Below are 141,878 nucleotides of genomic sequence, written 5' to 3' on the forward strand. Positions count from 1 at the left end.
ATTAACTGCCAAACATCCATTTTGAAGTATTAGCAAGCCTCCTAGATGCAGCTTGGAGTGAGAATCTCTTTTGTGCTTTATATGTTGAAATGTTGCCCATCAGTTGAAGCAAAAACATGCATTTGTTATTGCATAAATGTGCTGCAACAACCATGTGTTAGAGTTGTTCACTTTAGGCGTGAAAATGATTATGAGCTTTCAAATAGTTAAGTATTTTTCTTTTTTTGTTAAAGATTATTTATTTATCTATTTGACAGAGAGAAACACAGCGAGAGAGGGAGCCCAAGCAGGGGGAGTGGGAGAGGGAGAAGCAGGCTTCCCGCAGAGCAGGGAGCCCGATGTGGGGCTAGATCCCAGGACCCTGGGACCAGACCTGAGCCAAAGGCAGAAGCTTAACGACTGAGCCACCCAGGCGCCCCTGACTGAAAATTCTTTTAAAAATATTTTTTTAGGGGCCCCTGGGTGGCTCAGTGGTTAAGCGTCTGCCTTCAGCTCAGGTCATGATCCCGGGGTCCTGGGATCGAACCCCACATCAGGCTCCCTGCTACGTGGGGAGCCTGTTTCTCCCTCTCCCACTCCCCCTGCTTGTGTTCCCTCTCTCGCTGTCTCTCTCTCTCTCTGTCAAATAAATAAAACTTTTAAAAAATATATATTTTTTAGAGCAGTTTTAGGTTCACAGCAAAACTGAGCAGGTGGTATAGAAATTTCCCATATACCTCCTGAACCAATGGTATCTTTTGAAAAGCAAAAGGTTTTAATGTAGTGAGGTCCAATTGGTCAATTTTTTCTTTGATGGTTAGTACTTTTTGTATCCTGTCTGAGAAATCTTTCTTACCCCCAAGGTCACAGAGATTTTCTTCTATATATTTTTTGAGAGTTTTACAGTGTTAGCTCCTACATTTAGGTCTATGATTTATTTGAGCTAATGTTTGCTTCTTGCTCTTCTCAGTGAACAGGGCTAGGATATCTGTAATATGCAGACAATGCCTCACGAGTTCATACTGATATTTCTAAGCCAAATCAAAACCACAGAATGTTTTGTTTTGTTTGCTTGAGTTAACTTCTTTTCTATCACATCTTTTCTTCCTTCCACACTGAGCATCCCACTTATCAAGGACACACAGATGTTAGCATTCAAATATCCCATAATTAATCATTTACATGATCTCATATGCGCATCAGCCATGATAATATTCACACAACCACCACAATTCTGATTACTGACCATAGTTAAAAATGTCTTTCCATATGCTTCCCTCTCCTCTCCCCAGTGTTCTGTTGTTGTCCTGTAGCTCCATCATCAGAACATGGGGCCAGTACATCTATACTTACGTGTATGTTTGATGTTCACCACATCCAACTGTGGATGCCTCTCTACTCTTTTGATAGTAGCTCATTCTCTAGTAGATTTCTTCAGAAGTAATGACAGGGACAATATTTTCTGATTCCTGCACATGGATGACAGTTTGTGTCATCTTTATACCCTCCGTGTTTGAAAATCGGTTTTCCTGCATGTAAAATCTTTGGCTCACATTTTCTCCTCTTTTATATCTTGACTAAGTTATCATTTTCTGGTATAAATTGTTGATGTTAAAAGCTTTTTACAGCAATTCAGTTTTCTTTACCCATATCAGTCACATGCTCTTGGTCCCTAAGCACCCAAAGAACTTCTTCTTTCTCCTCAAAGTCTGTGGTTTTAGGAGACTTGTTCAGTTGATGTTCTTAGGTACACAGTGTGCTCTTTTGATATGAAGCTCGATATTTTTCTTTCAGGAAAGTGGTCTTGAATTATGGTTTTTAGTGTTTTTTCTATTTCCTTGCTTTGGTTTTCTTTTTAAGGGTGTCCCATTATCCATATGTTGGATCTTCTTTTTTTATTTTTAGCATTTGTCACTGCCTTTCAAATCTTTTTTTGTCTCTTTCTTTTTTGTCTCTTTCTCTCTTGTGTCTTTTTTGTCTCTTTTTATTTTTAAAAATGTATCTGTTTTTTATCTTTTATTTCTCTCCAGGCATTTTCTGTGCTGCTGTTTGCAATTGTTTCTTCTAGTTCTGTCCTCATTTCTAAAATGATTTTTCTCTTCTATTTCCAATTCTTGAGTTCTGTCTCATCATATTTTTGGTTTTGGGGATACTCTTTATATGTTTTCGTGTGCCTTGTATCATATTATTAGTGCCTTTTGGCTTTTTAAAAAATAGTATGTTTCCATTTGATCTATTTTTATGAGCGTGTCTTTCTGGTATGCCTGGTTGTCAGTGGGTTTATGATTCTCCTCCTTAGTCTCTTCTTTCTTATTTTTTAAAAGTTATTTCTTTTTTTAAGATTTTACTTATTTATTTGGCAGAGAGACACAGAGAGATGCACAAGCAGGGGGAGTGGCAGAGGGGGGAAAGGGAGAAGCAGATTCCCCACCAAGCAGGGAGCCCAATGTGGGGCTTGATCCTAGGATCCTGGGATCATGACCTGAGCCAAAGGCAGATGCTTAACTGAGTCATCCAGGTGCCCCTCTCTTTTTTCTTATAATAACTCAGTATAGGGTAGTCCCTGATAATGTTTGAACGTTCAGGTAGTTTTCTTGAATTTTTTCCAGGAGTTTTGGTTCAGATAACTCTGACTTCACAGAGCTCCTTCTTCTGCTGTTTTCATGCAATACTTAACGTGTTCGACAGTCCAAGTGTCCTGACTGTTCCTCCTTTGTTCCAGTATTACTCAGATTTAATTCCCCTTCTAATAGTCCTGTGCTCTTTCTAATACACAGCTAGAAATGTATAGACCCCTGACTTTGAAATTCTTCCTAGGAAATTCATAGACATTTCTGCAGGTGAGATGCCTGCAGATGTAATCGACAAGGAATACATTGAAGGCGCCCGTGTCACTGCGTGACATTCCTTACATGAGAAATGAGAAGGCAACTAGCCCTCCAACCAGGGAGGCAGCTTCCGCCTAGCTATGGGGCTAGTGGAACTTAGCTTGGCTCTCACAGGAGATTGGGGGGGGGTGGTCTAAGCACCGTCTTTTAGGCAAATGTCCATTCTGAAGCCCACATGTACAGGACTTGAGCTGTTCCAGGCTTTCTATTGACATGGGATGCAAAGTGCATCGTGACTCTAAAATGTTTGCCAAACTGATTAGGATGGTTGTGATCATGGCTTCATTCATACTGGGTGAGCATCTGTTATGGACAGGCCTTGTGCCAGGGGCTGGGATCTAGCAACAGACAAGACAAACAGTGTGTGTGTGTGCTCAGGGGAATTCCAGTTCTCTTCTCCTGCTCATAACATCAATAAAAATATCTCCAAGCCTCTGAAGTCACAGTATCTGTCACTGAGAACAATGACACAGGGAGTTTAACCTTGTTGAGAGTAAAATCCGAACAGGAAGATATTTGGGTCTCTCTCTTTTAAAATGCACATACCAAACAAACAAACAAAATGAAGCAAAATATGGCATTTGCGTCTCAGTTTCTGGTTTTAATTTTCCCCTCTGGTGCCCAAATCAGATTTGAGTTTCTAAGGAAGTGTATCCATGGTGGGAGTCGAGTTGGGATTTTATATTGCACGGAACCTTCCAGCTTGCAGCCTTCATCTGGAGTGGGCATTATCTTCTGCTTTTGCACAGATGTTTCTGTGACCTCCGGACTGGCCCACCATTGAGGTCTGACTCTGTCATAAAATGTGATAATTGAGGCCAAAGGGTCACTTTTATTGTTCAAGAGAATCTGAAAATTCCACGAGCAAAACATTTATTATCTGAGAACTCGTTGGCAGAATTTACAGCCTTTGGGGAAGACGGGAGTGTCATCAAAGTTCAATATCTTGGTTTCCCTAAAATTAGGGAAGCAGGAGACTCCAAAATAGTATGAGTTTTTAAAATTGTGTTCTCTGGGAGGTTTGTCTCCCCGAGTTGATTGCAATTCACCAAGTGCTGTTCAGCTCCATCTCTGTGTGCCAGGCACCAGGCTGTGCCAAGGCAGTCCCAGCTTTTATTTTTTTTTTTTTAAAGATTTTTTATTCATTCATTTGAGAGAGAGAGAGCACGGGCAGGGGAAGAAGGCGGCGGGGGGGAGGGGCAGAGGCAGAGGAAGAAGCAGACTCCCCGCTGAGCAGGGAACCTGACACAAGGCTGGATCCCAGGACCCCGGGATCATGACCTGAGCTGAAGGCAGACGCTTAACCGACTGAGCCACCCCGGCACCCCCGGTCCCGGCTTTTAAAGGCAGACCGAACGGGGGAGGAAACTAACATTTACTGGTCACTTTCCCTGGACCTGGTGGAGCTCCTGCCAGTCCTCATGGCAACCCCAGGGAGGTACAGGTGAGCGAATGAGGGCTCCCAAGGGTTGTCCGAGGTCAAACACGGTGAAGACAGTGCTTGGGCTGGGGCATTTGAGTCCGTGGCCCCCACCTAGGAAAAGCGTGGGCATGGGGACCACCAGCCTCATCTCTAGTCTCAGCTGTGCACAAAAGTGCTGGGGGACAAGTGAAAATCTTACTTGTCTCTGGCTTGAAGGAATCTGAACAATCCAATAGTTCTCATATGATTAAAATAAGTATGATTAAAATGAATATGATTAAAATAAATCAAAGGTTGGGGCGGCACAGGGAAAGAGGCATTATCTGGCACTAAGCATGGATGGCTCTGTAGCAAAAGGCAGAGAGAGAGACCTGCTGTTTTAAATTGTCCAGGAGTAGGCTTCCGTTTGCACCCTGAAAACCCACTTCTCTCTCCACCTGCCTCTGTCCTTAGCTCTGGGCTTGTGGGGGCAGAGCTCCCTTTCCCCACCCTGCACCTCTCACATTTTCTTGGCTTCCCCTGAGTGCGCTGCCTCCCGCCAGGGGAGCCCAGCTGTGCCCTGGGCCCGTGTGCATGCTGGGAGGGAGGCTGCTATAGAAACAGTGTTTGCGGGTGCCCCAGTCTCCCCTTAAGCTGCGAGTCTACCTCTTATGCATTCAGAGTCGAAGCTTGCCCTCAATCCTCTCTGGCCTGGACCCCTAACAGCTCCCTTCTGCTTCTCCTCTTGGCCCTGCAACCTTCCCCAACAACAGAGGGAGGCGCCTTGTCAGAGCATAAAACCCATCAGGTGCACCCTGCTCAAACCCCTCTCATGGCTCAGGCCCAGAGTGTGGGACACCTCAACCCTTCCGGCAGCCCACAGGGCCCCACGCCACCCCCCGCCAGCCTCCCTGGGAACAAAGCCTGGGGCCCGGCACATGCCAGGCACTGGACAAGGCGCTGGGCACTCAGTGGACAGACCGAAGTCCCCATCCTCCCGGGGCTTACAATCTGGCGGGAAGATAGGCGAACCTGCAGGTCAAAGGCGCCATAAGCCTAAAGAGAAACCCCACGGACCGAGTAAAGCCTGGGGCTCTGCCGTGGGATGAGGGTAGGGGAGTGCTATGTGAGAAGGGTGGTCAGGAAGGCCTCTGGGACAAGGGCACAGTCGGACAGAGACTCGGGTGAGGGGAGGCTGTGCGCCTGGCGGAGCTGGGGACCCAGGTCCACCGAGGGACCACCCTGGGGTCTCGGCGCAGCTGCCTGGCCCTCCCCAGGCCCCAACCCCAAGGTTCAGGACACACACACCTTTGTGTTATTCAGGTCTCGACTGGACCCAGAGCCAGAGGGGCCTTCCCTATTCACCTCTCCTGCCCCGCCGTGCAGATAAAACCACTGAGACTCCGAACAGTGAAGAAACCAGCCCAAGGTCAGCTGGCTGCAAGGCATTTGGGCCACAACGTGGCTGTCTTCTTCACCCCTCCCCAGGCTGCTGAGGGCTGTTGCAGGGTGGTCGATGCCCCTGAACCCCTGTGGTCTCCATAGCACCTGGGCCCCGCCCTCTCAGTGACTGTCTGGAGAAACAGAACCAGGAGAACATAGATACGTAGCGAGAATGAGATTTGTTACAAAGAACGTGCTCACGCAGTTATGGACGGGGTTGAGCAGTCCCGAGGTCTGCAGCGGGTGAGCAGGAGACCCAGGAGAGCTGGTGCTGTCATTCCTGTCCGAGTCCGAAGGCCAGGGACCCAGGAGGGCCTGGTGTCAGTTCCAGCGGGAGGGCAGAAGACCGATGTCCCAACTCAAGCAGGCGGGCAGGTGGAATCCCTCCTTACTCAGTCGTTTTGCTCTTTTCAGCTCAACTAACTAGAGGAGGCCCACCACATTCCGGAAGCTGATCTGCTTGGCTCATTCTACTGATTCAAATGTTAACCTCATCCAGAAACACCCTCACAGACACACCCAGAATATTAGGGCACCCCGTGTCTCAGTCACGTTGACACAGACAGAAGCTCCTGGTCTCTGCACACCTACAGCCCATGTGCACTAGTGGTCCTTGTTTCTCCCTCACATCTGTCTTAGCAGAAAAGGCATGACTCCTCTAGTGTGGGGCCAATCCCTCCCGCTGTGCTCTGGGTCTGTCTCCAGAAAGCAAATCAACCAGCATTTTCTACTCCACATTACCCAAGATGGCAGTGTGGGCAAAAGCCCAGCATGGGAGGGGAAGGTGATAGTTCTGGGAAGGGTGTCCAGAGTGGGGATTTGAGGCTTCAAATGGATAGCTAGACAGGCATTCCTGAAAAGCCCTCCAACCGAACAGCCCTCCAGGCAAGGCCCTCTGTGGGGCACGCAATCACTCTTCGTTGGGACCTCTCCAGAGCCCTGGCCTGCTCTCGAGAGAGGTTTCCCTGTTTGATCTTTATGTCCACCAGCCCTCCTGTGTTGAGCAGGACTTTCTCACTGTGGATGTCAGAATCTCCTATCAAACCGGTTAAAGTAAAAATGAGGATTTATTGACCGATGTAACCAGGAAGTTCATGAATGAGGCTGGCCCAAGGACTAAAATAGTATCACTAGGCCTCAGTTTCCCTTTGTCTGTCACACACACACACACACACATCAATGTGCTCTTCTGCTGTCCTCTGTGTGTAGAGCTAGTTTTTCCTGCTGTAGGTGATTTTCTCCATGCAGTAAGGGGACAAAATGTCACAGCCGGAGAGATTCCAGGCATCTGTCATCCCAGTTCAGCCACCTTGAAGATAGACCTTCTCTTTCCCACCCTCCATATTGAGAGTCCCAGAAGGGGATTGGTCCTGTTCAGTCACCCGCATTGCCTGGATGATTACCTTACTATGGCCATGAGATGGGGAGGCCATATTGGCCATATTGACCAGGCCTGGGTCACGGGACCACCCCCTTGGCCACGGTACCGGATTGGCAGGTGCACTAGAGGCACAGGGATGGAGGGCAGAGCAGTTCAAAGAAGGAAGGACCTATTTTAAGAAGCAATGGGAAGGCATGCAGGGCAAATAACAACAGCGGATGACCTCCTCGCCGCCTGGTCTGGGGGTGTGGGACGGTGGGACTCCGGGCCTTCTCTGACATATTTGTTCAGCTGCGCCAGTTTTAAATTCTATTGGTACTTGCTTCGGCAGGTTCTTTTTCTAACTTACTGTCCGGTGAGTGTTCTAGAACCTTGCCCACCTCCATGAAAGCTGCTGGAGTATAAACATGCCCGGACACACGAGCAGACGTTGCCGACTGGATTTTTCACGCATGTGGCCCCCCCTTGGGCTGGCCTGGGAATAGGCATATCTCCCCACCTCTGTTTGCTTTTTTTCTGAAGGTGGTTGAGGGTCAGATTCTGCAAATATGAATCCAGCCCTTACCAGGTGCCCAGAGCTTTCCCAACTCTTACCCGCCCTGAGCCCCAGGTTAGGGTGGAGGAACCAAGGCTGAGAGAGGGGAGTGCTGGATGTTTGAGTTTCCCAGGGCTGCTACCACCCACACCACAAACTAGATTGCTTAAAGAAATGGAAATACATTCCTGTAGACTTCAGAAGGCCAGCAATCCAAAATCAAGGATTCGGCAGGTCTAGTTTCTCCGGAGGGCTGTGAGGGAGAATCCACTCAGAGCTTCTCTCCAAGCTTCTGGCTGTTGCTGGAAGAGATCATTGGCATTCCTTATCTTGTAAGATTTTATTTATTTATGTGAGAAAGAGGGTGAGTGAGCGAGAGAGAGAGAGAGAGAGAGAGAGAGAGAACAAGTGGGGGGAGGGGCAGAGGGAGAGGGAGAAGCAGACTCCCCGCTGAGCAGGGAGCCCGATGCGGAGCTTGATCCCAAGACCCCGGGATCATGACCTGAGCTGAAGGCAGACGCATAGCCCACTGAGCCAGGCAGGCGCCCCCTTACCTTGTAGATGCTTGGTCGAGCCTCTGCCTCTGTGGTCACGTGGCTGTTTGGCTGTGTGTCTTCACAACAGCTTGTAAGGACTATAGGCATATTGGATTGGGGCCCAACCTACTCCAATGTGACCTCACCTTAACTAATGACATCTGCTGCGACGCTCTCTCCAAATAAGGTCGCCTTCTAAGACACCTAATCCTCAGATGGGGACTTCAAATATATCTTTGGGGGGGGGGCACCATTCAAAACCTAACACCTATTGGGCAGTGAAGCCAGCCTCAAATCCAGAGCTCACACTCTCTTGCCTGAAGGTGCTGGTCATGACGACGGGCATTTTCAGGAGGCTATTTTGTGCAGGCCAGGCCTTACATTTTGCCATTTCAAAATCCCAACAGCCCTAGAAGGTAGGCCCCTCGGGTCCATTTTACAGGTGAGGACTTTAAGGTGGGGTGAGGTGAAATGCTCAAAGGCACACAACTCCTTAGGAACAGAGTTGGGTTCTGAGCTGGTTTGCCTGACTTCATGTCTACCTCGCTCATGGCTCCAGGGGCTAAGTTAAGGGGCACCATAGAAGCGTTGACAAAGTGCCATGAGAAGCCCAGGCAGACAGAGACCACTGCTGCCTGCAGATGGTTGGGGTAGGGCTGGCGGATGGGAAAAATATCTGGAAATCCTTCCCGGAGGAAGTGACATTTTAGCTGCGCCAGAAGGATTGGTCAGATTTAGTTGTGCAGAGGCGACAGGGAAGGATGGTTTGGACGAGGCATAGAGCAGAAGCAAGACCTAAAGGCAGGAAAGTATTTGGGGGAGGAAAGGGATAATTCGGTCTGTCTAGCCCAGAGCCCACATCTTCCCGTGGGTACCAAAGGAGAGAGGATCTCGTTAATTGGGGAGGTAAAAGGGGCATTCATATTTACCCTCATTCATTTTTCCAAAGCTGCCTTCCCCCCAAGAGCAGGGGACATCCCAAGGAGGCAGTGGAAGCCGGGGGGGGGGGGCATTGCCCTTCTCCTTCGCACACACCCATAGCCCCCCCACCCCATCCGAGCCCAGAAACCACAGAGCTACAAAGACGCCTGTTCATTCTGGTTTCCAGAAGGCCCAACTGAGATCTGTTCTAATCCACCCGCGTGGAAAGGTTTCCAGTGTGTGTATCCGGTTGCCATGGGTTTGCTTTCTGCGTCAGGCACTCTGTCTGTCAGACATGACAATTGAATAATATTTTTATTTTTAGGTACGGGTCACCAAGTCTTTTCATTCCACTTCCAGGCTCGCCTCCGCACTGGAGCCCCAGGGAACGGGGCCTCCGGGCTCCTGGGACTTGAATGGCTGCAGCAGAAAGCAGGGTGGGCGGTTGTGGGCCTGAGCTGGACACTGTCCTGGGGGGCAAGAAGACCCTGTCTCGGTGGGGGGTCTGTTTTTGTGTCTTGGCAGAACGACGGTAGTTGGTCTTGGCCAAGACCTGGGTGTCGTCAGGCCCAAGGGGTAAGGTTGGCACGGTGGGCAGGCAGGTGGGCGGGGCGGACCCGCCGTGGTGGTGGGACGAGGGCCACGTGGTTGGTGGCCTGTGGTAATGGTGGCAGGAAGCAGGTGGCCCCTCAGGCACGTAATCAGGATCAACAGAGAACCACGGATGCCCAAAGGTGGGATGTAGGCTTCTGTGGGGGCGGGAATGAGTTCTCAAGGGCCTAATCAAAGTGAGGGGCATTCAGAAGCAAGGCCCTCGTATGAGGGGCCGGATGCAAGTCAGGCAGGACCTGCGGACAGAGCAGAGTTCCCTGCTCTTGGCACTGTTGGCATTCAGGGCTGATTGCTCTTTGTGGGCTCCGTCCTGCGCGTTGTGGGGAGCTCAGCGGCATCCCTGGCCTCCACCCACTAGATGCTAGTGCACATCCCCTTCCCAGCTGTGACACCTGAAAATGTCTGCAGACATCACCAGATGTCTCTGGGGCAGTGGGGCTGAGTTGTCTCTGGCTGAGGCTTAGTGGGGGCTGGAGGCCGAAGGGCTTGGGATTGGGGGCAGACGCAAAGATCCAGTTACTGGAACAATTGGCCCTCCTCAGTGGGCCCCACGCCTGCGAGGGTCTTTGGGGGCAAACAACCCCAGTCAATCCTGGCTAACATTCCCAAGAGGCACTGCGGAAGAAGTATATGACAGAGGTAGGGGGCACCCCTCGAAAATACCAAAAGGCTGGAAGATCTGGCTTTTAGAAATGGGTGGGGACCCAGGTGGCCTCAGTTTCCTCATCTGTGTAATGGGAGAAGTAATTGTCCTCGCCTCACGGGAGTGGGTGCGGCGGTTACACGTAGGGGCTAGCGCACACCCGACATATGGTGAGCGCCATGTGAGAACCAGCCCGTGTGACCACCCCTCGTGTCACTCATGTCATTTCCCTGTTCATGACCCAGCCATTGGCTTCCCCTCCCCCCACCTCCAGGTCTTGTCCGCCTCTGCCCTGCCCCCACACTCCCGCTGTCCCCAGGAACCTGCAGGCCTTTCAGATGCTGGGCCATTTCAGCTGAAGGGACGTCCCCAGGATTTGTTCCGAGGTTCTGCCGATGTCATCTTTAAAGGGTTCGGATGGAGACTGAGTCTGGCGCCCTGAAGCGGAGGGCCCCCTTAAACAGATCTCAGAGGAGGTGACGACATGCTACCTGCTGGGGAGCTTTCCCGAGACGTGATCTATGGCCACTGACCATTTCATGGGCAGGAGGACCCCCCAGAGAAGGGGGACGGCTAGGGCCCCAGCCGGAAAAGTCTCGGAGGGTGGCGGGGTGTGGCCTTCATGCCCCACCAGAGGGGGGGTGACACGGGACAGCTGCGTTGTTCCTGCTTTGAATGTAAAAGAGGGAAAAATCTAGGCGAAGGGGTGTGAGTCATGCAGAGACAGCTCCACATGTCCCCTGAAACTCGCTGTTTGGGGAGACACGAGAAGCCACCCACGGTGCCACTGTCACCACGCACCCCAGGCCGTGGGGCCATCCTTGAAGGGTGCCTCACAGCAAAGAGGTGAGATTCTTCACGACGGAGCTGTTCGTGGTGTCCGAGGCCGTGGACGGGGAGCGGCCACGCACGTCACCGGGGAGCACCGCGTGCGGCCACTTCAGCTGGGAGGCGTGGGACGTTAAGCCTGTGTTTACTTTAAGGCTGCTTCCTATTGAATCTGGACTCGAAGTTGTTATGCAAAGGGGAGTCTCGGTGGGTAATTCAATATTTATGCTCTTATTTAACAACAATTTCCATTTTAGTAAAGAACGCTGACTTCATGTTTCCCTGACACTTCTCACCTCTGCCTGGAACAGGCCCAGCTTCAGGTGGGCCCAGAACATCATGGACCAGCGGCGGCTGGGGGGTGGCAGTGGTGGCCCCCAGAATATCAGGCAGAAGGTGAAGCTTCGTGGGCCCAGCCCTGACCACAGCGGGCAGCATCTGGGGACTGACTGAGAGCTCGGCTTTGACCATCATGATGCTTGGGGTCACGCTGTGGCTCCCCCTCGCAACAACGAGCAAACTTATTTCCCTGAGCCTCACTTTCCTCATCTGTAAAATGGGCATGAGGATCTCTGCCTCGCCGGGAAGCAGCAAAGCTGAAATGAGAGAATGAGGGTTACTGGTTCCCAGATGTGATGGTGCCCAAGAGTCAAGGGAAGAGACGGTTACAATGCAGGTTCTCGGGCCCCTCCTGTTTTCCTGATGAAGTGAAACTATGCTGGGACGCTGGGACATTCTGACAAGCTTCTAGGTGATTCTCACCTGAGTGTGTTCGTAAGAAACACTGGTGTCTCCAAAGGACTTAGTACCGAGCCCAGCACATCACGAGCCTCCAGTCCAGGGATTGCTATATTTATTCTACGCCAGTTACCTGTCGCAGCAATAATGCTACATGACGGACTGTCCCCAAATCCAGCCACTTGAAGGAACCATCATGTGTTTAGCCCGTGAAGATGCGTGTCAGCTATTTGGGCTCAGTGGGGCGGCTCTTTGGTTCGGCTCGGTCACAGGTCCGACACCAGCTGGCGGTCCACGGGGGCCGTGGCAGGTCCTGGGTCGCATGACTCCCCTCCTCCAGCCGGCTAGCCTTGGCATGTGCTCTCGGAGAGGCAGAGGTACAAATACTCCCAGGCCTCTGCTTTACCGTTACCCTTGCTGCCAAGCCAACGGTCAAAATCAGTCACCTGGCTGAGCCCAGAACCGAGGCATGGGGGACAACCCACCCAGACAGGCAGGGTCCTGATTAGTGACCTGCCCAAAGGGGGGGTGGACAGAGAGAGGAGTGAAGATTCGGGGCAATTAATGTAATCAACCCATCTCTCACCGGGATCCTTTTAGAAAGTAGCAGCGTTGTACCTTCTTTGTCTACCAAATTTGTTTCAGTGGGCATGCATTACATTTTAAATCAAAACACCTTAGTTATTTCCCTGTCCCCACAGAGCATCGGAACAGTGGTGGTGATAGAAGCAAGAGCAATGACAAGTTCTGAGCACCTCCTATGTGCCAGGCACTGGGCTAAGTGCTTTTAAATATTGGCTCTTCTAATGCCCACAGTGACCCTTAGGGGTTGGTGTGTTAGTTTCCTGTCGCTTCTGTAACAAACTGCCACACACTCAGTGGCTCGAAATAACACAGATTTATTATCTTAATAAGATTAATAAGAAGTCCGGGGCGCCTGGGTGGCTCAGTCGGTTAAGTTTCTGCTTTTGGCTCAGGTCACGATCTCAGGGTCCTGGGATCAAGCCCACATCGGGCTCCCCGCTCAGCAGGGAGTCTGCTTCTCCCTCTGCCTCTGTCCCTCCCCACTTCTTGTGCTCTCTCTCTGTGTTTCAAGTAAATAAACAAAATTCTTAAAAAAAAAAAGATTAATAAGAAGTCCGAAATGGGGCAAAATCGAGGTGTCAGCAGGGTTGTGTTCTTTCTGGAGGCTCTAGGAGAGGATTCAGCCCTTGCTTTTTCCAGCTTCTAGAGGGCACGTTCACGCCTTGGCTTGTCCCTGCCTTCCAGCAATGGGGATAAAAGAATGGATGGACAGATGGATGGACAGATGGAGGAATGGATGACAGAGAGATGGATGGATGGATGGATGGATGGATGGATGGATGGACTCATGGATGGATGGATGTATGGGCAGATGGACAGATGGATGGACAGAGGATGGATGGATGGATGGATGGGTAGATGGATAGACGGACGGATGGATGGATGGGTACCCACCAGAAAGTCTTGTCTCCCAGGCTCTCATCTCCATGGCTGAGACAACTAAAAAGCATCTTTCTTACCCACACCTCCAGAGCTGTCGTTTCTTCTCTCTGCATCAGCATCAGGACACTTCTCACTTGGCTTCGTGGGTGAGAGCCATTCTCTTCCCAAACCTTCCGCAGAACCAGTCTCCTCCAGTTGTGAGAAAATAAGTATGTTGCTAAATCACCAGCAATGTCGGTCAGGGAACCTTAAACAAAGAGATTAGTTCTGCTTTTATTTGTTGGTACAATGGAGAGCATGAAATATTTAACAGCATCGTAATGCAGAACAGATGGGAAAGATACTGCCTTCCAGGACCTCTCCTCTCCCACCTTCCACCAACAGCCAAAACCAGGCAGCCCTTGAGGACAATTTATGGGCTGGAAGGCAGCCAAGGGGTGTCAGGTATCGGCCCAGCCCAGATAACGCCTACTGGGTTATTCATTGAAGAGGATCTAGTTACAATCTTTTGCACACTGGGAATGCCACAGTGGACCTAGATGCTACATCGGGTTCAAGTCCTCCTTAGCTTTATGCAGTTATCAGTGTTCAGGGAGTCTTTTTCTCTGATTGTCATGGAATTTCTACCCACAAAACCGGAAAGCTTGAAAAATCACCAAGGAGTAAACTTTGATATGGTTGTGAGCTGTGCAATCTTGGGCAAGTCTGTGACCTCTCTAAGCCTGTATCTTCAGCTGCATGAAGAACGAGAAGAGCCACTGTGAGTGAAGCTTGAGTGAGACAATGTGTATTAAAGCCTGCCGATAGGCACATAGTAGGTGCTCAAACTGCTCTCGGGCCCAGTGGGTGAGTGACCAGGCTTTGAACTATGGGTCCCACTGAGAAACATACCACATGCGCACGGTCTCTGGATCTGCATCCCACACACAATTTTAGAATTGTGAACTGAAAGAAATCTTAGGGATTAGATTAAAGGGTGCAAAGCAAAGGCCCATGGGCCACATCCAGCCTAAAGACACACACACGAACATATACACACATCCACACACACAGTTTGCACAGGTACTTTTTAATTATTCAAACTACTTGCCACTAAAACGAAAAAAAATTTCTAATATTAAAATCTGAAATCTTGTGTGATCTCAGAACTGTCCGATGCAGTCACCCAACGCTCCCACACCCACATGGCAACAACCGGCAGCACGCCCCCCCCCAAACCTTTTTTCATGATATTTTTTACACGTGGTCTCCTCTCTCATTGGCGTTTCCTGGCTCGGTTCTGTAGGCATGTGAGTTTGTAAGCCCCGGTGGAGAGCAATCCTCGAGACAAATTAGGCTAAGAGAAGGAATCCAAATGTGCCCCTCCCCCCACCGCTGCCCTGGTCCTCACTGAGAGATCTCGGAGCTCTTTGCTTAGTTCAAGGCTCAGGGTCCTTCTTAACCCAGCTCTGGGGGCAGTGATTCAGATAAATCTATTAGGTACCTCTGACGGGGTGATTTTGTTCCACATTCTCCAACCCTGCTGTAGTCTTCACCTTGAGGCTTTGTTGCTTCTTCAGTACCCAATAAATAGTCTTGGGAGTTGGATGCAATAATGCCTCTGACATCTATTGTAAGAACCAAATGAAATAAGTGCCTAGCAAACTGTGACTATTACGTTATCATGTTATTAGGCCCAGTATGCATTACTCATAAAATAAATGGCTCTCTCCCTGACTTCCCCCCATTCCTGGATAAACTCGGGTTTTGATACATGTGAAAATGTAGCTTGGGGGAGGTGTGCTGGCAACCCAGACTACACATTTTGTGTTTGGCCCCCTGGGCCTTTGGTCGGGGTCGGACATGCCTTTCAGCACAAACATGATTGTAAGATGTTTCTTTAATTAAATGCAATCTCTTTCTTTATAGCCCCCGCATTACTGACCCCCGCCCTGACCCCCGAAAGGCAAGACTTGCTGCGTATTCAGATGCTGGCTTGGATTGCGCCGGGCCCTACCTTCTCCTGACCTCGCCCCTCAAAAGGCTCATTAACCCACACAACAGTCTTTTTCTTTTCAAGCTCAGTTAAAAAATAGAGAGAGAGAGAGTGAGAGAGCGAAATGTCCATTCTCTTTTCCTTGCCCACAGTAATCCTCAAATTATGCACAATATCCAGACCAGAAAAATGGCCCCAAATTTAATTTTCTGGTTTCTGAAGAGACTTAATCAGGCCCAGAGTCTAGGAGGGAACCCACAGGGATGTGCCCCAGAACTCTGGTGGGGCTCCCAGTCTAACGCCCCAGGAAACACAGTCATGAAGGCTGGACAGCGAGTCATGCGTGTGGTGGGGGGGGGGGCTGTGTGGGGGTGTGCCTCTGCGTGTGGTTTGCAGGGAAGGTAATTGTGTGTGGTGTGTGTGTCTGTATGTGTGGCTGTGTGTGTGTGTTGTGTGCATGCAGGTGTCCATATGTCTATGAGGTGCGTCTGTGCATAGTATGTGCGGGGAGTGGTGTGTTTGTTCCTGACGTGAGCATGCAGGCGTGCGGGTGTGGGTGGTGGGCATGCGCAGGCGTGCATCTGTGCTGTGTAGGGTGTGCGTCTGTGTGAGTGTGAACGTGCACCTGCCTGGCTCATCACGCGTGGCCTCGACACGAAGGATTAACTGCAGGCCCTCCCCTGAGCTTCCCCCGTGTGTTGTTCTCTCTGCGTGTTCCTGGTGGTTACGCGAAGGATAGTTTAAAGAGGACCGACGCCGCTGTGGGAGTTCTCCAGAGCAATTCACATGCAAAGCCCCACTTGACAGCGAGGGACGTAGAGAAGCAGAGCGGGCACTGAAGTTAGCCAGAGACACAGAGGGAGTTGGTGGCCATTGCTGGGGCTGGAGCAATTTCTCCTGACACCCAGTCCAATGGGCTTTCTCCTTGATCCCTTTCAGGGGGGTCAGGGCCAGGGAGCCAGTCTTCCAGAAGGATCTGGCTGGGATCCAGGGGTGAACAGCTTAGATACACACAGTGCCCCGGCGGGCAGCTTCGTAAGCAGCATCCTTGAGCAGGGGTTGACAAATGCTTCTCTATATGGCCAAGTAGGAAATATTTCAGGCCTTTATAGGCTAAGAGGCAAAACTGAAGGTGTTATGTAGGTACTTACATAACCACTCGATATGTGACCCTTTAAACACAGAACCATTTAGGGGCTCCTGGGTGGCTCAGTCGCTCAGCGTCTGCCTTCGGCTCAGGTCATGATCCCAGGGCCCTGGGATTGAGCCCTGCATCGGGCTCCCTGCTCAGCGGGAAGCCTGCTTCTCCTTCTCCCACTCCCCCTGCTTGTGTTCCCTCTCTCGCTGTGTTTCTCTCTGTCAAATAAATAAATAAAGTCTTAAAAAAAAAATGGAACCATTTAAACATTTAAAAATCATGGTTATCTTCTTGGGCTAAACAAAAATGGGTGGCAGCTAGATTTGGCCTGCTAGCCAGCCCGGTCCTGGAGGATGTAAACATCAAAACAGATCTGGATTTATGGAACCAGAAACCGGTCAAAGCCGGGGGATGAGAGAACAGAGCAGGAATCAAAGAGCAGCTGAAGGAGGAGAAGATGCAAACCAATGGCCATAAATTAGCCTGGGGAGGGGGCTGGGGAAGAGGGAGGGCATGTCAGCGTCCCAGGTGTAAGAAGCTCAGTCACAGCCTGTTGGCAGAGAAGCGTCTCCCAGCAGTACCCCGACGAGTGGATGGACAGAAGTCCGTGGTGTGGACAGTGCTCCAGTGGGGTCCGAAGCCACGCTGGCTGAGAGGACCTCCCCATCTGCTTGTCCAGTCTTCCCATGGGTGGGAACCTCACACCGCCCGGTCCCAGTGTCATGTCCAGTTGCTGGGTGAGTGCCCAGATGTGAAGACTTTGCCCGTTCTCTCATTCGGTCACGCCGAGAGCTCCATGCCTAGGAGATTCACATCCCAGGGCACCCACACCTGCCGCACAGCCTCTGCCCCCTCAGCCCATGCTCTGGTCTCACCTGGACGTCCCCAGGACCATACCCTCACGATTTTCCCAAGGCCATAAAATCTGTATTAAAAAAGCTTTTTTTTTATTTGGAATCATTTTAGAAAAGGTGCAAACATAACACACAGTTCCCTGACACCATTCCGCCCGGTCTCCTCTGATGCTGACATCTTATATAACCGTGGGACACTTGTCAAAACCGAGAAATTCACGCCAGTGCAATGTTATTAAGGAAACTACAGACTTCATTTGTGTTTCATTGAGTTTTTCTTTTTTTTTTTTTTCATTGAGTTTTTCGATAACGTCCCTTTACTGTTCCAGGATACGATCCAGGATACTGAATTGCATTTAGCCTTTTTTTTTTTTTAACTTCTCTTTTTGTCATCCTGTCACCTATTCCAAAGCAAAAGGGCCTCAATTATTTGCACATGCTCAAGGACGGGACCCCCACACTCGCATGTGAGAGAGACGGTTGCGGGACAATTTGGAGCAATTTCCTTTGATGTCCACTGGTAGCGGAGGCCTCCCGTTAGAAACTGGCAGCGGAAGGGCCACGGTGAAGACCCAATGGGACTGGAGGCGGTGGCCGAGCAGGAGGCAGGCCAAAGCACAACTGCCATCCGGAATCCCCGCTACGGGAGCCCTGAGCAGGCCGGGGCCGCCCCCGCTCGCCGCCTAATCGGAGGAAGCAGGGTGGAGCTGAATAACGTTCTCACCCAGGGGTTTCCACCAAAGATGATGAATCTCTCCAATTAAACGTGTCACGGCTGGGCTGGGAAGCCACAGATGAAAACAGGGAAGATAATTACTTCCATAGCAGGGCTGGTTGTAGGCCGGAAGGGGGAATCGCATAGTCGTAAAAATGACTTGGGGCACCTGGGGTGCTCAGTCGGTTCAGTGTCTGACTCTTGGTTTCGCCTCAGGGCATGATCTCGGGGCTGTAAGATCGAGCCCCGCACCGGGCTCCGTGCTGGGCATGGAGTCTGCTTAAGATTCTCTCTCTGCCTCTCCCTTTGCCCCTTCCTCTCCCACCAACCTTTCTCTCTCTCTCTCTCTCTTGCTGTCTCCCTCTCTTACAAAGACTGACTTAATCACCCAGCCAGGAGTATGAGAGCACCGTAAAGATTTTCCCACTGAGATGAGGTTTTAACACCCAAAGTGCCTGGCCCAGGGTTTGATGCCTCCGTTGTAGGAACAAACGTGCGCCCCACAGTTAACCATCAATGATGCACGGCACGCTCTCACCTTCTACAGATTAAGGCTTTTTAGAATCAGCTACACGGGCCAACGCCAGGACCTGCATACACCTAAAGGGCAGAGCATCCCAGGGGACGGAGTTCTAGCTGTCTTCACCACCTATGTTTTGTTTTGGGGGACAGCTAGTTAGAAGCCGAGGAGCCCCCTTACCCCAGGCCACAAGATTCGCAAGGGTTTCTTCGTGGGCCCTGGGCGCTCCTCTAAGGCGTTAGCCAGCGGGTCCCAGGATCCCTGGTCGACTCACTTCTTTCAGAACATTCCTTGTAGCAAACAAACGCTGCTTTTGCTATAGTCCCGCAATAGAAAATCGTTCTGTCCTTCGGCACCAGCGGCCACCAGCTGGGGCACTGGGGACTTCACTGGTTCCCTTGCTGTGAAGGCCGGCCTTGGAAACCAAGGACCCCCTTCTAACAGAGCAGCCTCTCCCATCCAAGCCAGAGGCTCAGGGAGCGATCAGGATGGCGTCGAGCTCCAGGGCACGGGTCACGGAACCGGATCCTGCATCTAGGATTCCAAGTCCTTCTCACGCTCTCAACCTTCTACCGGCCACTGAAGGAGCAAGGGATTACAGACACGTTGCTCTCACCTGAGAGGTCCTTCTCTCTCTCTCTCTCTCTCTCCTCTCAATAAGTGACGAGGGTTTCTTCAGATAACAGACCGGGAAAAGTATTACAAGCCTTATTGAAGTTAACAGCAGATTTTTAAAATTTGGGGTTGGGACGGGGAGTAAATAACGCAAGAGGCAACGCCTTTCTGTTTTGAAGCCTTCTCATGAGAAGTGTTCAAAACTAAAGGGTACACTTCATAAACAGAAGGTTCTGGACACAAATTCCCCTTTTCTTGGCAAGTCAGGGCCATTGCTAGGAGGCTTCATTAACGGGCGGTGGGTCCGGGGTTCACCACTGGTCTCTTCGACCTCTCCTCGAATGGTATCCCCCCTTCTCCTTCTCTGTACCCTCTCTGGTGACAGCGCCCAGTGCCCCGTGGGTTCAGACACCAGATCCCCAGACCTAAGAACTGTTTGTTAAACAAACCATCAACGCTTGGGCTTTGATCCAAGGGGTGGGAGCGAAGTGCTGGGAGGGCCTTCTGTTATTTTCCTGGTGCCTGCCTCTGTTTTGGGCCGCCTCTCTACTCAGTGCATTTGGAATTTTCAAAATCCACTTGGTGCCGGCGTTGGTGGTATAGTGGTGAGCATAGCTGCCTTCAAAATCCACTTGGCCAACCCCCCGGATTGCAGCCCACCAGCTCTGGGGGAGATGCTGGTAATGTTTGTGAGGATGCTTCCCAGGTGATCCTGATGTTCCTGTCGAGCTGAGAACCGCTATTGCCCTGAGGTCAACCTCTGCATAAACCAGGCCCTGCCTCTGCCCAGAAGCCAGACTTTAAAATTCAATCAGCTCTTGCCACCTACCCTCTTTCTCCTCATAACCTCTTCAGACAAAACCCCTCACTTCAGAGTTTTCCAAACCACACAATGCTTCATAGACCAACATAGAGATTTTTATTTCCAAACATAAAGCAGATACATTTTTAAACACATAAAGCAACAACAAAAACATCAAGCCAGTCTTTGAGAACACAGCCCCTTACAACTTGAACAACAGAAAGGGGCTGAGGATGTCAATGCAACTTTGAAACACAGTACTGAGAAGAGACTACAAGAGGCCACGCGTCCCTCCCTCCTGAGCAGGGAAGGCTCTAGGCTGGTTGTGGACTTGATGTGAACCGAGATAAAGCACATGTTTCAGGACACTCACTTGGCTCTGATACTGCTTGCCTTCCCAGAAAGCTTAATTTATTGCAAATGCATGTTTTACAATCACAAATAATATGATGAGAGTGGATATGGTCCCTGTGAATACTGTTTACATAATAGAACATTTTAAACAGTGAAGTTAGCTTGCTTTTCATGCCAAAACCCACTTACGCGCGCACACACACACACACCCACACCCCCCCACACACACACCCATTCCACCAGGCCAGTCGCCTGGTCCACACTGCATTAACCAGACCAATCCAGCGGTATAAACAGCCAGTCAAAGTCAGGTTGCAAAGATGGAGCAGCTTTGCCCCTGAGGATTTGTCTGAGGGTAGAGGGATTGCAGGGACCTGGCTGATGCCTCCAGGTGGGGCTCTGCAGAGGCCTGGACCCTTCCTTGGGAGAGGAGATAAGACACATTAATGAATCCATCAGGCTTTGGAAGAAGAGGGTTGGTCTCTTGGACTTGAAATGGAGGGAGAAAGCATGCATTCCTCCAAAGCTGGTGCTGGAAACTGGCCATTTTTCCTGCCCCTGGCACCTTATGAATACCAGTGGCTTCTAAAACACAAAGACACAGGCAGACACACAGAGTAAGAGAGACGTGGGTGAATCCAGGACCCCTCGAGCTAAGTCCTCTTTCACAAGCTGTCCCAAGAGAAAGAGAGAGCATCACTTCCAGACCAGCTTAAGGAAATTTCCAGATGGCAGAGAGTCTCAGGGGTCAACTGACATTCCCCTTTGTGTGGAGAATGACAGGGGACAAATAGCTGCCCCAGAAGAAGTATAAAATGCTATTATCTGAGGAAATGTCCTGCGTCCAGCACGGTCACCCTGAGGTTGCCAGAGACCATGATGTGTCTGTTTTCCAGAAGCCCAGGGCTGGGAACCAGGTTGTCCCACCTGCTTCTGCGCAGATGTGTGTGTAGTATACACACACCACATTCACACACACACACACACACACACACACCTTCCTCTGTCTACTTCTTCTTTGCCAATAAAACTTCTAGACCATGCATGGCCTTGGCCCCTAGAGAGAAAAACGCCTCTTTTTTTCTCTAGTAGAAGAAATCAGAGCAGCTTTTCGGGCAGTGACGTCACTAAGCCTACTCTGTTCCCCCCCAGCCCTGCGCCCTGTGAGAGGCAGCCTGTCTCCATTCTTCCAGGGGACACAAGCACCTGTCCTCAGCCTCTGGCGCTCATCATGGTGGTGCCTGTTCCCGATGTCAGTGGGAGGTGAAGAATTCCCTGGAGGGAGTGGGCCCGGGGCAATGCCCTGCAGCCCCTGCTCTGGGTCACCCTCCACTCGGTAACCGGCCGCCAAAGTAGCAGCCCATGTCCACCAAGAACAGAAAGGCAGCTGAGGCTGGAGTTCCACGGAGAGGCCTGGAGCCCATCATCCCTGGGTTCCAGTCCCAAACGGGCGACTCGCGGACTCTGGTTGCTTTTCGGCAAGCTGCTAACCCTCCCTGGGCTCTTCTTTCCACAGGATCATGACCCATAACACAGGCTTTTCGAAGGAGTCAGGGCCCTCCTGTAGGCCCTCAATGGAGGTTTCTTCCCTCTTCTCAGAACAGGGGGACTGCGGGCCGGGGGACTGATTGCTGACCTTAGGGGTCCACATCCCTGGAAGGAAGCCTGGACCCTTTGGGTAAAGAGATCCCTCCGTACGCTCACTGTCCCATCTGGACAAGGTGGTTGGGTACCAACCAGTGAGCGCGGGTATGTTGCCATGACAACCAGCAGGCGGGCACGGGGTGGGTGGGGGATGCTCAACTGGCTGACTGTTCTCTAAGACTCTGGGTGCGCTGCTGTGAGTTTTGTTTTTTTAATTCCCTTTTTAAAAACAAGTTCCTCCTTCTCACCTGGACAGACAGAAGGCATTTCTCTTGTCATTGAAACATTGAGGGAGAACTGATGGCTGGTGTCAGTCCTTTGAATCTGGCCCTCTGCCAGAGGCGCCCATGGCCACCTGTGGACGTGTCCCCGCGCTTTCCCTTCCCCTCTGCTAGAAAGTGAGGGGTTGGCCTGGAAAAGCTCAGAGAGCGCCTCTTTCCGGGATTTACACCCAGGAGTAATTCATGTTCCAGAAGCAATGAAAGGAAATATGAATTTCCTGGGCTCCTTCCAAACACAAAGCTGTTCTCAAAAGCTTAGCCCTGGGTGACAGGGCCGGGACCGGGGAGGAGCACAGCCTGGGCAAGCAGGGGCACGTGACGCATCTGCCTGTCCCCAAGTCTTAAAAAAGATGGGGCTGGAAGCGCCCCGAGTGGGGAAGGAATGCCCGCAACACCTTGGGGAGGGTAAGGACCCAATGGACCCAGAGAGCCCTGCCAACCGGTGGTGCAGGGGGTGGGCAGCGGCGCGACCTGCTCTCACTCCTGTGATCAGGAGGCCTCCGAGCTCTCTGGCGGAGCACGAAACCGAGACACAGAGGATCCAGCTACCCACTCATCCACCTAAGTGCCACCTGAACCCACCCTACCCTCTGTCTTGCTGAGATGCCCGCTTTGCTGGGGGCCGTGTTCCTGGGTTCCTTGCAGGTGTCGAGGAACCATGTGACACAGTCTGACCAATGGAGGACAGAAGTCTCTGGGTGGAGCTTCCGGGAAGGAGGGCAGGTTCAGCTTGTTCATCTTCCCTCTTCCTACCTTGGAACCCAGATGAAAAATCGGAGGTAGGGCAAGCACCTAGGGCCGTGAGGTAAACACAAGGAAAAGGAAAGAGAGCTATAGAATCCTTGGCTCTGGGGCGCCTGGGTGGCTCAGTCGTTAAGCGTCTGCCTTCGGCTCAGGTCATGATCTTGGGGTCCTGGGATCGAGCCCCACATCAGGCTCTCTGTTCAGCAGGAAGCCTGCTTCTCCCTCTCGCACTCCCCCTGCTTGTGTTCCCTCTCTCTCTGTGTCTCTCTCTGTCAAATAAATAAAATCTTGAAAAAAAAAAAAAGAATCCTTGGCTCTGACATCCCTGAGCTGAGCAAAGGATGCCAATAACTACCTGGCTAGATTTCTCAGGATGAGGGAAAAGCAAAGTCCCCGGCTGTTTAAGTCAAAGCTGGTGGGAGGAGGGATTCTGAGATTCTGGGCTGAATCTAGGGATTTCCCACCACCATCTTCTGAGAATAGCTAACATCTCAAGCAGGACAGGGGATTCCAGGGCTAACTTCCCCTTTTATGGTTGCAGGGACGGTGACAGGGCGCTCATTCAAGGTCACCCAGCTGTTAACAGCAGAGCTCCATCTGCACCCTGTCCAGCACTGAGCACTGTCGCTCTGTCACCTGATGCGGTGAGACCTATCTCCTGCTCCGGACCTAACTCCTTGTGTCACTGGGTGGACAGGAGCTGCTGGGACCTCAGTTTGCTCCCCTGCAAAATGGGCACAGGTTGGAACAAGACAGTCTATAAAAACCCTTCCACCTCTGACCATTTGGAAAACCAGGTAATTTAGCATTTCCTACTCCATTTTGCTTCCCTTGAAAGTTCGATCTGGTAATTCATCCCATTATCTGCTTTCTGGGCTTAGCTTGCATCACCCATGTACTAAACTAAGGAAAGTGATTTTTGATTGGGAACATCTTCATTTTAAACCGCCCCCCCCCAAAAAAAAAGAAAGGAGGCGGCCAAAATTGAGTTTGCTGAGGGGATGGGTATCAGGTGCAAGGAAGTCAAACAGGTTTTTCTCGAATGACCAATGGATTGATTGGCAGCAGCTGCCTGGAGTGGCTTTTTTTTTTAAAGATTTTATTTATTTATCTGACAGAGAGAGACGCAGCGAGAGAGGGAACACAAGCGGGAGAAGAAGCAGGCTTCCCGCGGAGCGGGGAGCCTGATGTGGGACTCGATCCTAGGACCCTGAGATCATGACCCGGAGCCTGATGTGGGACTCGATCCTAGGACCCTGAGATCATGACCCGAGCCGGAGGCAGACACTTAACGACTGAGCCACCCAGGCGCCCCATGCCTGGAGGGGTTCTGAGAAGGACTCTGAGGCCCATTTGGGCTGGAGAGGGGGAGGGGAAGACCTCAGTAATCTACGATCAATGTCTGCCCTGGATGCAGTAAGAGCAGTAAATGTCGGTGTATTTAGGGCTGGGCCTGTGCTGAGCTCTCAGTTCACGGCCTCGCCACCTCTCCTGTACTGCCCCAGACTGGTGACGGTCAGACTGGCTGAGAAGAGTGGGGTGGGGGGAGGCCCGCTGGAGTAGCTGAGTTCCCATGAGAGAGGGAATTAGGGCACAATCCCGGCTGGGCCAGGGACACAAGAGGCTTACTGGACATCCCTGTGCCGCCACCAGCGTGAGCCGCTCCTCAGGATTCACAGAACACCCTGGACCCCTCACCCCCCGCCCCCCCAAGGCACAGTCTCCCTTCCTCCCTTGGGGGTCCCTCAGTGCCCCTGCTCTGGGGACTAACAGTGGGCAGGAGGTGGGGAGGGGCAAGAGCTTATCCTAATTCTTGGCCAAATTGATCGATAGAATGTTTATTTCCAACTCAGAAAATCTCCAGTGGGGTAAAGTGGGCTTCTCAGTTTGGTATTTCCAACCACAAATTTCTACCATGACCCATGGCTGCAGATGAATAATTGTGTCAGGAAGAGAAGTGACAATAAACATGTAGCATCTGAGGGCTTGCACATCCAGAGCAAAGAGCCCGGAGCAAAGAGATGAGGTGGTGAGAGATGCAAGTGAGTCCAAAAGGCTTCCTCTGTACCCTGGAGGGGGGTTGAGGTGTCAAACACACTCGCCTCTGGGGTTTTTCATGGGATTCAACAACCTCAGCTGAAGTCCCCACCCTGTGCTGGGCAGCGGGCTTATCCGCGTACCAGCCATGCCTGGGACCGCGCAGGAGGACAGAGAGCTGCCCAGCCTGCGGCGGGGCAGGAAGCCCTGCTTCCCCGCGCAGTGGGAAGTAACTGGTGTGAAGGTGTTTGCAGAGGACCCTGGGGTCTCTGCCCCCCCCAACCTGGGGGGTGACCCTGTGCCGATTCTAGGACGAGAGCAGCAGGGAAGCCCATGTGCGAGCTGGTCCTCCCGCCGAGTGGAGGGCAGAGCGCCCACTCACTGAGATCTCCCTGCACCCCGGCAGAGCCAGCCCGAAGCCCTGTCGGGGAGGTGAAGTTAATGTCACTCCCCGAGAACTGTCGTGGGGATTAAACGAAATATGGCTCCTCCGGCGCCTACCAAGGGGCCGGGCACCTGCAAGCACCAAATGGAGGGCACTCTTGTTTTGGAGGCCATTGTCCCCTCTGCTCCGAAGCGGAGCTCCTCCTGAGTCTCCCCTGCCATCCACACCCACACATCCTACCCCTCACCCTCGGGTCCTGCATGGGCCTTTCCCCGCGAGGTCAGACTAAGAGAAGGGGCACAGGGTGGGGGGCAGCTGAGGAGGGGACCGGCACCTTTGGTCATATTCAGTTTTCCTCTCCCCCCTCCTCCCCTCTCCCTCTCCTTCCTGCTCCCATACTCCCCCCTCCCCTTCTTCCTTCTCTTCCTCTTTCCTTCTCTCTGTCCGTCTGTCTGTCTGTCTGTCTCTCTCACACACACACACAAACACACAGAGCTGGGCCGGGCCATGATATTCACATTTCTTTCCACGACTCTCACTCTGGGCACAGAGGAAAAATAAACACACAAGGCCCCACTGGGGCACCTTTCTCAAATGGCACTTGAAAGCTCTTTGCGGTTGTTGTTCAGGAAGCTGGAAAGTCATAAAAATCATAACTGTCTGCATCCACTTTAAGCAGAAGAGATTACACTTGAAAAGCACCAGCAAGTGAGCTATTATTTCACAACTGTATTTATAGGAAAGTAATGAAAATATCAATTCTCTTTTAAAAAAGTTATGCAAACAAGCAGGCTCTATGGCCTCCTTATCAAAGTTTAAAAAATATGCAGAGACATTCTCCACCCCACCCCACCCCACCGCCGCCATCAGCCTGCACACTGCAGATCCCCCCTTCCCGACGTGGGCCACAGGGGACACAGCAGCCTTCGCCTGGAGCACCTGCTCCTTGATGGAGCTCCTGACATGGGGCCGGGGGGGGGGGGGGAGGGTCCCGCTACAGTGAGCCAGAGGGTGGGGGTGCCTGGCTCTGTCTGGCTTCCTGCTCTCACTGTGGGGCCAAGGCTAAGTTCCTCCCCTCTCTGGGCCTCAGCCTCCCGGCCTGCAAAGTGGGAGAGTGGGAATGGAGATTGCTCGAAGGCCCTGCCATAGTCTGACCTTCCAGCGGCCGGACCCACACGGCCCAGTGAGCACCTGGGCTTGGCCAGCTTGGGCCCAAGGCCTTGGCTCACTCAGCCCTGATTTTCCACGGCAGTGGTCCCTGGAGAATGGTCTTGTGGCTCGTTTCCTGGTATCTGGAGAAAAGTGTGCTTTCTGAGTGCAAACCAAGACCTCTTCTGGGCAGTACCATTTTCCTGCCTGTGAATGCCCAGCTCCGCTGAGTTTCAGGGAAGCCTGGGTTCGGGCCCTCCTCCGCCACTGGAGAGGGCGGGGCCGAGTGTGCAGGAGTGCTGCGGGGCGGGGCTTGGTGCCACCAGTCAGGACCCTCCTGGATCCTCCGTTTCTCTCCCTTTACAGGGCCTTTTTGGGTCTGGACACTTTATGATCCCAAAGGCCTAGAGGACCCCGTCTTGGTCTCCTGCAGACGAAATCAGTTTGTAAAGAATGGGCACTAGGCGTTTTCTGAAAGGACACTTAGTGTTGATTAAGGAAAAACATGATCCAGTTATAATGCACTTAGGAGCCATCCAGAATTCCCTGGGGAAGAAGGGACATGTTTCTGGCCTCAGGGCCCAGCACAGGGTCCCCCGGCTCCTCCCCAGGGGCTGCAGGGAGATTAACAGCCTTGCCCTGCCCAGAGGGAGCCTCATTTGGGGTTTGGGGCGGCCCGGGCCATGGCCTCTTGTGAGGCCATGTGTGGGACACTCTGGGCCCAGAAGACCCGCCTCTCTCTGAAGTCCCTTCTTGCGGGAGGAAGAGGCAGAGCCCTGCAGACAGGCTCAGCCCTAAGGTCCGTCTCTGATCCCTGTCCTGGACCCTTGATCCCTGGTACCTGACCTCCCAGATGCATCCCTTCTGGCCCTTCAGCTCGAGTCGCAGACCAGGAAAAAGCAGAGAGCAACAGAAGGGATGCATCTTCCCGGGGGTGATGCACACAGCGCACTCCCCATTCTGCATGAAGACCCCCGCGACCGAGTTTCTCGCCTTCCCTTCTCCTTGCACACAGCACGTGGGGCCCCAGCTCAGCGCGCCTGCGGATCAGTGTCATGGCCACGGACCTCCACTGTGGCTCTGTGCTATCGGAGGCTGGGGGGGGGGTTGCGGTTAGCGGTCCCTCCCCCACCCATGGAGCCCCCATGCTGTGTGCTGTTTCAATGCTCTGGGTCTCCTCGTTATAGCTCTTTTCCTTCCTTGATATCACTCTATCACTTGTCACTTGTCACTGCTGTCACCAGGCCCGCCTTCGATAATCACCACTTCTGCTTCCAACCCACAGCGTCTAAGCTGCTGTCCTTTGTCCTCACTGTGCCTAAAGCAAGAGTAACTGGGCGCCGAGTGAGGGCCTGTGTGGCTCTTCCATGTCCGCAGCTCAGGGGTCTTCTAACAGCTGGGCTCAGGGCTCAGCTTCCGGGCAAGCAGTGGCCATAAGTGACATGTTATTTGCTCCTGCTTTTCAGGGCGCGGGTTGGGGGGGAACTGCAGACCAAGGCAAAATGCCACCCAATCCCACTGGACCCTCAAAGTGCTAGGAATTCCGCCGCCCCACAAAGAGACATCATATATGAAACGATACAGACTAAGCATCTACATACAGAGGCTATAAAAATTCTATCCACCATCCCCTAGTCACACACAGGACAGCTTCTGTATAAATAGACTAAGACGACACCGTATAAAAAGTGGTTTTCTTTGGAGAACGTCAGTAGAGTATGTGTCCGGCGGCCGCCTGCCTCCGCAGCCCCAGAAGCAGTGCTGGGGCGGGCGGAGGGTCGGAGAGGGGCCACCTGGGGTCAGGTGGGCGGCGGGCCGCTGTAGCGGAGCATGAGCCTGAAGGAGCGGGCGAAGTTGTTGACCATGGAGCAGCTGCGGCTGTCCTCCCCAACAGGGAGCAGCAAGAGCAGCAAGAGTAAGAACAGGAGCTGCAGGGGGAGCGCCACGCAGCACACCTTCGGGAAGAGGGAGCCGAGTCCTCGCCACCGCGCCGGCCACCGCGGACTCTGCAGAACAAAGGCAGGTGTGAGTGGGCGCAGGGGCCCTGAGCGGGAGGGGAGGGCAAGGGGGACACTAGGCAAGCAGTGGCCCTGGGCTGATTGTCTGACCGTGTGGGTGTCAGTTTGTCCGACTGTGAAGTGGGGCTAATGTCAATTTTGCCAGAAACAAAGATCTCTGGTTTTCTCAAATCATTCAGGGTATGAAAGGTACCACCACGTTTATCACCATGCTCTTCACCATCACTTTCTCCTCCTCCTTCATCACCACCTTCACTGTCAACGCCACCAATATCACCCAAAGGCCAGTCATGCAGGTCCAAATGCCTAATGAACTTCCTTGCAGCAACATCCGTGAAAGTGGCCAAAAGACATTTCCTAAAGTCTAGAGGGACTGGTTGGGTTGTGGCCTCATGGGATGTCCTCACTGCCAAAGAGTGCAGGCCCAAGAGCGCTGGCGACTCAGGGAAGTAGAGGTCCCGTGGCCAAAATACAGCATGGTGCAGGGCAGAGGCCTACCTCTTAGGAACCTGGCTGACTAGGTTCTATCGCAGACTCTGTCACACAGTATCTATGTGACCTTGGGAGAGTCAATAACCTCTCTGGGCCGTTTCCTTCTCTGCAAGATGGGGATAAAACACCTACCCCTATTTGTCAGGCTGTAGAGAAGACTCAAAGTATATTTATATACCAATTTAAAAGTATATAAGCTTTTATTAGTAGGACTATTACTGTAGAATATATCTTTTGGCCCCCTGAAGAACCAAAGGGTCACCCTCCGGGAATCCAAAGCTACAGTCAAGTGATGGTGAGGATGATGGTGAGGATGATGGTGATGATGGTGGTGGTGGTGGTGGTGGTGGTGGTGGTGGTGATGACAATGGTGAGGATGATGATGGTGGTGGTGGTGGTGGTGGTGATGATAGTGATGGTGATGACAATGGTGAGGATGATGATGGTGGTGGTGGTGAAGATGATGAGGATGATGATGAAGATGATGGTGGTAGTGATGATGGTGGAGATGATCATGGTGGTGGTGGTGATGGTGATAGCATGATGATGATGATGGTGGTGGTGATGGCAATGACAGTGATGATGGTGACGGAGATGGTGATGTGCTGGTGATGGTGAGGAGGCTAACGATGATGATGGTGAGGATGGTGATGTGAAGGTGATGATGGCGGTGGTGACGGTGATAGCATGACAATGATGGTGGTGATGGCAATGATAGTGAGGACGGTGAGGATGGTGGCAGTGATGGTGATGTGAAGGTGATGGTGGTGGTGACGGTGACGATGGTGAAGGTGATGGTGGTGGTGGTGACGGTGACGATGGTGAAGGTGATGGTGGTGGTGATGGTGACGATGGTGAAGGTGATGATGGTGGTGGTGACGATGGTGAAGGTGATGATGGTGGTGGTGACGATGGTGAAGGTGATGATGGTGGTGGTGACGGTGACGATGGTGAAGGTGATGACGATGGTTGTGGTGACGATGGTGAAGGTGGTGGTGGTGACAAGGCGGTGATGACGGCGAGGGTGAGGATGGCAATGGCAGTGCTGACAGTGATGAGGAAGCACGGCTGAATGGGGGGGTTCTGACCTGGGCACTTCCGACTCTCTAGCTCTCCCACCTGAGTCACCGCACCTCCTGCCCCAACGATCTCCTCCAGGTTGATAACACTTGACCCTATGCCTCCAGCCTCAAATGTTCTCACTCACTGAAGCCCTTCCACACTGATTTTGCAAAACCAGACTTTTTACAACCCACACGGCGGAGAGGCCCTCCCGGCTGCACTGGTATCAGCAGGGACTCTAGGGGTGGGGGAAGGTAGGTCACCCGAGCAGCTGAGTGAGCATGAGTTCCCACAGCTGCCGGGGAGGGTCAGACCTAGTTGGCACGTGCTCTGTTCCCTGGCACCTGCCTGGTTCACGTGGGGCTGCCTCAGCCTGTGTGGACTCTAACTTGACTCCTTGACATGTCACATTGACTCTATCTGATTCCAAATCTCTGACCCACCCAGGAGAAAGGAAAAGAGAACAACATGCTGCAGGCCCATGCTAGCCTGGCATTACCCTCAACTAAAACCCTATAATGAATGGTTTCCCAAATGCAAAATCTGTTTACAGTGTCCTGTTTGTTTGCACCTGCATTTGCAGAGCTAGCACTCCGCTTATTTAAGTGAGGAAGGGTGCCTTGGCCAGGATCCTCTGGAGAAAACATCTCTGAAGGTCCAAAGTGTGTTTGCATTGACAAGTGTTGACAAGGGGTGGTCTTTTTTCAAAAGACTCCCAGTGGCTGTTCACTTAGAGCTCACATTTTCGCTTTGAGGGACCTGAATTCTGAAATGCTCTTTGAAATAAGAGATACATTTTAAAATGATCCTCAGATGTTTAGAAAACACACACACACACACACACACACACACACATACACACACACACACACACGCAGGCATGAACTACCTTTCTAGAAGCCAACAAAGAAGTTGACAATCTCAGCTCTTCCCAGATCTGGGAGCTGCTCTGTGCCTCAGTTTCCCCAGAGAAAGTACTACCTGTGTTCCACCCACTTAGAATTATCCGAAGAGAGAAGGGGCTTCCTCTGGAAGCAATGCACTCCCAATCCCTTAGGGTATGGAAGCAGGGGGTCGACAGCACATGGTGGGGGGGCAGGAAATAGGAGATGTTATGTAGGGTAACTGAATGCTTGGAAGTCCTTCAAGATCTCACACAGACCTGAGACTCGAGGGTTTGAGGAGTTCAGGCAAGAAGAGTTTATCATAGTAAATGTGGCCTAATCTACCTTGGATGAAAGGTGACGCGGGGGAAAAGAAAAAGTTTCGAGTTCTGGGTTCTACCCTGGCTCTGGCGCTTCCTAGCTGTATAACCTAGGATAGGTCACTCAGTCTCTCTGAGCTGCAGTCCCTTCATCTGTTGCGGAAAAGGGAGGGATGATGCCTGCCTACCAAAGTTAGAAGGGTAAATGAGGCAATGCATGCTATGCTCAGTAAATGCTCACTCCCTTCCTCCTCTAACTGGTGGATACTGGGGCAGATAAGCCGCTCCTACAGCCCCACAAGCTTCCCCCTCTACCTGGTGGTGCCAGGGATCAGGCACCACCAATCTCCTCAGGCCCATCAGAGAGAAGAGCACCACCCTCCTTAAATGCCATCTCTTGGCCCTTCAAAGGCCCTCACGTGCTCCCGCCACTGGGCCTTTGCACAGGCTATCCCTTCTGTCTGGAATACTAATCTCCCTCCTTTTTCCAATGCACCTAATTAGTTCCTACTGATCACTCTAATTTCAGCTTGTGAGTGGCTTCCTCAGGGGCACCTTCCCTGCCGTAGACCAAAAAACAGCCCATTATACATTTTCACAGCCCCAATACCTTCCCTTTGGATGACTGATTAAAGTCTATGGTCCTCTTGACTCCTCGGAGGCAGGGTCCACATTCATTTGCTCAACAAATATGTGCTGAATGAATGAAATAGGGAATGAAAGCGTCCTTCCCTTCCTGCATGTCTGACCGTCTGCTCCTCCCTTGGTGTCCATGGCGTAACCACACAGATCCTTGCTGACCACTGGCTGTGGCTCTTCTCACTGTCCAGATGCTCTGCCATTGATGAACACCCCGGACACAGCCCCCAGGCCCAGCGGCTTTCAGTTCTCCCCCCCACCCATTCCCCAGAGGAAGGAGCAGAGCCAACGGGAGAGGAACCAGGCCAAGGTCACACAGACAGCCTCCCTCACCACATTGTTCCACGCCCAGGCTCTGCCCACCATCCTGCATGGTGTTCTCACAAGAAACAACTCAGCCACAACACCAACAATGACAGTCACCCCAGGCCTGAGGTGTCAGTCAGCCTACGTCTGTTAAATCTGGTCCCACCCCGAGCTGGGGCCCCCAGTGTGGAAGTCACGCTGCGTCACCGCCGGGGCCTTTGGGGGCTTTCCTGGGTGGGGTTTCACCACCACAGAGATGCTTCCAGGCCAGCACCAAGAAGGATGGATAGGGGCCCGCTTTTCTCCGGCAATTCAAGATGGCCGCCATGAAGCCGTCACTAGTAATTTCTCCAGTCCCTGAAGGCACCACACACTGGCTGGCTTCCTCTCCCTGGGTTTCCCTCAGAGGAGGGCCGTGTCTGGGGCCCACTGCATTTCCCCAACTGCGCCGGTGAGTCTTAGGGTGGCCAGGGTTTCCTGGGCCAGGGCCTGCTCGCCATGCCTGTGATAATGTCTTCGCTGACTGCTCGCTGACAAAGCACCAAGTTACAGCCCCAGATTCACTTCCCGTGAGACCTCAGGGGCTCTGGACAGTTCCAAGCAGGGACAGGACGGCAGTGGCTGGGGTGGGGCTGGGTTCATTTTATCTCCTTCCTGAGTGGCTCTGCCCATGATGGTCAGGCCACAGACTGTGGTTTTCCAGAACCTTGAGTTGGTTTTGGAGAGAGATGGAAGATGACATCGTCTGAGCTGGCCTTTTGGAGGTGGTTTAGTTAGTTGGTGGGAAGGACCTCTGGATCGAGTGACCGGAGTGAGGATTTTGTCATTACTCAAGCAAGGATGCAAGCCTCATTTGGGAGATGTACGGGCATATGGCTCCTTTCCCTTCCCTTCCTTCCTTCCCTCATCATTCCTCATGAGATCCATCCATGACCAGGCTCTGAGCTTAGGACCAGAACCAAGGTCGGTGAGGGTCTGGGATGACCCGGAGGCATCTGGCTTGGGAAAGTGGGTGGTCATGATGTTTTTCACCGATATGGGGACTGGGGCTTGGTTGGGTACAGGGAATACAGTGAGGCTATCTCTATCTCTGGAACATGCTGAGTCCGAGGGTCTGTGGGACTCCCAAGCAGATATCCAGCAGGTGGGTGGGCCTTTGGGACTGAAGCCAGAAAGGAGACCTGGACTGGAGAGATGGACCCAGGAGAGTGGGAGGCCCGGAGTCAGGAAACAAAGCCGCAGCAGCAGAAGGAACTGCTCAGATGGCTGCAGAAAACCCCGCAGATACAACCACTGAAGAAAGAGGCACTGTACGTCCAGTGTCTCTAAGCAGCCACAGAGATGACTTATTAATTACAAAAGAAAGGACAGCACTGTATGGGGGAGAAGGCTGGCAGGCACCCCCTTAATCACGCAGTCAGAGTTAGCATCAGCGATGTTGGGGCCACAGCGACGCAGTGGGTCTTCCAGTAAGACACGCCAAGAACACAGCATCCCTTCTGCAACATTCCTGCCAGAAATGCACAGCCCGATTGCAATCTCAAGAAAATACCAGGGAAATGTGCCTCGAGGGACATCCTAGAAAATCTCTGACCTGGACTCAAGGTCAAGGTCAAGAAAAACAGAAGACTAGTTCTAGCCTAGAGGAAACCAAAGAGATGGACAAACCGAATGCACTGGGTGACCCTGGACTGGATCCAGCATGGAGGAAAGAGGTCTATAAAAAAGACCAGAAGTGGAATATTAATACGACAGAATATGACTCGGCACAAAAAGAAACGAGCTATCAAGCAACCCCAAAACCAGGCAGGAAACTTAAATGCATATTATCGAGTGAAAGAAGCCGATCTGAGAAGGCTCCATACTATCTGATTTCAACTCTATGATGTTCTAGAAAAGACATAACTAAGAGACAGTAGAACAATCCATTGTTGCCAGGGGCTGGGTCGGGGAGGGATGAGTAGGTGGTGCAGAAGAGGCGGGGGTGAGGGGAGGTTGGGGAAATAGAGCACATAGAGATGAACTTGTCTGGATTTCTGAAGTCAAAGACAAGTTTCAAAAACTTGATGTCCGAAGGGTTAGCATAGACTCTTTCCTACATTGGTGGTAGCACGTCGCTTCTGGGCTCGGTGGACGGACGGACAGACGGGGCCTGGGATAACACAGCACATGGGTGGAGGCCCATCCGGGGCTCTCTCCTTTTCAAGGTCAGAGACTGCGCGGTCCCAGCCAAGCCCAGCCCAGCCCAGCCCAGCCCTTTGACCAAGAAAGAGCCAAATTTAGTCCCCAAAGCTGCACAGTGAATCACAGGGGGACAAAGCCAAGTGACATCTCCTCTGTCCCCACCTGAACTGGGTCCTTTGTCACATATGGAGAAGGGGCCAAGAGGCCACGCTCCTCCCACTAAAAAAAAGGTGGTTTTGAGTGGCAAAGGCCAGGCACGTGAGTGTTCCAGCATAGTGCCTGGCACACAGTGGAGATTTTTAAAAAATCATACTTACCGAGAAAGAAAGTTACCATCTGACATGGAGAACTCACAAAGGCTTCCTTAGATTGAGTATCTGAGTTTTTCATCTGATCTAGGATGCCGATTGTGAGGTGTGTCATTATTTTACAAACCACTCAGGAAGGACAGAACCAACCAAGATGGGGCACCTGACAAGAGACTCCACCTCAAGCTGGGGCACTGAGGGGCCATGCCTTCCCTGTCAGGGGAAACGAGGAGTAATCCCACCTCCCAGAAAGGGGAAGCAAGGAAATCTGAGGTATGATCTTGGCACTGGGTGAAGCGAGGGGAATTCTTCTTCCCTGCGAATGTGAACCATAGGCTGGAGCTCCCAGAGGCTGGGTGTCTGAGTTTACACAATCAGTGTGAGCCAAAGGAAAACAAAACAGGACACCACCTGCAAGCAAAGATTTTCCATTTAGAGAAATCTCAGGTGGAGCGCATCCGGGGTGGCGGAGGGAAGCAAGCCCAAATCCTTTCTGAGAGGAGTAGCTCATAATAAGTCGCCCAAATTCCAGAAATGTGAAAATGAAAAATCACGAGTCTTAAGACCTATGCCATATGATCAAGTAAATAAAATGCAACTTTGGGTCACTCAGCATCTGGGGCTGCACCCCCAGGGTCCACAGCGTGCACAGGAGGCGTTTGCTCTCCGCTCCTGCAAACTGGGGCACCGGCCCTGCCCCAGCTGACCCAAGCAACCAGAAACCCTTGCGAATCTGCTCTTCAATGCAAAGTTTGTCGCAAGAAGGACTGTACCCCACTTCCCCGGGGCCAATGCAGAAATTCAGGCGACTCACAGCCCAGATGCAATTTAAAAAGCAATTACATTTCATGTGTCTGAATGCTGCAGGCACACGGATCCGGTGGCATTGGGCTGGCAAGTGTGTAGGAAGCTGCAAATTTAATAAATCTTAATTATTGTGTTTATACAAACAAGCAGGCTGAAGCCATTGACGTTGCTGGAGCTTTCAATGACTTGGTGCACGCAGAGAAAAGAAAAAAGTGTGGAGAACCAACTGCTCATAAATAATTAGCTTTGGGGCAGGTTTTTTTCTTCCTTTTGGACTAAAAATCACATACGAAATGTTTTCAAGTTGGCAAGATTACAATGCCTAAAGACAGAGTCTATTTTCTGCCTGTCAGGCCTGTGTGTGCGTGCGTGTGTGCATGTGTGTGTGAGTGCACACGGACGTGCACATATGCATATACGCACACACCGACCACAAGAACCAAACTGAAGGGAAGAATCCCCCCACCCTCAGAAGCGTCACTGCTCCCTTTGTTCGCAGAAAGATAAGCAGGTGCAGTGTCCAGAGAAGTCTCCGGGGCCTCTTTTACATGGCAATTAAGAACCTACTGTGTGCAGTTGTTACAAGAACTCTGCCTACCCTTAGCTCGGTGGACCCTCGTTCTGTTCAGTGCAAAACGGGCTGAGGACTCATCAACAGGAACACACACTAACGGGGGGGTCCTAGATTCAGGTCCAAAGCACAGAGCCGTGGTTCTCAAAGTGTGGTCCCAGGCCAGTAGCATCAGCATCACTTGGGAACCTGCTAGAAATGCAGATTCTTGGGCCAACTCAGCCCCAGTGAATCACTCAGGGTGGGACCCAGAAATCTGTGCGTAAGATGTCACATAAGTGAGCCCAAGATGGCCTCTGCACACTGGCTTACAGGCTGCTTACTTCTTTGCAGTGGGCTTCACAAAAGCCAGCCAGCCAGCACCGAACTCAAATTTTCACACACCCAATTATTTTACACAGAGCCCAAATAAGCACATTTTTTCTTAGCCATGTAGAGCCTGCCTGTTTTGCAGACCCTACAAAACTGTGCCCAAACTCCACTGGCCACGGATAAGACGACGCCTGTTATAAAGACCTGAATCTGCTGTTGCCCTTTGGAGCCCCCGCCCAGAGATGAGCCGCTGTGTGGAGCACCACCAGCTAGACGGGTGAACCCTTCCTCCCAGGCCCCCTCCACCCAGCTGGGACACACAGTCCACTGGGGTGGGTCTCTGCTCTTGTGCTCACTGATGGATCCCAAGTGCCCGAATCAGTGCTTGGCACAAAGTCGGTGCTCAGTAAATCCGTGTGGAATGAATGAATGAATGAGAGACAGCAAATGAACACAAGGCTATGGAGACTCTACATTCAGCCAATCACAGGCTGCCAGGAAACGGAGCCTGCTCCAGAGGCCTGGTGCCCCCAGCCATGTGTCCCCCTACTCAAAAACATTCAGTGAGCACTCACCGTGCGCAAGGCATCAGGGGACCAAGACATGACTCCCAGTGATTCCACCTGGGAGCTCCAGATCAGATGGGGTCTCCCCAGGGAGGGGCTTAAAGTGTGGAGGCCCCCGGGAGCCATGAGGCTAGACTGTGGGAGCCACCCCATCCTTCCTGATGCTCTTCCCCATTTCTTGGGGAGGCTCTGTGTTATTCTAAATTGGGGGGAAAACCAGGCCTCTAGTCTCTCTGAAGAATTCTACAACCCTTCACATGATCTTCCACATTCATTCATGAAGGAAGGAAAGTCAGCATTGACAATTCCATTTTCCAGATGGGGAAAGTAAGCCCGGAGAGGCAAAGCAACCTGCCCAAAGCCACAAGGCTAGTTGACGCCGGGCCCAAAGCATAGCGTTGGTCTTGTGATGGCCCCACCCAGTCCAGGGGACACCCACTCCCCTGCAGATGTGAGACGTGCACCCCAGCTGGAGACCAAGAAGAAATCCTGGTGTGCAAAGCACCTGGAAACAGATTCCATGGCATTAGGGATCTTGAGGAACCCAGAGCTCTTTGCAGCAGAGCACGCCGAAGGCTCACTTTGTTACGGGCCAGGGCTTGGCAGGGAAACAAGTGTGTTCCCTTTGGAAAAGGTGACATCAACTTACACTGGGTTTTCCCTGAGGCAGGGATACCCCCCAGGCCCCCGGGATGCTGTCTCCAAGGCACAGTGTGGAAAGTCAAGATGTGGGCTCTGGGGCCAGAGGCCAGAGACCACCCAGAAGCCGCACGCCTGGGCCGAACGAGTGATTCCAATCCTGTCATGGCTCCGTTTCCTCGTGCTTAAGCAGAGGGAATAACACCTCTCGAGCGTTGATGGGACAGTTAAATGAGATGCCCTGACCATGATTTAGCACAGAGAGAACAGAAGTAGAACAGGAAGGCACAACTCCCCCCTCCTCTTCTGTCCCCCGCCACCGCCGTGCCCCAGACGCCCGTCCCCACCACTCGGGGGGCCGCACAATCCAGTGCGCCCGCAATGGTCCGGGTTTCCTGGGACGGTCCTGGGCTACACCCACGTTGTCACCACGTAACTGTCAATAGTCTCCTTGTCCATTCCCCACCGCGTCCTGGTTTTGCATGAAAATCTCCAGGGTCCCTCCTCTATCATGGGTGTGTCACAGCTGAGTACACTCTGCACCCTCCTGGGGCTTCCCAAGGGCCCCAGGGCCCAGGACAGGGCAGCCCAGAGCTCACTGCCCAGAAAACGTGCCTTGGACCTCATGGAACCTTCCAGAAAGCCCAGGAGTCTGGCTTCAGCACTGCAGGCCTACCGGCCTCCAGACGCCCTGCCTTCTAGCGTGTGCAGCAGATGGCAGACACGGTACCTTCTGGAATCCAGTCGGCTCCCCTGGAGAACTCTGCGTCTGTTATTTTCGGGAAGGAGAGGAAAAGGGGAAAAAAAGACGTTAAGTGAGTGAAACTCAAATCCCAACAGAGCCTGTAATGGAATATTCATTCTGTCAGGGGAGTGTTTCTTTAAAACTTCTGGTCATCTGGATAGGCTGAACCAGCAGGTGATTCGATTTAATGAGCTTTTTAACGCACTTCAGGCCCAGGTGGGATTCTGGGCCGGGAAGGCCTGGGGGGCGGCCACCAGGCTGGGGCTGCACTGACACCTAGTGGCCAGCATGGCTGTTGCAGGGACCAAGGAGCGGGAGCACCAAAGCTTAGCGTCTGGGGAGGCCATCTCAAAGGCCCTCCATCTGGGGCTAACCCTTGTGCCTCAGTTTCCCCATCGCTTCTCAGGGAATAACAACAGCATCTCCTTTATAGGGTTGTTACAAGGACATCGCACTTCATGAAGGCTCTCATGACTATTACTATTGTTTTGTGCAAAGGCACACGGGAACCCTGGGGCCGTGCTCCCCTCTACCACACATTCCCCAGCGGGGCGTTCTGAATGCTGGCTCTGCTGCTTCCTAGCTCCATGACCCCGGGAGTTCCAAGTCTCAGAGTCTCAGCCCCCACCCCCTTTGGAGACTGGAGACAGGACTGAATGGGGTCCCGAAGGTTTCAGCTCAGAAGGCAGCAAAGCGCTCCTGAAACATTAACCAGGATGGCTCCTGCCATCGTTCCTGGAGTGCCAGCCACATAGGGTGGCAGGACGGCTACGTGACATCTTAAAGCCAAGCACCAGGACCCGTGAGCATGGCCCAGCTCTGTCTCCTCACATGAGTCTGGGCTCAGCCGGAGTCCCATCCCCGGGACCTGGGGCCCGTGCTTCCTTAGCACCTACCAGCAGGTAGCCAGAGTCCTTGAGCTTGGACTTGTACAGCATCCACTGGTAACGCAAGTCCTCCAGCTCGTTGGAGGTCCCCCTTGCTGGCCCGAGATGGAGGAGGTTCTCGAAGAGATGCTGACCCTCTGGCACCCGAGCCTCCAGCTCCTGTGGGGGAAAAGCAGTGTCACGTGTGCCTTCCAGATGGCCCAGACGGCCCCACCGGGCCGGTCAGGAGGAGCCAATCAAATTTCACTTCAGAGGAGGCTGGCAGAGCCTGTAAAGTGAGAATCCCATCGTGCAAATTCACGGGCAGTCGCTTTCTGGAACAATACAGAATGACCTCCATGGTCACTTCCATCTCTGATGTTCTAGAACCGAGTCCTCTGGAGGGCTTGACATAAGAGTTGCCATCATTATAAAAAGCTACTACTTTTCTGTTGGCATGGTTAAGCCTGGACGTGTGCTATTGGGACTGGGCAGATAATCCTCAAGACTCCTGAGCCGTAGTGATGTAGGGGTAGGAGTGGAGCTCTAAATCGGAGTGCGTGGGTCTAAATTCTGACTTTGTAGCCCTGCTTTCACGCCATCCTGCTCGTAGTGTGATACAGGCAGTTTGCTTAGCTTCTCAGAACCCACTAGAATGAGAGCTGTACAAGAGTAAGGAGGCTTAACCTGCAGCAATTGCAAGTCATCTCTGATATGGCTGGAGTCGGGCAGTGATGGCGAGAAATGAGTCATGGCCAAATGTGAGGTAGGAAGTCTGCGGGAAGGACTTCCTGCTCATAATCCCCTAGGTGATCGGACCAAACCTCTCGCCGAGGCCAAAGTATTAAAAACACTTAAAAGGCATCAAAGAGTTGGCAAGAAGGTGAGGCACATCAGCTAAAATTTGGGAAATGATGAAGCCCAGAGAAGTAAGCCCAGTGTTCAGGCCTGCTTTTGCCTTCAGGACACCTGCCGTTCTGGAAGAAACGGTTGTGAAACAGATCATGCTTTTGGCAGCCTCACGGGGCTATGGAGACAAAGGTCAAGGTCTGGGCTCTGTAGGGGTGGAGGACTCTCATAACCCTCTCCCCCTGTGGCTGAGGCTCCTAAAGGTGAATCCAAAATAAACTCACACCCTGTGTGGACTGAAGTCCACTCCAAGTCACCAGGGGCGCAGGGAGCCTCCAACATTGAACTTTGATTCCCTGGCTTCAGAACAAGAAAGCCCTTCTTGCCTGGAAGCCACAAACAAAATCCTCTGAAAAAGAGATGATCCTCAACCTCAAGTGACCCCTATACCTCTTTCACACATAATCAAAGCAGCCCCATACATGCAAGACACTGACAACTAGAATGGGCAGAAACAACACGCAGAAAAAACGTTCCTAAAATGACTTAAGATACTAGAATTATTAGACACACTCGTTATTAGACACACTCGGTAAAACAGTTCTCTTTACTAGGCTCGAAGAATTAAAAGCCAGGCTTCAAAAGTTCCGCAGGGATCTGGAAGCTACGAAAAGTGACAGAGTGGTATTTCAAGAGAACTGGGTAGAAATTCTAGAACTGGGGAATATAGTATCAAAAGTTGAAGGCATAACAGACATGTGTAATAGTGAATGAGACACAGCTAAAGAGAGAATTAGTAAACCGGAAGGTAGAGTAGAAAAACTCTCCACAGTGCAAGAGGAAGAGACCGGAGGATGAACAAGACACAAGAGAAGGGAGGAGACATAGAGCCCACAGTGAGAAGGAATACCATGTTTCAGCAGCAACACAGAAGGAGAGGGGAAGGGAAACAAGGCGATATGTTAAGAGGCGATAAGTTAAGAACGTATCAGAGGATTTTCCAGAAGGACTCTAGACCAGAGATTCCAGAATCCAGACGAATTCCAAATAAGAGAAAAAGAAATCCAAACCCTAACATATCATAGTAGAACTGCTGAGAAATAAGGAAAAAGAGAGGTAGGCTGGGGCTTGGTTGAGAATGACCTTGCGTGATATGCTTAAGGTGGGGTGGGGTTGGATTCTCTACGGAAAGGTTCTCGTCAAGGGAAGAACAAAGCCAGATTTATGATGCTGAAGGTCACTCTGGCTGCAGAATTGAGCCGTGACCTGGATGGGGGCCCAAAAGGAAGGAAGGAGGCCAGCTGAGAGCCTACTGCCATAATCAAGGTCAGAAATGGTTAAGTACCTAGATTAACATAGTGGTAGCAAGAGGGTGCAGAACAAAACACACCCAGGAGGTGGAATCCAGGAGGGGTGGGGGACTATTTAGATGTGGGAGTGGAGTAGAAAGAAGACTGGTGGTAGAAGGATGGCAAAAATGACCATGACACCCCCATCCCACCTCCCCCCACCATATCCATTCCCTTTGCAATATGACCTTGAGTCCTTCCCATCAAGAAGTGGAGTCTGTTTTCCCTCCCCATGAATCTGGCTTGGCCTTGTGATTCTTTGTCCAACAGAATACAGGGCAAGTAATGCAGGAGTTCCTACTCTAAGCCCCAGAAGCCTTGGGTGCTCCCACTTGCCCTTGGACAATGCCTCTGCTACTAGAAGCCTAGGCTGCCCCACAAGAGGAGAAGAGATGTGTGGTCCATCTCATGCTCATCTCCAGCAGCCTGCCAACCCCCAGAGTAGAGCCACCCGGCCAACCTATAACTGAGAGCAAATCAGGGAGCCCCACAAAACCAGAAGCATTGCCCAGATGGGCTTAGCCTAGATTGCCAACCTTCTGAATCATGACTTAAATGAACATGTGCTGTCTGAAGCCACAAACGGCTGGGATGATTTGTTACACAGCAACAGCTAACTGATTTCAGAGTCATGATTAGTAGTGGTATTTTCCAAATTGGGGAAACACAGATGTAGGCTGAATGAATGAATGGTTCTTCCAAAGCTCTTCTAAAATATGTGAACCAAAAAAGTTTAAGAACTGTTATTTATACACAAGTAAAAATGGCTCACAAGCCATGTGTGTGCTCTTTTTCTTTTTTGAAGAACTCCCTGGTAGCAAACACGTCCATGGGGGCAAACCCTGTGGACAGAGGGCCTTTTCGTGGGAACAAACCTGCAGCTTCGTTTCCCTGGTCTTCAAATCCTTGGCGGTGGCCATTCTCATCGCAATGATTCTAACCAGCTTGGCATTTTCCACCTCTAACCACTGCTCGAAGTCCCTCAGGAGTTGGGAGAAACCTTCATGGCTGCCTTCTTCCTGGAGTGGGTTTGCCTGAAGGAACGCACAGCAGCACGACCAACGCATCAGAGGTGAAACAGCCCCCCAGGCCTGCATCCCGGGGGCCTCCTCTGAGGCAGAGGGTGGGGATGAGGATTTCCAAAGGTGAGGAGGGGGCACGTCTCTCCATTCAGGGTGGCCACATTAGGAGTTTAATTGTGATTCAGGTCTGGGGGTCCTGCGGGGTTGGGGTGGCCCAGGGGGTCAGTGTGGGCCGGTGCTCAGGGCGCCCTGGGCCCCCCGGGGCTGTGCCGCAGGACCTCGTGGATGGGTGCCTGCAGACCGCGCAGGATCACTGCACTTTCAGCGCCGAGCTGCTGGAGCTGCGACAGTGAGTCATCGTGGTCACCTGCTGGTCTCCTAGCGGCAGTCACCACCATTCCTTGCCAGGATGGAACGGTGGTCAGCCTTGCACACACCTGTCCCTCTCTGGGCTCTGCAGCCAGAGGGAGCTGTCTAAAATGCAAGTCCGTCCAGCGAGGCCATCTGTGTGGCCCTCTGAGAGCCTCTGTCCCGGCCCTGCTGGACCCTGTGGCGCGAACCACCTTCCCCGCCAACACCCCCACCCCTGGAACCCGAGCCCCAGACACCTCTTGACCCCTGGCACTTGTGCTCTCTCCCTCTGTGTCTCTCACACCGTCTCCTCTGCATGGGACACACCCCTCCTTTCCTCTCCCTGACTTCCGCTGGGCCGTGAGGATTCCCCTACATTTTCCCAGGAGGCCTTTGCTGTCCCAGAACTGGGTCCCGGTCCCTCTGCATCAGCTCCTACAGCATCAGCCCTCGGCCCTGGCCCACTGCCCTTACTTAACTGCCTGTGATTCCCACTTCCTTGCTCCTCAAAATGTGCTCCGAGGCCCAGCGGCCCAGGCGTCCCCCTCCAGCTTCAAGAAATGCAGAGTCCTGGGCCCTGCTGAAGTGGGATCTGCGTCTTCCTACGCGCAGGGAGCACGCTGCAGTGTCAGAGGCTCTGCGCTGGGGTCTGCATTCCTGTGGGTTAGAAGCGCCTCTGCTTCGCCCACAGCCGGCCCTGGCCCCAAGCGCAGGCCTCCGGGCACAGCCACACTCGGCAGGTGATTCGGGAAGGGGCAGTACAAGAATACAGGGGAGACTGAGAGCTGGTGTGCGGTTTCCGAAGAACGAGGAAGGAACGTCTTTTCAATGCGGTTCCTTGCTTTAAAAGCCGTCAAGAGAAGGGATGGACGACACTAGGTCGTTAGGCTAGATCTTTTGAACAAAATACAGCTTATGGCACAAAAAAGGGACCCAGCCTGCATGATGGCAGGGCCAGCAGGAAGCTCTCAGCCCTGTAGGGCCGGCTGGCTACCTCTTCTCTGAGGGGTGAGGACCTGTCTGCCCGAGGGACGCTTCTGACCTTTCCTGTGGCCTGGGTCTGGGGTCTCTGGGTCCCTCTGTGCCGTGGCACAAGGAGCAGGGACAGGTTCACCCAGGATGGGACGTGGCCGAGTCCTGAGCTGAGCATGTGGCCCCAGGCGAGGAGGGGGCTTTGTTGAAGACCACCCCCCACAACCCTGACTCCGGCCCCAGCCTCCCAGGGCCCAGGGAGCCCCGCTAGGCAGACGCACCTGACGGGGACGCCTGGAAACAAGATCCATGGGATCGATGAGAAACCCGGCCTTCGGGATGTTGTTGGTGAAAATCATTTTCTTCCCTGAATCCACTTCCGTCTTCTGCAGCTGCTGGTTCCTGATGAGGCTGAGGAGACAAACGGCCCAGTCACCGCGGTGATGCAATGGGGACTCGCCAGGTCACTGGGGCATCACGTGGTAGGAGACGATCTTTCGGGTCAACTATCCTTCGGGTTTGTCAGAATGTTCCCCAGACACGTGCATTCCCAGTTTCCCACTGGGGACCCACCTTACGCTGTCATTAAAGTGCCTGTACCCATCGATGCAGGCGAGGCCCAAGCCAGCGCGGGCGGGAGGCTCACCCCCGCGCTGGGGCACTCCCTGGCTTCTACTGCTCCTACTAGAACTGTCCTTGGGCCAGGGCGGAGATGCACGGAGGCACCTGGTGCCATGCTCGGCACCCAGCCAAACCCCAGCCTCCTGTTCTAAGGGCACCACTGAGCTCTCCCCTGCACAGGAAGGGGGTGTTGCCTGAGACCAGGCTCAGAGCCGGGGACCCCCCCTCACCTCAGCAGGCTTTCCTCCAGCTGCCTCAGGGCCTGCCAGGACTCCATCAGCTCCTCTAGCTCCTCCTGGACGATGGCAGCCCCTTCCGGAGAAGACTTCTTCATCACCAGCCGGCCGTGTGCTTCGACCAGGGGCAGCTGGGCCTCCTTCTCCGGGAATTCAGCCAGCAGCCTCTAAAGGACACACATGCGCACACGCAGCCCCCCACAGTGAGCTCTCGGGGCAGGGGTCTCCGCTCCCCCGTGTAGAATCTTTGGCCTCCCAAGCCTGCCTTCTGGGAGGCAAGTGAGGGAACTGGGACAGCCACCTTACCTCGACTTTGACCTCCTGGGACTGGGCGTCCCATGTGCCTGCATCCTCCTGGTGTGATTCCAGCTTCTGAGTGACCATGGCAATCCACTGTCGCAGCTCCAGCAGCTCGTGGCGGAAGGTGCAGTGTTCCCGCACACTCTGCTGGCCCCTGTCCATGAGGTCCTGTAGCACAGCCCCGGGGGGGCCCAGGGCGCTCTGAGCGCTGGCGGCCACTGGGCCTCCGGGCCCCTCCATCCTGCAGGACCCCCGGACCTGCCCTGGGGCAAGATGCACCCCCGCCAGGGCTCCCCACCCAGCAGGAACACAAGAGGTGAGTCCTCCCTTCTGCCCAGGACAGGGAATTTATTCTGGAAAGACCAACTCTGGTTTAAAGTATCTCTAAGCCTGTCTTAACTTTTATAGACGGTACCATGTCTGGATGAGGGTGTGGGCAAGTGGAGCTCCTGCCCACTGCTAGTGTGGGTATCAATCATACACCACGGGGGGGAAACCACAGGTCAGTATCTACTACAACTGAACACAGGCATCCCTATGACCCAACCATTTCACCCTTGGGTGTCTACGTAACAGATACAAACATGTTTTCACCAAAAGGCATAAGGGTGGTGTTGCTTCTGATAGCCCCAAACCGGAAACTACCCAAGTGGCCATCAACAGAAGTATGGATACATATGTTGAGGTAGCTTCAGACAGTGGAATATTTTACAGCAGCAAGAATGAGCAATCTACACAACAATCTAATCCATTATGAATGAGGGGAAAGCTAGAAGCCAGAGACAAAAGAAAACGTTCTGATTCAATGAAAATAACGTGTAAAATCAGGCAAACCCAATCCACGGTGTTCCAAGTTGAGTGTCAGGTGCCAGGAGTGGTGGGCAGCGACTGTGGGGGGCATGAGGGGCTTTGGGGGCTGGGGGAAGCCACTATTATTCTGTGTCATGATCTGGGTACTGGTAATGTGGAGTTTTAAAAAATTCATCAAACTACACACTTAGATGTTTGCTTTTCTATATATGATTACACTCTGATAATTTTTGAGAATGGTCTTGCTTCCCCCCACCCCTCCTCTGGGTCAGCCACTCTGAGCTCTCTGAGGCTGGGGCCTTGTTCCTCTGTCTTCAGGGAAGGAGGGCCCCTGTCCTCCTGGTCACCCAACCTGGGGCCCTCTGAGCACTCCCTCTCAGCCCACGGCAGAGCACTCAGACCCCAGGGTCTCTCTGTGATCCCTGGCAGAGGCCACCACCGGCCCAGCCCTCCTGCATTCCAGATGCTGGCTGACACCACTGGAGGCCAGGCCCACTAGAGCTGGGGACACAGAGACAGTGCATCTCATCTTCCTGCAACAAACCAGTGACCAGAGCCGGAAAAGTCACCTAAGACTCCGCTTCTCCGCAATGTCGTCACCACCGCCACCACTCCTGTCTGCTGTGCACCGGCTCAGACCCCATGCTTTCAATAGCCTCGGGTCCTTAGGGGGGTAGGTGCCCCCCCCAGGGGGAGACAGGAGGATCACCTGGGCTGTGGGGGAAGGACTTATTAGCACTTATGAGATTTAAAAAGCCCTGAGTACCACAGTAATAAAAGGGGGGCGTGACTTCTTTGAAGTATGTAGACAATAAATGAAGAGTCACAAGAGCATTGGAGTATCAGCATTCGGCCACCGTTAATCATGCTCCGTTAATGCTGTTTCTAATTATTATCACCATCAATCGGACTCATCAGATGCAGGCATTAAAGTTGATGTTTGCTGTTTCCCTGGGTTCTCTGAGCTCCCAAGCAGCAGGGACAGTGATTCCTATTTCTCTACGCCCCCAACCCAACCTTGAGACCACTAGCCACTCATTTATTAAGTGGAGTTAAATCAGTTCATCTAGACCTTATGCATCACTTAGATCAATGAGCATCTACAGGCTGGAGCCGTGTTTCTTGGAAGCTTGCGGGCGTGGGGGGGGGAGGGGGGGTTTGATTGCTGTGACAGTGATGGGGCAGGGGTGACACCTGCAGATACAGTGAGAGCGACAGGTGTTGCCATCCTGCTGCCCCATGGCCTGCAAGGTTTCCTCGTGCCCTACCTGAATCCACAGTGCTGAAAACCCTGCCCATCATGACCCGAGCGTGGACACTTTCCCCAGCTGACAAACACAGAGGTTTCTCCAGTTCTAATAAACACGCTGGTTTTTCCAGGAAGGCCTCTATTTCGTCAGCTGATGGAAGACTGCACTTTGGTGCAACTGAAACTTCACCAAAGGTTGTTCACATTTTCAGAGAATCTCATAAAGTAGAGGCATTTTGGCTGCCACCCAGGCGGGGCACATCTTCCTGTGACCACCTTCAGCGCTTCCATGAAAGACAAGCATTTTATTCTAACTTGCCTTTTTTCTTTCCTATTACAGGAAGGGCATTACATGCCATTCTTAAATTGTGTGGGTCACTTATACTCTCTCCGAGTTTCGGGATGGCATGGGATGTTGGGAACATGTTATTAAAATAGACTGCGCCTGGGTGGCTCAGTTGGTTAAGCGACTGCCTTCGGCTCAGGTCATGATCCTGGAGTCCCGGGATCGAGTCCCGCATCGGGCTCCCTGCTCGGCAGGGAGTCTGCGTCTCCCTCTGACCCTCTTCCCTCCCGTGCTCTCTATCTCTCGTTCTCTCTCTCTCTCTCTCAAATAAATAAATAAAATCTTTAAAAAACATAAATAAATAAATAAATAAAATAGGCTGGGCCCGGCAGAGTGCAGAAGCCCGCCTTAGACTAAGTTTTCTTGAGGCATGGCTGCCTGACAGCCGGCTCCACAATCCCCAGGGTACTTGTGACAAAGGCAGACCCAGGCCCCCATCTGAATCAGCCACTGAAACCTGTCCTCAGGCCAGTTTTGAAGAAGTCTGCACCCCATTCCATTCCCAGGGCTCAAGGGGCCATCAGAAGTGTGCGGACCCCACGGAGCCCCAGGCGGCCGCTAGAGGGCACTGCAGAGGAGGCTCCGAGCAGCCGCCGCGCAACGCTCAACTGCCCTTACTACAGCCAACGCCCACTGTGCCCCAGGGTTGCTATGGGGAGCAGAGCAGCCTGTTCTGTTCCTTGGCCTCCTGGCACACCTGGATTTGTATCTGAACTTGCTGTTTTGCTGACTCTCGGTCCATCTACCCACTAGAATATAACCCCCCAGGGAGCAGGGTCTTTGGCTGTCTGGCTGGGGCCCAGAACACTGCCTGGCATACAGGACGCACTCAATAATCATCTGCTGAATGAATGAGGAAGAGAAGAAAGGAAGGGAAAAAGAAAAACAGAAAGGTTTGAAGGAATAAAGGAAGAAAAGGCAGAGAAAGACCCCCGGAGTGTAGGATCCCAGGTGCCCGGGTTTACCTCCAGAGACCTCTGCAGGGCCTGGTAGTCGGTGGAAATCTGGTCCATTTTGTGCTGGTGGCCGGGGTTCCCCTGGACGAGAGGCCTCATGGCCTCCATCTCTGCCCCCAGGTCCAGCGCCTCTTCCTGCAGCCCCTGCAGGAAAAGCAGCAAGTGTGGCTGTCCTGTTTGCCTCTTGTCATGGGAGCTGATCAGGGTGGGGGGGGGCCTCTGAGTGGGGGAGCTTGGGAGGGTCCTGGCATGATGGGGCTACCCCACCTCAAGAGCTGCACCATTTGGCCATCTGATGGGCCTCCTCTCAGAGCTGGTGAGATTTTTTAAAAGGAGACAAAAATATTCTGGGATGGGGCGCCTGGGTGGCTCAGTCTGTTAAGTGTCTGCCTTTGGCTCAGGTCATGATCCCAGGGTCCTGGGATCAAGCCCTACGTTGGGCTCTCTGCTCAGCGGAGTCTGCTTCTTCCTCTCCCTCTGCCTGCTACTCCCCCTGCTTGAGCTCTCTCTCTCTCATTCTGTCAAATAAACAAACAAAATCTTAAAAAAAAAAATTCTCGGACACAAGCCTGGAAGGCATCTCTGGGGAGCAAACTCCCATCTGAATTCTTACTTGATGACCACCTCTCCTTGTGAAGAATCACACCCCAACTTGAGTTTCAAAGCCCCCCAATGCACCATTCTTAGTGTCTTCCCAAGAACCCTCTCAATGTATGCATGAGCTATGCTTGAGTTTTAAAATAATTGTATCGCATGCATTTAAAATCTTGCAAGCTCCTTATCAAGCCGATAATTATCAACAGTCAGCCTGTGTGCAGTCTGCATGTGTTTTAAAACATTTATTCTTACTTTTAAAATCCAATTATTTAACTGGACCTCTGTACTCATGAGGAACACTTAGCAAAGCAATTTAAAGAAAAATGAATGCACACGTTAGACTTTGGAATCACAGAGTAAACATCATTTTGTTGGGCTCCAGAATCAGCAGTTCACAGGTACTAAATGTCTCTCAGAGGCCAGAAACCACCAGATAAATCAGCAGCGATTCAGACAAAAGGTCAGAGCTCAAGTGCAGGGGCTCGGTGATGGCTGTTTGGTCAGTTATTGCTGCCAGAGGGGAGCTGCTTCTGGGCGCAGCGGAGAACCCGAGCCAGGCCACTCGGGCCCCACCAAGCCCTTACCTGCAACCTTGAAAGCTGGGCCTGTTTCCCAGGAAGGTCCTGCTGAAGCCCATTCTCAGCTTGGACCCTGCCATGGAGGTCTGAGAGCTTCTTCTGGAGGGGCTTAAAAGCAGCCCCAAAATCTTTGTGTTGGGCCAGCAAGCTCTGCAGAGACACACACGGGCAGCACAGAAATTAAGAAATTTCCTCACAGGCACCTCATACAACCAGCCACTCACAACCCCACGGCTCTTTCTCCAGCCTTCTCCTGGTGGCCTCATACCCACTCAGGCATCACCCCCTCCAGGAAGCCTTCCTGGAGCCCTTGCAGGGGTTGGACGCCCTCCTTGGAATCACCGTGGGGTCCTCACATGACGGCTGTTCTGCTCTCTAGTACAGAACTGCATCGCGTAACACATCCACACCAGATCCCACCAAAGGCCTGTTTTTGTACATAAAGTTTTATTGGGACACAGCCATGCCCACTCCTTTACAGCTGCTCTCTGGCTCCAAGGGCAGAGCTAGACGAGCTGCCGCAGAGACCCTCTGCCCCACCGACCCTCAGATGTGGGCTGAATGTTGGCTCCTCGGGTGAGACGGATCCCGGATGTGAAAGAAGCTCCCGGCGGGCATCCTCTCAGAGCCCCGTGAGCAGCTCACGCTCAGTTCACGTCTGTTACATGAGGGAACACACTCCCCACCACCCGCCACCTTACACCTTAGCTTCGGGGTCGTCATTCAGAAATGTCTTCCCAATAATATTGGTGTTCAGCTCTATGGTGGTTTAATTTTACAGGCGATTTTCTCTGCATTTTCTCCTTTGACACCCGCCCCCACCCCTCCGGGGAAGCCCGTTCTGTGTGACAGCGGTGTAGAGGGGGGTTTGGGGGGGGTGGGGGCAGAGGTGGGGGCGGCAGGTGCAGGACACCAGTGAGAAGGCTCGCTCGTTCACTGCACCCGGTGTACAGCCGAGGAGCTGAGGCCATGGGGACAGAGGGAAAGGGCAGGCCACCCAGCAGCCAGAGGTGCAGCTGAGGCAGGGATGCAGGCCGCCCCCCTCCCTCCCAGGAAGGCCCGGACACCCACCTGCAGCTTGCTTTTCCTCTGCAGAAGGCTGTTGTGCAGCAGGTCCCGGTCCCGCACGGAGCTCACCACCTGCTCCAAGAGAGCCGCCGCTCTGTCCTGGCCGAAGACGCTCCTCAGCAAGTCTTTCTTCAGCGGCAGCGCCGTCAGCTGCTCCTTCAAGCGGGAGCTTTCAGCCAGGGCCGCCTACGGCAGACAAGGCATCCGGTAAGCCCAGGGCCCCGGCAGGGCAGGCCCGGGCTGGGAAGCTGTCCAGGAGCGCATCTGTCCTGCTGCACGTGCCCCGCGGGATGCACGCCTTTGTGCCGGGGGTGGAGGCGGCAGCAGGGTGCATCAGGGAGGCCCTGCATTTCAGGGTCAACGCGATTCCTCTCTCGCCCCCCACTTCTGTCTTATCACCAAAGCCTGGGCAAGAACTCCACCTCCTCCCTAGCCACCCCCACTGCCACTGTCCGGTGATCCTTTCCTCAGTGACCCCCACCCCCCGTCGCCGACAGCAGTGGGACTACCCCTGGAGGTGCTGTTTAGGACATTCTGAAGGGGCTAGGGGCCTAGGGGAGCATGGTCAGTGGGAAATCAGGAAGTCCCCCCCCAGAGGAGGTGACACCTGCGTGGAATCGTGATGTGTAGGAGCTCGCCAGGTGAAGAAGGACCTAAAGGAGACTTATGTAATGAGTAGCTGGCTCCCACGCAGCCGCCAGAACTCAGAGAACAGCCCAGGCCCCACCTCCTCCAGGAAGCCTGCCCTGACCACACCCCCAGCCTACACTCCCTCTTCCAGCCCCAAAGCCCTGGGCCAAGCCTCGGGTTCCTGCTGCTTAATTCGCTGCTTGGGGTAAACACGTCTTGCTGCTCTGAGGGCCCAGGGGCCCGGAGGCCAAGGGTCTTGTCTTTAGCTGGCCAGAGTCCTTCCATTTTATACCTGTGATGTTGCTGAGATACTGAGCTAGCCACAGAGCTGGGAAGGAAGAACAAAGACCCCCAGCCAGGTAGGTAACTATAATTCAGGGCACAAAGTGATCATTTCCCTTAAAGTTTCGACAGAGCCCTATGGGTGTTCGAGGCAGAGCTGAACACTCCTGGTTGGGGAAATCCAAGAAGGCTCCCTAGAGAGGGCAGTTTTGCCAGCAGCCCTGGGAGGGCAGAGAGAGTCCCTGGAGGAAGGACAGCATAAACATGGCGGGCACAGCTGAATTAGCGTAACCTTCCCACGAGGGCATGTGGCTTGTGATCAGCCACAGAGAGGACAAGCCTCTTTAGGGAGAGGGTGCCCTGCACTCCCTTTTCAGCAAACCTAGACACAGGAGTTCAGAATTCGGCCTGGCCACTGTGAGTGTGAATTCCGTACTAGCTGGGAGGACTTGGGTAGTTCTGAGACTCAGTTTCCTTATCTGCAAAACAGGCGTAGTCACACCCAACTCAATGGGGCTGTATGAGGCTGACATGAGGGGAGGCCTAGACAGCATTTAACATGGTGCACAACCCACAGCGAGCACACACTAACAGACGGCCCTTCTCCGCTAGAGTCATTACACCAGCTCTTATGGGATGAACTGTGTCCCCTGCAAAAAGATATGAAGTCTTAGCCACCATCCCCCACAACTACCTCCGAATGTGACTTTATTTGGAGATAGGGTCTTCACCGAGGTAACCAAGTTGAAATGAGGTCACTAGGGTGGACCCTAATCCAATGTGACCCATGCGCTTATTAAAAGGGGAAATCTGCAGGCACACGCACTCGGAGGGAAGCGAAGGGGAGAAGCTGTCCACGTGACCACAGAGGCCGGGATTGGAGGGTTGCGTCTGCAGGCCAGTGGACACTAACAACCGCCAGCAAACACCAGGGGCTCGTAGAAGCAGGGAAGGCTTCTCCCCTAGAGGCTTCAGAGACAGCGGGGCCCTCCAGACACCCTGATCGTGGCCTTGCCGTCTCTGGAGCCATGAGAGAATGAGGTTCTGTTGCTCTAAGCCACCGAGTTTGGGCACTTTGTTACAGTCACCCCCGGAAACGAGTATTTCAGCCATGTCCAACCTTGGGGCCTGGTGTCTCAGTTCCAGAGGAACTTCGCAGGTCCATAGGCTACTCTGAGGCTAGGTGTAGGAGCTGAGCCAGGAAATATAGGGCTGGCAGCTTGAGCTTAGCCCCTGAAAGCCATCCTTCCTGGGAAAGCCCGGTGAGCGTAATCCAAGACATGATCCCAGCAGCAAACAGCCTTTAAACGTGGACAAACCCAGTGCTGCCCACTTTTCCAAAACACTGCTCTGTGAAACTCCTGTCCTGGGAGGTCCTGAGTCACATTCTAGAAAGACAGTACCTCTCTCTCCTGCCTGGCACAGGTCCTGGTTAGCTTTCTGCTCCAGCGAGGACAGGGTGGGAATGCAATTGTGGTCCAGCGGGAAAAGCACCTGGCGCCGAGTCAAACAGACCGGGGTCAAAGCCAGCCCTGACACTCAGTTGCTGTGTGACCTTGAGCAAGTGCCTTCCCCTCTCTGGGACACGGTCTCCTTAACAGTCAAAGGATAATAATAAAATTGTCCTGCCTGCTTCATAAACCTGTTCCCAGGACCCAGTGTGACAGCAGGAACAGGAACATAAGAGGAGAGGCTAGAACCCACCATTCTGGCTTCAGCTCTGCCTCTCAAGTGGCCTGACCTTGAACAAACGCCCTCACTTCTCTCTGGCTCCGGTCCCTCCTCAGCAACATGAGGAGGAAAATGATGGAAATGGAGATCAAAGTCTGTGTACATAGGTATTCAACATATACAACTGATGACAAGGAAAACTGGAAACAACCTAAATATTGTAAGAATGGAAAAGCATATTATGCAGCCATTTAGAGTGATGACTCTTTGGAAACATTTTATCTTTTTTCCTTAAATTTGTAGTTGAAGTATGATAGACATATAACATTATATTGGTTTCAGATGCACAACATAACGAGTCGATATTCGTATTTGCCGCGAAAAAATGATCACCACAATAAATCTAGTACCATCCGTCACCATAGAAAGTTAGAATTATTTTTTCCTTATGACAATGAGAACTTTTAAGATTTACTCTTTTGGCAACTTTCACTATGCATTACAATATTGACTATAGTCACCATGCTGGACCTGACATTCCCGTGACTTATTTATTCTGTAACTGCAAGTTTGTACCCCTTGGACCCCCTTCACCCATTTTGCCTACCCCCAACACCCTGCCCCATTGGCCACCATCATTCTGTTCTCTGTGTCTACAAGTTTTGTCTTGTTTGTTTTCTGAGATTCCACATAGAGGTGGGATCATTGTCGTATTTGCCTTTCTCTGCTTGACTTACTTCACTTAATATAATACCCCCAAGATCCATCCATGTTACTTTAAGCGGCAAGATTTCATTCTTTTTTATGGCTGAGTAGTAGCATTCCATTATATATATATATGATAAATATATGATATATTTATCACATCTTCCTTCATCCATTCATCCATCAGTGGACACTTGGGTGGTTTTCAGGCCTTCACTATTGTAAATAATGATGCAATGAACATGGAGGTGCAGATACCTTTTCGAATTAGTGTTTTTTGTTTTCTTTAGATAAATACCCAGAAGTGGAATTGCTGAATCATAGGGTAGTTCTGTTTTTAATTTTTTTAAGATTTTATTTATTTGAAAGACAGAGAGAGCATGAGAAGGGACAGGGCCAGAGGGAGAAGCAGACTCCCTGCCGAGCAGGGAGCCCGATGCGGGACTCGATCCCGGGACTCCAGGATCATGACCTGAGCCGAAGGCAGTCGCTTAACCAACTGAGCCACCCAGGCGCCCCTATTTTTAATTTTTTGAGGAACTTTCATACTGTTTTCCACCGTGGCTGCACCACTTTATATCCCCACCAACAGTGCACGACGGTTCCCTTTTCTCCACATCCTAACACTTGTTATTTCTTATCTTTTTAATACTAGCCATTCTGACAGGTGTGAGGTGATATCTCATTGGGGTTTTGCATTTCCCAGATGATGAGTGATGTTGAGCACATTTTCATATGCCTGTTGGCCACCTGTATGTTTTCTTTGGAAAAATGCCTATTCAGACCCTCTGCCCAGTTTCTGCTGAAAAATCTGCCTATAGTCTCCTGAAGCTTCCCTTGTACATAACACATTATTTTTCTCTTGCTACTTTTAAGATTCTTTCTTTAAGTTTTGACATTTTAATTATCATGTGTCTCGCTATGGGTCACTTGGGGTTCATCTTATTTGGAGCTCTGTGAGCTTCCTGGACCTGGATGTTTGTTTCCTTCCCCGGGTTAGGGAAGTTTTCAGTCTTTACTTCTTCAAGTAAGTTTTCTGCCCCCCCGCCCCTTTATATCTCTTCTCCTTCTGGGACATCTATAATGCAAATGTTATTCTGTCTGATGTTGTCTCAGAGGTCCCTTAAGCTATTTGCACTTTTTAAAATTATTTTTTTCTTTTTGCTGCTCTGAGTGTGCTCCAGTACCCTGTCTTCTAGATCACGGATCCCTTCTGCTGCATGTCGTCTGCTCCTGAACCCTCTAGTGTATTTTTCAGTTCAGTCACTGTATTCTTTGGTTCTGTGACTTCTGTTTGATACTTTCTTGTATTTTATTTTATTTTTTTTGTTGTTGAAGTTCTCGCTGTGTTCACCCATTCTTCTCCCAAAATCAGTGAGCATCTTTATGACCATGACTTTGGACTCTGTATCAGGTATACTAATTACTTCCATTTCATTAGAGTTTTTTTTTTCTGAGGTTTTACCTTGTTCTTTCATTTGGAACATATTCCTCTGTCTCCTCATTTTGCTTAGCAAAATGCCAAGAAAAAGCTCAGATGTGCCAACCAAAAATATCAGAATATACAACTATATAACATGATCCCAAATACGTGAAAACTGTCATGAATTATTTAAGGCTTCTGTCTATTGGTGACCATATTGCAGAGAAATGGCTAGATGGATTTTCATCAGATATAAAGGGTATTACTTGGGATTGTCTGAGCTAAAATTGATTTTTCTGACACATGTAAAATCCTCAGGGCTCCCCAAAGTGAATTTTACATGGGCTGAAGGGCATCCCCAGAAATACCAGGTTGGAGGGAAAATGTAATGTTGTGTCCCTCCACATGTTAACAGTGGTCCTAAGGGCTTATGGGATTTTGGGCGTTCTTTGTTTCCTTCTTCACAAATCTTTACATCTCCAAGCAGGCACGACTTTCATAACCAGAATGAAAATTAATATAAAACGAGGCTTATATCTGATACTCTTTTGTGTCTCCTCCCACTCAGTATGTCTTAGACTCGCTGGACCTGAAAGTATTTTATGGACATCAGAGCTCCAAAGGGTACCATCAGGCAGTGTTGACAGGCTAATCAGAGCCTGCCTGTTGATGGGCAGTTGTGGTAGATGCCACTGTCTGCTCACCCAACGTTCATTCCTCCTTCTTGCTCACCCAACAACCAGCATTGTGTCTAGATGGCAAAGTGCCCAGTTTCAGGTGTTGAAATAAATTTCTAGGGTCAAGATGGGGCTGCTTCCACCCTGGATGCCAAGCAACAGAGTGAAACTTCCAGGTAAGTTTTGAGTTCTCGTAAATGCTCTGCTTGGCCAGAAACGCAGTATCTCTAGTCTGCGATCCCCAAACATCAAGCCAACTCCCGGCCTTCTCAACCCAAACAAGGCTGGCCATTGGCCAATCAGATATTTTCTATCTGTCTTTTCCTTGTTCTTTATTCTTTATCCTATGAAACCTTCCTGCCGTTTGCTCCATTTTGCAGCTCTCCGAAAGGAGGCTGTCCACTTCATGAAGTGTTAAACAGAGTTTGTTCGTATCATCTAAATTGTCTTCTTTGATCACATTTTAACACAGGGTTAGGTCTGTAATCCGTATAAGCCGGTGCTGGCAATCCCATCATCCTCAGCCAGTGACTGACCGAGGGACAGCCATGTGACCTGGCCAAAGAGATGTACGGAATCTGCTGGGGCTTCTGGGAAGGATGGTTTGCTCCCTGTTTTAAATGGTGAATAGAGAAAGCCTCTTTGCCCCTTGCTGTTCCTTCCTGAACAAGATGTTGTTCACGTGAAGATGCAAGCTTGCTGTGGTGGCAGCCATCTTGGGGCTATGAAGGGAGATGTGGCTTAGAGCTAGAAAGAGCCTGGGTCCTAGAAGATACTGCTGAGCTACCAAGCCAGCCCTGAACCACCTGGAAGTCTCTGGATTTTAAGCTGCCGTTGGTCAGAATTTCTGTCACTTGTTACATGCATCCTAACTGATACACATGCAGTAAAGGTAATGGCCTCACATGCTCTCCCTCAGAATTGCTCATGCTTCCCCCAGAGGACCATCTGCAGGAGGATCCTAGAGGGAAAGGGTGTGGGAGGGTCAGTACAAAGTCCTGAGGTCACCTAAGAATTGAGGATGACCTTTGTCACTGATAACATTTCCTGTGCCAACTCAGGACTTGGCCAGGCAGGGTGCGGCGAACTCTACCCAGATTCCTGAAGCACCCAGGGACACGTCTTTCCCTGGAAGTCTGGCTACAGTGTCAGGTCTGGCTGGGGGCCTCCCTCCTCCCCGCCGCCCCTGCACTGGTCAGCCCTCCTGGTGGGACCTGGTTACCTCGATCTGGGGCAGGAAGGTGTGAATGGAGGGCAGGTCTGGCAGGCTGGCAGTAACATCCAGGAGCCTCTGGGCCAGGGCCCTCCACAGCTGCAGATCCTGCAGAGGCCGCTGGAAACACTGCCACAGCTCCAGCCCTGTGGCATTGCGAAGCTTGGTGCTCTTCCCCTTCATGCTGCAAGGGGGAGAGAGGGGGTCAGTTCAGAACCGAGGCCTCTACCGGGACCCCGAGGGAGCCCAGCACACACTATCCCCATGGCGGGCTCTCCCCCATCTACAGGCTGCTGGGAGTGGCCACGGGGCTTCAGAGGTCTCCCCCTCTGGATTAACGTGCACTGAAGTATGCCAGTTCTCAGACAGACTTGCAGCCCAGCCTCATGACCAGAGAACCTCAAGCCTCAAAGAGGAATCATGGAGCCCCTAGCCTGGTACTGCCTATCCCCAGGCGCCTCTCTTCGAAAGCAAAATCGAAGAGACCATCATCCTGGGCCTTAATAATTTCTGGAAATAATCTCTCAACTACAACATCCAGTCATAGAGAGCCAGCACATAAAACCTCAACAAGAGAAGCCGGATCCGGGCCCCTGCTCTGAGGTATAGACTCACAGCAAGAGGGAGCCCCCCAAGTTCATTTGGAAGGAAGCTCTGTATCAGGCAGAAGGATGCAAGGGGCTCTGGATCCGTGGACAGTTGTGCTGTGTTCACAACACCTCTGAGGCTCACGGAGCAAAAATAGCTACAGGTTGCAAATTTACACGGTGCTCAGCTCCAGCGCAGGTGGATATTTGATCTGCTGGTGTTTGCTGAGCTAGGACACTGGAGCCCCGGCTCTGCCTGAGCCCGTGGGCCGAGGCAGAGGTAGAGGCTGGTCTGAAGACAGGCTCGGATGCTGAGGCAGCACCATCTGCAGGCAGGGGGGTGGTGTTTGTCTATTGAAGAGCCCTCCCTTTGGGCCATTATGTGGAGGATGCCTCCCCAGTGTGATGCTACACAGAGACGGGATGGAAATCGGTGAATGAGCCACGCCGCATGGAATAAAGCTAAGTCCAGTCCTCCTTCTGGGAACAAAATACCAGGGGTTGAGGGCACCAGAATTATGTTAGAGTTACCCAGGTGTGATGGTCTTTAATGAGGTCAGAAGACCCTTTGAGTGTGAGGTTCAAGGCACAGCCCGAGTCCCACCTCCCTCAGCCCGGATACCTCTGGAACTCCTGGAGGGCAGCGACCACGCTGTCGGAGAGAGGCTGCGGGTCACGGGAGAGGGTGATGAGCTCCTTCAGCTGGGCCTGCAGCCAGGCCACCCGGGGCTCTTCGGCCACCAGCGCTGTCCACGTCGCCTACGACACAGGGACGAAACCAGAGGGGCGTGGGAGAGTCAGTGACTGGGGGACGAGCGTGGCAGGTGGGAGTGGGCTAGCCTGGGAGAAGCCCGTCACCCAGGGCAGGGACTGGGGTCTCTGGAAGCTCAGCCCCACCCTCCTGCTCTGTGCCCTGACCTTGGCATTTGCTCTCCCCAAGCTGGCTTTTCTATTATCACTGACCTCAGTGTTGTCCTGAGGGCCCGCACCTAATAATACAAATAACGAATATCTTGGGAACACTGCACCACGCTGAGTGCTCTGGGTGTCCCATTCACTGAAGCTGGGCAAAGACCCTAGGAAGTAATTCTCCATGTCTCCATTGTATACCGAGGGGAACTCTGGCTGAAGGTTTCCTGACAGTTGCGGGGCAAGTAGACAGTGGACCTGACATGGGAGCTGGGCCCTTTGGCTCTTAGACTCTGCGGCACTGAAGGAAAACAACAATCTAAGGTGCTTTGTGAATCTGGTTCGTGTTATTGGCAGGCCGAGAGGATATCTCCTCGGAGCCCTCCCAAACCACTGCACTCACTGGACTGCATTCTGACACCAGACACAGCCCTTTCCTGCTGCCCTAAGGAAGTGCGGAATTTGACCTTGACCTTGATGCTTGCTGGGCCCGTGCTGAGGAGGAGGTGAGATGGGGGGGTCGTGGAAAGGGCTGGGCTTTGGCATGACACAGGCTGTGCGGGAAACCCTCTCGACCCCTTCCTAGCTGGGCAACCCCCGACTGTTCCCTCATTGGTAAAATGGGGCCACCCCCTTGACCAGGCACTGGGTACAGAGCAGGAACCTGGCCGTACCCCTCCCCAGCTGCCCCCCATGCAACCTTGAGCCTTGGTCCAGATCCTCCACTCACAGGGACTAGTGAACCAGCCAGCCTCAGTCTTGGGCAAACCACAAGTGAACTGGGACCAGCGTGGAGCTCAAGGGCGCAAGCTCAGACGGATGGGAGGCAGCCGCTAGGGGCAGGAGGGAACACTGTATGGGCAGCGGGATGTGGAATCTGTCCACATCCAATCATGAAGCAAATGTAATGAAATTCGTACAAGTTTTCATAGAAGAGGAAGACACAACTGGTGTGTGTGAACTCGCAGTTTCCAAACCATTCACGAGGAAGCCCCGCACACCCGCTCCCAGGAAGGCTGGCCAGCCTGTGGACAAGAGAGACTTGGCCTTCTGCACCCACGATGTGGGCATCTTGAGTTTCTGGATTGCAGGGATGCCCGGGAGGGGGGCCATGTGAGGCAGCTGTGGTCGATGCTGCGTTAGCCACAAAACCGCTCTGATTTCAACTTCAGCTGCAAAAAGTCTCCCTGAAGCTGATGAATGGTCCTGCCCGGTCCGCAGGGGGATGCAACAGATCACTCCCCCCGCCCCCGGTTCTCTGTGGGGGCGGGTCTCGGGACTGGGACAGAGATCAGGACATCACGGCCAGCCTGAGCTCCAATGTCCTCGCTCCTGGTCCTTGCCTCTCACGATGCTAATTTGCTAAAGCTGGGAGTCTGAGCTGGTACAGCGGGTTAGAAGCATGTGCTCTGGAGTTAGACTGTCTAGGTTCAAGTTCAAATCCCTGCCTCCACCTGTAGGGTGCATAACCACAGGCAAGTCTTCAACTCATGAGTGCCTCAGTTTCCCCATCTATAAAAGGGGATCATGGCCGTGCCCCCTCCCGCCCCCCCGCTGAGGTTTGTCCAGCACTCAGCACATTGCATGCCAGGTAAATAACAACCGGACTGTGTCGGTTTGAAGGTGAACATGTAGCTCTTTCACCTGGGGTCCTGATACCACCACCTTCTCTGAAGTGGGCCTGTTTCTCAATAGAGGGAACAGTCCACATTTCCTTCTTGGTGCAAGACGGGATAAGTGCCCTCTACCTTTCCCCTGCTCTGCTGGGCCACAGCTGCTCCCGGCCGAACCAGGTGGGTTTCGTGGGCCTCGTCCCAGGGCACCCCGCCACTCCGAGGGCTGGGTTGGAGCAGGTCAGGTGTGTGTGCCTGCTTCTTCCTACAGAACACATAGTAAGTGCAAAAACAGCAACCGTGTGAATGCTCCCTTACGAACAAAAGTCTTGAGTCAGAAATTCCACACTTCCTTTCATTGATTGCGGTTAGTCACAGCTTGACTGTAATTGAGAAGACACTGGAACCAGGTGGGTCAGAGAGTTCACAGGGAGGTGGTCAGCCTCCTGCCTCAGGACAGGCTTCCTGACACACAGCCGGGCGCAGGCAAGAAGCTCTCGTGATGGGACAGAGGCAGGGCTTTCTAGGCTTTCCCTCCTGAGTTTGTCCTCTTTGAGAACTGGCTTTGGCAGGTGCTATGCTAAGCACTTGTTAAGCTTTCATGGGTTCATTCCTGTTGTGCATACAGCTGAGGTTTAAAGCACCTCTCCCAGGACCACGCAGGTAGCAAGGAGAGAACGCTGGACCTGCGCCCAGGCAGTCTGACCCGAAAGCCCCTGCCCTTGACCCCCGTGCTCGCCACCTCCACCTGTGCTGAGGTGGACAGTCCTAAAGAGGAAGCACGTTCCCTCTGGGCAAAGGTGGTCACTACAGTGGAATCTGGGCTGCTACGAGGCTCAGTGAGCCCTAAAGACTATGTGCCTTGTTTCTACCCACACAAACATATTTTTGCAGATGGGCAAGCATTAGAAGGAAGAGAAAAAATAGAACAACAATGCAGACTGGAGGTGGGATCTGGGTAGTTCTTCTTTTAGACATTTCCCCTAATGGTGCTAATGTGGAGCTAACCCAGTGAGTTAATATGTAAAGATAGGAGTGGGGGAGGATGTGAATCCTTATTTGGAAATCTCTCTGTCCATAAGTCAGACCTCCTGAGTGTGTACACGGGTGGGAGGAAGGCAAACGCAATCTGACTGCACGCTGTGTCTGGGTGGGAAGCCACGCCACCCTCCCAGGATGGGCATTGTCTGCTGGGTCTCCCCAGAACCCCATCATCTCTACGCTGAAGAACTTTCCCTCTGACCTAACTCTCCCTGCTCTGGTCTCAGGAAGTCCACCCCATATCTCACCACTGGGCAAGGGAATGGCAAACTCAAAGCCAATCCACCTCTGGTCTTATTTACCCTCTGACTCATCGTTTGATCCTGGGGATGTTGGGGGTGGGGGGGAGTGAAATCTCTCCAGGCCTCAGTTTCCTCATCTGGAAAATGGGTACAAGCACCCAACTTATATATTACACCCAGGGAACTCAGGTTACCAAAGATCCAGGGAAACCAAAGTGAGTGTACTTAAGGCTTAGCTTGATTCGCGCCCCCCACCCCCCCCAGGCAAGGGAGCTCCAAGTGGTGAGGCTCCGAGGCACACAGGGCACCTGGACAGTCCATGTCTTAGCCAAACGCTGCTTACCGAGTAGAGTCTCCAGCGGGCCACCAGCTCGTCCTCGGTCCCCGCCTTCGCTGCGGGTTCCAGGCCCTCCTTGGCCAGCCTCTGGAGGTCCTTCCTGAACTCTCCCAGCTCGGCTTCCAGCTGCCGCCACTGCTGCTCACTGGCCCCCATGGACCTGAGCTGGCCCTGCAGCCGCTCCTCCTCCTCCTCCCAGAGGACGCGCATCTTCTCCAGAACTCTGCGCATATCCTCCAGTCCCTCAGTGATCCTCTCTGCACCCAGAGGAGAGGTGTTCTGGATGACGCCCACAGCCTGTTCCTCCAGCCTCCTCAAGGACTTCTCACCCCGGGGAAAATCACTGGCGATGTCCTAAAGGGGGCGGGGGGGTGGTGGGGGCAGGACAGAGAAACACATGAGGGGAGAGAGAAAACATGGGCTGCATTTTCCTGAGCCCCGGGGAAGGTCATGCTAAACACCCATCCCTGATTCCCAGGTTAGGGTCCGGGGCGCCTTTCCAAGGAGTGGACTGTCTGCCTTCGTAGCACTGACTCATAAGGTGAGGACAGAATTCCCTTCCCGCATCTTTTATAGCCATTTGATTAAGTCAAGGAGAAAATCTCTATTGGGTCTTTCTGTCTTCAACCCTCTCTGACGTTTGTTGATCTTCCTTTTTACCGAGGACGGAGGCAGCCTCAGGCCCAGAGCCTTCGGCGGGCAGAAGTATGGAGCCAAAGAGAGCCTAGTGACCCCATTTGGTTTCATTATATTTATTTTATGGTTCTCTGCAAATTAGGAGTGAGTGCTGGTTTTCCATTCATGACAATGATGTAAATTTTCCCTTCAAATAAAATATTCATCCACTTTTAATTAAAAAAATTTATATAAACACCTTTAAATCTATTTTGTTTGAAAGTGCCTTCAAAATATTTCACTTTTTTATCGAAGTGTCAACGCATGGAGTCAAGTATATAGATCCTAAGCACTACTGTTCAGATGGTTTTGAGAAACATTCACACCCGTGTAGTCCATACTGTGATCAAAATGCAGAGCATTTCTAATACCCCAAAGGCTTCTAGAACTCCACATATCTGAAATCATAGAATATATTAGCTTTGGAACCTGGCTTCTTTCAGCAAAATGCCCTTCAGATTCTTCCATGTTGTTGTATATATTAGTACTTTATTTTTTTTTATTGTGAGTAGTATTCATATATATATGTGTGTATATATATATATATCTCCTGTTCATATGTATATTCATATATACATATATCTCTCCTGTTCCACGATATGTTTATCCACTACTCTGCTGATTAAAATCTGAGTTTGCTTTCAATTTGGAACTATTACAAATACGGTCCAATGAACATTCTCATACTAGTCATGTAAGATGTTTTTGGGTCATTGTTCATTGGTTTTTTTAAAAAAGAGTCACCTTAAGTACAAATATGAAATAAATGGTACAGGGGCTGTATATCTGTGGCAAAACTTATAACGTGGTCCTTGAATTACTGACGGTAATTAACACTCCCTTTACAGAGGATGTCAGAAGCTCATTCAAGGTCACAGCCATTCAGGAAGGCCAGAGTGGACCAAGCCTCTCACCACCACAGGCCTGATGCCTACGCCAGGGTTCCTTACCCGAGGCACACTGACACCTGCAGTGGGGTCACTCCACTGTGGAGGCTGCCCTGTGCGTCACAAGATGCGTCACAGCATCTCCGGCCTCCACCCACTAGATGCCATTAGCATCTCCACCCCCCACTGTAACCACCAAAAGGTATCTTCAGACATGGCTGGAATGTCCCCTATTTGAGACCCACTGGTCCAGACCATGCCGCCCTAGCCTTGGGTTTCCAAATGCCCTGCTGGCTCAGAGATTTCCAGAACGCAGCCGAAGCCCCAAACATATTGCACTAGATTCCATGCTTCTCATGTGGGGTCTGTGTGCCGTGGATTTTGTTATCTCCCGTGGCCCCCAGCATACCCTAGTAAACAAATGACAACACAGAGCCCCCGTTTCTGAGCATTTCCTCAGTGGCCCCCTCTGACTGAGACACAGCCCAGTTTACCTGCAGCATGGAGAGACAGTGCTGGGTGGACAGTTTGCAGCTCCGTCCCAGGCAGCTGTTCACCTTTTCCACCACCGCATTCAGCCACAGCTGGAACTCGTCCACATCTGCCTGGAAATCCTCATGCTCCCGGGTCATCTGCTCCAGCAGACTCACTCTGTCCTGTGGGAGGGGAGGAGAGTCACCACCTAGGAAGGTCCCCCCAGAGTGCCCCTGGCCTTCAAGGCCTGCCTGCGTGTGTGTGTGTGTGTGTGTGTGTGTGTGTGATGCAATCAACCCTCTGTCCTTTTGCCGAAGATAAAGACATCCCAGATGCTCTTCTCTACCTTATTAGAGTCAACCAAGAGACTCTTGGTCAAAGCATGTCCACACTGGGCCTGTCAACATGTTTTCCTGCCATATCCTGGGGGTAGCGCTCAAGACGGGGGCATTGTAACAACTCTTGCTACACAAAGCGATCACTGCAGCACTCGCCAAAGTGCCAGGACCGCTCAAGGAACTTGAGGTGCATTATCATCTCATTGAGCTCTCCTGCCCACCCCATCAGCTGACACTATTATTATCCTGGTTTGACAGATGGGGAAACTGAGGCACGGAGCGATGCCTCAGAGAGCACTTGCCCAAGGTCACCTGGGTAGGAAAGCACCAAGATTCAAACCCAGAAGGCAAGACTGGGCCAATGACATTTGTGCCCTGAGCCAGCCGTGTCTGTAGGGCATACAAATAAACAGCAGGCTGCCCCCATTTCCTCACAGGTACGGTGACAATCCCACTCCCGTTCTAACCACACAGGGACAAGATGGTGTCCTGAGGGCAGCTGTCATCGGGAAATAGCAGTGTCCCTGCTATAAGACCTGTGTCCCCAGGGACTCTGTTTCTCAAACATATCCCTGATCACACAGCCTCATTTCTCTAAAGCCCTCCATGGCTCCCCACTGCCCATAGGCCCAGATCTCAGTGCTGCAGCCTACGGGTCAAGGGCAGGGCCCTGCGGTCAACACCCTGGGCTCGGGAGCCCACTGCCCGCAACTTGAACCCTGGCCTGCCTCGTGCCTCAGTCTCTGCATCGGTGCATATGGTTAATAATAACAGTCCCCCACCTCACTGGGGTGCAGTGGGATTAAATGCAGAGCTCACACAACCCCAGTTGCACTGGGCAACTAGTCAGCACCTAATACCTGTGAGCCTTTGATTCCTGTCACTTGCTGTCCCCTGTGCTCTTGTCACACCCAACAGAGTGGGAGTGCGCAAGTGAGCAGCTCCGCCCAGATACACTGACTTCCAGGCCCCACCTCCTCCGACTTGGCCCGCTGCCCCCAGGCTCAGTAAGCGGCCTTCCCTCTGTCCTGTGCTTTCCTCCTGGCCTTGCCCACGCCTTGTCATCCGCTGCGAGAGCCAAGGGCTCCCGACGCACCAGGCTCTGGTTGACTTCCTCCCCAGGACCCGCGCAGGGTGGCTCTGTGAATGAACGCTTCCCTAAAGGCAGGAAGAAATCCACATGGAGGGTGGCCAGCAGAGAGAAGTTTTCAAAGGAGAGCCAAGAGCGAAAGAGGGGACTTCCTTTTCATAAGCACATGCTATGTGCCTAAAACCCTGGAACATGACAAGCACGATCTTAATTTTCCCAATGATGCCAAGCCTGCCCATTATGCAGATGTCCAGGCTCATGTTGGGAGGTCATGTAACTCTTGAAGGGCCTTCTAGACAAGATTGTAAATGGCCAGTGCCCAATTCCAAAATCACGGCTCTGATCCAGAGGTGGGCTGACTAGACAGTGGATGTTTTCGGCTTTATCCTCCCTGTGGTGTCTGGTGCAGCCAGTTACGTGCTAGGCTGTGGCTCACAAGCTGCCAGAGGCAAACACGTAAAGCAAGCTTGTATTCCAATAAAACTCAAATGTGGACACTGGAATGTGAATTTCGTATCATTTTCACATGTCCTGAAAGATTCTGCTTTTTTATTTTCCTCCCTTTAAGGAGGTAAAAGCCATTTTTAGCTCGCAGGCCGTACAAAATCAGGAGATGGGGCAGATTTGGCCCACAGGTCCTTGTTTGCTGGCTTCAGCTCTTACTTAGCCAGGGAGCCGGCCGTGTCCAGGAGGGCGCTGACCCTCTCCAAAACGGAGTCAAAAGTTCTCAAATGGGAAGTGTGGACAGACATGTGGATTCAGAAAACTTCCCTGCCCTTTGAGAAAGTCCTCACCACACCTGAAAATATGAATATTAATTCATTTAGACCTTTGCAACAACCAGGACAGGGAGGAGAAAATATCCCCATTTTAGAGATGGGGAAACCGAGGCACAGGACCAAGTCCTTCAGTGAAGAGCTGGGAGCCTCCCACTAACAGACAGAGGCTCAGAGCATCACCAGCAGCGCACAGCGGCTGCCTGAATTCCAAACGTGGACCAAGAGGCCATGGCCCTCTCCATCATGCCTCCCGTGCTGGCTCCCTCTTCCCGTGGGATTGTCTGCATCCATCAAAACCCTTCCAGAGCTGCCCCTGTCCCCGGGAAAGCTTTCATTTCTGAAAGTGGGTTAGGAATAACAAGCAGAGAATAAATGCGGGGCCCCGGTTGACGATGATGGTGATAAATGTTGTAGCGAAGCGAAGTCTCCCCCGGAATGAACTGGCCAGCGGCCCGGCGTGTGAGCAATGAGGTGCTAGCTGGCGCTTGGGAAACGCAGAGTAAATAAAAGCCTCCATGAGAGTGAGCAGACGCTGGGAGCCCAGCACAGCAGGCGTCCAGACCCACTCTGTGCCAGGCAGAACGATCACAGAGCACAATTCAGCCTCGGCCAGGCCGGCCCCGCTGCAGGATGACAGGGGTGACAAATGGGGGAGTCCTCAACCTTCCCTCATCAGACCGAGCAATTAAACCATTGGTGGCAGGCAGAGTTGTCAGGAATGTCAAAACCCAACCAATTAACAAGGGCGGCGTGGACTGATGCCTCTGCAAGCCTGCGCCAACCGCTTTGACTCATGGCCCAGATGCCAGACGGACACGCCCCCTTTGAGAGCCGCCTTGGGAAGCGGCGGGGGTGTGGGGGGGCGCGATGCTGCTGGGCGCCTGGCCCTTTCACAAAACATAATTGGTGGATTAAAAATAAAACTCATAGTAAACAAGCAGGACCCCACTGGCAACCAGCCTGCTCTATTCTTGACTCTTGAGGTCTGGAGTTGACAATATGCCATTGCTCACCCCAGAGCTTGGCCAGCAGATGGAGTCCTGGGACCTCCCTCCAGGGGGTGGCCACAAAGGCCACAGTCCAGAGGTGGCCCCCACAGTGCCTCGGTGTTCCTGTCCCCCGCAACACCAGTGGCTTTGCCAATGAGTATTTCGGAAGTCAAATATGGATTTTCAGGGGGTGAAAACTATGGCCTGCTAACTAGCTTGAGAAAGGTTGAAATGGACTCTTCACTGGGGAAAGGCAAGGTATTAATGCAAAGCATGTGCGCTACAGACTGAGTTGTGACCCCCCGATTCATAGGTTGAAGTCCTAACCCCCAACGTGTTGGTATTTGGAGGTGGGGCCGTTGAGACAGGGATCACTGGAGGTCACGAGGGTGGGGTCCCCAGGATGGGGTCGGTGCCCTTAAGAGAAGAGACAGCAGAAGCTTACTGCCCCCTCTCTCCGCCATGAGAGCAAGAAGGCAGCCATCCACAAACCAAGAAAAGGCCGCTCACCAGGCGCTGAATCTGCCAATACCTTGATCTTGGACTTCACAGCCTACAAAACCATGAGAAATACACTTGTGTTCTGGTGTTCTGGTACGGCAGCCTGAGCGGACTAGAACAATGCCACGGAGACCCACCCTGAGCACAGGCCTGGCTCCCTGGGGATTCTGACACGGCCCTTGTGCTGTCCCTGGGCTAGGAGCGTTTCAGCGGCCCACCCTGGGATGGCTTTCTTATCTGCCTTGGGAAAGCCTTCCATGCAAGGTGAGGTCTTTGTCCAATGTCCAAGGCAGGTGCCCAGGAGGCATGTGGACCATGAAGGATCTTCAGGGGCCCCAGGACATGCAGCGTTCCCCACCTTGCTTAGGATAGAGCTCGGGCATTTTCCTGTTGTCTAGGGCTGGAAGGCTGGGCTGTGTCCCGGGGCTTGGTGTGTGTTGGGGGGCTATATCCCATTCACTAATGAGGACCTTGGGGTTGGAAGTTAAATCTCTTACTAAGGACAGTGCCAAAGTTTGATTTGCTCGGTAAATTCTCAGTCTTCGGAAGCTCACGCCCCCCTCTAGAATCTGAAGGAAGCTATAGCTCTTCTCCCCAGCAAAATGCACTCATACAGGTTTGCGTATGACTTCAGAGGGCTCGCAGGGGCCTACCCCGGCCTCTCCCTACCCAGCACCTCTGGTCTGCTATGGCCCAGTCTGGGGGAGACAAGCAGCCACTCCACGGCTCACCAGCCCCTCCCCGTCCATGGGCTGACAGGGCCCCCCGTGAGTAGGAACAGAGCAGAGCTCCCAAGGCTCTGGTGGCCAGGAAGAGAAAATCCAGTGTCTGTGAGCTTCAGCCAACAGCTGGAAAAGCCAAACTGAATTTACTTCTCCACGCAGGATCAGGTCACCCTGCAAACACAGGAGCCCCCATGCTCCTGCCCTGCAGACCCTGCTAGCTGATCTCTGCCTCCTGGAAACCCCAGGAAGCACGGTGCTGCCTCCTCCAGGGGCTCCAAACCTCCCACTCACTGCTGCCTTCCCCTTTCTCCGCGTAACCCTCCCTGATGGGCACGGGGCCAGGACCTGAGGCACCACTGAGGGTAGAGCCTACCTCGAGCATCGCCTAGAACCTTCTGAGTCTTTCTAGTGGGACATCTAAGTGGGCCTGCCACTTAGATGTTTGTTTAAGTCTGCAAAATGGGCCCAGTCAAACCTGCTCTATCTACCACACGAGAAGGCTGCGAGGACCAAATGAGCCCAAAGACATGAAGAGACTTAGATGTCGCCAAGAAGAATCGTGCTTTATGATCTTTTGGATCCAATGAGGGGAGGGTCCCCCAGAGTGACCTTGAGGATCTCTAAGGTGACCATTTCCACACGTGGGCCAGGACTGGTGCTCACCTGGGGCCCCTGGCACGCCCCCTCCACACATGCGCGCGCACACATACGCACACACGTGTACACACACACACCCCCACACCCCCACAAGCCTAACTACTTTCCATTTCCTGTCCTCTGCATGCTGCAAAGGCTCTCTGCTGATTGACAGGAGCACTTGTTTCCTATAAAGTCACAACAAGAGGCCACGGGGGCAGGAACCTTCTCCGCCTGGGCCCCAGGGGCAGACCTGGAGAATCATGGTCCTTGCCACCACTCAGGATGTGGGGAGGGCCGACTGGCTACACATATGAGAGGCAGGCTCCCTACCCACGCTGCCCCTCCATTCTGGCCTGGACATAGCTGCCCCACAACCTCCTGTCCCTTCCCTCCGGGACCTTGGGAACTCTGTGCCGCCAGGCTGAAGGGCGGGGCTCTCATTCATTCAACAAACAGCTCCGGGCACCTGCTGTGTCTCAAGCTCCATGGTGGTTGCTATTTATTCTCATTGCTATTGAGAGTAGAGGTAAATTTCTATTGGGAGGCCATCTGGCAGTTTTCAAAGGGCTCACTTGTGAAACTCATTCAGTCCTCAGCCTGGTTGCAGGAGCCTGGTTGCAGGAGCCTGGTGGCAGGTAGGGTGAGCTGCCCCGAGGCCATGCAGCTGGGAAGCAGCAGAGCCTGGCTTGAACCCAGGTCCCTCCCCAAACATTCAGGGACCTCAGCCCTGTTCTTTTTTTTTTTTTAATTCTTTTTTCTTTTTAAAGATTTTTTATTTATTTATTTGACAGAGAGAGACACAGCAAGAGAGGGAACACAAGCAGGGGGAGTGGGAGAGGGAGAAGCAGGCTTCCTGCTGAGCAGGGAGCCCGATGTGGGGCTCGATCCCAGGACCCTGGGATCATGACCTGAGCCGAAGGCAGACGCTTAACGACTGAGCCCCCCAGGCGCCCCCCTCAGTCCTTGTTCTTGTCAGTGCATTCCAGGATCCCTCCCTCTTCGTTATAGGCCTGTTGCCCTTCAACTGTAATCAGGAAAGACCCAGCAATATGGTGGGCTAGAAAGCCTGAACACCCTTCCATGCCCGACAGCCAAAAATGCTGCACAAAATTTAACAAGCGTTGTTTAAACGCAGGCCTGTGTGTGCACACACCAAAGGAAGAGACATCGAGTGGACCACAAGCAAAGATTAGAGATTGCTAAACTCACAGGTGTGCGTGAGGTTTTCTTGGGTTTAGTGCTCAGGCTGGTGGAGGAAGTAAGACTTTGGGCCCAGAGGAGGCAATGCCAAATGTCAGAACCCTCAAGGGCGAACTAGAAAAATCTCCCCATATGCAAAATACAAGAAAGAAGAAGTCTGGGTTTCAGCTTGGGCTCTGGGATATAAATAAAACCAAAACAAATGAGAAAAACAATCACCTTTCAGAGTACCGAGCCAGGGGCCTCTCACATAATTTTGGCTTGGGGTTCAAGTTTAGAAACGGGAACTCCCCAGCAAACACACTGATATGAACAGAGGACTCATGAAGGTGACTTCCTGGGGGAGCCTGGCTGAAGCAAACACAGGCCACTCGGAGGGCCAGGCCCCAGCCACAGGGATCTACAGATAGAGTGCTGCTCGGGACGAGCTCACACCTCTAAACTACAAAGGCCCCAAGGAAATCATTCATCCCATCAGAAGACCCAATGGATGTCAGGTCAGGCTCTGGACTTCAGCTACCTGAACAATCTGATGGAGACTGTAAACTATGTATACTTAGAATGCTTACAGATGGAGCCCGTATCTGGAAGGAGGGCAAAATTTATACAATGAGAGAAAGAACAATGGAGGTAATTAAAAAAAAGAAAAATTAGAATTTCTCTAAAAAATACTCATAACTGAAATTGGTAACTCAACAGACTGGTTAAAAATCAAAGATATATGGGCCCATTGGACTCCGTGCTCAGCAGGAAGTCTGCTTGAGATGCTCCTTCTGCCTCTCCCTCTGCCCCTCCCCCTGCTCGCACACTTTCAATAAATAAATAAATAAATAAGATCTGTAAAAAAATAGTCAAGGATATAATGAGGTGTGGGTATGGGGACGAAGAATGGGCAGAAGGGTGGGGGAAGGTCCAAAGCGAGCAGAGAAGGAAGGGCTAGGGTGGTAGAAGGGAAGGGGGGGGAAGGAGAGAAGCCGGGCAAGGGCGAGCATCACACCATCAGTCAGTGTACACGTGCTAAGCACCACATGTGTACTCAGCGCTGGGCGGCACCAGGTGTATGGACGGTACACACAGGCTGATGGGTGGCTGAAGGCGGAGGGGTGGGTGGGTGAGTAGATGGAAGGCAGATGTGTGGTAGTGAGGTGGGTGGGCGAGTGCGTGGGCAGTGGGTGAATAGGAGCTTGGTTAGGCTGGTGGGAGATGGCTGGATGAGTGACAGATGGCTGGGAGGGTGGGTACAGAGAGATGGTTGGGGGGGATGGGGATGGGTAGTGGGGGGGTGGATAGCAAATGGCAGATTGGGTAGTTCAGCGGGGAGACAGATGGGGAGTGGGTAGGAGGGCGAGCACGTGGATGCATGGTGGTGGCCGCGGGGTGACTGGGTGTTGGGTGCATGCACAGTAGATGGCAAGTACGGGGCGGGGGTAGCTATTTAGGGAGCGAATGTGTAGCTGCATGGGTAAACAGTGGCAGATAACTGGATGCAGGGGTGAAGCTAGAGCCCCCCCCACCTCACGCACCTGGGCTTTGGCCTTCACCACACCGTACTCAGCCTTCATCCTCTTCTGGGCATCTTCGTCCACACTGGGGTCCCCGATCCTGTTGAACAGGGAGGCCGCCTCCTCCAGCAGCCGGTCCAGGAGTACGGCCTGGTTGCCCACGTTGTGCAGCAGCACCTGGGCGTGGCTCAGCTGCCACTGCTTCTCCTTCAGGCCCACCTGCAGCTCCACGGGGGCCTCCAGCACCACCATCATCTTCTGGAACCAGCGGTAGAACTCGTCTCGAGCCAGCAGGTACTCGCTCCAGTGTAGCCACACCCACTCGATGCGGCTGCAGACAGAGAGCGTGGGGCCATGATTCCCCATGTCTAATAATGTCCGGAGTGCAGCAGTATCTGGGGGCTTGTCCCCGGCTCAGGGGAACAGAAGGCTGGGGGCCTGTGTGTGGGTTCCAGAGGTGCCATGAGCTTGCTGCCTCTCCCTGCCTCTTCGCCCACCTCAGTTTCCCTGTCTGTAACATGGAGATGGCCCCATCTATCCAGCCCACATCAAACCACTTTGGAATTCTAGCAGACAGCACTGGGCCAAGTCACCCCAGCCCTCAACATTCTGGTTTCAGAAAGATGAAGGGGATGCTGGCGGCTCCTGTGTACCGAGGGCCTACTGTGCCTTGCCCTTGACATTTGTTATCCTCTGCCATCTTCTCGACCACCTTCAGGGAACACTTGATGACACCCCTTATCCAGATGAGGAGGCTGGCCGCTCAGAGAGGTCAAGTAACTTTCCCAAGACCGCACAGCAAGTAACCAGCAGAGCAAGGGGCAATCTCAGGTCTGTCTAACCCCCATCCCTCCTTGGCTCCCAGGTCTAGGCAGAGAATCTAGGCTGAATTGCTGGCAAGGCAATTTTCACTCCAGAGCCACTCTGCCATTCTGCTGGAGGATGAACACATGGCAAGTCTACTAAGAACTAATTGTTGGCAAAGCACGAGGGGACTCCCACTGTCTACTATCATCATTAAGCTTGAGTATAATTAGAAAGGGGCAGGCGGCGCTGGCCAAAATCCCAAGAGAACACTCTATTCCCGGCGATCCCAGGACTGGAGAAATGTCCCTTGGGCAGAGGCCCCAGGACAGTGTGGTGGCAGCCAAGGAGGGTCCCCAGCAGCTGCAAAGGCCTGCCAGGGTCCCCAGCCACCCTACCTGTGACAGTGAGTCATGTAGGTGACCGTCTCCTCCCATTGGGCTTTGATGTCCTTCAGCTGGGCCAGGATCTCGGGCTTCTGGTCCTCACGGCAACACGCCAGGAGGGCTTCAGCCACCCGGAGCACCAGGTCCACCTTCACGCGCCCCTCCGGCTCTAGCTGGCATAGTTTCTGTCGTGGACACAAAAGCCAGTTTCCAGGGGTCAGACAAAATACAAGCGGGCAGAGCCTTGGCAAGACAGTGGCATGTTGGCAAGAGCCAGGACTTGGAGGCCAGAGGGGCTGGGGTTCTCATTGTGGCTCCTGCATCCTTCTCCCGTGACTGTGGGCAGCCAGCTAACGGCCTTGAGGTTGGAAGCAGGGGGCCTCGGAGATGAGCGCACCACCACAGAGCTGATGATGTAACTTCCTTCCCTTCCCTACTTGGCCGCTTCCAGCTCTGTGAACTCAGACAGGTTGCATTATCAGCAGCCTGGCACCCTGGACTTGGTTTTCTCATTTGTAAAATGGGATCATTCATAGTACCTAGCTCCCAGATTTTTTTTTTTTTCAGTATGAAATGAGAAAATGCAAGGTGCATGTCACAGTGTGTGGGGCTGTGAGAATCTGCCTCGCAGGTGTACTGACGGGAGTGGGCTTGACCCAGGGCTGCTCCCTCCAGTGACCAAGCAGAAACACCAAGGCAGACCTGTTCCTATGGGCTTTTGGGCTCCTCTGATGGGTGACTGGTCCAGGAGGCTCCACGGCCTTGCCAGACTCCCTTAGATCCACACCGCAGTCCCAGACGCTCCCTGATCTCCTGGATTGGGGGGTCAGACCTGTATCAGACTGACCTCACCTCCCCAGCCTCATGGGGCTCCCAACTCGTTTTCTCTCACAGATGTTTCCCTATCAAACATCTTGAGCTTTTTTAAAAAAAAAAATTTTTTTTAAGTTAAATTCAATTTAAGGAACATATAGTGTATTATTAGTTTCAGAGGTAGAGTTTAGTGATTCATTAGTTGCATTTAACACCCAGTGCTCATTGCATCACGTGCCCTCCTTAATGCCCATAACCCGGTTACCCATTCCCCCACCCACCTCCCCTCCAGCAACCTTCAGTTTGTTTCCTATGATTAAGAGTCTCTCATGGTTTGTCTCTGTTTTCTTCTTATTTTATTTTTCCTTCCCTTCCCCTATGTTCACCTGTTTTGTTTCTTAAATTCCACATATGAGTGAGATCATATGATAATTGTCTTTCTCTGATTGACTTATTTCGCTTAGCATAATACCCTCTAGTTCCATCCACGTTGTTGCAAATGGCAAGATCTCATTTTTCTGATGGCTGAGTAATATTCCATTGTATATATATTACCACATCTTCTTTATCCGTTCATCTGTCGATGGACATCTTGGCTCTTTCCACAGTTTGGCTATTGTGGACATTGCTATAAACACTGGGGTGCATGTGCCCCTTCAGATCACTACATTTGTATCTTTACAGTAAATACCTGGTAGTGCAATTACTGGGTCATATGGTAGCTCTATTTTTGACTTTTTGAGGAAGCTTCCAGAGTGGCTGCACCAGCCTGCATTCCCACCAACAGTGTAGGAGGGCTCCCCTTTCTCCGCATCCCCGCCAACATCTGTCGTTTCCTGACTTGTTAATTTTAGCCCTTCTGACTGGTGTGAGGTGGTATCTCATTGAGGTTTTGATTTGGATTTCCCTGATGCCGAGCGATGTTGAGCACTTTTTCATGTGTCTGTTGGCCATTTGGATGTCTTCTTTGGAGAAGTGTCTGGGCATGTCTTCTGCCCATTTCTTGACTGGATTTTGTTTTTTTGGGTGTTGAATTTGATAAGTTCTTTTAGATTTTGGATACTAGCCCTTTATCTGATAAGACATTTGCAAATATCTTCTCCTGCTCTGTAGGCTGTCTTTTGGTTTTGTGGACTGTTTCCTTTGCTGTGCAGCAGCTTTTTATCTTGATGACGTCCCAACAGTTCCGTTCTGCCTTTGTTTCTCTTGCCTCTGGAGACCTGTCTAGCAAGAAGTTGAGCAGCCGAGGTCACTGAGGTTGCTGCCTGTGTTCTCCTCTAGGATTCTGATGGATTCCTGTCTCACATTTAGGTCTTTCATCCATTTTGAGTCTATTTTTGTGTGTGGTGTAAGGAAATGGTCCAGTTTCATTCTTCTGCATGCGGCTGTCCAATTTTCCCAACACCATTTGTTGAAGAGACTGTCTTTCTTCCATTGGACATTCTTTCCTGCTTTGTCGAAGATTAGTTGACCATAGAGTTGAGGGTCCATTTCTGGGCTCTCTATTCTGTTCCATTGATCTATGTGTCTGTTTTTGTGCCATTACCATACTGTCTTCATGATTACAGCTTTGTAATAGAGCTGGAAGTCTGGAATTGTGATGCCTCCAGCTTTGGTTTCCTTTTTCAACATTACTTTGGCTATTTGGGGTCTTTTCTGGTCCCATACACAGTTTAGGATTGTTTGTTCCAGCTCTGTGAAAAAATCATGATGGTATTTTGATAGGGATTGCCTTGGTAGCATCGACGTTTTAACAATATTTATTCTTCCAATCCATGAGCATGGAATGTTTTTCTATTTCTTTGTGTCTTCCTCAATTTCTTTCATAAGTGTTCTATAGTTTTTAGAGTACACATCCTTTACCTCTTTGGTTAGGCTTATTCCTCGGTATCTTATGGTTTTTGGTGCAATGCATGTAATGGGATCCATATAATTTGGTGCAACACATATAAATACATGATTTCTCTTTCTTCTGCTTCATTGTTAGTATACAGAAATGCAACCGACTTCTGTGCATTGATTTTATATCTTGCGACTTTGCTGAATTCCTGTAGCAGTTCTAGCAATTTTTTTGCTGGAGGCTTTTGGGTTTTCCACATAGAGTATCATGTCATCTGCAAAGAGTGAAAGAGTGATTTCTTCTTTGCCAATTTGGGCGTCTTTTGTTTCTTTTTGTTGTCTGATGCTGAGGCTAGGACTTCCAGTACTAAAACATCTTGAGCTTTTAATCTCATCTTGGCATTGGCCTCTTGGAGGACCCAGACTAAGACACCATGTCTAGCAACTAGTACGCCTCGGATTAACATCAGCTCTTCTCCTTATTGATTGGTATTACCTACTTCTTTGGCCACTAAAGCGTGGTCTCTGCAGTAGAAGTACAACTGGATTCCAATGCCAAAGCCACTCCTTCCTACCTGAGTGACCTTCATCATGGTACTTAGATTCTCCAGGCCTGTGAAATGTGGGCCTTATGCCACCCAGGGTCCTGGTCACATTCCCTGATGCAGGGAGAGCCCCAGGGCACACCGCCTGGCCACGTTCCACTGTCAGCCACTAACTAACTGTCCACTGTTAGTACTGTCTTTTCCCACCTTTGATTCCTGTTCACTGACAGCACATTTGCTTACAGCTCAAGCTCTGTTGCCCAGCCTGTCTCCCTGGGGGCTGGAGCCAGCCTTCTCAGTATGAAATCCCAGGGGGCTGGCCGTCTCTGACCCTTCTCTGTGGTTGGCACCGGGACCAGCTGGGGGGAGCCAGATGCCACTTCACTGATAGCTGTCACTGGATCACTCTGGGCCTCCCTTTCGCACCCTGAGATAGTGATAACAATCCCCACTTTGTCTACCTCATAGGGTTATACCGTTAATTTTCAAAAATACAGTTACTTAAAACATTGATGGGTTAGTATACTTTGTAAACGGTTGAGCTATGCTGTAGATCCTTTTCCAACATGTGCAAATGGGCAGTGGTGTCAATCCTTGTCACCTCATAGGAGAATGGTTACCGATGATGATGATGATGATGATAGAGAGGGGCTTCCCCTCCTCCCCGTGTTATCAAAGAGAGACATTAAACAAGCTCCTTCCACAGGCTGTCTCTGTGGTCTATGAGTGTGGGGGTGGGGGGATGGGGAGAATGGAGAGCAGGGAGCTACCCCAAGAGGGGGAGAGAGGTTTCGTTTGCTTTTGGGCCCGGCCAAGCAGTGGGATACAGCAGGGCCCCAGAGGGTCATGGCTGTAGCAAGAACCCAACAGAGACACCGAGTCCCGCTCAGCAGCAGGGAGCGATGTGGAAGACAAAGATACTCTAGTGATTAGCGTGGACTAAAGATCCAAGGGCCCCTGCGGTTTGTTCTGGGCCGAGCGAGATTACCCACGCCCTGCACAGAACATTTCACATCACTCAGGAGCAGGGGTCCCACGGTGAGGCTCGGGATTTCTTACCATCCCATGAGCTTGACTCTGATGAAGGACCTGAGATTTCTGACCCCCGGCGTCGAGGAGGAGACAGAATGCGCACACCCCAAGCTCACAAGAGAGGTGCCATGGTAACAGCAGTTTTATAGACAAGGGCACTGGGAACCCACAATAACCTGGAGCTTTGGGGGACAGTTCTCTGCAGCAGTTGGAGCGGCCTCCCCATACCTGCTGCCCAAATGAGGCTCTGTCAGTATCTAGCTCCATAAACCCAGGGAGCCAACAGTTGTGGGGGAAGACACTGAGCTCAGTCTCTCCGTCACCCCCAGAGACAGCAAACCAGCCAGGCCTGGAAAGTCCCCTTGAGGACCACGGCCCTTTTCCCACAGCCTAGTGTCCTGACGGTGTGACCTCCCCTAGGCCTCTGGCCCTTTGCTCTCCTGCCGCCCCTGCTCAGACAGGTGCAGGATGGACGGAGGGGACATGGCAGACCCCCTGATCCACTGCCCTTTGCAGGGGAGTGAGTCTGTGGCTTCCCTACCAAAGAGAGGAGAGGCCAGGCCCAAAGGCGGACAGAACACCAAGCCCTTCCTGGCCCAAAGCAGAAACCTCTGCCCCTAAACCAAAATAGCAACCAATGGGATATTCACTGTTGGCCTGGGGCCAGGAGGCTGGGCCTAAGCCTTTAAGGAGAAGATTCCACCTTCCTTCACCGCTGTCATGATTACACTCTCTTGCTGGTGGGAGGTTCTTTTATAGCTGATGGAGGGCAAGATCCAGGAGTGCTTGGCAGGAGCGACTAGCCAGCTGGGAAGGGGTACTTGACCTGCAGCCACAGAATGATCCTGCTTGGAAGGAGCCAGTGAGGGCTACAGTCAGGTGGGGGTTGGATGGAGGGAAAACCTCAGGGGAGAGAAGAACAACTAGATCAGGAAGGCTGGAGGAATGGGGTTAGTCAGAGCTTTCCCCAGTGCAGCCAAGACGAGGCAGGAACTGCGCTGGGTACTATGCTCAGTACCATGCTGGGCACTATGTGCAGTACTGTGCTGGGTACTGAGTTGGGCACTGTGCTGGGTATTATGCTGGGCACTCAGTGGGTACTATACTGGGCATTGTGCTGGACAATGTGTTGAGTACTATGCTTGGTACTGAGTTGGGCACTGTGCTGGGTACTATGCTTAGTACTATGCAGGGTGCGGAGTTGAGCACTGTGCTGGGTATTGCGCGGTACTATTCTGGGTACAATGCTGGGTACCATACTGGGTACTATTCTCAGTACTCTGCTGGGTACTGTGTTGGGCCCTGGGGTCCAGGTTGAACAAATAAGGCCGGGCACTTGCAGGCTGTGGTGGGGTCTGCAGCCAAGAGCACAGAGGACTGCAAACGGGCCACAGACACCGCAAAGTAATGATTGGAGCTCCAAGGAGGAATGTGGGGAAACCCAGGGAGGCTTTTTGAGGAGGTGGCACTGGCACCAACTCTTAGCGACATGGCAGCATCTGCGACAGGGGCTTGAGCAGAGGCAGAGAAGCACAATGTGTCCGGCATTTGGAAGCCAAGTCCTAGGAAATGCATCCTGTCTCCGACCACAGAGGGGGGGGCCTGGAAGCCAGCTAGGAAGCAGCTCGGCGGAGGCGAGGCCCCGAGTGCAGGGCCACGGAGGCTGGGAACCAGAGGGCAAAGAGACGAGATGCCGGGACCTGGGGGACCAGCTCCTGGAGGCTCGGGCCCAGGCGGGGAGGGTCGGCATGCACCTATCCCTGCATCGAAACCACGAGAAACTACCTCAGCCACTGGGCCGGCTCTGCCAGGGGGGCCTGCAGTTGGCCAAGGGCCCCAGTAAGTCATTCGCCTCCATGTTCCGTCCCTCCCACCGGGCGGCTACCTCCATGCGCACCTCCACCCCAACAAGCTGAAGCTCCAGGTGCTCCAGAAACTCTCCTGAGGCGCCACGGCCACACGGGGATTCGAACCCCAGCCTGCCAGAGCCCTATTTCCCAGAGCAACACTCTCTCCAGTCTCCCTTCCCAGAAGGCTTCCACCACCATGAGGGTCCTTGAGCTGCACAAGGGGGAGGGGGCTCTTCCTGCACTTTGCAGGAGGGCGCGGGACTCACTCCTGGCCACAGAGCTATGAGGCATCACAGCGGGATTGGAACTCACATCCTGGCTGCTCTAGCAAACAATTACCAGGAACGCACATCACTGAGCTGGTGGGGGGGGCGCGCCCACAAGGGAGACCCCCAGGCCCCAGAGAGGGGTCCCATGGATTAGAGAGTTGGAAAAGTCCCTAGCTGCTCCCTTCACCAGATGGCAAGAGCGAAAGGTTTTCTTTCTTACTGCGAAATTGGTTTTGAAATGTCAACGCCCAGAAAAGAGCATGCCTGAGCCCCGTGGGAGAGCCAGCGGTGAAGGACCCAGGACAGGATGCCTCCGCCTAGGCTCCAAGTCAAGTCTCTGGGCCAGGCAAGGGCTCTTCCTACGGACCACCCTCGCCTCGGAGGAGGGTAATGACCTGCTGGTGTAAGGGTCCAAGGTCCAAAGGGATGAGTACCCTGAGACAGCGAGTATATATGCAGGGCTGTGGTGCTCCAGGACGGAGAGCATCAGGAGCTGGGGCACGGTGGGGGGGCTGGGGGGGGTGCTTCATTTCACAAGCACACCCACACCCACGCTCAATAAACAGGAGACTCATGCTTGCTGGGGGTGGGGCGCGGGGGGCGGAGACAGTGCTGGAGCAGCTGAGGCCAGAAAACAGGGTTGTGTAGGGCGTGGCAGACTTTGACACCAGGTGACGTTTGGTTTTCCTTTGGTGGGCAATGGGGAGCCACGGAAGGTTTTAGAGGAGGAGAATAACATCGATAACATCAGGACACCCTGTGTGCTGTGGATTATGTGCATACCTGTCCCCCTTTATGTAGTGAGCCCTGGAGTAAGGTGGACCTCGCCTGCCTCCACTGCCCCAGGCCCCCTCATGGGGATGGCCAGTGATGCTCTGGACTCAGCCCTGGGTTCAAGCGCTGACGAGATCAATTTCTGGAGTTTTGGCTCATCACTGTGTCTAGGAATCACATTTTGTTATTGAAAAGTAGGGACAATAAAACCACATTCACAGGACTTTTGTAAAATTAAACATAAAAGCGGAAAGGGCAGCCCCGAGCATGTAACAGGTGTCGAATGAATGTCGGGTCCCCTCTCTCGGTGATCTGGGAGGACTAATCATTGCATAAATGCCTCCTGGTGGCAATAATAATGCTGCTGATGAGAAAGGCCAAGTCTGACATGGGAAGGGGCTTCAGGCTGCCAACTCCTCTCCAATGGGAGAATCCTTCAACCCCTGACCATCTGAATTTCCAATCCACCATCCCCTGTTGCAGAACAGACGTCCAAGCCCCTTGGCTTGCTGTTTCAGGCTGTCACCCTCTGACCCCTAACCACCTCTCTGGCCCTGCCCCCTGCCTCTGCCTGATGCTCGGTGCTACCCCAACACTAGCCTTGTTGGGACTCTGAGCATGCGCTTTGGGCTCTGCCCACCTCCAGGCCTTTCCTGCACTGCTCCCTCTGCCTGGAGGCCCCTCCTCCCCACCCTCACCCCTGCATCCCCCGACCTGACTACCTCCTCAACAGGTAGTTGAGATGTTTAGCAGTTTACTGCTTCAACAGTAAAGTCACTTGTCCCCAGAGGCTTCCCTTGGAGCCCTGGGTTCTCTGCTCACTTCACCGTCCCATTGGGAGGCCTCTGATCACATGACTTAAAAGTCTTCCCGCCTTTCTGCTATGATGGTCACTTGGTGGGCGGGCTTTAACCAGCCCCATCAAGCACTTGTTCTTGGTTGTCCTAGAAGGTCACGTGGCCCAGGATGGTGAGTGCTCAGATGGCGCCCACCAGGAGGCAGGCGACGTTCACCGCGGGGAGAGGCAGGCCCTTCCACGCCTACCCTGCAGGAGCAGGGCTGTATTTAATTAAGGTGTGTGTCGGGAGCAACCTGAGGGCAGGGGACAGGAACGAACCGATTACCTGGGGGTCCCAAGGTCATGGTCCAAGGCCTGAGACAGGGGAGGCTAGTGAAAAATGTGACTCCACCAGAGTCAGGCCAGTGAAGGCATGAGAAGCACCATTCTGAGATAATTAGCACCATCCCTTTCTAGAAGGGAAGTAAATGGAAGCCCAACAGCAAGTGACTTGCAGGGACTCACACAGCCAGCAAGAAGCAGAGCTGGGATTTGAACCCAAGATGTCCAGACTCCATAGCCTGTCCTCACTCAAATCCAGTGAGCTGTTCTATTAAACAGAATGTCCAAGAAACCAGAACGTATGCTCTCTGCCCTGCCAGGCACAGTTTTATTGTGAATACCCGTCTCTGGTCATTGAGGAGCACATGACGCTGCAGGGAAGCAGAAAGCTCATCTGACAAGGACTCAGAAAATTCAAATTCCAGGAACATCCCAATGGATGTGACCCGAGAGATGTGTCAGTCCCGGCTTTGCTCACAGATGGGAAACGGAGGCCCAGAAAGGGGTAGGGACTTGGCCAAGGTCACACAGCACTTTAGCATCCTCATGGAGACTATAACCCAGGTCTCTGATTCATGCCCATGTTCTTCCCCCTTGTTCCCTGGCCTGGAGCAGAAATCCTTGGATGGGGGCCCCATAATGCCAGGCCCTGGGCACCAGCTCTTCTAGTAGGCCTAGCACCACAGCCCTGAGCCCTGCCTTGTGGGGAGCAAGGCCAGACCCTGGCCCTGGGGTCACTTCTCACTGGGCAGAACCCCTTCTCCACCCTCCTGAAGGCCCACCTGGACCACCCAGGCCTGGCAGGGACCTTAGGCCCAGGGACGCAGGGAAGCAGGAAGACACTGGGGACCCAGCTGGCCGCATGGTGCCTCTGCCGGGACAGAAGAACCAGACGGCCACTGAGAAAGTGTGTTCCCAGGACCAGCAGCAGCGCATCACCCGGAGCACGTTAGCGATGCCGTGATGGGGCCTCTGACCTCCTGGATCAGAATCTGCGCTCAAACCCAAATCCACGGGAGATTCCAACACATCAAAGTTTGAGAAACACCCCTTCCATTTAACAGCCCGGAAACCTGAGGCCTGAAGGGGGAGTGACACGGCGAGGCCACGGGGCTACGGAAGCCATGGAAACCACGGCTTCTGCATACCTCAGTCTCCCGCAGCCTGGCCTCCAGGGCCGCCCGGGGCCCCTGGGTGTTGTCGTTGAACTGTAGTCGCTCCTGCATGGCCTTCATCCACTCCCGGGCATCCTCCACGCTCCTGTCGAAGCCCTCCTGGGGTGGCTGAGTCATGGCAGCTGCAGGGGCTGAAGGCAGGACCACATGAGATCAGGCCGGCGGGCGAGAACGCAGGGCGGCGTGGGGGGTGGGGGAGGGGGGACCGACGCTGGGGACAGACCCACACCCCACCAGCGCCCCTCCTGCTGCTCCCACTCGGCTGCACAGTCCTCCAAAGGGCCATGGAGAGCAGGTCTCTCCTGCGGCTAAGCAGGGAGAGCGGGCCCAGGGCGCTGGGCTGGCAAAGATTCTCTCTGGCCTCTCAGCTTCCCTGCTCCCCTCTCACTCCACCTGGGGACTCAGGACCGGCCCTCTTCTGTCTCTGTGAGTTGAAGCGCCTCCAAAAGAGAATCCCAAAACACATACATGTAATCTGAGATGTCCATGACGCATAATGATCCATGATCTGAATGGATCAAGAAGCCTCAGCTGAAGAAATAATTTTTGGCATCGGCCAAGCCGAGTCCAGCCCCAGAACCTCACCTGAATATTACGATCTCAGGGCTGTGGACAGCCAGGTTAGCAGCGGTCTTGTTGCTAGTTTGCCACCAACTTGGGTCCACGGCGGACAATCGCTGGTGTTTTTCCCCTGAGCCACAGACCACCTAGCTTGTGGCAGCCACGGACAATCAACTGACCTTGCACTTGAGATGAGCCCCACCTGCTCTGGCCACCTTTGGGGAAGGCCTAGCACCACAGGCCCTGAGCCCTGCCTTGTGGGGAGCAAGGCCAGACCCTGGCCCTGGGGTCACTTCTCACTGGGCAGAACCCCTTCTCCACCCTCCTGAAGGCCCACCCGGACCACCCAGACCTGGCAGGGACCTTAGGCCCAGGGACGCAGGGAAGCAGGAAGACACTGGGGACCCAGCTGGCCGCATGGTGCCTCTGCTGGGACAGAAGAACCAGACGGCCACTGAGAAAGTGTGTTCCCAGGACCAGCAGCAGCGCATCACCCGGAGCACGTTAGCGATACCGCGATGGGGCCCACTCTGACCTCCTGGATCAGAATCTGCGCTCAAACCCAAATCCACGGGAGATTCCAACACATCAAAGTTTGAGAAACACCCCTTCCATTTAACAGCCCGGAAACCTGAGGCCTGAAGGGGGAGTGACACGGCGAGGCCACGGGGAGCAGGCCTGGATCCCCCAGCAAAACCAGCCCTCCTCGATGCTGCCCTCCACTCCCTCGCCCTTACCTTTTAGCCACAGACACAGTGGTTCAGATTTTCACCCATAACTTTCTCAGAATCCCATTAAGCCCGGGCAGAACTATTTTGTGTTCCAGTTCTAGTTGTCCCCTTATGGCAATGATAACCGACTTTGGATTAAAGTTATTTATATCTGCATCTTATGTGAAGGGATTGGGTGTAGCTTATCCTCAACCTCCCATAACGCCTTGCCCAGAGTCAGCCCTCCACCAACGTGGAAACATCCCAGAATTGCTATAAAGTTTAACGCACCAAAAAACGAATGTAGCATTGGTTAAAATGGCAAAGCAAAACTAGGAACAACCAAAATGCCCAGTGGTGGGAGATTAGTTAAGGGAAGGATGGTACACTGCATTTCGGGATATTATGCAGCCCACAAAAAGTATGCTTAAAATGAATGGGTGATGGAGAATTCTTATGATATAATGATACCAAAAAATTAGGCAAAATTGTATATTTAGTAGTTACAACTCTACACTAAAAGCAAACAAAATCACAAAAAACTACACTCCTAGGGAAAGGTTGGGCAGTCTTGCCATGACATGTCCACGTGACTGACTGCAGGGGGCATGGCCCGGAGTGGCTTGAGCCACATCCCACGTGACCTCAGGCCTCCCTTCCTGGCACAGTGGCCTTCTAGGCCACTTGGTTAAAGACGATTTGCCTGTGGATGGTGGAAACACACAGTCGGAAGCTTTCGCTTCCTTATTTTTCCACAGGCTCTTTGGGAATTTTCTGGGAAGAGCAACCATCACTTTAAAAATAAAAATTAAATTAAAAAAACTGGTTTGTTGGCCCTTTCTTCTTTTTCTTTTTTTAAAGATTTTATTTATTTATTTACTTGAGACAGAGAGAGAGCATGGGAGAGAGAGAGAGAGAGAGTGCATGCGTGTGCACACAAGCAGGGGGGAAGGGAAGAGGGAGAGGGAGAGGGAGAAGCTGACTCCAGGCTGAGCAGGGAGCCCGATGCCGAGCTCAATCCCAGGGCCCTGGGATCTTGGCCTGAGCCGAAGGCAGACGCTTAACGACTGAGCCTCCCAGGCGCCCCAGGCCCTTTCTTCTTGATCATCAGCTGGCGGTTCAACAAGTGTTGACTGAAGACCTGGGGCTCTGAGCCCGCCCCCCACCAGGGCCGGCACGGGGTGGGCTCTGCCCCCAGATTGCACAGGACGGATGCTGTCTGCAAGGGGGACCTGGGCCTGCAAATCAGAGCTCAGTCGCCCACCCTGTTGTTTTCCTTTCAGAGCTGTTTTGATTTTTTTTTCTAACAATTTAATATGTTCCCTGAAGCCACTCCCTGTCTTTGAATACTCCGTTTGTAAAGCACATTAGAATGTGCGGGCGTTTAAATTGGTTCATTGTGTCTTTAATCTCCCGTCTAGCGTCTAGCGTGGGACTTGATTGGCTTCCAAAAGCTAGGCTTTTACGTAACTTTACAAAGCAAGGCATGGGAGGGGCAGAAAGGAGTCTCCCAGAGTTTCTTTTTTTTTTTTTTAAGATTTTTTATTTATTTATTTACTTTTTTAAAGATTTTATTTATTTATTCATGAGAGACAGAGAGAGAGAGGCAGAGGGAGAAGCAGGCTCCCAAGGAGGAGGGAGCCTGACGCGGGACTCGATCCCAGGACTCCAGGATCATGACCTGAGCCGAAGGCAGACGCTTAACCATCTGAGCCACCCAGGCACCCAAGATTTTTTATTTATTTATTTGACAGAGATAGAGACAGCAAGAGCAGGAACACAAGCAGCGGGAGTGGGAGCGGGAGAAGCAGGCTTCCCGCCGAGGAGGGAGCCCGATGTGGGACTCGATCCCGGGACTCCAGGATCATGACCTGAGCCAAAGGCAGACGCTTAACAACTGAGCCACCCAGGCGCCCATCTCCCAGAGTTTCTGAAGACAGGACAGCGAGGAAGCACTGTCTTAATCGCCAAAAGGCCAAGGGAGGCTTGGGAGAGCCCTCTTGGCGGCAAATGCCCAAGGCCTGTGAGGCAGGGCGGTCTGGAGACCCCGAGGTACAGTAAATGGGACACGTGGGGTCCAGCAGGGTGGGGCGGGGCTCCGCCGAGGGGCCTCACTAGGCTGGGCTTGGCGAGCCTGCAGGCAGAGTCCAGGAGACCGGGGTATCTAGGCCCGTTCTGCCAACCATTTCGTTCCCAGTCAGTGACACGCATGCTCCCGGCTAGGCCTGTCTCAAGAAGCTCACAGGAGAGGGGCGCCTGGGTGGCTCAGTGGGTTTAGTGGCTGCCTTCAGCTCAGGTCATGATCCCAGGGTCCTGGGATCGAGCCCCATGTCGGGCTCCCTGCTCAGTGGGGAGTGTGCTTGAGATCCTCTCTCTTCCTCTCCCTCTGCCCCTCCCCCTGCGCTTGCTCTCTAAATAAATAAATAGATAAATAAATAAATAAAATCTTAAAAAAAAAACCCATAGTTATCAAAAGACTAAATTAATGAGATACACATGCACGCAACACACTCTTTTATTAACACATTAAATCACAAGAGCTAACAATGGGGCTAATCACTCCCTTAATTTTGAAGCAGTGACGGGCAGGAAGGACATTTCAAGATACCTACAACCTCAATGCAGCAGAAAAATATGGGTGACAAAGTTACCAGCACTGGTAACGGAGAGAGGGCTTTGCTTTGGTTCTGCCTCCGGCATGAAGTGCAGGAACCGCCATCTGCTAGAGGTTAGCAGCAGTAAGACTACAGTTTCCCATCCAAGTTTTGGCCCCTAAATGCCCCTAGGAGCTCCCTCTCAGTACCCAGACCTTGGGGGGTGGGGGGTATTCCTGCTCTACACCTTCTCACAGTCAGCAGGAAGGAGAGCCTGTTTTGTGATGCAAGGTTGAAAGTTTTTAGTTAAAAATCAAATGGGCAACTCAAGAAAAGCCCATCCACCATTGATTTAAGGACCAAGGCATCCCTAGAAGGCATCCCTCACCGCAAGCTTAGTGGGACTCTCATGGACTTCCCTTTGTGGGAGCCAGGGGCAGAGGTGCAGCTCTGGAGTGGGGAGGGAGTAGGGACAGACCCATGTGAGCTTTAAGAGACAGTGGCCATAGAGCCACAAAGGAGGGCTTGTCACCTGGTCTGGAGCAGGTGGGCTGGGTGGGAGGTGCTGCTCCCTGAGGGCAGTGGGGAGGCTCTTGCAGGGAGGGGGGCAGGGGGATGGTGAAGCTGGAGCATGGGAACAGGGAGGAAGTGACCAGAGGAAGCTGGGCTGGGGGCAGGAGTGGAGGGTAGGGGGTGGGGTGCAAGGGCCGGATCGGAGCCTCCGGAGCCATATCCAGGCCCTTGGGGGACCACAGCCAGCAAGGGTCCATGTGGGGGGGAAGCCCTCACAGGGGCTGGGCAGAGGCTGGGGGTCAGGGCAGAGAGGGGCAGCTGCAGGAGGGCCCCTGAGGGAAGGCTGTCTGCCAGAGGAAAGAGAGCGAAAGCAAACTGCCCTGGTTTCCAGCGTCCTGTGTGGTTACAAATGACGGCCGGAAGAGAAATGACATTTTGGCCTTGAGGACACACAAGCTGGGCCAGGGCGCGGGAATAAAGCCGAGTCAGGACAGACCATGTGCTCAGATGGAACCCGGGGCAAAAGCCATAAGTCTGGGAGACCAACACGTTAGTAGGAGGCTGGCAAGACGCGTGGGATCAAAAGGGGGAGCGTAACTAGAGCCTGAGGGGGCAGGTTCAGGGCAAAGCGAAGGGCCGAAACATGGTCAGCTTACTTACGTACATACTTACTAGTATGCGGTGGGCAGAGGGTGCTGGAAACGGGATGCAGCCCAAAGGGAAGAGAAGGGCACAGACAGGACTGCCATGATAAACGGCCTACACTGTGCTAGGCACTTTGCCTCGAGTCCCTGGCCCGCCCCCCCACCTGAGAGGGAGGTGACAGGGCGGCAGAGGTAGAAGTCGGGCTTCCCCTCGGGCTATGCACTGCGGCTGCCCGGTGGCGGGGGGAGCTCAGCCCAGCCGCCTCCTTTCCACCAGCACCTTCCTCTTGGAACGTTGTGGGGACTCATCAGGAAAGCAGGGGCTCAGGGCTGCCCCACCTTCTCCACTCGCAGATAAGAACACTGAGGCTAGGGTGTCTGGGGGGCTCAGTTGGTGAAGCGTCTGCCTTCGGCTCAGGTCATGATCCCAGTGTCCTGGGATCAAGTCCCGCAACCGGCGCCCTGCTCAGCGGGGAGTCTCCTTCTCCCTCCGCTGCTCCCCCTGCTTGTGCTCTCTCTCTCTCTCTCTGCCAAATAAATAAAATCTTTGGGAAAAAAAACAAAAACCAAAACAAAAAAACACTGAGACTAGACACAGACCCACGGCTTCAGCACTGAGAGTTGAACCTCCTTCTGTCAGATTCCATAGTCTGTGCTTGTCTCACGGACCACACCACCTCCAAAACCAAGTCCAACTCCCCGCCCCCTGGGGCATCTGACAGAAATGACCCAAGGCAGGCAGTGACCCCTGATTGGACAGGATCCTACCAGGTGGGCCGAATCCACTCAATCCAGCCGCAAACCTCGGAGGCCTGCCGATGCAGGGATGCGGCAGCCAGGAGACAAAAGGGAGCCTGGAGATCGGCCACTTTTGCCACTAAACTGGAGGGACGAAGGGCTGGGAGCCACTGAGCAGCAGAAGCCAGGTATGGCACCAATAAAACTGCCTGATACTGACTGTCCACCAGGGCTCAAAACCCTGTCTCCTGAAGGGTCAGTGGGCCCAGACCCCTCCTTCCCCCTCCTGGGACCCGCAGAGCTGAGGCTGTAGGGCGGAGGCCCCCACTAGGCTCTGTGGTGCCACGGAAGGGGCAGACACCATAAGGACCAGGCTGGGACAGTGCCCTGCCTCAATCCCTCCAACACATTCTCTGGGAATGCACAAACCCTAGAATACAGCTTTTGCCATTTGGTGATCCAGACGCCGTAAGCGTCCTGCTTCGGACCTAACCAAATTCCAGTAGGGAACGCCGTACAGCATGACACCCAACCAACCCCTCCCAAGCAAAGAGAGGGGCAAAGTCAGGTTCACAGAGTGGCTGTTATGTGGCCGGCCTTATTAGTACCAGTTTACAAAGGTGGAAACAGACTCACAAAGGTAAATAAGCCTGTCAAAAGTGGCAGATGCAGGATTAAGGATAATAATTGTAATAGGCAACAAGTATCTGGCACTCTGTGTGTGCCTGACTCTAGGATGAAGGGCTTATGGCTATTAACTCATTTATCCTACAAAGCCCCAGTGAGAGACTTGTTATTACCCCTACGTTATTGCTGAGAAAATTGAGGATCAGTGATGCTAAGAACGTTGCTCAAAGTCAGAGGGTTGTTAGGTAGAAGGTGCAGGACTTGCCTTTGCTCTTTAAACACCATGGTTCTGTGCGGCTTCCACGCCCTTGCCTGTGTCCCCTGAAACCCCACTGAGGGCTGCCCACGCAGCGCAGGGAGCCTGGGGCAACCAGCCCTCTGCGGATCATCCCTGATGAACATCTAGGTTCCAAGAAGGCCACTCCAGGGGGAAATCCGGGCCTCTGCTCAGAGATCTGGCCCCTGCTTCCAGGCAGCCTCGGTCATGCAGTGCCTGGCCACCGGCATTCCTTCTGGAACCCAGAAGGCTTCAGTATGCACACCTGAGTAACTCCTGGTCCCCGTGGCAGGCCCTATAGGCAGCGACAGCCCATGCCTGCTCCACCACCTGGCCAGGGCCGCCGCCGCCGCCGCACGCTAACCCAGAGCCCGGGGAACGGGGTGTGCACCCCTTCTGTGACTCGCCTGGCTTCCCCGTGACTCATTCCTGCCCTGCCACAGTTTCCATCCTTACTCATTCCCGCTGCTCTATGGACACAGATGGAATTTCAGGAACTGAGCAGCCAGCTGGTTTTAATCCCAAAGCTTATTTCAAGTGGATTCTGGGAACGCACTCTTTTGTTTACGTCCAGCCGACAATGATGTGGCCCGGCCACCACCGTTCAGGGCGTCGTTCAGAGCCCCGGGATGTTCCTGGGGGGTTCTCTCCTGCCTGGCGTGTGCAGAAGGTGATTCTGAGAGCAAAGCGTGAAGAGCGGGGACAGAAGTGTTACACCATCTTATTTCATCTTTCAACAGCCTCCAAGGGGGCTGAATCCAGAGCTGGGAACCTACGCTGGGCTTTACCCCGTCTCAGAGGGAAGCACAGGCTCAGAGAGGTGAAGGGATGGCCCCAAAGCCACACAGACGACAGGCCGCCGCAACGCACCCTCTGCCCGCGGTCTCGTAAATGCTGACACCAGAAACCCCGCATCGTGCCAGGGTTGTGGGGTCCACTTTACAATTCCAGCCACAAAGGGGACAGGCCAGCGACGGCTTTCACAGCAAGGGCTCTGAGAGCAATTTTCGAACAGCCGTCCATCACGGATAAATGGTAGCGGGCGGTGAACACCGTTCTCTGGCCCAGCTCCCTCCCCAGACACTACTCTCAAACAGCATTTCTGAGTCCTCTCAACAGACTAAAGCCAAGCTCTCCATCAAATGGCACGGCACGGAGGACGCCAAGATTCCTACCCATGGTCTAAGCATGGTCAAAGGTCAAATACAAATATTTGGGAGGGGAGAGAATGCACAGGGCAACTAAGAGAAAATGGGGGAAAGGGGCTGTGGGCAGAATGCATCCCTGGGGCAGGGCGTGTGGCTCCAAGGTGTGGGGCCACGGCTCCTGGGGCACAGGTGTGCTTGGCTCCGGCTGCCGGGAGGAGGGGGGCCACCAATCAGAGGCCTGGAAGGGGAGGACTCCTTGCAGGGATCTTGAGGAGGGGGCGGTCCTGCCAGGCACCCTGGCCCCAGGGTCATGGTCAGCTGCTGGCGGTGTGGGCAGGGCGGTCAGAAGACAAGGAGGCAGGGACTGGCCATCAGATGCAGGTCAGAGAGCGCTGGGCAGTGCGTTTGAGTACCAGTCCGACCTGGCTAGGACACAGAGCCTCAGACCACCGGCACGAGGTCGCTCTGGCCGGTCAACGTGGTCCTCCTGGCCTCTGATTCAGAAGAGAGCATTAGGTGGGTGTTGGTTTTTCACACCGCAGGCTGTGACTCAGTCCCATGCTCCAGCGGTAAAAACCACTCACACTCCCAAGAACCCCATGGATGACATCTCCCAAGGCTCTGACCCGGGAGGACAGTGCTCCTTCTGGCCTGCAGCAAGGCCAGCCCCAGGTGCTGCCCCACCCTCCGAGGCCCCTGCCTGAGAAGAGCTGGCCCAACGGGATGGAAGCCAGGATGGGATGTCAGCCCTTTGTCCCTGCACCTGCCCTGACTTCCCTTCCCAAGGGATCCGGGACAGCCTTGCCGTGACAGATGTCCCCATGCTCCTTCTCCAGGCCTCTTACTGGCCCTGCAAAGCCGAGGCGCAAGTCAGGTCCCCAGCGCCTCACGCCTTCTCTCAGGGAGGAATCTTCCCCAGAGAGGGGCAGTTCCCACAGTCATCCCCGAACCCACCAGACCTGCCTGACCTTCTGCAGCACCTCCCCCAGAACTGGCACCCCCTCCCTGCACTGTCTGGACAGATAACACCATACGTAGCCCATGGGAGGAAGTCTGGCCACAGCGACGACGCACGCCTTGCCCCCCGCTTCTGGCAGCTCCCTGATGGAATAAGGTGATGGCAAACCTCTTTAAAGGAAAAATCACAGCTGCACATAACATAGTCTCGGAACCCACTCTCAGCAACACGGACTTTAGAAATGAGAGCTTTCTGCTAGGTGAAAATTTCGTCTCTCAATTTGAAAGCATGGCCCCACGTGTACAGTTTTAACTTTTGTTTTTTATTAGACAAAAATTGTAAAACTTCTCATACAACTTGTGGTCCCCAGAAAAATCTTCCTCAGGTCCCAGTTTGAGAAACCCTGGACTGGCGGATGAAGCCAGTGCTCATGACCCTCATGGATGGATGGAGCTCCCACCTAACCCTAGTCCCACCTTGTTGCACCACACTGTCGAAGTTTCCAGGAGCTTCGAGTCTGGGTGCTGCCCCCTCCTCCAGCTTAGTTCTGGCTGATAAGTCCCTTCCTACCACACCCCTCCACACCTCCTTCCCACAGACTCTTCCCTGTTCTCCTTTCCAAGATCCACTTACAGCCACTGAGAGGTGGGGACCTTCCCAGCTTCCTCCTTCCCTGCACAATGACCCCCTCCCTTCCTTGGGTGCCCGCGGACCCTGTGCATGCTTTGCTTTTACCACAGGTTTACTAAGCACTTTCTGTGGATTTCCCCATGTTCTCCTCCCGACCTAGGAGGGAGTTAGGATCACTGGTTCTACCTCACGGAAAGAAAATTGGGGGCTTGGGGGGCACGGCATGGTTAGTAAGCCATGGACCCATTATGGGACCCCGCAGCTGGACCGCGCTGTTCCTGTTTTACTGCTCATATGTGTTGAGGAGTTTGCTGAAGGAGGGCAGGGTCAGACTCATCTTATTGAATAATTGACTGGAGATGGGGTTGCCTTCATTTTTAACAGCTTTCCTGGGAGTCTAATTGATGAATAAACGCATCGTTAAACAGTACAATTTGTAGGTTTTGACATGTACACCCATAAAACCATCACCCCACTCAAGATAAAGAACACATCCATCACCCCCCAGGTTCCTGATCCCATTTCTGATTCCTCCCTTCTGCCCACACCCTGTCCCAGGCAGCCGCTGATGTGCGCGCTGTCACTGGAGGTGACCCGGCATTTTTCTGAAGGATTTCACATAGATCGAATGATGCCCTATGCATGTATTTCTTTCTTTTTGGCCTGGCTTCTTTCACGGGGCACAACTACTTTGAGATACCTCCGTGCTGATGCCCATATTGACGGCTCATTCCTTTCTGCATTGAGTAATAGCTCCCAGTCTGCATGGACCCCACGGGTGGACAGTTTTCAGCTTTCATGAACAAAGCGGCTCTGAACACTTGTGTGCAGACATTTGCTTTCCTTTCTCTTGCAGAAATACCTAGGAGTGGAGAGCCCAGCTCACATGGCAGGTGTGATGTTTACATTTTTTAGAAACTGCCAGGCTGTTTTCCAAAGCGGCCGCACCCCAGTCCGTTCCCACCGGTGGTGTGTGAGGGTTCTGGTTCCCGCACATCCTTCCACAGCCGGCTTCTCAATCTTAGCCTCTTCTGATCGGCAGGCTGGGATAGTTTATTGTGCTTTTAATCTGAAGTCCCCAAAGGCCAACCACCTGATTGACTTGCATCTGTACTTAGAGCACCGTTATTAAGCTCTCGGGCTCCGAAAAGCACTTCCCTGGCCCCTCTTCCTTTAAGGCTCTCGGTGGCTCAGCTCCCAGCCTGGCCGGTGCGCTGAAGGCCAGAGGAGTAAGGAGCTGAGGGACGGGGACACGCAGCCAACAGGAATCCGCTCCAATTCCAAGGGCCCTGCCAGCCGACTCCTTGAACAGGTGGTTCTCTGAGGCCCAAACCCTTGAACCAACAGCCAAAAGCATGTAATGTGCGACAGTCTCTCTGAGCTCTGAAACTGGGGTCCTGGGGGGGCCCTATTCTGTGCTCCTGGAGCTCCCAGGCAGGCTGGGCTCCAAAGGGACCTGGGTGCCTGCACACAACTCAGCTCACTCAGTGGCTGCCACAGGATGAAAATCAACAACTTCCCCAACTGCACTGAGCTCTCCACCTATTCTCCTTTGAACGTGAACTTGCATCTGAGCCTGGCCCTTGCCTGTCTTATCACTGCTCTCTTGATCAAGGTACCTGGGATAGACACCGACACATGGCAGGCACTACAAATATTTGTGAACGATAGGGTAAATCTGGAAATTATAAAGAATAAGATTTACTCCCACTGGCACTTAGTAGGTACTTGATAATTATTAGCTCAGTTTTTTTTTTTTTTTTTTTTTTTTACTAAAAGGAAGAAGTATGGAACCAGAAGGAGCATCCGTCTGGTCGTACTGCTCCTTGATGGACACATGCTGCAGGTTCAGGGAAAATGGGAGAAAGGCAGGGATGGGGGAGGGGGGACATCAGCGACTCTGCTAACCCGGTATCAGAGCCTTCTCTCGGGCCACGTGGGCCCCAGAATGGGATTAGGTAACCCAGGTTCCTGTGCTGACTGCCACCAATCAGCTCCCAAACCCAGTCTCCTTGTTGGTAAAGTGGAAGCAATGGTCACCCCCTGACTTCCATCCTCTCTGAGCTTTAAACTAGAAGGTTGTCATGAAGGGAAAGGGCACATCCAATTCACCTTGGGATTTTTCCAACAGAATCACTCTTTTTTTTTTTTAAAGATTTTATTTATTTATTTGAGAGAGAGAGAGAGAGAAACAGCATGAGAGGGGAAAGGGTCAGAGGGAGAAGCAGGCTCCCCGCTGAGCCGGGAGCCCGATGTGGGACTCGATCCCAGGACTCCGGGATCATGACCTGAGCCGAAGGCAGTTGCTTAACCAACTGAGCCACCCAGGCGCCCAACAGAATCACTCTTAGTAAGGCAATTATCTGTGGCCAAGAAGCCCCGCTCTATCCAAATGCGCCAGACTATAATGATCATCTTCTGTGCTGGAGACGGAAAGGCTAATTTTACTTTGTTACCAGGTCACAACACGGAATAGCCATGGGTTCTAACAAGCCATTGGGAAGCCCGCCTAGCTTGCTGGAGGAAATGCTACATTGTTCCAACCCACAACTCCAACCTCTCAGAGCTGGAGACCTTCCTAAGAGCTAGCTCTCTGCATTATACCCTACAAAGGAGATGCTATTATCAGCCCCCTGTTATAGATAAGGAAACAAAGCACAGAGATCTTAAATAACTTTCCCCAAAGCATGCAAAGCTGGAAATGAAACTTTGACAGTTTGGCTGACAGTTTGGCTCCAGAGCCTTCTTCCCCTTAACCATAGCACTTGACCTGTGGACAAGAGGTCAATACTACCTGGTTGGCCTGTTAGGGAAGGTTGGAAAGCCAAAGGTGTCAGTAAAGTAACAGCCGCAGCTAGGTGGTGGATGAAAGACCCGTGAATGTCCTGTATAGCTCAACCTAACATTCTCCAGATACTTCCTTGAGCAAGTATTGACATTTGGGCCAGGCCTATGGCCTTACCAGCAAAGCCGTGTTTTGTCATCTGCCCCTCGCACCTGCAGTCCCAGGTACACAGCACCAACCAGGACGCCCCACTGGCTCCATGACTGTTGTTGATGTGCCTCCCTTCCCATTACCCTGTCGCCCTCGAGGGTGGAGGCCGTGTCTCATCTGCTCTGTACACACAGGCCTGCAGCATAGTTGGCATGGAGGACGGCAGTGCTGCTTATTAACTGAGCACAACATCGATGTTCTTGGAAAGGCAGGCTGGCTTTCATGGGGCCATCCCAGGCCAGGGAGTCGCTGAAACTGCCCTCAGATTTGAGCCTGGCTCCAGATCTCAGGCTGTAGGGCCGGGCTCACAGGATGATGGGTTACCCCAAGGAGCCAATGAAAGATTCTGCAGAGACCTCTCTGAGTCTCAGTATGTAACAATTGGACCACTTTTTAGGAATCCTCTTAGCTAGCTGGGCCATTCTATAGATGGGGAGACTGAGGCTTATAGATAGAAAGAGACCCATCCAAGATCCCGCTCAATGGCAGAGCTATGGCCAGGATTTATCTTGGTATAAACACCTTCTACGTAATGCACATTTCTTCAAATTGACCCACTGATAAAGAAACAATTAGCTATCATAGTTACAGTTAATTTTCAACAAGGGTGCCAAGACAATTCAATGAGAAGAGAAGAGTCCTTGTAACAAATGGTGTTGGGACAACTTGATATCCACATGCAAAAGATAGAACTTGGACCCCTACCTCACACCATAGACAAAAAGTAACTCAAAATAGATCAAAGGTCAAATTGCAAAAAGCCAGATTATAAAACTCTTAGAGGGAAACATAAGCGTCAATCTTCCTGGCCTAGGACTGGGCACTGTTATCTTAGATGTGACACCAAAAGCACAAGCAACAAAGGAAAATTAGATAAATTGGACTTTATCAAAAGTATAAACTTTTGTGCCTCAAAGAACACCATCAAGAAAGTGAAGAGAAAACCCCACAGCATGAAAGAAATTTTGCAAATTATTTATCCGATTAAGGGACTTATAACTAGAAAGACAAAAACCCAATTATAAAATGGGCAACAGATCTGAATGACATTTCTTCAAAGAAGATGTAGATACAAATAGCCAATAAGCACACTGAAAGATGTTCAACATCATTAGCAATCAGGGAAATGCAAATTAAAACCAAAATGAGAAACCACTTCATGCTCATTAGGATGCTTAGAATCAAAAAGATAATAACAAAGTTATGTTCGAAGATGTGGAAAATGTGGAGCCCTCATACACTGCTGGTGAGGATATGCAATGGTGTAGCCACTTTGAAAAACAGCGTGGCAGTTCCTTAAATGCTTGAACACATAGTGAGCAGAGGACCCAACAATCCCTAGATATCTACCCAAGAGAAATTACAACATGTCCCCACGTGAAAATATGCACACAAATGTTCAAAATAGCCAAAAAAGTAGAAACAACCAATATGCCCATCAGCTTATGAATGGGTAAATAAAATGTGTTATATCCATACCATGGAATACTATGCAGCAAGAAAAAGGAATGAAGCAATCATGAAGCCATAATACAAATGTCCCCTGAAAATATGATGCTATGAAAGAAACCAATCACAAAGGACCACATAACACATGATTCCACTTACATGAAATGTTTAGAACAGGCAAATCTATACCTAGGGACGAAGATGCAGTGGTGCAGGGTTTCCTCTTAGGGTAATAAAAATGTTCTAAAAATGACTGCAGTAATGTTGGTACAGCTCTGGGAATGTACTAAAAGTCATCAAATCGTATACTTTAAGTGGGTGAGCTGTATGTTGTGAATTTTATCTCAATAAAGCTGTTTTGTTAAGAAACAATCAGAATCCAAAAACTAAGATGGCCAATCAAAAAGACCTCGATTAAGCACCCATCGTTGCTTGAATTTTCTTAAAAATATACCCATCAAAAGGCCTCTAAGACCCTTGCACACCTCCAGTGATGGGAGGCTCACTACCTCTTCCAGGCATCCCATCCTCTTTTTACATAGCTCAGGGGAGAAGAAAGTTCTTCCCTCCAGGGATCCAAACCCTGCACCTTACCAGTGGTATGCCCATATGGGAGGAGCTAAGGGGCTGCTGGAGATCTTTTTCAAAATGGTGAACCTGTACCTTCCATCCACTGAGCCCGCATTAGGTGCCATTCAACATGTCCCTCCCTCTCCGGGCACGCATGACCTCACTTGATCCTTAAGAAAACTCTGAAGGTTGCTATGGTAGTCCCTACTGCAAAGATAAGGAAACTGAGTCTCAGAGAGGTGAAATAACTTGACTTTAAACTCTCAGGGGCACCTGGATAGCTCAGCTGGTGAAGTGACCGACTTGATTTTGGCTTAGGTCATGATCTCAGGGTTGTGGGGTCGAGCCCCGTGCTGGGCTTCACAGTAAGCGTGGAGCCTGCTTAAGATACTCTCTCTCCTTCTGTCCCTCTCCCCACTCATTCTCTCGCACACACTCGCTCTCTCTCAAAAATAAACTAAAATCTCCGAACTGGTCACTGCTGTTGCCCAAGAAGCACAGCTGGGATTTGAACCTGGGTCTGTTGGACTCCAGAACTGCAGCCTAGCCAGCCCCTTGGGCCAGACTGCTTCTGAGAGCCTGACACCACGCCAGCATCCAAAGCGGGCTTATGGACATTACATGAGTGGCGTGAAACTTTCACATCCCACACTGGAACAAACAGAAAGCAAACTCTGTCACCCCAGAGAGGGGCTGAAGGCAGCCCGATGGGCTGAGCAAACACAGAGGAGCAGAGTGAGGCCCTGGGAAGCATTCCAACGGGCTTGCCAGGGTTTGCAACTCAAGGACACATCCCTTGGTACTGGGAATTCCTGGGAGGAACAAACTCTCCCTGTGAGAAGCTACTCGATGCGACAGCTTTTGCTGAGTTAATCATAAAGATATTTTGTTATACTTGAGAGTCGGGTCTCAGTATCCAGTTCCAGTTTACAGATGAAGACACTGAGATGGAGAAGTGGCACGGCCCGCCCAGGGTCCCAGAGCTAGTAGTTGGGAGATAAGGAGTCAAATCCAAGATCATCTGACTTCCATACCCAGGTGTGCCCAGTGCTGAGGCCGGCGCCGAGCCTGGCGCGGCCTGCAGGTTACAAAGCTCATGGTCTGCATGACCGCGAACTCTGAATGGGAACGTTACAGGTGCCCAAGTGGAGAGGCACACCAGAAGCTCTTGGAGCCTAGAGAACAGAGCGATGCTGGTGATCAGGAGATCCAGGGAGGGGTTCACAGAGGAGGGGACACTCTGGCTGAGGCATGGAGGAAAAGCAGGGCCTGGATAAGATGCAAAGTGGCAAAGAACAAGACAAGTGGGTGGACCAGTGTGAGCAAAAGCTAGGAGGTGAAAAAATGCAAGGCCAAGTTCAGGCTGCAGAGGGGGCTTGGGAATTCTTAAAGGGAAACAGAAGGAAGCAGTTGTCAGAGAGGCAGGCTCTGGGGACTGAATGGCAGGGGATACAAAGGAGGTGGGCTGACGTGCATCTGCAGGCAAGAGGGAGCTAGTGAGGGTCCATGAGCAAGGGAGTGGCATCCTCTGGTCAGTGACAGATCCACAAGCGGCCAGACAGCATCTGCCCAACCCTCTGAAACAACGTGGGACTGAGCAGGCTCTTTGCAACCTGGCACCTCGGGCCACATGCTGGGAAATGCCTCCTAAAATGTCATTTTCCCTAAGGCATCCTTCTCATCACAAACCTGCTCTTCACAAGGCCAAGGGTTCAAGTCAAAAGATCTTTTCTTGACATCTGATCGAACGTGCAAACATCTAATAAGCTGCAGAAAGCAGCCTCCAGCCTCCCAACAGTGTCTGCGCTTGAAGCCTGTCTCGTGGGCCCTCAGCCAGCAAAGCACCCGGCCACGCGCTGTGGCCAACGCTGTTTGGTGGGTAACAGGTGTCCGGTCTGCTCTACTGTCCCCACCTCAGGCTCACCTGTGGCCTACAATTGCCCTGGGTGGGTGTCACGTTTACCATGGAGCTTGACCTTTGGATGCCAAAAGAGGCTCCTGTGGGTTGGGGGAAACGTGAGCAAAAGTTCCTACATGGGAGGCCCCCTGCTGTGTGCCAGGCACTGGGCAGATGCTGTGCACCCCTTACGCACCGACACCAAGGCAGGAGTGACTGAGCCACTTTACAGATGGGGAAACTGAGGCTCAGAGGGACCAACTGTCAGGTCAGACGGCTGCCGAGGCACAGAGTTGGGAGCAAGCTTAGGCCTGTCAGCCCCAGCACCCGTGCCATGCTGCAGAATGGTCAGCAAAATGAGGAAGTGAGTCAGAAAGGCAAGAGAAAGGGGGTTCCTTTTTGAGTCGGAACAGGATTTCCCATCACACACCCGACTGACTGCAGAGGCACACAAGCTCGGGGGTAAACCCCAGTGGCTCAGACTGACAAGGCGCCCGGCCAAGGCCAGCCCCGCACGGTGAGCGCGGCTGAGACGGGGACAAGCCCGAGAGGCCTGCATAGCTTGAGGTTACCGGTGATGCCTCCCCCGTGGGTCTCCTGGGTGTACGGCTCAAAATCAATCAGTCCAGACAGAGACTCCAGTCCCAGGTGCGGGGAGCCTTGGGCCGGGGGTTCCAGAAACCGAAGGCTGAGAAAAACCAGCTCTTAACTTCTCCCACCTTGTGCCTTCTCATTCCACCCAGACAGGCCAGGGAAAGATGAAGGGCAGGCTCTCAAAGGACCCCGAGTGAGCAGGCAGAGGTTTGGGTTGGGCTCATTTCATCTAAGTGAGAACCACACCGGGGGCCTGCTTTCCCTCCGTTCCAAAGCCTGGGAGAGGCTCGGTGCCTTTAATGGCAAAATCTTGTTTCAACGCCTCTACTCTGCACCAGACGCTGTGGTTGTCGGTTGGCGTGAAGATCACAAAGAGGAAGTGAACCGACCAGGTCCTGCACCCTTGGGTGGCCTGACAGCTCAGTCTCCCTCCTCCCTTCTGGAAGATGGGCATGGCATCCAGCGTTCTCCCATGGTCTCCCTCCCACCCCTGATGTCTATAACACGGCGTTTCTCAACCTGAGACCTTTTGCAATTCACCAGTTCACACGCCCTGTGGGAAGCCCTCACTGAATTCACCTTTCAGAACGTCTCTGTGAACCAGGGATTTTGATCTGTCCCCCGAGACCCTTGGGGTGGGCCACGAGGGCTCTGTGAGCCTGGAATGTCATGTCGCCTTTTGGGTCTGCTTGTCCTCCTGGTGAGGTCTGCAGGTCTCAGGAGGCCCCCTGACTCGGAGAAGACTAACACCAAGCCTGCCACACGCCATCCATGGTGTTAACCATTAACAGTTCTCATTGTAAGTGACCCAGAACATTCCACGGGTGGATGTCACAAACCATCCTTAGCCGTTTCTGTTTTGCTGGACAGTTACATTGCATTTTTGGTGGTGTTTTTCTCAGTTTGACTAGAGAATTTGCAAATTTATCACTTACTTAACAACTGAGCAAGCCCAGGAGCCCTCTGGCCACAAAGCAGAGTCCTTGATCTACTCTTGCTGTTATCACCCACGTGGTATTTTCCTGATTGTGACACATTTTCTTGGCCCTGCCTTTTCTTACTCTTCAGCATTGGCCGTGAACCCCCTTTTCCACAGAGAAACAAAATGTGTGGTCATAGGGCCCTAGCTGCTGCCTGGCTTGTGACAAGGAAGACCAGAGAATAGCCACATCTGGGTGATGTGGGGCAGCTGGGCAGGGCAGGGAGTGCAGGGCAGGGCTCATCCTGATGAGTCACTGCCCTAGACCCCCACTCACACCCAGTCACAAAGGCCTGTCTCTTCTGGATACTTCCTGAAAGATGCTAAGCCTCCGGAGCTAGCCTGCTAAGCAGATTCAGACCTAAGCCAAGTGGATTTAACTTCTCTGACTTCACTTTCTCGTCTATAAAATGGGAGTAAGGGGGCGCCTGAGTGGCGCAGTTGGTTAAGCTGCCGACTTTTGATTTCAGCTTAGGTCGTGATCTCAGGGTCATGAGATCAAGCCCGGCATCGGGCTCCGCACTCAGCGCGGAGTCTGCTTGAGATTCTCCCTCTCCCTCTGCCCCACGCCGCTCTCCCTGCTTGCTCTCATTCTCTCTAAAATAAATAAATTTAAAAAAATCTTTAAAAAGGGGGTAGTAATAATATGAACTTCCTATCGCTGATCTGAGAATAAAGTGAGTTCTGTCGGTAAAATGGTTAGAACAGCGCAGGTAAACAGCAGGTGTTAAGTAAGTGTTTTAAATAAATAATAAATTGACAGATGAGGAAAGGAGGAAAAACAAAACAAAACGAAAGCAAAGATGCAATATAACAGTCCAGCAAAGAGGAAATGATGGGGAAAAGTGTGTGATATCATTTCGTGGAATATTCTGGGCCATTCACAATGAAACAATGTGATGGTTCACACCGTGGCGTAATGCTGTAGCTAACAGGAGGAAGGGCATGCTGAAAGACTCTGTGCGTTCTGGAAGAGGGGTTGGCAAACTTTTTCTGGAAAGGATCGGGGAGTATTCCAGCCATATGGTGTCTGTCACAACTACTCAGATCTGCAGTTGTGGTGTGAACACAGGGGGATGTATAATCCACGGGCATGGCTGTGATCCAGCAGCTTTGTTTATAAAAACAAGTGGCATTTGGCCAGGGGGCTGTAGTTTGCCAACTCCTGCTGGTAAATTATGCAAAAGCTGTGTCAAAAAAAAAAAAAAAAGATAAAGATTGAAAGGAATACATAAAAAAGACAAGGGTTTCTCTTACAGCAGTGGAATCACAGGTACATTGTTAAAATTTCGATTCCCTTAAGGTGGTAGTCACAGTTTAAAAAAAAAAATTAAAGGGCTTTAATGTAATACGCTCTAAGAACACATTAAGAGATTTCACGGTTCTGTTAGACTTTCAAAACAAGTTCAAATGAGTATTAAGCCCAGCAATCACATTACGCTGCACAGAAAAGGTAGAGACTTTGAAGTATGGCCAGTCTGGGACTGAACCTGGCTGCTCCATCTGTCTGCTGTGTGACCTTGGGCAAGTTTATTAACAACCTCTCTGTTCCTCAGTGTTCCTCAGTTACAAAGTGAGGATAACAACAGCACCAACAAGCACACAAAAGCCCGGCACTGAGCTTGCGGCACAGTAGGGCTTGCCTCTCAGACCCACCAGGGCCCACAGGGACCCACGTAGGCCAGATCCCCCTGACCCTGCGCCTGTGTCATCACCAAGAACAAGGCAGGTTAGAAAGCCGGGCATCCTTTCCAGGTAAGAAAAATGCCCTCCCGTGGTTTTCAGGTTTGGTTTAGGAAACAGAATAACCTGAACATCACTTTTCAATTAAGAAGAGGCACTCCAGCTGTGGGATGAACAGCCCAAGGAAGGAAGTGCTCATTCCAGACGGGAGTTCTTGGAGGGAGGGAACCCTGGGGAGACCCTTGGCCCTGCAGAGCCAAAGCCATGCCTGGTTCCCAAGTCTCAGGCATCAGGGTGCTTCGACTCCTCCCCCAGAAGCCTGCCAGTCTTTTTAAGATTTTATTTATTTATTTTGAGAGAAAGTAAGAGAGAGCACGAGCAAGGGGGAAGGGCAGAGGGAGAGGGAGAAGCGGGCTAGCAGGCTCTCCAATGAGCGGGGAGCCTGATGGACGCGGGGCTAGATCCCAGGACCCGGGATCATGACTGAGCCTCCCAGGTGCCCCAGAAGCCTGCCTGTCTTGCACGAGGCAGAGGGACCTGAGTCCTCTCTTCTCGGTGACGGAAGAGGGCATGTAAGGGCTCAGGGTCAGGGCCCTCCTGACTTTAACCCTTCAGTGCTCCATATCCCCTGAGAAAATCCTCAATCTTAACAGGACAGCTAAAGTCCTTCTCCATTTACCTCGGCAGCCTTACCTTCCACCACTTCCCGCTTCCTTCCCAGCAACAGGAGCTCCCTGGGGCTTCTCCCCTCTATGCTTTTCTTTCCCTGGCTCCATTTACCCATCACTGCCTCCAGGAAGCCCTCCGGGATTTTTCAATGGGTAGAGGGCTGGGAACTAACATTGCTAAATACCTACTAGGTGTCAGGCACTGCGCTGGGTGTCTATACACATTCAGCTCATTGAGGTCTCCCACCTACTCTCAGACCCACGGCAGGAATGATTGGCTTTTTTATAAGGAAATCAAGATTCAGAGGGGTTACCTAACCTGCCCAAGGTCACACAGCAAGAAATCCTGCTGCCTTCTTCTCTCCTCTTAGCAGAGTCCAAGAGGTTTAAAATCGGCCCCATTCTGCTGAAGCGGAAAGGAGATATCCACTGGACTATCCAGATGAGTCCACACCCTGTATTGTTAACCCCTGCCTTGTATTTGCAAGCCTCAGAGCACTCCGGAGTCATTCCCCCCAGGGAACCTTCACCTCTCTGGAGTCCAAGGTCAACTGTTCACAGGCTGTGCTGATTATAATTAGCTCATGCCTGTTCCTGCCAGGGCTTCAAGATGCCAGGTTTAGGATGTGTCTGTGCAAAGCCAAGGGCACCTGGCTTGTGGACTGACTTCTGTTCCTCGGTGCTCTGGTGTCTCAGCGTGAGGGTGTTACCCCCAGAGTGACATCCTCGTAGACTAAGAAGTGCCACCCGAATTGCCCGGACCTCAGCACCGGGGCGAAGCCATCCTCTGGGGCCCAGGGGAGCGGCGTGTTTCCCAGTCTTAGGGCGCTGTGGCCCTGCACCCCTCCTGGAGAGGCCCGTGTCTGGGCTTGAGCACCCCGTCAGCCCCAGGGGACAGCACTCCCCTGTCAGGGGCAACCCATGGCAGCTGATGACGCTGCCACCTCCGTAATCCTCCTGGCCCTCTCACGGGCAGTCCCCTGCCTGGGGCTGGAGAGGGACCGATCCCTTTCCTCCTGGAAAAGCCTGGGTGCCTGGCTTCTTGCCACCAGTCCCTTTGGGAGCCCATGTCCCTTCTTGCTGTTGCCCTGGCAAGGTCACCCACCCAGCGGGGGGTGGGGGGAGAAGGGTGGCCAGCATGTGAGCTTGGTACTTGGTACTCCCACCCTGAGGAGAGGAGCAGACACACACTCAGCTCCCGCACGAGGCACAGGACACCATCTGACTTTCCCAAATGTGTTTTCTCCCCTGCCTCACACAATGCTGGCTTTTACAGATTTCCTTGAAGGGACTGAGGGCCCACAAGCCACCAACCCTGAGTGGACAACACTGCACAGGAGGGCCGCCACCACCCAGGGGAAGGTACCTTCTTTCTGCCTCCGTGGGAAGGCGCCGCATGTGCTAGGCCTGAACCATCAGCCACACCCTCCATTCCCAGCCTGTTGGCAATTGGCGGAGGCTCAGTGACTTCCCTTCCCTTCTTCTTTGCATTTCCTTCAGAGCATATGTGACCTTCTGATATGGTCTGCGCAGTCATTGCCTGCTTGTTGAATCTTAGAGGATTCTAGATCTTTCTAGAATGCACGTTTCATCAGAGCAGAGATGCTGCTAGTCATGTCCACTGCTCCCATCCCACTTCCTGGGACAGCATCTGGCACACAGGAGGTCCTCAGCAAGGAATGCATGACTCTCTGCCCTATGTGTTCAGTGTCATTCATTCCTTCAAGAAACCTTTACGGGGCCTCCAGGTACCAAGTGCAGCAGAGGAAACACTACAGTGGGGACCTTCCCTTGAGGAGCTCGCAGTGTATGGGGAGAAAGATGCAGAAACATAGAAGCCCAGTTGGGGGGTTAGTAAGATTCAGCTCAGAGGGACACAGTGAGGGTGGGAGACACTGCTTGTCGTGAGGGGCCAAGGGATGAGTCACAGAGGAGGTGGCCAAGGGATGGGCAACAGCATATGCAAGGTGGCAAAGCATGGACGAGCATCTGAGTCATTTGCCCCAGCGTGGTGGAGACCTTAATCCCCAGCCATTCACCCCACGGCATTTCCGAAACTCTCTGTGCTCTGGGACCCGGTCCTGCAGGGGTGGGGGGTGGGGGTGGGGCTGGTCTCTCCCGTTACGCACCCAGAGACCCAGGGGACAGCAGAGTTGGTGATTCCTCATGCACAGGGGCTCTGAGCAGACCCTGATGCTCAGGGGAGAGCTGACCCCTCCCACACCGCCCCGCCATGACCCAGAGACTGCCCAATGCCGCAGTCAGGGCGGCATGACCCACTGACCAAGGGGGACCGATTGCTCCAGTTTGCTCCAGACTTTCCCTGTTTCTGCCCCGCAAGTCCTGTATCCCAAGAAACCCCTCCATCTAGGGCACACTGGGGACAGTTGGTCACACCTGTGTCCATCCTTCTTTCTCTCCCAAGACGCCTCCCCCCACTCCTGACACCCCTGTCCCCACCCCAACCTCTCAGCCACTCACAGGTGGGGGCTGGGTTCCAGCAGCCTGGCTCCAGGCTGCTTGTCCTCAGGTAACCGAGCAGGACATGCTCTAGGTTACAGATGGGGCAGCTGACCAGCGAGTCCAATGTCCGGGTGTCCTGGCTTCTCTGATGAAGCCTTCAGACAAGAGCAAGGGGTGCAGGAAACCCAGTCCGGAGCCTAACTGCAGCTGGCCCAGATGCACTGATCCTGCCACAGTCTCCCTTGCCTGGGCTTCATCTCCAGAGGCCTCCATAATCCAAGGCCAGGCTTCCTCCCCAGCCTTCTCCTGTGCATTCAGAGCAAGGCCCACTGCAGGCGCCCGACAGACACGTGTTCAGGCAACAGGCCACTAATGACATTTCTGTCTCCATTTTACAGAAGGGAAAAAACCAAGGCCTAACACCAGTTAGGAACTCACAGCCAGTATGTTTCCTAAGACCGCGATGATTCCATTCTTCAAATGCAGCTACCCTGAGTCCAGTCTTCTAGAACCTTCTAGAGCCTTCCCCACTAACCCTGCAGAGACTCAGACACCACAGATGTTCTCGCCCAAGAGGGTCCGATAAACTTAAAGACTTCCCCAGATGCCTGTTTCCAGGCTGGGACTTCTACACTAGAGCTCCCTGCAGAATGACAAAGTTGCCCCCCTAAGATATTTACAGAAAACCCTCAGCCTGGAGCTGCTAACCCCACAAGCTGCTGGAAGTCCGTGAGGTCCCCCAAATGATGCTTGTCCCCCAAAGAACTTCAGGCACAGCACAGAGGAGTTACAAGAGCCTGACTGTAAAAGGAAAGATGCTGATTACATTAACCTCTCAGCAAGTACATAGCTGAATTAGATTTAACCCCCCTCTGGTCCCCTGCAAGGACATTGCATGGAAAGAGCTAGGTCCTTCGAGTTACACAGTCTTCTAGATCTACTATTTATTATCAGCTGTGACCTTGGACAAGCTCTGTAACTTCTCTGGGCCTCCTCCTCTATGAAGTGTCAAGTAAGATCTACTGTGCAGTGCTGCTGGCTGAAGGAAAAAAGTACTCCCATCCACCCGTGCTCCTGAACTCATTGCAGAGGGGAGAGGACATAGCTGACCTTCCTGCAGAGTTGTGCCATGTGCCCGGTATGTGTTAAGCCTTGCACTGATCATTCCATTGACGTGGTAGGTCCCACTATTCTTGCCTCCCCAGATGGAAGAAGCGAGGCTCAGAGAGGCTGAGCCACCTGCCCAAGGTTGCACAGCCAGCACAGGACAAGTTTTCTCCCTCCAGGTTCCTCTCCTCCTCGCCACTAGACTTAAGGTTTGGCTGAATGCGGGAACTAAGTCACAGACCCACGGTTCTATTTTAAACAGCAGGCTTAAAAGATTGAGACCTATTTCAGAACTAGTTTTCAGAACTGAAATGATTAGAACCACTTGCTCCAATCTGCAAGACCCACCCTCCCCTGCAGTGGGGGCTTCTAGAACAGAGGCCTGCAAACCATGACCCATTGCGCGTTCCAGTACACAGCTTTCCAGTACACAGAATGATGATTCTGTTTTTAAATGGTTGGGAAGGGGCGCCTCAGTGGCTCAGTCAGTTAAGCATCAGCCTTTGGCTCAGGTCATGATCCTGGGGTCCTGGGATCGAGCCCTGCATGGGGCTCCTTGCTCAGCAGGGTGTCTGCTTCTCCCTCTGCCTGCCCCTCCCCCCTGCTCATGCTCTCTCTCTCTCTAAGTAAATAAAATCTTTAAAAATAAAAAAATAAATGGTTGGGAAAAAAACTGCAAGAGTAATACTTTATGATAGGTAAAAATGACGGGAAACTCTAATTCCAGCATCCATAAGCATCCGTAAGCAAAACTGTACTGGCCTGTAGCCACGGCAGCGGAAGATACAACAGAACTGAATAAATTACAACAGTCTGTGCGGCCCATAAGGCAAAGATAGTTACTATCTGTCCCGTCACAGAAAAGGTTTGCCGATGCTATTTATCAGCTCAAGAGAAATACCTCACCCCACCCCCACAGATCAGCACAGCATTCCTGAGAGGTCTGGAAATCTAGAAGACTCCATACTATTCCTTTCGGCAAGAAGTCTGCAATCCCTGATACCCAGAGTGGGCTGACCAGTTAAAAGACAACAGGAACCTCACACAATCAGGAAAGGAAGGCACAGGGGCCAGCTCGCCCGTGGCACAAGGTGGCTCCCCCCAGACACAAGCAGGAGAAGCAGGCTGGGGCCAAGCAGGGTCTGTTCACCTGAAGTTCGGTTTCTATGTCCCTTTGGGATAGTGTAAACATTGGGGGCGGGGGTGAGGACTCTCCTCCATCTGAGAAGTCAAGGCCTGGGGCCAGCACTGCTAGCCCCCCATGACCTGATTCGCCCATGTGCCAGGGCGGGTGCCTGAGTCCTATGGAGTCAGATCCTGGTAACTTTGCATTCCACTGGGTTTACGTAGCAATGTCTCCGGTGGGCGGGCCGGGGGGGGGGGGGTTGGGGGGGGAAGCCCCGAGTGCTGCCCAGAGGGCTTCCCGAGCTGCCACTATGATCCAGGAGAGGTGGAGACCCACTGCAACAGAGAGAACCAGCTGGCCTGTTTGGGGCAGGGGGTCACTGAGTAAAGCAAGAGGGGGACACCTCATGTACCACTGCCCCCGAATCTGCTAACCCTGTTTCCTCTGGATCCAGGCAGCTGGTGTGAACAGTCTGGGCTAACTGTCCGTTTTGTTAGGCTGTCCATGGTGAGCGCCTCTCGGGTCCATCAGGACGTGGGGCCTGGGGGGGGGGGGCCCTTTGAGGTCACCTAGTTACAGTTTTTACACACTTTGGACATCTGGGCATCATATCTGTGATTTTGGCCACATCTAGGGATGCCTGGTTTTATTATTTTTTCTCATTAGTGCTTTTTTTTTAATTCTCCCCATTTACACTTAAATCTCTTTTTAAAAAGGAGAATTTTTATCTTTACCTCAAATAGAAAACCAGAGCGATGATCGATTACTGTGTGCAGAACATCATAAGGGATAAACACTGTGCATATAAACCATGAGAACCCAGTGGTTCTCAACCAGCCCCGAGCAGCAGCAACACCCAGGGAGCTTTTAAAAAAACACAGACAAGCAGCCTGAGGCCCAGAGATTCCTACATTGGCCTAAAGTGAAGCCCAGGTGATTAGGAAAACATTGCATAACCGGAAGGATAAAGGGGAAAAGTCAAAGGGAAGTTAGAGAGGAAGATGGAGAAAGGAATGACCATCACCCCCTGCTCTGAGCACGTGCCACCACACTCGCCCTGTCTGTGACCAGTAGCCCCCAGTCCAAACTCAGACCTCAGGCCTTGTTTATACCCTCACGCTGTACTGAGGATCCCGGGCTGGGATAAGACCCGAGGGCCCAGTGGGGTGACACTGACGTTTTCCCATAGGCCATTCTCTAAAAGTAAAAAAGTCACTCTGGCCATTAGGGATGGCCGGGACCCGGGGAGGGAAATGAGTGATCAAGATACACAGTCTGCACCCTATACACCCCAATCAGAGTCTTCCCAAGGAGGGGCAGGCTCTGCCCATCACGCCCCTGGGACCGGCCGGTGCATGGGCCCCAGCCAAGAACACCTGAGCCAAGGGCTAGCTCACCGGCAGCTGTGTGGATCCAACCACTGGGAGTGCCAGGGCGGAGGCAGGCGGAAGTGGCCAGCTCCCTTGCACATGGGCCACGCTGCCACCGGAGTCACTTCCCCAGCTAGGCAGCAACCCGGGAAAAGAGGGAGTGCTCAGAGCAGCTGAGACCAAGCGCTCACCTGCAGCTGGGACTCCCTCATCCGCCCGTGATCCTATGGCAGGGAAGGTGTGACCAGCCCCAGGAGCAGGTGAACTGGCCTGGCCCATGCAGGTGATGTGACTTGCCAACAAGATTGCACTCACCCACCAGGCTCGTTTGAACCACGGGGCACAGACGTGACTCTGGAGTCTTCCTCCCCTGTCCAGCTCAGGGGACGTCAGCATGCTGAAGGAAGGCGGTTGCCCGAGGCACATGGCTTCCAGAGCCCAAGGGCTACATCCCAGTCCCAAACACGTACCTCTCTGGCTCCCCAGCAAAGCGGCTCCACTGAGGGGCCCGCATGACAAACCCCGCTGCTACCTAGAGGGGACAAGTGTAGGGACTTACGGGGCCACCCCCTCACCTCGCCAAAGGAGCACACAAACAAGCAAAGACCGCTGGGAGCATCCACCCTCCCGCCCCCCACCCACCCAGGCATTCAGGTGGTTTTACCTAGAAGGCACTGCGGACAAGAGATACCACAGATGGAATTTTTTACAAATCCATTTTCTATAAGTATTTCTGAGCCAAGCTGAATGTGAAATCAGCAAACAGATAAACACGGCAAATTACATAAGCCAGGCTCCAAACTGCTGCCCAGTCCCGAATAAAGGAATTTAACCTGACAACCCCAACTGGCTCACATCCAGCCAGGCGTGTGGCCACCCACTTCTCAACAGCGAGTGAGCAAGCCACAGGCGGAGCTCCGGGGCCCGCGGGAGGGAAGGGTGTGGTCGGGGTGGTCAGGGTGGGGCGCCCCAGGGTGGGCCCGGGCTCTGCAAAACCTGTGGCATTTCTGGACCCATGTGACACTGGCCCCGCAGAAAGGATTTCCTCTGAGGAATGGCCTGTTAGTGTGACAGAGACTGGGGGTTTCAGGGAAAGAACTCGATGCTTAGGGAGGAGGCCTGAGTTCTGGGTGTGACTCACCGCGTCCTGCCCAGCGCGCTCCCAGCATGGAACCGTGAAAAGGCCAGTGAAGGCGGAGGGTTCCCGGCACAAGCTGTGGGGTCAGATAGTCGGAGCTAAATTCTAAGTCTGCTGCAAAGTGGCCGAGGGCAGGTTGCTGAACGTCTCCGTAAAGTGGGACCCTCAGAGCCTGCCTCCGGAGCTGCTGGGAGGATAGAGAGGGAAAAACCCAGGGAGCATTCAGAGTAGCAAGGGCACTCCTAAGTGCTGAGCAGAGGCTAGCCATCACGATCAAGTGTGCCAGACCCCTGGGGGGAGGGGGCAATCAGCGCTCCTGGTCAGTTTCTACTGCCATTCATCCCATAAATAGGGGCTGAGCACCTACCACCATGGCGAGGCTCTGGGGACAGAAAAAAAAATCTTTGCCCTAATGGAGTTGACGTGCTAGCAGGGGAGATGGATGATAAGCTCAAGAGCAAATACTTAGGGTGATTTCAGGTAGTGATAAGTGCAAGAGAGACTCAGAGAGGGAATGAGCATCAGATGTGAGCTCCAGGGGGGGGCAAGAGGTGTCAGATTCCAGACAGGCTCCAGGTCCAGCGCCGGCCCCGGAGAGCCCAGGAAAACGGACAGCTCTCCAAGAGGACAGTCTCCAAAGAGAGCCACAGAGGGAGGTGACCAGCGTCCCTTCTCTCCCCAGCCTTGGGTCATGACTCTGGAGCCCAGCTTTCTCCCCGGTGTCCTGGGAATCACTAGGATCTACCCCGTCCACTTCAGCTGGGGGTGCTCATTAGGGTGGCATCAGCACCCCTATATTTCTAAGATCTGATTTTAAAGTGTAGAGCCTTTTAATTAGATAACAACAAGGAGGGAATGAAAAACCCTGTGTCTCTGCCCTCAGGGAGGTCACAATCCTGGGGGGGGGAATCAAACACAAAAGCTGAAATTTAAACACCAAAAGGAAAGTACACTGGGAAAGGAAAACAAACCCCCAACCCCCCAGGGTGGCCTGAGGAAGGCTTCTAGGAGGAAGAGCCACCTAGCAGGTGTTGGCGGGGAGGAGCTGGGTGAGGGGCACAGTGAGGCAGAAGTCACAATGGGAGGGCAGGTCTGGAGGTGGTGAAGTCCAGGATGGGTTTGTGGCCTTAGGGGACCAGGAGGTAGCCCAGGTGGTAGAAAGCACAAAAGGCCAGCCGGGCAGCCTGGGGGCCTGGGTCTTGGTCCTCAGAGCAAGGGGGAGCCCTGGAGGGGATAGTCAGGGACTCACCCGCTTCAGTGAGCTGGCCTCTCCTAGGGTGGGCAGATTGCAACGGGAGACTTAGAATCTCCAGACACCTCCTTCGAGGCCCCTTCGAGCTCTCCTAATTTCAGCCTCCCATTTTGAAGGGCAGGAAGCCGAGACTGGCCCAGGTAAAGGTCAGTGTGCCTGGTGACCTGCCAGTACCTCCCATCATCACAGAAGGGCCAGCTCTTTGAAACAACAAGGAAAGAGGCTACCCCCAGTGAGTCAGCCTGCTGTATTATTTCAGCAAATGTCACTTGGGAGGGGCTCAGCCCTTTCCAGGCCTCAAATAAGTCTTGGCTTAATGAGAGTTCAACAAGTGACTCCAGGGGCCCACCTCTTCTATGCAGGCCTTGGTGATGAGGCCCGAAGACAAGTCTGTCTACACCACACGCCCAGCCCGCCTGGTGCTATGGCACAAATGCAGACAAAACAGACTTTTAGGGAAGGTGGCTTCGAGGGAAGAGTACTGGCCAGGGACCAGAAGACACCATCTCAGATCCCAGATTGGCCTCGAGGCACCAGAGAGACCTGGGCCAGGCACTTGTGCTCGCCGAGACTCGGTTTCCCCATGGGTCAAATTAGAGGCTCAGAGGAGATGAAGTCAAGGCTGGCTCCTGTTCTCCCCTGCAGCTGTCACTTCCAAACCCTTCGCGAACACTGCACACACAGTCTCCGCGGGCACATACAGGGAGGGCTTGTTTCCCAGTTTCTGAAAGCTGCCTGGCTTGTGCATTAGCCCTGCCCCAGGGGGAGGCACCACCAGCCCCATCAGGCACATGACAAATGGGGTCACGGTGTCACAACTGACCCCAGGACCCAGGGCAGGGGGGCTGGGCCCCGGGCTCCACTGCGCAGGTGGGCGCATGGGCTGGGCACAACAGCTGCCTCCGCACATCAGGAGAACCACCACTGAACACATCCCCTGGCACCTCGAGCCCCACTGGCCTCTGCAGAGGGAAGGCCCGAAGAACACCTGTGATTTGGGCAGAAGAAGGTGGCCCAGAACTGAAGTGGGCGTTCAGAGCACCAGGGCCAAAAATGGGATGGATTCCCCAAATCTCAGCACCCCGCTGCCCTGCTCGGTCATAAGGAGGAAGACGTGGCAGTGAGAGCCGTCAGGTTCCAGAACCTTCTGCGATCTGACAGGTGGGCAGACACCACCCAACTATGCTTGATCAGGGCATGTCCCCATGACCCACCAGCTGGGCTGGGCCACTGGGGATTGCAGCTTCTGGGGAGGGAAGGATGCGTTCACAACACAGCACACACAAAAAGTTTCCTGTCTTTTCAGTTCTTCCTCGGGCTGGGACTTCTGCTCTAGCACTTACCTGCCCCAGGATTTGGAGCAAGGCATTCAACCTCCCTGAATCTGTTTCCCCAACTGAAAAATGGAGGTAATCATACCCAGAGCAGTAAGTTGTTTTGATAACTTATAAGTAGATCAAGTGTGCCCCACAAAGACCGGGAGGAATATGAGGGGCTGTCCCAGGAGGGTTCTGTAGCAAAGGGGAGTGTGGACACGGCTTATGTATGGCCTTTGATGATGTTTGTGTTCGTGTAAGTTCTGGAAGTGTGTGCTCATGGCACATTGTAGCTTTTTTCTGACTTTTTAAAAAGATTAAAATGATCGCGTTAGTTTAGCCTCAAATATGGAGGTGTGGCAGGTGGTGTCCCAGTGACAGTCACACAGGTGTGGCAGCCCAGAGTGAGCTGTCTGCCCTGCCCATGTGCCTAATGCTGACCTTGGCTGGGGCACTTCTATTAGCCATAAAACCAGCAGGTTGGTCCAGGTGACCCGAGGTTCCTCCCAGCTCAAACATTTCAGGATTTTCTGATTCGTGAGCATAAATCATAAAGCATAAAGCATAAAACATTACCCGAGACTTTAAAAACTCCCGTTGATAACCTGAGATCGCCGTGTTCACACCATCTTCTTGTTGTTGGGACTTCAGAAGAGGGAGATGATTTCTCCAGGAGAAGCCATGTGTCTGTCACACACTAGGATTTGTGTTTGTTTTATTTCTTCAATCCAGCCAAATTAACATCTGAATCCATGGGGAAGAGTCTGATTTCCTAAGAGGGCTTTGTGAAATGTTTCACATTTCATACTACCTTTTTATTTGCATGTAAGATTTGGTATGTTCAATGGAATATATGCGTGTGTGTGTGTATGGAAACAGATACAGGTTTGTAAATGATGAAGCATAAAAATATTTTAAAATAGCACCCATGAGCTAGAAGAAACAGAACATAATGGATGCCACCGGAGGTGGAGGTGGCTCCTCCCTGACCCTGTACCCTCTTCCCCACCGAAGATAACCACCCCGATTTGGGGTTACCATTCCCTTGCCTTTTATAAAACCTGCTTAAATCTATGGAACAGGAGCTACGTAGAGAGGCGCACAGGAGACATACATATCCTTACAAATATTACAGGGTGAATTCCTTTGTCGCAGACCCTGTGACCCTCCCAATCCCCTCTTACCCCCCATGCACCCCCCCAGTGGTCATCTCTGACTCATTAAAGGTGCTCACTTCTCCCATTTTGCCATTGCTTTTTACTTCCCGTGTATGCAACGCTTAACAACTCCTGGTTAGTGTTTGCGTTTTGAGCTTCATAATTAGCAGCTCTCTGCCCAGCCTTTCAAAGCCATTTCGGAGATGCTGGGATTCCCTGCCCAAAGTCTGCAGCCTAGAAATCCAGGCAAGAGGAGCACGCCGCAGCACATTGTTACAGTTACATTAGGAGGATTAGTAATAATAAAACCATCGTAACTCCTCCTATGATGTGTCCCCAGCCTGCAGGGCATTCTGCTGAGCCTTGTCCCCCATTGTCTCATTTATCCCCCACAGCAACCCCACAGGGAGGTGTGGGGGCCTCTTATCTCTATTTTAGAGATGACCAAACTTAGGCTTTGGCTGCTGGGACGGTCTCCCCGCTACTTCCTAGCTGCTAGGCCCCGTTCCCAAATCCCGAGGCAAATATCCATCCCTTGAGGGGGGTGGAGAGGGTCAGCAGACAATTCCGGAACTCCCATCTCCTCCTCCCAGTTTCCTCTCTTGGCCCTGTTGAGCTACGTTTCGATGTTACCGGGAGAAGAAGTCCAGAATTCATTCTTTTCCAGGAAATACCAATGTCTTAGATAACCAGGATCCTGCCTCGTCAATACTGTTCCCCTGAAGATCAGCGGATAACATGGTGCTTCTATCCTCTGAGACACGCAGCCGGGCATAATGAAGAGCAGCAAGTCAAAAGCCCGGAGGTCAAATCCTGACTCTGTGGCTCCTGGCCTCTGCATCCGTCGCCTCATCTGTAAATGGGCCGGCAGTGGCAGCATTGGCTGCCGTCAGGGCCGTAGGAGAGACAGGAAATGCTTCCTAAGGGCCCACAGACACATGGGGTCCCCTGGCAGACCCCTCTCAAATCTCTCTGCCTGGGTCGAAGACCATCTTTCAGGGGTGCAAAGGCTCCAGGGCCACCCGCCACTGGACAGACACGGGCATTCAAGGCAGAGAGGAAAGGGCGGAGCTGCGCTGGGCAGGGGGCACTCAGGTGTCCCGCACCTCCCCCCTCCGGAGCCCCATCACCAAAAACTATGATAGCTGCTTGCATGTGCTGTGTCTGGTCCCGTATAAATCACTCTTCATGGAGCATCTCATTTAATGCTCACAGCACCCAAGATGGGGGCACTACGATTACCCGCCCCCCCTCGTGCGGAAGAAGATCCAAGCTCTGAAAGCTGAAGTGACTGTTTCACCGCCAAGGCTGGCCTGGACCCAGGTGGTCTAACGTGGCCACCCCCATTCTTAACAGCTGGGCAACACGGGAGGCCCCACCGCCCTCTTGGCTCTCAGGGGCTCCAGGATATTTAGGGGGGGTTGTGCTGGACTTGTCCAGTCTTACTTCCCCAGAGCGGAGGTCACCCTGCAGCCAAGCCAAGGTCCCCCAACTGTCCCAGCCCCAGGTTTTGGCATCACGAGGCCCAGCGGCCACCCCCAGGCAAGGACAGGTCTGCAGCGGTTACAGATCATGCAAAGCAGCTGGGAGAGAGGATTGGTTGTTCCCATGGAGACCGAAGGAGTTCAAACTCACCCTGAAGGGGGGTGCCTGCAGGGGGCCAGTCTGCACCCTGAGGCAGAAACCAAAGCCTGGATTCTCAACCCTCCCCGCAGGGCCGCCAGCAAATCCTCAGGCCTCCTCAGGACCCCCAGCAAGACAGGAGTTCCAGAAATAAAGCCTTCCCAGCCCACTCCCCCACTCCAGCTGCCCTCAGAGGGGCCTCCCTCGCTGAAAACCGCCCCGGGGCCAGCAGGCTTGGCACAGCTGTGACTGTCGGCAGCCCAGTGCGGTCCTGCTTGAGGAATGTGCAGACCCACACGTGTCAGAGAGCCTCGCTGGGGCACGGTTACAGGAAACAGAGCAAAACAACCCATTGGCACAGGCTTGTCCCTCCCGCCTCCCAGCTCCTGACCCCTGGGGGCTGTTGGCTGTGCAGGAGGCAGGGCCTGACCCTTTGAGAGAGCCAGCTTCTGTTCTTGGTTGCGCAGCTCTGGGCAAATCACTTCCCATCTCGGGGCCTGCTTTCTCTCTTCTTGGTGGATGAAGGAGGCTGTCCCGCCAAGCTCAGAAGGGCAGTGATTTTGTGACATGCTCCCCTTTCTGGGGGGACCGTCTCTTTTCCCCACTGACTCCTCCTGCGCTCTCTCACCTGGGATGGGGCATGCTTCCTGGGCATGTCAGGCTCCTCCACTGGTGCCAGGAGGAAGTTAACCCTTCAGAAGTGAAAGAGACCAGGAACCTGGGACAGGGTCCCAGGGCAGCCCTGGGCCAGAGCTCTTGGGCCAAAGTGAAAAAATAACATTGATTATCACCCCCACTGCAGCGGTATAGTTTTGAAGCAGAGGTCGCTGCGCAGGGTGGGGCACTCACGGGCTCCTAGGTTGACCATTGGGTTACCTCCACCAGGTCCTCTGTCTAGAGTCAAGATCTCAAGACCCTAAGGGGAGTCAGCATCCATCTGGGGCTGGCTCAGACCCTGCAAGAGATCTTTGGCCTCGCTACGCCCTCCTTGAGAGTTGCGGAATGAGGCTCAGAGAGGCTGAGGGACTTGCCCAGAGCTGCACAGCCAGGAGGCGTCTGAACGAAACCGAGGCCGCCCGGAACGACCTCCCCCCCCCCCCCCCCCCCCCGCCTCCTAGCTCGCGGGCTCTGGGCTGTCGCGGGAACTCCGAGGCGAGCGCGTGGTCGCCAGGACGGGGTATTCCCGCCCGCGTTTACTGCCCAGGCCCGGGACACTCGGCGGCGCGGGCCCGCGGTGACAGGTCCTCTGGCCCCAAGCGGAGGCTGAGCAAAGATTGGAGGCGGCGCCCGGCCAGCCGGGGACGCGCTGCCCAGGGCTTAGGGGCTTTTTCTTGGGGGCCGCGCCTCCAAGCTTGGGGAGCAGAAAGGCTCCGGGACTTCGCAGGCGGCAGGGAACGGTTGGGTTTAAACTAAAAATACCCGCCCGCCCGCAGCTGTCACGCCAGGGCCCCCGCCCCCGCGCCAGGCGCGCCTCCCCGGGTCCCCTCGACTTTCGGCGACCCATACCCCTGGGGGACGCGTCGGGGCTGAGCGGGGGGCTGCAGCCCCGACCCTCACGGCCCCAGCTCGGCCTCCCGGTCCCGCGCCACTTACCCGGCCCCGAGCTTGCAGGAGCGCGGCGCCGCGGGCTGCTCCGGCCCAGCCGCCCTCCTCCCTGCGTCCCGGGCGGCTACGGAGGGGGGCGGGGCCGGGGCGGGGCCGGACACTCGCCCCCCCCAGCCCCGCCCAGTCCCCTCGGGGACCTGCCGCGGGAGCCGCCGCCCGGGCCCTGCCACCGGGCAGGGCTGGACAAGGACGCGCCCGGCTCCGCGCGCTCCGCGGAGGCCCCCGGTGCACCGCCTCAAGCCCCCGGCGCCCAATCGCAGACCCCTCCGAGGGAGGGAGCGCTGCCGTGGGGTCTCCCCATCCTCACCCCCGGCCCCGCGCCCAGGGCTGCACACTCCCGCCCGGGAGCCGCCGGGATCCCCGGACCCCTGCCTGCCTCCGCTGGGGTCTCATCCTTGGGGATGACACGGAGCTGCCTCTCCCCCGGGGAAAGTTAGATCGGGGAGGGAGTTCCTCGGGTGTCCAGATTTGGGGAGAAGGCTAGGGGGCTCGCAGGTCTTGCCCCCCGGCAAGAGCCGAGGCGGGGCCCAACGCCAGGGCACTCCCCTGAGGCGCGAAATGCAGGAGGAAGTGACACCTATCAGCTGGCCTGACAGTGGGGGCACCCCATCCGGCCCCTCCCACCCCACAGTGCCTGGAGCCAAGGCGCGCGCGATCTCTGGGCCACAGGCTCAGAAGGGAGTCCCCCAGGACGCCGAGAGGGGGCGACGGTGCGTGAGCTGCAAGGAATGTGAATTCTAAACATAATCTGGACCTCCCACCCACGCAAGGCCCCCGGAAACTGTCTCCCTTTTCTCCCAGCGCCGCACTCCCACCCAAAAGACATCCTCTCACCTTGATCAGCGACTCCACCAACTCTTAAACCTTGCGGCAGAATGTCTGAATCTTATCTGCCTCCTTGCCTTTGGCTCCCGGCACACCTAGGGCCCTTTGAACTGTCTCTCCACCCGAGCCTTGATCTTTGTCCGAGTAATTACAACATGTTTGCCTGATTGGTTCTGTCTCCTCTGGATGGGAATGAGAGCCACTAACGACACAACTTGTGGAACTATGTACCATGGGGACTCCAGTCTTCACAATTTAGGTGTCAGTGACGCCCATTTTGCAGATGAGACCATGGAGGCTAAGCTTGAGGAGTTAGGGAGCTGGCCCAGATCTACTGCTTCCCAGAGGGTGTTTTCCTCTTTTGTTTCTTAGTGAGAGCTTGTCTGGTCCTCTATCCATATTTGTTGAACAGATCAGTGTCCTAAGACAAAGATTAAATTGTAAAACAGGACCAGATAGTAATTGTGTGTGTGTGTGTGCGTGTGTGTGCGCGCGCGCGCGCTGTGCATGCGTGTGTGTGTGTTTGTCTTTTCCAAACTGAGGGCAAAGCAGAAGAATGCCACAGCCCAGAAGTAACACTGGAGTAGACCTAGCAGGAGTTAGAATGCCAGTGTCAGCCACACCTCCTAACTCAGAACTGTTCATCAAGCCATAATTATCCACAGGGTCATAGGAGATGCCCACAAAGGACCTCTCCCACGCTTCCCCTTGACCGGTTCTAGGTGTCCTATTATGTTTCTCATTATCCTCCCGCCTCCATCTGAGGTGCTGTCACAAGCCTTGGGGTTACAACAGCCAAGTTGAAGGTGCAGACAGCAATGACCAATTATTATGATACTTGTCACTTGGATAACGCTCTTTATTCTTCCAAATGCTTTCACGTGTATCTCCTCATTACATCTCTGCCAAGGTCTTCCAGGGGGTTAGGAAAAGTTCCATTTGTCTTAGGATGGAAACGGAGGCACACGGAGGTCAGGTGCTTTGCGCAAGGAGGAAGATGGTCCCACCAGCACTGCTGGTAAGGTGAAGCAGCGGGCCATCAGAAGTCAGTTTCCTGCAGTGAGAGATGGTTTCGCACAGGTGGGGCAAAGAGCTCAAGCTCCAGCGCCAAACTGCAAGTTGGCAACTTTCTGTTCATTACTCATCTTTGGCTTCCTCTTCAGTTACATGTGCTCAATAATAAGAATCCATCTTCAATGATTTTGCACCTAGTGGTGTGAGCACCCCGCTCATGTGAGCTGTTCTGGGTAGAGCATGATCCCAACAGGTTCTAGTACGCACCTATTCAGTCCTTCATCAGATATTTCCTGAGCACCTACTACGTGTGAGTCCCTGGGGATATGGAGAGTGAGAAACAGAGGACTACTACCAGAGGTCGAGGTCACAGTGCAATGATTCTGTGTCCAGGGGGCTGTCTCCTGAACGGGGCGGTGGTGTGCATAGAGATGCCCCGACCTCCCCCCCAACCCCCCCAAGCCCCCCCAACTCCCAGCTCACACAGCACAGAGCACCACCTCAAAGCTGCGAGACCCACACTCCAGACCCAGCTCTGCTCCTTCACTGAGTGAACCCTAGCAAGCCATGTGACCTCTTAGAACCTGGGTTTTCTCATCTCTTAAGCGGGCATAGCAAGAATATTCCATAGGGGAGGGCGCCTGGGTGGCTCAGTTGGTTGAGCAACTGCCTTCGGCTCAGGTCATGATCCTGGAGTCCCAGGATCGAGTCCCACATCGGGCTCCCTGCTCAGCAGGGAGTCTGCTTCTCCCTCTGACCCTCTTCCCTCTCGTGCTCTCTGTCTCTCATTCTCTCTCTCTCTCTCTCAAGTAAATAAATAAAATCTTAAAAAAAAAAAAGAATATTCCATAGGGGAAAATATATGTGATAAAAAATATTTTACATGCCGATATTAGTAGATTTATTGTCATCATTAATATTATCTTCATCTTTACAGGGCTTGGTGATTTGTGATGATACTCTCCCGTTGCTCTTCTCAAGCATGATGTAAGCACAGGGTGTGATTTTTTTGTTAATTCTGTGCCAGTTTTCTGCCACTCCGAAGTAGACCACGCTGAAGGCGAACATGTTGAGTAATCAATGCGGGAGAGAGGGGCAGTTTGCCACTAGGAAGGCTGTAAGCCTTCACCTCCGTCTTCAGTCTTCAGCATTACCCACGGCTACAGAAAGGAGTGGAAACGAAAACTGCCTAGGAAAGAAAATTCTGGCAAAGGATGGGGGAGGCGGAGAGAGCCCCTCCAGCATCTCTGGAATTGAGCACAGGAAACCCCGCCCTGAGGCCTCCCTTTCAGAAGTGGCCCAGAGAGGGAACCACAAGGAGGCCCTAAAATTATGCCATTCGGAAATTCTGACTCATTTGGCAGTGGGGGCTGTTTGTGCAACGTACAAAATGTCTCCCAAAAAGTGAAATTTTGACTGCTCCTTCCCCAAGTCCCTTCCCTGCAGCCAGCATCTCTACCACCACCCATGGGGAAGCAGGGGCTGATTTAATAAGCCTGGGGAAATGATTCAGGTCTGTTACACATTTGCCGTTGGCTAGCCATCTGTACGAGTTTATTTTGCAAGCCTGATTTTTAGTTGTTTGCGTGTTTGGTCTGCACAGGAAGCTCAGAACAAAAGCTAGAGCCACTCTTCTGGCTAATCCAAACCCCCTTGTATGAATGGGTAAACTGAGTCAAGATGGCAGGAAGGAGGGATCATGCCCAGGGTCCCGGGTGGTAATTGGTGTTCTGGAAACTTAGGTTTCCATTTCTCTGTCCCTAGCTTGGCTTCCCCGCTCCATGATGACTTAGATAAAGGCCACTGGCCACACAGTGATGAAAAGCACACACTGGGGTGGCCATTTCTGGGGTGCCCCATCAGAGAAGCCCTGATCTGGGCGTGGAGAGCTGGTTCTCATCCTGGCTCTGCTTCCAGCTGCCTCTTTCTCTGTTTGCTTTCTAGCCAGTCCTCCAAGTGTTATTCCGTCCTCTCCCACTCTGGTCCTATTATGTGCTTGGAGGGTGAGGGGTCCACCAGCCTGGTTTGGTCTCAGAGTAAGTTGCTGTCCCCACCAGCAGCAGCCACCCCATAACTGGGCAGGGGCACCCCTGCTGGAGGGCAATGAGTCCTCTCAGGTGCTAAGCATGGACACCGGGGTAACTCAGGATATTGATCCAGATCCACTAATTGTGCTGCATTTATAAAATAAAAATACAGAGCAGTTGGAAGCACAGGATTGGATCCTGGGATGACTGGGTTCTAGTCCTGGTTAATACTGCTAGTTAGCTGTGTAACTTTGGGCCACTTCGGAGTTTCTGAATCTGTGAAATGAGAGAATTGGAAAAGATGATCTCTCAATGACTCCTGCCAGTTTTAAAAAAACTGTGTGAATCCGGGGCACCTGGGTGGCTCAGTCGTTAAGAGTCTGCCTTCGGCTCAGGTCATGGTCCCAGGGTCCTGGGATCGAGCCCCACATCGGGCTCCCTGCTCGGCGGGAAGCCTGCTTCTCCCTCTCCCACTCCGCCTACTTGTGTTCCCTCTCTCGCTGGGTCTCTCTGTCAAATAAAACAATAACAACAACAACAAAAAAAACACCAACCATGTGACTCCTGATGGTATTAGACAATAATGTCGCTTAGCATGACTAAACACTGCTATTAATATATCCCAAGGATTAAGTACTAATGGAAACAAAAATGTTAAGTACAATCAACAAACTTCCTTCCTAAAAAATAAAGCCCTTCTAGAAGAGGCTTGCCATATTTCGCCCATCAGTGGGCAACCCAATCTACTCTTTCTGCTTCTGCTGGGAATGCCGTAAGTGGTTTTTTAAAATTCATTTGATTTAGGGCGCCTGGATGGCTCAGATGGTTAAGCGTCTGCCTTCGGCTCAGGTCATGATCCCGGGGTCCTGGGATCGAGTCCCGCATCGGGCTCCCTGCTAGGCAGGGAGCCTGCTTCTTCCTCTGCCTCTGCCTCTGCCTCTGCCTCTCTCTTTCTCTCTCTCTCTCTGACTCTCATGAATAAAAATAAATAAATAAATAAAATAAAATAAAATTCATTTGATTTAGAGGCAATTGTAGATTATGCAGTTGTCATAAATTATAGAGAGATCCCTGTACCTTTTACCCAGTTTCCCCCAATAGTGATGCCTTGTAAAAACTATTATATAGCACGATATCAGGACCAGGATGTTGACGCTGACACTATCAAAATGCAGGTCTTCCCCATCCTCCACGGGTCCCTCATGCTGCTCCTCCCCCCTGTTCTTATCCCCTCCATAACCCTTGGCAACCATTAATCCATTCCCATTTCTACATTTTTGCCATTTCAAGAATAGTACGTAAGTGGACTCATATGGTGTGTAACTTTCGGGGATTGGCTACTTTCGCTGTATCAAGAGTTCCTACCACTTCATTGCTGGGTAGTGTTCTGTGGCACGGAGGGACCGCTGTTTGTCTAACCATTCGCTTGTGGAAGGGCGTCTGGGTTGTTTCCGGTTGGGGGTTGTTGTGAGACAACCAGCCATAGGCGTTCAGTATGGGGGTTTTTGTGTCTCTGTAAGTCTTTCCACTTAGCATGTTAGCTGTTGGCTGTAGTACCCGTATATAATGCCACATCACAGATTTTTTCCTGTTTATAGTGATGCACACACTCCAGGGATGTTTATGTGTCCAGTGGTTGCCCAGGACAGGGCTGTGCGTTGTAGAAATCCAGCAAAAGTAAACTACGTGGTTCCTAGGACCAGGCATTTACAGTCTATTGAGGATGCAACATTAAGACTCAAACACTGAAATGACACTGAAACCACAAGGCAACACTGCATGTCATCAAACACTAGACTGCACGGTACAGAATTGAACCTTAGAGGAATCTAGAAATGGGAGGTGTGAAGGTCCAAGTGTTTGGGGGAAGGTGTTCTGGGTAGTAATGATACCTAACATTGATTGAGGGCTTACCATGTGCCAAGGACTGTATTAAGCCTTTACTTATATTAACTCATTTAATCCTTATCACCACCCTTCAGGGTAGCTACCATTATCGAATTTTTATAAAGGAACAGAGAGGGTAACGACTTGCCCATCATGTGTGTGACCAGATACAAATCCAGGCATCCTGGCCTCACTCAGGCCACGCTTAATCCCTGGGCCTTCTGTTTGTCTGGTAGCAATAGGTGAGGACCATTTCCTGGTCATGATTCAATCCCCGACCATTTCTTAGGTTATATTTTTACACAGGGTTACACTGAAGCTGAAGTGTTCATCTCTGGCCTCATTGGTGTGATGAGTTCCTTAAGGGTCAAGGGGATTGATGAAAAATTAATTGTACTTTGCAAAGAACTGCACCGGCTTTAGTAACAGGCGAGCAGCCTGCATATAATACATGAGAGGGAGAGCACCAGCCTGGAAGTTTGTCGTGTGTGAGTGTGTGTAAACAGCAGGATTGAGCGCTCTGGTTATGTTGATTACCTGTGTATGCAGCAAGAAAAGCTTCAAAGTCCCTGCTTCCTACCATAAAACACCCAGGGCTGGCTGAGTGCATTTCAGATCATGAGTGGCTTCGTGTCTTCTGAATTACTCTATACCAGGAAGGCCACGTCTGCTCTCGGCTCTCTCTGTGGCTGCCAAACACACCAGGGGTGTGGTTTCTCTTCAATCACAGTGTCTGTCCCCTGCCGCTGACCCTTACAGCTTCATCATAAAATGACAGGACATCAGGGTGCCCCGGTGGCTCAGTTGGTTAAGCTTCTGCCTTCAGCTCGGCTCATAATGCTGGGGTCCTGGGATCGAGTCCACATCAGGCTCCCTGCTCAGGGGGAAGTCTGCTTCTCCTTCTCCTTCTGCTGCTCCCCCTGCTTGTGCTCTCTCTCTCTCTCTCTCTCTCTCTGTGCCAAATAAATAAATAAAATCTTTTTTTAAAGATTTTATTTATTTATTTAATTGACAGAGAGAGAGAGAGAGATAGTGAGAGAGGGAACACAAGCAGGGGGAGGGTCAGAGGGAGAAGCAGGCTTCCCGCCGAGCGGGAAGCCCGATGCGGGGCTCGATCCCAGGACCCTGGGATCATGACCTGAGCTGAAGGCAGTCGCTTAACCAACTGAGCCACCCAGGCGCCCCAATAAATAAAATCTTTAAAAAATAAAAAATAAATGACAGGATACCAGCAACCTGGCTTATTTGTTCTTGTTTTGAAACCTAAAGGCAGCCTTGAGAGTGTCGTGGCTGCCAGCCCTGGGGTGGACGGGCAGAGTGAAAAGCTCATTGGGTGAGAACCTCTGGACAGGGACCTGGGGTATCTCTGGGCTCTGCATCCCCCAGCTGGTTGGGGGGGCCGCCCCCCCCATGTCTCCACATCTAGAAAGTAGAGGGGGGCAGTTGCGCCCTGTCTTCCCTGTAGGAGCTATCACGACGATAAGGACGATGAGCATGTGCTTCACGCTCGCTCGGTGCCAGTGTGCGCTACTGTGGGAAATTAGACCCTGCAGCGACGGTACTTGCAAACACACCTTCAGGACCGACTCCTAGTCAGGAAGAGGCGGTGAGTCAGGAAGACTTCTCCACAGAGGTCGCAGAGGAATCCTTTGTCCTTTCGCTCCCTGGGAACATGTTTTTAGAAATCAGCTGTGGTGTGCTCTGCTTGCTCAGGGCAGGCTTGGCAGGTCTGGACGCGCGGTACTGTGGAAGTGCTGTGTGATAGGCAGTGTGCCCAGGGGGCCGGGAGACCTCGCCTGGCCGGTGGGTGGTGGAACCCTGGCAGGGCATTCGGGGCGGGGTGGGGGGGGCCCTCCAGCAGCACACAAGCAGGCGGGGCTCTGCTCTCTGGGGAAGCCCACCCTCAGGGCGCTGTGCTCTCCAGCCGGAGAGGCTTGTGTCTAACAGGTCCCGGGTCTGGGTGACACCTCCTGCTCTTGAGGACAGACCTTGAGGGCCCAAGGCGATTCCCCAGCAGACGGAGGCCCTTTCCCTGCAGGAGCCTCGTCCACAGCATGTTAGAATCTTGCTGCAAATGGCTGAGCCCAGACGCACGGATCCGGTGCTCTCCAGATGGACTGCTGCCAAGTCCCTGCTCGGCAGGCGCTGCACCCGGCCCAGGATTTTAAAGAACTTTCGTCCTCCACTTCTCCTTTGATGTTGGAGAGCCGGTGTGCGGAGAAGGATGGCAAGGGCCGCTCACCGCGCCTCCTGGCTAGTTAAAAAGCCGTACTTGGCAGAGAGAAGCAACCCGGTGAACAGGCGGGAAAGAAGAAGGTAGCACACACATCTCGGTGTCCTTGGGTGTTTGAAAGGTCCTTGCTGGCACGACGCCTCGGGAGTCAAGGCTGTTCACCATCCACACTGAAATGTTTGCTTGTGTCATGGCTGAATTGGGGCAGAAGGACTGGACCCCGTGTGCTCGGCTCACAAACGCTGGGTTTGCACGCATGTGCAGAGGGGACGGCCAGAAGCCACCTCCCGCGTCCGCTGGCCTGGCTCCTTCGTGTTCCAGAGACCCTGAGAGGTCCAGGGGACACCCTGAGCGCTGCGGCCCGCCACCATGCTTACTTCAGTTGCCCGATCATCCAGGCGACACCCTGGTCGTTTCTGGCTCTCCTCCTGCCTCCTCTCAGCCCCATGGCCTGTCCTTCCCTAACTGCACACGCTCTCCAGGTTCTTCTGTTGTTCCTTTTCTCGCTCTCCCTGCCCAAATCTATAGCCCAGACCTATAGAGGCAACAATCTGAGTGTAACATGCCCCCGTATTTTATTTTTTTGAAAGGTTTTATTTAAGATAGGGTGTGTGAGAGAGAGAGCACAAGTTGGGGGGGGAGGGCAGAGGGAGAGGGAGAAGCAGGCTCCCCGCGGAGCAGGGAGCCCGATGTGGGGCTCAATCCCCGAACCCTGGGATCATGACCTGAGCCGAAGGCAGACGCTTAACCGACAGAGCCGCCCAGGCACCCCGTGACCCCATATTTTAGATACAACCTAACGATTTTGAGTCCCTTCAAAATGTCCGAGAGCAATTCATGACTTGCCCTTCAATCCCCACCCCCCCTTCTCCCCCGTATCCCAAGCCTCAGCAAGGAGGAGCTTGCGGGCTGCCAAGCCAGAAAACTGGGGATAAGCCTGAGTCCCTGCCTTTCCTTCCCAGCCCGCTCCCCACCTCCGGCCAGGCACCAGATGCCGTCGGTCCTAAGGGAACCCCTCGCACGGGTGTCCTCTGCTCACCCCAATCCCTGCCTGGCCCCCCTCAGCCACTCTGCGCCCTCCCTTCCACCCTTAACATGGCTGTCTGGGGCAGCTCCCCAGAGCTCGGCAGCTTACACTTTCGGTGACCTTCTCCCACCCTGGGGAGGAGAGCCCAAGGCCCTCAGCTGTGTCCACGAGTCATTATCCTCCCGGAGCGTGCGTGGGCCTCGGAGCCTTTGCCCTGGATTGTCCTTCCCTTTCAACCAGCAGCTCTCCACCCTCCTTTCAACACAGTTCAAGCGCCGTCCCCTCTACCCAGCTTTCTCTGGCCTGACTCGCTGCACCGTTTTCTTGCATCTGTCCCCATCATAAGACTGTGAGGCCCTTGGGAGTGGGAGTGTCTCACTGCACTCTGTACCCTCCTTAGCACCCATGCCGGAATGTGTCTTCAAATCCTTTGGTATCTGTGGTCAGGGTTAGGAGTTTCATGCAATTTGGGATTGCTCACTGTGGTACGTGTTCTTTACTCCAGAATTATGCATGGAGCACATACTAAGTGCCAGGTACAGGGCTAAGGACCAGGGGCAAAATAATGAATTCTGTCGGACTAGAAGCTGACGGTCTAGTGGCAGGGAGGGGGTCAGAAAAAAATGAAACTGTGATTCCACACACAAGCTCTGAAGGGCTTGGCTCCCTACAGCAGGGAAGTAGGGCTGGGCCGTAGGACGCAAAGTGGTTACATTCTTCGATGCCTCTAAGTGCGCATTCCAGGTTGAACTCTACAACAGCATCCAGATGTTATATGGATGGCCGTCTCTAGGCTTGCTGTTGGCCGAGCTCTCTCAAGCCCAGCATGTGGTTCACAGTTGCAAGATCCAACCGAATGCCGATATCATTCAATCCCTCACCATCTAATTAAACTTAGTATTCCTAAGGGGTTTACCATGGACTAATAGGAGGTACCTAACAGATGTTGGATAATATTGTTAACCCGGCATAATGATGGAAGACAGTATTCCTTTGAAGTTTGTTTGAGAGAGAGTGAGCGAGCAGAAGAGCACACGCACGCAGAGGCGAGGAACAGAGGGAGAGGCAGAGAGAGAATCCCAAGCCGACTCCCGGCTGAGTGCGGAGCCCGACACAGGGCTCGGGCCTAAGACTGTGAGATCATGACCTGAACCGAAACCAAGAGTCAGATGCTTAACCGACTGAGCCACCCAGGCGCCCCTGAAGTTTATTTTTTAACACAAACCCTTTAATGAAGCCATGTATGTATAATTAGTGTAGGCAATCTGATATATGCTGAATCCCTGACTTCTTCACCAAAGCTTGCAGAATACAATGTTCTTTTCTTGGTGCCTTGGAATTATTTTATGAGGCTCTAAAGAGCAAGGCATAGTGACATGTGAGGGCTGTTTGCCCTGCTTACATCAAATGCTCCCAGAATGCTGCTTTACCTGCTTCTTTGTTGTACAATCTCCTGTTAACCTGGTAATTGTCCTGCCCTTAGTCTGAGCCTTTCGAGTTTACTGCTTCTCATGCGTTGTGACTGTCACGTTAGGAAAGTTAGCCCGTCCCTAAAACAAGAGCAGGCCTTGGAGGACTGAGGGCCTCTTCCTGGAATCCGGCAAGCAGATGACTTCCCAGACACCTTGTGCAAGGGCAGGGAGAGCTGCTGTGGGCGCCTGCTGTCCCGGCTTCCGAAGTAGACTAGTGCCCCCTACCTGCCGTGCAGGGAAAGGCGGGCGCTCGGGAAGTGCTCCAAGTTTCTCAAAAGACAATGATTTTGAAAGACATGTGTTACTTCGGAACACGAGCAAAAATCCCTTCAAGTAAAAGCATATTATTGGCCCTGTCCCCAACCAGCAGCCAGCCAGCAGGATGTGTGATCTATCACAGGGCTGCAGCTGCATGGGGTGAAGGGAGATGACCCGGTGGGACACAGACACTTAGCGCTGCGCAGACATAGGTCCCCACAGAAAAGAGAGTGCCAGGTCACTGCATATATCTGCAGGGTGGAGACGGCCTCAGATGTGTCACCTTTTCCTCAGGGCTTTTCATACACAATTCTCTTGGTCACCCAATTTTTGCAAAGCGCTTCCCCTTTTTTTCTTTTACAGAGTATGATTGGTTTATAATAGTCTTTTATTAAAACTCTCAAACTCCAGCTTACAGAAATTTGATATCAATTAATTGTATCTCAGTAGGCTACACTCTCAAAAAGTATAAAGTTTAGAATTAACAAAAGGGATTTTTCCAGCCATAAAAGAAAAAAAATTACTTAAAGTCCTCCAATTTTTCCCTGTAAAGGAAAACAAACAGTTAACGTCTCCTCCCACTTCCAACCCGCCCCCGCTTCTCTGTCAAACCAGGGTGATTTCCCATCCTTGGCTGGATGGATTGTTGCAGAAGGCTGGAGCAACGGAACCCCACCCCACCGATGGCCAGATTTAATTGAGGGCAAGAAATTATTCAGACTCAAAGGCTGAAGTACAAAGTGAAATTCTGACTCATCCTAAAGAGTATTTATGGCCTTGGCAATACATCTTAGCAATCATTCAAAAGAAAACAATAAACATTTTCTAAATGTTCCTCTGGCTGCAAACTGGGGTGATCATCAGAGGGAAACAAAACCTTCTGCTAACAGGTAAATCTTCCTACAGGCTTGACACACAACAGCACTGGATGCTTGATTTTTACACCCCGGGGGCCAGACACCTTCTCAGAGGCTGCTGGAATATAGTAACAGTTTGAGCTATGGAAACTATCTGCTAGCAAAAACAAATACACACACATAATGTAAAACATGAAAAATTTCATTAAACAGACAGTTGAGGAAAAATCAACAATTATTTTATCACTTTTAATCAAGTCTTCACATGGTTTCTGATTACCACTTACTTCTTAATATTTTAGGAGGTTTTGATTGGGGTTCTTTCCCTCTAGTCCTTTAAAAAGGACTAGAGCATACTCCAGCACATGCCTGATTTTAAAGGCCTACAGCAGAGTTCGGGCCTTAATGCATAAAAGCAGCATGGGGACAAAGGACCACAGAGCTTCGAAGTGAAAAGCTATGTTGATATTTTTTTCATGGGATTTTTGGACTGAAACTGTTGCCATTTTAGTTTCGCAGAGCCTACAGATCACATCTGTATCCAATAGATACACACGCAGCGAAGATAATTCAGGAATATTTGATTTTCTGCAGGACTTGCTGGTGATTCAGCAGGGAAAAAGAAGTGCTTTGAAGGCAACACAACACATAGAGGAACCCAAAGTGCTCGGTCTGCCAAAAGATGTTATAAACAAATGCCGGAGAGAGAACATAATTTGGGGACCACTGGAGTTAATGAAAGGTTCAAATGAGTTCACGTACAAGAACACAACGGTGTTCTGCACATGCAAGATGGAATTATTCGGGGGGTGATTCTTTAGGAGCAGAAAGGAGTATAAACAGATTTCTTAAAACTCTGCAGCCCTCATGTAAAGACATCTTGGAATAGACATAACCTTTTGCAGACATCACAAACACAATTTTCACAAACCCAGGAAGCGGAAGAGGAGGGGTGGAAAATCCCCAAGAGAAGGAACTGATAAGTCTAAGTGATGTCAGCACTAGAACCCAGGCCTCACACCTCTGCAGTCCAAATCCCAGGACAGAATCAGGTGCTGCTGTGGCGTCCAGGCTTCTGATAAATGCTTCTTCAGCTGCATCTCCCAGTGTCTGTTCTAGGTTCAGCTACCCCAGTTTACAGCACACCATCTTTCTTCATTTCACCCAGAGGAGAGCAGGACCAGTGGGAAGGGGCCCTGATGAGGCCTGCCTTCCTGTCTCTAGGCCGAGCCCACGTGAGGTAGGAGAAAGATTAGCACAACCGAAGCCACTCCCGTGGCCAGAGGAGTATGTAGAAAACCAGCTGTCTCGTCAGAGAGGTAGTAAGAATCCAAAAGGCATTTCTATGTTGGCATGATGGATTGGCAAAAATGCTCTCAGGGGGCTGGGCATTGCCTTGGTTTCTCACACATTACACTATTTTTACGGGAGCTGGGGAATCAAGCTAATTCCATGATTGTGGTGATGCTCCAAAATTACTGGATAATAGCTAAGTGCGCCACTGAAAAAGAGTTCAGGTTCCGGCTCACGTCTATGGAACTCTGGGTCTCAAATGTTATTTTAGCTCAGGAATGTTGAGGGGCTCAACCCCCTGCGCAGTCCAAGCAGCCATTTTTCTCTTAAAATGACACTTAGAGAATGCTCCGGCCAGCTCGGGTCTCCCAGGTCTGTAGCATGTGTGCGAGGCACAGAAACACACCGTCTTTGCAGGAATGAAGCAGGGATTTCAAGACTGAAGTCAGGGTATGGACACATATAATCCTGAGGGTTCACATACTGGATCCTCTTGGGCTCAGTAACCCTGACTCTTCATTGAGGGCTGATAGATAGGAAGAAACTCACATTTGTAAGGTTTTTAACCATAGGTTCAATGGTGAATTTGCTTTTGGAGGGGTGGGTATATAGTAAAACCTTATCTATAAATAAGCACAGGGAGAAAAACATTTTTAGGATGCTTGAGTCAGCATGTTTATTCATGGCATGGTTATTTAGTTTGCGGTCTAATTCACTTCGTGACCCAAATCCCAGGATTCAGAGAAGTTTCTGTGTACTTCCCAGACCTACCTTCTCACTAATGTCCAGGTGGGAGAGATCACAAACTGATAATGATTATTGACTTCTGTGTTCAACACCCAAATACACTGGAGTATAAGTGCAAATTTCTGACAACTGTTTAAGAAGTCTATTTTTGTCATGTTTGCATTATAGAATTTTTTTTCTCTTTTAATTCCAGTATAGTTAACTTACAGCATTATATTAGGTTCAGGTATGCAATACAGTGATTCAGTCATAACAGAATTTCTAAAGAGAAACCTCAAAACTAAAATGCCAAATTATACATAAGAGTTTGATGCTTTGGGAGAAACATTTTGAACACCATTTTTTCCACTTCTTTATTTATTTATAAGATTTTATTTATTTACTTAGAGTGTGCATGAACGGGGGCGGGACAGAGAGAGAATCTCAGGCAGACTCTGAGTAGAGCCCAACATGGGGCTTGATCTCACGACCCTGAGATCCTGACCCAAGTTGAAATCAGGAGTCGGACGCTCAACTGACTGAGCCACCCAGGTACTTTTAATCATGTTTGGTGCCAGTACTCCAAGAGTGGCTTTTAAATTAAATACAGAAAAGAATATGTTCAACATACATAGTATTTTATATTTTTGGTTGCTTTAGTAAAAACTTAAAATTTAGATCTATAGTTTTAAGTTCTTTGGTTTAGCTACCTGATTTATCTTCCTGCCTTCGATCGTGCCATCAAAGTCGCCCACTGAGCATCCTCAAGGAGCACAGACGTACTTTCCTATATTCTGAGGTTTCATCTATGTTTTTTTTTTAAGATTTTATTTATTTATTTGAGAGAGAGAATGAGATAGAGAGAGAGAGCATGAGAGGGGGGAGGGTCAGAGGGAGAAGCAGACTCCCCGCTGAGCAGGGAGCCCGATGCGGGACTCGATCCCAGGACTCCAGGATCATGACCTGAGCCGAAGGCAGTCGCCCAACCAACTGAACCACCCAGGCGCCCCTCACCTATGTTCTTAGGCTCTACTGCACACAGCAACTCTACTTACTGTAGGTTCGAAGAACACAGGCTCTGTATTCTTCCTGCTCAATGTTTACTCGTAATCATTAACGACAGCTCTATTCTCAATTTAATAAAACGTCTGATTACTAAGAAAGACAACTTCGCTTCCAAACCATCGTTACACACTAGGGAAGGGATACACTACTCCCCGTCACTGTCCCACGTCTCTGCCTCTTCACAATATAAGTCTGTGAGCTCTTCTCTCTATTCCAGTCAATACAAAAACAGATCAGACAGTTTAGAGTAGGCAATGAACAGTTTGAGATTCTCAGGAACAAATTACCAACAGTTATTTAAAAACAGACAAACAAACAAACCCAAAGTTACTATAACATAAGCCTGAGGGAAAATGAGGTGATTTGGGAGATAATCTATTCTCTAATGTAAGTGTACCAGACGCAGGTCTTCTGCAACACCTGGGCTTCAGCACCTCCACACTTCCTATATATTTCTGTTCCTCTGATTTACCTGGAATCCATGAATCTGGGGGAGGAAAAAAAAAAAAGGATTCTGTAAGGAGCTGATCAATTTTGGGTCCCCCATTAGAAAACTATCACACATCCATAGCATCAATGAGCATGAAATAAACAGGTCACTGAGGAGCACTTCTCAGTAGTATCTTGAATTTATTCTCGGTTTACTAAGGTTCAAGTTTCATGCTGAATGATTAGTTGCAAGAGTACTTGCTAACAGCATCCCTACTAATTTTCTGGTTTTAAATTTGAGAACCTCCAAAACAGAAGCCCGTCACCTCCAGCAACAATTTTTAAAATACTTAAGGCTTTTGTTTTTTAAAACTAATTTGTAGCAGTACTTAGTGTCCAACAGAAACCACTCCGTCTGTTAAACAATATCTCGACTGCAAAGCTTCTCTTACTGTTGGTCGATAGATAACGACATGGCGCAGTCATTATCACCGTGGCAACAGTACCCGGGACTATCAGAGGAAAATTGCACATAGAACCGCTGGCTCTTGAGCAGTCATGCCTCAGCTTCCTCTGGAGTATGCTTTTTCTGCAAGTCTGGTGTGCCCCAGGGTACCATCAACCCAGCGCGGCTCCAAGACTACAGATGGATTTCACTCGAGTCCCGATCTTCCGGAACTGTTCATTCCACCAACAGGCACACCTGCCCGGTCCCAAGAACTGCTCTAGGTACTGAGGATGCAGCAGTGAGTTAATTCCAGTGCCCGGGAGGGAAATCAATAAACCAGCTCATGAATACACGTGAAGGTGCAATGCGCACAATGGAGAACAGAGAAAGCAGTGAGCCCTCCTCTGTACCTGCTTCTCAGTCCCCCCGCTGACTACCAGCTTTGGGCACCAAGTCTCTCTGGACATCCCGCGCTGGCACCGTGCCCGGCACGCAGAAGCAGCCCAGAAAACGTCTGTCCAGCGAACCAATTCCCTCTTAGCTCCCCATTCAACAAAGCTTTCCTGGGCCATAGGCCCAAAGGACTTAAGTGGGCTGCGAAGTCCACGAAGCCCCAAATCCGGAGGGGATCAAGCATACGAGAGCACCTTACACACTTTTTAAATAATAGTTATTTTGGAGAAATAATCGTGCGCTGGAGACGGGAGCCTTGGGGCCGGGTGTGGGCCTCTGCTCCCACGCGGGCGGCGGGGCCGAGGGACTGCCGACACGTGGTCCTCGCCTCCACGCGGGAGCCCCGGCCGCGAGAGCCCGGCCCCGGTCCGTCCCTGCCACGAACGGCCGCTTTCGGCCGCGGCCTTACGGAGGCGCCGGGGTCGCTCACCTAGGCTGGGAAAGGCAGATCCGGGCCGACTCCAGCCCCGCCGTCGCCCCTGATGCGGGAACTCTACGCCCGGCTACCGCGTTGCCACGGCAACTCAACCCCCCCCCCCCCACCCAACACACACCGGAACCGGAACCGTCGTCTAGAAGTGACCCCTTCCCGGCGTTCCGCGGAACGCCGAAACCCGCCCACTGCCTTCCCCAGTCATCCGGGAGTATCCCAGCAGGCCCGTCTACCCTCCGGAGGGAAGTCGTCTTCCCCCTCGTTTCGCCTCTCCTTGACTCGGAGCGTGACGCTGATGGACATTCATTCTCTCCAATCAACTGACAAAGCGATTGCCAGCGGCCAATAGTAATGCTGTAGGATGCGGCTCAAGTTTAAGGTCTGCCTCCAATCTGTCGGGGGCCGGACGAACCACATGATTGGTAGAATCGAGTAAGTGCGGGCTAGCATTGTCCAATCACGGGGAGCAGTTCGGAGCCAGCCCAATGAGATCCTCCGGGGGGCGGGCCGAGCTGCCGCGGGCCCGGGGAAGGCTACGGGTGGGGGGGCCGAGCCGAGGTCCCGGGCCGTCGAGGGGTCCGGCGGGCGTGCGGGGATGAGCGGATCCCTGAGCCGGGCAGCGGCGGCTCTGCTCCGCTGGGGGCGCGGTGCGGGCGGCGGCGGTCTGCGGGGCCCGGGCGTGCGGACGGCGGGCTCGGGCGGCGGCGGGGGCAGCTCGGCGGAGCAGCTGGACGCCCTGGTGAAGAAGGACAAGGTGGTGGTCTTCCTCAAGGGGACTCCGGAGCAGCCCCAGTGCGGCTTCAGCAACGCGGTGGTGCAGATCCTGCGGCTGCACGGCGTCCGCGACTACGCGGCCTACAACGTGCTGGACGACCCCCAGCTCCGGCAAGGTCAGGGCCCTCCGGGTGGGGGGCGACGGGCCGAGGCCGCTCGGCGGGGCTGGAGTGTGCCGCGCAAGCTCTGGGGGTTCGAACGGGTCGGGGCACGGGCTACTGCTCTGTATTCGGGGTGGCGTGGGGGCATGATTGACTTGAAGTGGGTCTTGAGGATCTGGGCATCTGGTGCTTTTGCCAGCTTGGGCATTGGGTAAGTCCTAGCGGTTCACCGGTCCCCACGCTGAGCCGAGAGAGGCCTTTTGGGGCCAGATCGCTCAGGCTCGGTCCGAGGAGAGTGGTGGGGAAGGGGGGCGAAGGGGGATACGGTAAGAACCACTGGAAGGTAGGCACTTTGGGGGAATTGGCCTGTCTCGTGGATAAGGAGCTGGTGCTGTTGATGGTAGAGGGAGGGCCGAAGTTGCGCTTGTCAGAGGCTGGTGGGTTCAGAGACTAGCCTGGTGCCTCAGGGCTGGGGGTGTCAGGAACCATCCTCTGTTGTTGCTACAAGGAGGGGGTGGACACAGCTTTTGGACTGGTCTTAGTGGGGAATCACTTGGTGTTGAAGAAAAAGATACGAACTTTGTTTTTAGATACTCGAGGACAGGGCGGGATTGGGGCGGGGGGCGGTGGCTAGGGCTTGGAGAGGCTTGTGGGGAGAGGGATGAGGAATGACCGACCCCTAGGCCCTAGCTGACTCAAGGGTGGAGCTCAAGGAACCTGGGGCCAGTCAGGGTGTGGGGCCAGATGCAGCGGGTCCTGTGGCTTGCCGCTGGCTCGTGGGAAGGGGGGGGGCCCTGACAGCTAATAGTACCTTTTATGCTGAGCACCATGCCAGAAACCTTCCCTGCATCTCAGTGCGGGGGGAGGACAGGGCCAGTGGAGCACATGGATCTGCTCCTTGGCTAGCGTCCTTCCTTGGTCGGAGTTGGTGGAGAAATGGGGAGGCTGTACGCCCTAGGGGGTGGCTTAGTATCCTGCATTCCAGTTAGAGACCTCAGTGACCGAGTCCTGGCATCTCCCTGAGCCTAGTGCTATTCTTTAGTTACAGAGTTCTAAAAACAGTTTTACCAGGCACCAGGTTCCCTGTTATTCTACATTTAGAATTCTACACTTTTTTATTATGTACTTAGGACTGTTCTCCAGTTGCAACGATCAGCCCTAATCCTCCCTCCTTGACCAGACAGGCTGGTGTGGCGGAAAGGCTTGGGGCTGGAATCTGGCTGCAGCCAGTCAACGGTGCAACCTTAAACAAGTCGCATTACTGCATTTTCCTTTTCCGTAATAGGAGGATAAGGAAACCAAACTTGACAAAGGTCTTATGGGGAAAAAATAGAGAAAGTAAAACTTTTTAGAAAGTGCCCATCATTTCATCTGGAACACAGAAGGCACCCACTCAATGGGAGCCTTTTTATCATTTGGACTCTGTGGTTCTCAGAGTCAGTATTTTTTTCCCCAGATTAATCCCTGGGAAACTCTTGGGTTTTGGTGGGTGGAAACTAGGAGGAGGGAAGGCAGGTTAACATTGCCAGCTCTTTGTGATATTGCCCTGTGTTAGGCTCCTGATCCTTGTTTGTTGTTTTCCTGCTAGAGTGCCACTAGGCACCAGGTATCTAGAGTGTCGCTAGGCCCTGGGGTGTTTTTTATGTACAAGGCGGGAGGGGAGGGGCGGTGGGGGGGGAGCTGCAGTCTTCACCCAGCAGCAGGCTGCTCTGCTTCAAAGATAAGATAGGGGAAACTACTCTGCAATCTTTCAGCGGGGACCTTGCCACAGGTCCCCTGCAAATAGCTAGTAGGACAGTTAATAAAAAGTCGCATCCTTGACAGCTTGCTTAGTATAAGGTTTTGAGGGTCTTTGGTTTGTGGTTTCTGTTCTGTTTATTTTTATTTTTAATTTTTTTTTAAGATTTATTTATTTTAGAGAGCAAGCACAGAGGAGAGGGGCGGGAGGAAGAGAGATTAGGACCTGAACATACCTTCTTAGGGGACACAGTTCAACTCACAACACCAGTCTTTTCTTCTTTTTTAAAGATTTATTTATTATTTATTTGAGAGGGAGAGAGAGAGAGCGAGCAGTGGGGGGGCGGGGCAGAGAGAGAAGGAGAGAGAGAATTCTCAAGCAGACTCCCACTGAGTGAGGAGCCTGACTCAGGGCTTGATCCCACAGCCCTGAGATCATGACCTGAGCAACTGGTCAACTGACTGAGCCACCCACGCACCCCATGTTCTCCCGTTTAACATAACTGGACATGGGGTATACTGGAATATAAGAAGAAAGTAGGAGCAGAAATAAGGTTTACTCATAGCACTTAGGTTCCTGTCTTGTGTGTCATGCGTCTGGTTTCCAGTCTCACGTTCAGGTGTTTAAGCAACAGCAGCAGGAATTTAGCCCTTAAATTTCTTGAGCGTTGAGTTTCATCATTTTCATTCCCAGTTTGTTTCATACCAGATTATTATCTTGGTCAATAAATATGTTGCATATATATTGGACATAACACACACCTCTTTGGTGGCTTACAAAAATAAACATGCATGCAAGTATTAACCTTCAGACTGGGGCAGGGTGGTGTGAGCACGTTCCCAGAGTGGGGATTAGTTTAGTCAGGGTAAAACTTTATAAAAACATGACGACTCTTCATCTCTTTGCTCTCTGCACCCTTGAGTTTTACCGAGAGAGGCTGATAGGCCGTCCGATGCTTGCTTTTGCTATAGCCACAGATACATCTGTGCACCTTTCCTAGACCCAGGGTCACTGCCGGTAACTGGAGAGGGGCTCCTGCAAAATTGCCTTTTCCTTTATTCTTGTGTCAGAGCTTTACAAAGGGCCTGAAGCCCGAGGACATGTGATGCAGAGAGGTCTCAGCCTGTGACCCAGGGAACAAAGATGACTGTGAGGTCTTTCTCAGGTCTTTTCTTTTTCCTGTTGATCTGGAAGACACACAGAAGGTGCCACTGGGTCCCAGTAGACAGATGTCGGCATATCGTAATCCTGGTCTAACAAAGAATCTCTTTCAGTTTTCTGTTGTAAACGTAACACGCTCATTGAAGAATCTTGGAAACACTGAAGGTAATAAAGAAAAGGGAAATTACCTGTAATTCCATATCCACCATTATTAACATTTGGATCTAGCTTCTAATCGTTTTTTTTAAAAAAACGCTTTTGAGATCATGCATGTCTGGGCATAGTATTTTCCCTCCCGAGAGCAGGGAACATGTCTTATGCCACTGCCTAATAAGTACCCTGTATATTGCTTATGCAGAGCAAGCTTTCCATGATTTTTTTTTTAAAGATTTTGTTTTGAGAGAGAGCGAGTGCGCTTGTGCACACGAGTGGGGGGAGGGGCAGAGGGAGAGAGAATCCATAGCAGGCTCCTCACCCAGTGCAGAGCCTGACACGGGGCTCAATCCCAGGACCCTGAGATCATGACCTGAACTGAAACCAAGAGTCAGACACTTAACCGGTCGGACGCTTAACTGACTGATCCATCCAGGGGCCCCTCAATGATTGTTACAATGAATAAGTAAATACTATTATTTATCATATCATAAACTCTGTCCCATGCTCTTTTTTTTTTTAAGATTTTATTTATTTATTTGACAGAGAGAGACAGCGAGAGAGGGAACGCAAGCAGGGGGAGCGGGAGAGGGAGAAGCAGGCTTCCTGCTGAGCAGGGAGCCCGATGCGGGGCTCGATCCCAGGACCCTGGGATCATGACCTGAGCCAAAGGCATTCACTTAACCAACCGAGCCACACAGGCGCCCTGTTCCATGCTCTTAAAAACACAAATACTCTTAAATTTCTGCCTGTTCAGATCACCATTGTATTCCTTGCATTAAAAGCAGTGTCTGTTGAACGAATAGCCATTATCCTGTTGTTGAATGTTTATTTAGCATTTGAAAATATGCTCGGCCTTTTCAGTATCAGGGAGTTTAAGGCAACAGAAACAAATCTATGACACTGGCAAATGTTAGAAGTCAGATTAACAAGTGGTGTTTCTGGGCTTGTGTGGCAGATGTGTTACATGCTGCAGATGAGAGTATAAAAGGGGTACCAGCGCTTTGGAGGAGTAACTGTGTCAGTACCGGGTCAAGTTGAAGGTGAATGTAACTGAAGACCCGGCTGCTTTACTTCTGCGCATGCGGTCTAGAGTGGGGGTTGGCGGACTTCCTTTGTCAAAGGCCAGCAGTCTGTGTGGATTCCACTCTGTTGTTGTGGCGGGAAAGTAGTCAGAACGTAGGTAAACGGATGGGTGTGGCCGAGTCCCAATAAAACTTTATTTACAAAAACAGGAAGTGGACCACATATGGCCCAAAGGCCATAGTTTGCCACCCCTTTCTCCAGAGAGGAAGACCCCCTGCATTTGAGTTAGAAGACAGATACAAGGGTATTCGTGGACGTGTTGCTTGTAATATTGAAAAATTGGCAAGAGAGGATCTTGGTCTCTTAGCAGACTGGATAAACAAACTGTAGTGTAGTCACGTGGTGGAAAATGAAGTTGTGGCCAAAACGGAACTAGATCTAGATGGATTCCATATGACCGTGTCTCAAAGAATACAGTGTTTAGTCATGACATAAATTGCAGAAAAGGTAACTATGGCACAATGCCATTTGTGTTAAAGGTGTGAAACAGCCCCACGTGTTGTGGATACACATGCAGTGTGAGTGTAGTTCATGGGCAGGGGTGACATGCCAGCCACAAGCCAGAGGCCACCTCTGCCAGTTTAGAACCTGGCCTTCGGACTCCCAGAAACCTGGATGGAAATCCAGGCTCCACCATATAAAACCATGCACATAAATGGTTCATGCACACAATATGGAAGATATTTGAGAAAGTTTCAAAGTATTAAAAGAAATTCATATTCACTTTAAACATGTCTTAATTCCCACCCCCACTCTCAGTCAGAAAGATTTATAACTGGCTTTGTTGTGGAATAAGTTCTGATAAACTTATTTGAGGATAGAGCTTTTAAATATATATTTATATATAAAACTTATATGCTGAGTCATCTATGTAACACCAAATATCAGAATTCAGGATGAAAAGCTTGCATTCATCAAGATATTCTAATATATCTAGATATTTGGTACTATAAAAACATTCTGATGGTTAATGGAATTTTCCCTTTGTTAGTAACCCCCATACCTCTAGCTGATTTTTCTTTTTTTTAAGACATCCAAAGTGGCTTAGAAGTGTGCTTTTCTGGGGATGTCATGCACAGCATGGTGACTATAGTTAATAATACTGTATTGTGTATTTGAAAGTTTTTAAGAAAACAGATCTCAAAAGTTCTCATCACAAGAAGAAACCTTTGTCACTGCATATGGTGATGGATGGTAATTAGACTTACGGTAGTGATCATTTTGTAATACGTACAAATATCAAATCATTATGTTACAGACCTGGAATAATATGTCCTATGTCAATTACACCTCAGGAAAAAAAAAAAAGTATGCTTTTTGGGGCCTACGATATTATAACCCTTTCTCCATAGGGGAAGTCTGGAGGAGAAAGAAAAAGCCCTCTGTTGCGGGGGGCCTTCTCTAGTGTTCTGGTTTAGAACAGAGTCGTTATTTTTTTAGAAGGTAGTGACTTTTAAAAGAGAAAAACACATTGCATCTTAGGACTTGTGATTGAGTCCTATGAGGCATTGGTGATTTTATTTGGAAAATAAATGTTTGATAATAAGTGATAGGGTATCAAGGACCAGTTTTTGTAGTTTTAGTTTGTTTACATGAAAACCACCACTGAGCCATTTTTAATTTGTATAGTATTGTATTTTGTTTGAAGAATCTGTTGACTTTTCTGTTTTATTTTGTCTCCTTATTTTGGCCACTTAAAAATACCTTCCTCTCTATAGAAGTATAAAAATAGCAACTGTGATCTATAGTGATTAATTCTCATATGTCATGATTTTGATCATCCTCTGTTTTTAATAGGCCCAACACAGATGTTTTATGGATGGATATATTTTTAAAAGTGTCTCTCATCTGTAGAAAGGAGGTGGAATGGTGTGGAAGAACGTGAGGAAAGAGTAATCTTTTGTCCTAAGATTGAAACCACATTTTCTTCCTACTGTTTTGTTAAGACCGTCAGCCCCATGGTCCAGAACTGACCAGAACAATCGTGTGGCCGCCCTGTCCTAGGAAGCGCCTCCTCTCTGTGCCCTCAGAACGATTCGCACACAGGACCAGTCACATGCGTGCTGGTTGGTTGCTGTGAGCTCTTGAGAACAGGGAGGGGGTCTCTCTTAGCCCGTGGCCCTGCACCTGGCCCAGGTCGTGGGCCTTAACCGAGCTTCGGGCCTTTCCTTGCTTCGACTCAGTCACTGCAGGTTCTGTGCTGAGCCACATCAGCCTGCCCCACGGAGAGCCCACCCGTGGGGCTGAATAGGGTGAGGGCTGCAGTCTGCCACAGGAAAGAGATTGTTCTCTGGGTAAAAGGGTTATTAAAAATAAAACCCAGTGACTCAACATCTTGGTGCTCTTCACCAACCCAGCCAGGCACGGAAAGCCTGAGGTGAGGCCTGCCTCATCTGGCAGACGTACCGTGATGGCGACCCACGTTAAGTGGTCCATTTGAAAAGGAAGTCTTAGCGTTTAAGTTTTGTTTTACGGAATGCATGTCTGGCAGATGAAGGGAGGCCATGGCTTTGTGCATCTGGCGTGACTGGCTTCCACCAGTCGGCTCTCCGCCGTCAGTCCCCGTTGACGGTCTGTCAGCTGTCATCGCCATCAGTCCCCGTTGACGGTCTGTCAGCTGTCACTGCAGAGCCTCACCTCCCCGACTCGAGTGAGAACCTTGGGAGATGGGGGTGGAAACAGGCGGGCAGTTGAGTGACTTGTGGGAGGCCTCACAGCTAGTAATCGGAAACGGTAGCGTTTACACAGTGATCCAGTTGACTCTAAAGCCCCTGCTCTGTGGCAGACCCGTGGTTCCCCAAGGATGGGGGGACGCAGGGGAGGGACACTGGGTGTTGTGCTAGGAGCGGGTAGAAAAGATTTCGTCACGAAAAGTTCAGCTCTGAGCATTTAAATGACACCTAAATGTTCTTTCCCTGCAGGCATTAAAGACTATTCCAACTGGCCCACCATCCCGCAGGTGTACCTCAACGGCGAGTTCGTGGGGGGCTGTGACATTCTGCTGCAGATGCACCAGAATGGGGACCTGGTGGAGGAACTGAAAAAGCTGGGGATCCGCTCGGCCCTTTTGGATGAAAAGAAAGACCAAGACTCAAAGTGAGGGCGGCCCGGGGCCTCCCCGAGTAGTAGGGGGCTGTCGGTGCCGAGCCTCGGTGCCAAGCCTCGGTGCCGAGCCCCGCTGCCAGCAAAGCCGTACCGATTCTGATTTTCGCTCCTCACACGGCAGCTGCTTGCACCGATCCCTCCCGTTTGTAAGCAGTTGGGTGATTGTAGTGTGTCTGGGGTTTGGGCTGCGAATATTCGATTGTGAACTTAATTATAACCACTGCACTGTAATAATTCAATGTTGTATTATGATATTGTTGTAAACAAAATCTGTTCTTATGTTGTCATTTGCTCTTTGCCTGATTCAGGAGTAAAACCAGGAGCTTTTGAATGATCATTACTCATGAATCCTCTGCAAATATGTCAGTCAGCAAAGATAATATATCCCCCCCACGCCCCCACCCCCGATTTGTCGTAGCTGCTTCTGTTAAGAAAAATGATGGCCGAGGAAGAAGATGTGGGAACTGGGGCATTGTTTTTTACAATAAACTGCCAACCCAGGGATACCGTGCGTGAGTTGTTAGTTCTGAATGGCAGAAAGCCTGTACCTCAGTCTGCTCGGGGTGCTGTCACCAA

The 141,878-nt window shown here is 52.2% G+C and overlaps 2 protein-coding genes and 1 non-coding gene across 8 annotated transcripts; 1 reads left to right on the plus strand and 2 right to left on the minus strand.

Annotated features, from left to right (window-relative positions):
- Positions 1-12,789: 12,789 nt before the first annotated feature.
- SYNE3 (spectrin repeat containing nuclear envelope family member 3) lies at positions 12,790-117,590 on the minus strand. 6 transcript variants are annotated; one of them, XM_073895847.1, is made up of 19 exons: positions 117,572-117,590; positions 82,319-82,476; positions 72,941-73,113; positions 71,760-72,069; positions 63,996-64,157; positions 61,946-62,293; positions 58,420-58,556; positions 57,220-57,394; positions 50,613-50,795; positions 49,548-49,691; positions 48,376-48,510; positions 45,012-45,173; positions 44,700-44,872; positions 44,130-44,259; positions 42,379-42,537; positions 39,336-39,485; positions 38,425-38,463; positions 14,857-14,980; positions 12,790-13,620 (listed from the first exon to the last, which is right to left on the minus strand). In XM_073895847.1, the coding sequence occupies exons 2-19, from the start codon at positions 82,460-82,462 to the stop codon at positions 13,277-13,279; spliced, it is 3,192 nt and encodes a 1,063-aa protein (XP_073751948.1). In that variant the 5' UTR covers positions 82,463-82,476; positions 117,572-117,590; the 3' UTR covers positions 12,790-13,276. The 6 variants fall into 6 exon arrangements, with proteins under 6 accessions (XP_073751948.1, XP_073751947.1, XP_025725197.1 ...); XM_073895846.1 differs by lacking the exon at positions 117,572-117,590 and adding an exon at positions 116,726-116,801; XM_025869412.2 differs by lacking the exons at positions 14,857-14,980; positions 117,572-117,590 and adding an exon at positions 116,726-116,801 and having other exon boundaries at positions 13,507-13,620.
- A 14,635-nt stretch (positions 117,591-132,225) lies between these two features.
- On the minus strand, positions 132,226-132,499 carry LOC112822868 (small Cajal body-specific RNA 13). Its single transcript, XR_003207851.1, has one exon.
- Positions 132,500-133,704: 1,205 nt separating this feature from the next.
- Positions 133,705-141,806, plus strand: GLRX5 (glutaredoxin 5). Its single transcript, XM_025869409.2, has 2 exons — positions 133,705-134,074; positions 141,119-141,806. Exons 1-2 carry the CDS (start codon positions 133,780-133,782, stop codon positions 141,295-141,297), a joined length of 474 nt encoding a protein of 157 aa, XP_025725194.1. The 5' UTR covers positions 133,705-133,779; the 3' UTR covers positions 141,298-141,806.
- Positions 141,807-141,878: the final 72 nt, after the last annotated feature.

Source organism: Callorhinus ursinus, unplaced genomic scaffold, assembly GCF_003265705.2.
Source record: "Callorhinus ursinus isolate GAN/ISIS: 27379988/994484 unplaced genomic scaffold, GSC_fseal_2.0 scaffold8, whole genome shotgun sequence".
Classification (NCBI taxonomy): domain Eukaryota; kingdom Metazoa; phylum Chordata; class Mammalia; order Carnivora; family Otariidae; genus Callorhinus; species Callorhinus ursinus.

Bases quoted from the DNA above. Each gene is read 5' to 3' on its own strand.
- SYNE3 (XM_073895847.1), bottom strand. From the start codon at position 82,462: ATGACTCAGCCACCCCAGGAGGGCTTCGACAGGAGCGTGGAGGATGCC. The intron at 44,260-44,699 runs GTGAGGGGGGGT...TTGTCTCCTCAG, and splicing joins CTGGAGGAAAGCCTGCTGAG to CCTCATCAGGAACCAGCAGC. The intron at 13,621-14,856 runs GTACCTAATAGA...TCTTTGTTTAAG, and splicing joins ACAAAATCACCCCGTCAGAG to GTTCCCTGACCGACATTGCT.
- GLRX5 (XM_025869409.2), top strand. From the start codon at position 133,780: ATGAGCGGATCCCTGAGCCGGGCAGCGGCGGCTCTGCTCCGCTGGGGG. The intron at 134,075-141,118 runs GTCAGGGCCCTC...CTTTCCCTGCAG, and splicing joins CGACCCCCAGCTCCGGCAAG to GCATTAAAGACTATTCCAAC.